Here is a 142,149-nt window from a genome sequence, read left to right on the forward strand (position 1 = left end):
TGTCATAGTGTCATTGCTCTATTCCAACTCAATACTTGCGTCTCAAGTTGCTAGTCGGACTGTAAACAACGACGGGTGTACGGAAAAGGAAGTCTTTGCCTGGATATCTTTTACCTGAATATTTACCACAAACAATGTCTCTTCCAGAGGCCATATGGACATCACATGTTGGGTTAGAAGGTTAAGATTTTCCTGACGTCTTTATGTTCCATCAGAGTTGTTGATCAAAACTGCATCTAAGGAACTAGCATTTTTTATTTGTCACGACTCGCAGACACACCCGATAAGGCATAAGTCTCTTTACAAGTTGGCACCATGAGGTAGTTATTTCAGCTTCCTCTTCACATTATTTTTGCAATTAAATCAAAGCAAAATCTGTAATAAAGCAAGTAAACAAATGCTAATAAAGAGGCTCATTGTCATTAAGAAAGTAAAATTAAGATGACAGGTAATAATAGATCAAAATGAAAACTGAAATGACTCAAAGTGACGACAAAAGGAGAGTCTGATGAATCATAGTGCAACGCAACCTCAGAAGAATTTGGTTGAAGCTGCATAATTCACTGTAGAAGAAAGCCACAAGAACACTAATAATAACAATAAATTAACATCTTCATTACATATGCATACTGTGTGTGTGTGTGTGTGTGTGTGTGTGTGAGAAACATACAGTCATTATCTGGATTAGTTCTGCTGCTGCTGCTCAGTGAAATATAGGAGGTTCACACACTCCACGTGTCACCTCCAGACTTCCAGCAAACATCTGCAAGGCGATGTTTGTGTCCAAGTCTGGCTTCATATCACAAATAACACTTCGTTATCAATACAGACGCGTGTTCTGCCGCACACAGACCCTCAGCGTTCTGACATCAGTTCTCTTTTTGTAGAGCAGAGGTTAGTCTGTCCTTCATGCTGCTCTCCTTCCATTCAGCTCGTCCCAATTCTTCACTGTCAGTCCTTTACATACAAGGTCGACCATGCCTGATACGTCTGAGTGAAGACCCGGCACAATCAAACCATTAAATAAACACACAGAGAGAGGGCATTCATACAGGTGAGAATGGTCTGATAGTGAGGTACAGGTAAAAGAGAAATTACCGGTCCTCTTCTCCTCCATTAAGTTATTATTTGAACAAGTGGCGAGGCTGTGTGGCCACGAGGAGAGTCATGATGAGCTCCAGCTCAGGAGTTAGTGTTTATGACTGCTGAGTAAACATTGAGTTTATTGAGAGGAGCCCACACACCTGGTCAGTACGAGAAAATAGCACCTGGCAGATGGTTTTTAATGACTGGTTTTGACCGGTCTCTCTCCACACAGCTGCACTGTTCTTACTCCTGCTGCAGAGCCTTGTTTTTTAAACCCTGGCTCACTGTTGCATATTTTGGGAACAAAACATTTTGGAGTCGAAAGATTTCTTCTGCCAGCCGCTGCAAAGTGATGGCTGCAGGATAATCCCTGCCAAATCCAAATGAAGCGAAATGTACGCCCATGTAAAAGATTCTTAATACTTTATTTTTGTGAATATTGAATGATCTGTCCTGGGTTGCACAGGTTTAAGTTGTGTCAGAACACAAAGGCACAGAGAGTAGGGGTACAGTTAGGGCCATGGGGTTCCTCAGCAGGTTAGTCCAGCCGTGGTCTGAAGCAAGAATAACCAATATTGTGACTCTGTGCTGTGCTCTACTCAAGGGATATGCCAGAGGAGGTGTCCATTATCAGGAATCTATGGATGACATGAAGGCTGGAACATACCATGAAGTGCATTCTCCCGATTATACCACGGTTACCTGCTAAAGAAGAAAATATAATCATAACGTTATGTTATTCTGCATTTAGCAGCCAAAATAAAAGGTTTTTAACAAGCTGTAACCTCAGAATACATACCTGGAAAAGTCGTTCCCATTCTCTTAGGTTCTAATGTAACGGAAATGTTCACTACCCCAGGAAATAGAGAAGGTCTCACTTAAATGGCTTGGCAACTGGAGATGTTTGTAGTCCATGGTGAAGCTCATGGAGTGCTACGTCTCAACTGAGAGAGAGAACGGTAAATAACACAGCTTACGTTTGATATGAAGAAAATATGTACTGTCACTGTCCCCAAATCAACATAAGATTTTCACCAACAATCATCGGCCATGGTTAAAAGCAAAGTTGTCTCATTGTCCAAATAGGTTTAAAGAGATCTTCAGATCTGTTACATTTACAACAGTGAACAGGCAGTTTCACCTGAGCTACTTAAAAGTGTTGCATTCTAAGGAGTAAATTGACACCCTGCAACCACTGTCAACCACACCACGATATGTAACCTGATCCTGTTGAGTGTGTTCTGTGTTATAGCTGCACTCCGGTCACGGCAGATTTACCATTAATACAAGCTGCCAACTGGGAAAAACAAGGCCTATAAGTGATTACAGCACGGACATAAACAGTTCGTAGGCTCTGACGTGTCTAATTTAATGTCATGGATGGATGAAGTGTGTCAACACAGTTGGCAAACATGGGGCTGAAATTAAACCAGTAATGACAGACCCTTTTTTTCCCCTTGTAATAACATTCACTTAAGATAAAGGGAGGGCTGTTTGCGGCAGTTTTGAGAACAAAAACTGAAGGAAATAATAGAAGATGACTAATTAAAACTGATATTATGCTTTTCCTTACTGCAGGCGAAGTTTGTGTTTGCCATTGAGAAGAATCAGACGAATCAGAAGGAGGGAGGTTGGGGATGACCGGGCTTACCTCGTCCTTATCTGTCCTGGCCTCCTTTTTCTCCACAGAGGAAGGTAATTCATCTTTGGTGAAAACCTGCTCTCAGGTGCCTCTTTTTCTTCCTTTCTCACCTAACTTGTATCTTTTTTAGGACCAAGAAGGTTCAGTTTAGAGGATTCTGTGTGTGTTTGTGTGTGCGTGAGAGACAGACAGAGGAAGGGGAGGACAGAATGAGGGCTGCAGACTCGATGTATCTCTGCAGGGATACAGTCAGCTGTGTCTTTAATTCAGGCCGTTTGCTGGGCCTTTGCCCCACATTTGCCCTTCAAACAGCATCCGTCCCCTCATAGATCACCATGGCAACAGGGCACACACTCAGGACAAAGCAGCAGAGGATATGAAAAGGATGATGTAAGAGAAATTTAGATGAAAGTGGGTCGGGTATTAAAATTCACTACTTACAGACGTAATTGCGGGTTTTCATCGAACACAACAGTGATTGATTAAACAGACTACCAGAGATGCAGCCGATGAATAAACACAGAAAAAGCAAGGTGGAAAACTCAGTTGAACCGGAGCCTAACTTAAAGGAAAGCCTTGACACTTGACGAATGTGTTGCTGTGTGAGTAATGATTCATCCTGTTCACACTGGCTCGGAAGAGATCGCTTTATAACACTGCTCCACTTTGAAGGGTTGAGGGAGGATAAACTGCACAGTCCTTTTTCTGTGTGAAATTGACTCCTAAATTACAGCTGAAGTTTGTCTTTTACAAAATGTACAATATTCCTCGACCTTGTAGGTTTATTTTCAGGACGAACTGTGATGACAAAGCAACAAGTTACTGACGGGGTAATCTCTGCAGATTCTACAGGAAAAGGCAGACTCTGTCAGCGCAAGACCCGATTCTGGTGACAGAAGTAGTGATAGACTGATAAATCGGTCGGCCATAATCGGGCCGATTAATGACATTTTGACATAATCGGCATTGGTCTGCGCTCACAAGGCCGATTGAACTAAATATATCTGCATACACAGGCAGCCTCGTCTGTGTGGCTGGCTTGAAGCATGTGCTTCACGGAGTCTGCTGCTACAATCTACACTCAGCTCCCATAACAAACCTGTCAGACGTCACATGCGTATGTCCCACATAAGGCCATCGTTCTTAAAGGGGAAGGCTCCGCTGTTTAACACCTAACTCAATAACTACAATAATGGTTTTTTTTATGTAACTTTAGAAATTTTCATTCTCTCTCAAGTGCACAAGTGCACTAAAACTTTCTTTATTTTTCATTACAGACAAAGTTTAGTTTTTTGATTACCAGTGGACATCTATTAAGTAGATTTTTTTTTATCTAAAATAAGTGTACTGCAGACAGAATGCAGATCTACTTGAGATAATGCAGCCAACAGTGTTAAATAAATGTTCATTCAAGTTTAGCAATTTTGTGTCTCTTTTTTTGTATTTTATCAAATGCAAAAACAAGCAACAACATGATATCGGCCTCATATATCGGCCATCGGCTGCCCTGCTCTCTAAATATCTGCATCGGCCATTGAAAAAGCCATATCGGTCGACTACTCGACAGAAGTGTTCTGTTTTCCATTTGTAGTCCGAGTAGTTTTGACCATGTATCAGCAGTCTTTGGTGTTTGCAGGAAAAACAGTCCGTGCGTGGAAAGCAAAAGCAGACGCAATCTGCTCCCATCAGCGTCATCTGACGACAATCTAGCCTTTTATTAATCTCTATAAAAAGACATCTTCATGAATGTTCAGCTCACAATCTGTTCTAGATTAAAGAACTTCAACTTAACTTGTGAAAGCTGATCAGCGTTCACATTTCCCAACTTCCTTGAATGCATCAGAAATGATGGCTCCGCCCTCCGTTCAACAAACTTGTCATGTTAAAGTAGTGTTCTTCTCCTCTTGAGGACAGACCTGACAAAGCTTCATGCTGACTTGCTCCTAATCTGCATCATGATGTTGTTATTTCAGCAAACTGAAGAGCCTTTAATTAAAGTCAATCACAGGAAAATCTGTTGCTTTTTTGGCTTCATAGCGCTGAAGTAAGCCAGAGTGCAGCCTCTGTGTAACTTACTGTTTACAGTGAGACTGAGACAAACAGATGAACAGGACTACACAAGAATGGCCAAAAAGTTTACCCCGGCAGAGATTGCTGGGAAGGGGGCAAAAATTCCCCAAAATCTTACTCAAGAGACAGACGAACTCATATATATGTGAGTAAATCACTCAGAATTATATGTTGGTAATATATCATCTTACAGTTATTCTCTTATCTGTGCCTCCTGATTGGGTTGTGTTTCTTATCCAGCACTTCAATATTTAACTAGGACTGACACTGTAAAGTATGCATTGAATGCAATCACATCATAATTAACACTTTAAATGTAAAGCTGTTATATATAATAGAACAGATGAAAGCTAATAGACTGTATCTCTGCAGATATTTGTCTGTTCTTTGTCTAAGTGAGCGGGTACAAACAGAGAAATCATCTCCGTGTTCCCAGCTTTGACTTTGACATCTGGCTGAGATGCAGCAGGACAGAGGATGACACCACACATCACCATCACTTCTGCTCAATGACTTGTCCTCGACTCGATTCTGTCAGGTCTCGTGTCTAGCAAAAAGCCTTTATGTGTTTTTCTGTAGCTGTTTGAAAAGTTTAACTTTGTACTGTATTTGTCCAAGAAGATCTGTGAGGGGAAAGTCTACATTTTTGTGGTAGAAGTTTGGTGCCACCATTGAACGTTTAAGTGTGAGTGAGACAGACAAGAGTGTAGTTTTGATGGCTCACTCTTCAGATCACAGGCCTCTCCTCCATCCCTAAAATAAATTGGGTCTCTGTGGGTTTCAGTGTAAAGAGAAGAATGATGAATAGCTTCAGTTCATTAAAATGTAATGAATGTGAGCTTTTTTGTCAGAAGAGCCAAAATAATTTACAGTAGATCCATAATGACAGGAGAAAGTCATCCTCTACGCTGATGACACCTTTATTCACGCTGCAATCACTAGATTTGTTATCACAATTGAAGAGACAGAAAATGCGAGTAAACAGCAGCCACATGAAAAGCCAACGCATTCTGTTCCTGCATATGAACACCAGATGCTTTGGTGCTGATCACAGCACTGAGTGCTACCCTCAAGAGAGGACGCACGCTAACAACTGTGTGTGTGTGTGTTTCTTGCCGATAAGTGCACCATAATATAACGTACATGCTGGAAGGTGTAATGTCAGATAGTTGGGAGATAAATGCCTGTGAGTGTGAGAATGTAGAGTGTGTGTGATGTGTGTAGAGCCATCTTTCACTCCCTACACCCCACTTTCACTGTCTGTCAAGGTCATCCAATGACAGGTCCCAGCATGCTCTCTGTTTTATACTGTCTCAGATGTGTGGTTGTATCCAATTGTTCTACTGGTCTTTAGCTACCATCTCGACCTACCCACATTGTTTAAAGAAGTGGTGGTTTCCTGTCCTTTGCTTTGCTTTGCTTGGTGTGACTTTATTGATAATATCAGAGAAGGAAATAGGAAAGTATTTAGTGCATGTTTATTAATGTGCCCCTCTTTACTGTGACTTAATATATTGTCAAATTAAATGATCCATACTTCAAATATATCGTAGAATGATATTCATTGACTTATAAACGAGTCTATATACATTTCATCTTTGATAGAAAATTATTAATTAAATTATTAATTTAACACCCTATCATATATTAATTTATTGACTAAAAATGATAACATAAAGTACTGTTATAAAGGTACTGTAGACAAAAAGTCAGCATTGTGAGCTCACACTTGGAATGGATGGCTAGCATCAACTAATTATATTCAAAGAATAAAGCTGTATTCTCAAAATCTTACTGAGCATTGCAACAAGTACTCAAATCTGTTGATACGTTTGCCCCTTGAAATTACATTTAAGACAATAATTAGAAATAACAGTACTTAAAGCCTCTGACAATTTCGCTTGGAAAAGTGAGAAGGAATATATGATATCAGAGATGAGTTTCATTAAGCATCCAGGAAAATATACTTTCATTGCTGATAAAAACCTTGTTTTGCTGTTTAGACCATGTTTTAAGACTTTTTTTTTTTTTTCCATCTATCCATTATTTATTCCGCTTATACTGTTCAGGGTCGTGGGGGGACTGCAGCCTATCTTAGCTGTTATTGGTTGAGAGGCGGGGTTACACCTGGACCGATCACCAGTCAATCACAGTCACCAGTGAACCTAAGGAGCATGTCTTTGGACTGCGGGAGGAAGTACCCGGAGAGAACCCAAACAACTCCACACAAAAAGGCCCTCCTCGTCTCAAACCAGGTCTTGAACTACGGACGTTCTCGCTGTGAGGCAACAGAGCTAACTACTGCGCCACTGTGCCAACCATATTTGGACTTTGACATCTCAGCGGCTCTGCAAACAGTTAGGGGGCAAGGGACAATCAGCGTTATATCTGAGCCATCTGAATCAGAGTAAGAGGTGGAATAAGAACTCCTTCCTTCTGAAAAGATTGAAATAATTTATTACCACTGGTCACTGAAACAATATGCTTTGATATCCATATTAATCCTGAGTGAAACATACAAAATATGCAGCAATTTTCAAAGCTATGAATCCCCCAGCCAAAACTAAAGAACCTCAGACAACAGTGGCCGACGCTCAACACCTTCTGCTTTCAACAAACACCCATAGACAGCGGTCACACTGGGTGTCGAGCTGAACAGCTGACACACAGCTATTCTTTTGCCTTGTTTGCGGAATGAATTGCATTAATACCTTAGCATAAGCACGGCCAATACGAACCCAGTATCAGTTTACAAAAGGCTGGACGACAGTATCATTCAAGTTAGCTTTCAAGCTAGTTTATATTACTTGTTAGATGCTTGATACAATGTGCATAAGACCCTTAATTGCACAGCTAAGGCATGTTTAATCTTCAACATTCTTTACAAAGATCATTTAATTGGAGAAATGATCCAGATTGATAGGCGATATATTTTATCATGCAAGGATGCTTGTTTGTTGCTGTAATCTTCTTTTCCAAAATGTTGGATGGATTGTTTTAAATGAATCTTTCATTATTTCTTGTTTTGAGTAGATCTGGAACTTGTCTCACTGCCTGGAGCAAAGTTGAAAGCATCATCTTGGATCACGACCACATACCTTGCACAAAGCTCCGTCTGAATCATCAAAAACTGCAATTACATGGTGTATCTTTCTCCATCACCGGCCTTTATTTGGCACACTACTTCTCAACCTGCAGCGAGTGGACCCATTGTTCAGTGTCTGCGCTCCCTCCCACTCGTTTACCCCTCTGTTTCATCTCCTGCTGTCTCTGTTCATTCTCCATTTCACCCGTCCAATCGGACTCGTCACGGTCCTTTCAGTCTTTCACTTAGGATCCCTATCTCCATCCCCTCCCATCCTCCTCCCTCCTCGCCATCAGCGCTGATTCCTCCTCTCTGCCCCTCGCTTCCTGCAGGTGTTGCAGCTTTGACCTTGATAGAAATCAGTGCTCATCACAGACAGACACCCATCAAAATGTAAATGATGACAGGTAGAGGCAGAAGAGCGAGAGTGGGAGTGGGCGCGCCGTGCGCCCAATGAGCCGTGCCTCCAGGGGCCGACCAAATCGATCTTCCGTGCGGGCTTCCCAGAAGGCAAATGGTCTACAGGTCTGATGATGTCACAGCTATCTTCTCTGCTGGCTGGCATGGTTACCAGCGGCAGACACGGGGGGGGGGGGTCACACTGGGAGGATTTAATGGAGATAATAGCAGGTTTCGCAGCAGTGATACTGTCATCAGTGCTGTTTTTTCCATTTCTCCCCTCCATGCTGAAGTAATAACACGTCTCTGTGATGCTCCAAATGCCTCAGTGACCTTTTCCACCAGCTTATTTCAGCCATCCGTGTTTGATCCCACCAATCTTCCCAAAAAGTTTGTGGCTGAACTGACTCGAGACGTCTTAAATTCTGTCTTCTGGCTTCATGTCAAAGCCTACAGCACCGTTTAATGAACACAAATACAAGCTTGGATTTTCACTGCATTAGTAAAAAACTATTACAGAGAATAGTTTGGCTCTTTTGGTGGAGCAGCAGCTTTTTGTGAACAGGAAACTGGATCAACAGACAGATTTAGGTATGGATAAGAGTTTTTTTAAATTGAAAATTGCACTCATTTATTTCCAGGCCACATGGGGGCAAACAACTAAACTGATGTATTTCCACAGGATATCTAATGAACTCATTAGCAGACAAACAATAGGACTAACAATATGACTTACTTGGAGTCTTTTTAGTGTCCAACTGCTGTCATAACTCAATCCCTTCCAGCTCTGTTTTTGGTCTCCACCACCTTCTGAAGGATATATCTGCTCTCTGGCTGCTAAATATTCCCCAACTTCAACAGCTTTAGCAAAAGTCTGACTCAAACAGCTGACACGCGGCATAATACACTTAATGGCATGTGCAGGAAAACAATATCCTCTAGTCCCCACCGTGAGCGGCACTTTCGTCGTTTCCAGAATATTCTATTTTATTTGTTGTGTCTTCTACAAACCGCTGACCCAAACAGCTGTTGCGATACCGTGCGCTGCGTGCATAGGGTTACAGGGCATAGCGCTGAGGGAAAAGGGCTGTCTGATGTCACTGTGAAGTGTTGACAAAAAAATAAGATACAGCGCACACTTAAACTGAAATGTTTGTTTATATGTATTTACTCTTTTGAGTGGCTAAGTATGTGGTACTTGTGACCCCATCTGCAGCGGTACTTAGCTTAGCTTCGCTGTAGTTAGGCTTCTCCTAACAGGGACTGTGCTGACTGTTATCTACTGTATGTAGTACACTTACTATTGATAAGTACCTCATACAACCCCACTTCAAAAAACCCAAACTATCCCTTTAAATTTAACTGACAAGAAAATTTGCTGGCATAGCAACTTGTTTGTCTGTCTCAAAGGAAGGAGTGAATTGAGGCTATAACAGAGCGACAAATCCTGCGTATATCGAGGAGGTTTATGTGAATGAATGAGACAAGAAGCCTTTATTAAATAGAGGAGACTAGTGGTTGTCGAGGAAGATGGTTGTCCTCATAGAGGCAGGTCTGTTCAAGGTTTGTGTCCTTAAAGAAAGTTATTTTCTTGCTGCTGTTGCCAAGTGCTTACCAATGGTGGAATGGTTTGGTTTTGGTAGATGATATTATATAGAGAAGGGTCTGTATGTAAATGAGATCACTTTTGTTGTAATTTGGCACCATATAAATAAACATTTTGAGACCTGAATTGATAATTCTCAATTTGTTTGTCTCTAAGCAACACATATCACATAAAGTTGTTTGATCCATGTTCTGATATATTATCTTATATTCTAGACTCGACGGTCACTGTTAATTCAAGTCATGTCCTCTTGTATCTGGGATATTCCTCTCCCATATCTGAAGATCTCTCGTGTCAGAGCAGCAGATACTTTCTCATGATTAAAATTCAGATTCATGTCAAAGTTATTCAGCAACCACCTTATCTATCAGACCTCTGTTGACCTCCATCAGCGACCAGTGGAAGCAGATAAAATCTGAGGGGTCGCTCGTGACTGAGTGGAGAGCTGATGCAATAATCATATGAGAATCTCCCAGTAACAGGGACGGAAACAAAAGGCTCCTTTGCTTCCTCGTGTGTGATATTCAGAGTATGATATCTCTGTTCTGTCTTCTGTTCATATTTTAAACAGTGCTGGGTTCTGTTGCTTCTAAAAGTAACTCATTAAGTTACTGCATGACCTACTGGGAAAACGCATTGGATTACTTTTGCGTTTTTAACCCTCTTTGCGACTCGTTACACATGTTGGTTATATTGTCAGGACGGCATGTAGCCTGCTGTACGTGTACCTCGTTTACGGCCCATAATCTGTAACTCTGCAGCCTCATGACAGGAATGACAGACGCAGAATAACCTTTACAGCTCTTTATTGTGCCAACAGTCTGACAGTGAACTGGGCAGAGGCATACAGTATTAGGCACAGTTGTTTCCATGACAACAATACAACACAGGCACTTAGTCCCACCAGTGTTGCGGAGCTGTGTTCCCGTCCCTTTCACCCAAACATTCAGAATAATGTTTATATTTCCACAAAGTCGCTGTCCTCTTGGACATCTCGCTAGTTGAATTAGCTAGCTACACATGTGAACTGTCACAGCTGTGTTTACCTTCTGCTGGAGCGCAGCTAGCTGCCAAGAAGGAGGAGAGAAACAGAAACAGAGCTTCAGGGAGTTTGTGTTTTTGTAGCAACAAAAGGAAAATAGGGCGATTTATTTTCCAGTAACAGATTACTTTCATGATAAAGAACTAAATAACGGATTACTTGAATTGCAGAAGTAAGACGTTATATTACTCATTACAAGAAAAAAGTAATCTGAGTACTCTAACGGATTACTTTGTAACACGTTACCTCCAACACTGCATTTAAAAGAAAAAACACTCTAAAGAGATCAGTCAACGCTGAGATCCTCTTGCATTAGGTACACCTGAAAATCTAATGTAATCCATTTCACCAGCTCAGCCATACGATTTGCTTTTATGTTGCCTGTAATGTAGAGGCTTCTTTCTAAGCGGTCATAGAGGTGTTAATTCAATGATATTTCAGCATCAAGGTCATAATTGGTGGTGGGGCTGTACTGAGCTGCATTATATTCAGAGGTGTTCCTAATACTCTGGCCCCCTCATGTATGTAAATAGGGAGGCCAAAAAATTAGAGACACATCTACAACACTAACTTTAACTATGGGCTCAGTATTAAACATCATTGAATTTACACACTTCAGACTCTCAACGAAACAAAAGTCAACAAAAACTAAACTTCATAAAAACAGAGTCCACGGCAGTGCTGTTGTACTGATCTGCATTAGATCGTACAGGTGTGCCTAATGAAGTGGCCGGTGAGTGTATGTAAGAAAGGAGCAGCGTCACCAGGCAAATCATCTTGATTTTGCTCTCAACTAGTGGCAATAATGAGTTTTTCCTCTTCACCTAAAGATGCTGTCAAAATAATTTGAAGCACGCTATAATAACATAAAACATTTACACCGTGTTCTTTTTAATATAACAAGTGAAAGCACCGTAGAGTCCTACTCAAAGTGGCTTTAAATGAATGAACCTTTAGCATGTTATGTCATGTCATGTTTCTTTGCATGCAGGTGGTTTTACATGACTTCAGGCCTGATGTCTGATCCTTTGTGGTGGATGTTATTTGTTTTGTGAAACCAAATATTTTATATTTTGCTGTTTGGGTAACAAGCCTGTTGCCTGTTTATAACTTTAAATCTACCCAAACATACCTTTTGAGTCCATGATTCAGTAAGAAACAGGACACAAAAAACCAAGGACCTTTAGAGTAGCGTCTGCAAATATGGGGCGGCTTGTTGGGCAGCTGAGAAAAGACAGGCTCTATAAGGGAAGGACAAGGCCATAAAAATGTGTCCTCTCCATAAGGACAAAGAGGTCAAATAGCAGTGTGTGTGTGTGTGTGTGTGTGTGTGTGTGTGTGTGTGTGTGTGTGTGTGTGTGTGTGAGAGAGAGAAATCCATATGTGCTGTGTAGCTTCCTCTGGCATGATAATTACACTATTATCTAATCTTATAGTGTGACTTTGTTTGAGATTAGTATTTCTCCTTGTGTGTGTAACATAACCAGATTACCATCATCAGGGTCTAACTGCCCTCTGATGCTCTTTCTGACTCTCTGCTCCTCACATCATCCTGCTCTCCTTAGCTACCCTGACATGTTACTGGCACTACTGCTACAAATCTGAGCAGGTGTGTTAAACATCTTGCATAGATGCAGGCATGTACGGGTGGCCAACTTATAAATGAGCAAGATTTGCTTAGTGTAACATTACACCTCCAAACTCCATAATACTGTAGTTCAAAGCCCTCCTCCTTCATTTCTTCTTCTGTGGTACTTTTTATAAATTGCTTTTGCAGACTGCATCCCCCGTAGACTGCTCTGCACTTAAGTTACTTAACCTCAATTCTGTTACCTCCACAGACTGCCAGGACAGATTGCTTCACCGCTCTGAATCCTGGAGGCTCTTTAGCTTTAAGATGAATTGAGACGATGAAGTGATGGGCTTTAACCGCGAGATTCTGACAAGCTGGACAACTGCCAGGCTAACCGCTAGCTACCTGTCTGAAACTTGAAACTGACTCGAGGTAATCCTCTTCCAAAGCAAGACTCACTTTCTGAACAGCAAAAACACACACATCTGTCCACACACACAGTTACAGAGTGGTGTTTTAAAGATTGAAAACATTGTCACAAAGTATGATGAAACTTCAGGCCAGTTCAGACCAAGGATTCCCGACGAGACAGGATGAAACTTCCTGCAATGTGTTTCTCCGCAATGTTCTGAAATCTGACAGATTACACCAACGCCACTAGACTAGACAGTTTCTGCTTTCTATTTGTGTGCAGGATACAGCCGACAGCATGCAGCTGAATGTTCTGTGTGCCTGTTTGACCGGCGAGATAAAGCATGCAGAATTTTGCAATATTCAGTACCTTTCCACAGGGTTGTGCGTAGGTGTGAGCTTTTTGGTTGTACTTTATAGAACATGAACACTATAAAACAATCAGAACATATATTCAGTCAGCCCCGAGCTGCTCTCCACTCGTTTGATGAGCCGAGGAGAATGTGCATTAACAAACAGGAAGTGACAAATCCCACTATATTTACCACAAGTCATTGTCCTTTAAGGTGTTATCCCTATGTTTATGCAACTTGCTCAAACACAGTACTACAACAACATTATCCCTTTGAGAACATCATTTTCGCAAAGGGTGGCCTTAAGAATATAGTGAATTTGTCCAAATAAAAATTAGTCGAAACAAAAGGTTGCTAAGGATGTCACTGCTCTTGAAATACGTAAATAGGTAGCCAGTCATAATTGACGTCCAGCTAACCTTTAAGGTTCATGTGGCCTCGATTGCTCGGTCATGTCGATTTGCCCTGTACAACATCAGGAAGATCAGACCCTACCTTTCGGAGCATGCAACACACCTGCTACTACAGGCTCTCGTAATTTTGAGCATTGATTTCTGCAACTCCCTGCTGGCAGGCCTTCCTGCATGCACATTCAAACCTCTGCAGATGATCCAGAATGCAGCAGCGTGACTTGTCTTCAATCAACCCACAACGGCACACGTCACTCCACTGCTCATATCCCTCCACTGACGGCTCCTGCCGACCTGAACGCCCTCATCCAGGTCTACACTCCGTCCCGCCCACGACACTCTGCCAGTGAATGGCGCCTGATACTCCCATCACAACAGGCCCCTAAGTCGCTAACTACACTCTTCTCCTCAGTCGTCCCCCGGTGGTGGAACGAGCTACCAAACTCCATTCGGTCCGCAGAGTCCCTTTGACCTTTAAGAAGAAGCTAAAGACCCAGCTCTTTATGAACACCTCTGACCTTTATGCTATTGATGCTATTGATGATGATGACATCGAGGATGAAGTTTATGCTGACTAGGATTTTCGTGATGATGATGATGACCATTATTATATTAAAAAAACAACAAAAAAAACCGCCCTGTGCACTGCCTGTAGGCACCTGTGACGACCATCTTACAGACATTCCAGTCACACTTTCACTTCCTCTGGACCCTGCACAGGTTCATCAAAGTGCCACGATATATGCTGTAGGTCTCATTTGGGAATGGCAGGACATGACAGCTGCCAAACTTAGGAGCAATAATTAAATACAATGACCCGATCGAACAGTTCACACTCCATCTATGGAGGACTGTCATTCTGTTTTTCACTGTTGCACAGTTTAGGAGTCCTCCAGTGAAAATATGATTTGAAGAAACACATAACCTCATTTATTGTAGGTTATACATTACTTCTTATACATTATTCTCCACCGTATGTAATTGTTTACTAACGACTTTAATCTGCTCACAGTGGATGGTGATCTTCTACAGATGAAAACAGAAACAATTGGTCTGCATATCCTTGGGTGGCTGTAAATATATACCTGGGAGACCCGACCAGGTATAGTGTATGTGTGGGAAACATTGTTATAGTTTTATTTCATAATCAGAAAAACACTCAGTAAGGGTTGACCTTCGGTAATACAGTGCAGATAGGTAATCAATCTAGACCCCTTGCGGCCCACCTGCAGCACCTTCATGACCCACAAGGGGGCCACGCCCCTCACTTAGGGAATCACTGTTCTACAAATAAACATGCAGATCAATGCATTTCTTTATTCTGTGCATCGTTTAAACAGATATGTAGTAGTTGAGCGCTGTGGGAGACGGCTGCCTCTCCAGTAGCTCTTCAGTTCATTTTCTAAGAGTGTATATTTTATATATTTTGTTATCTAATTTTGTACTTTTTTATATATATATATATCGATAGATATATATATTTTGATCTTTATTTTTTACCCTCTGTGTGCTGATTCTTTCCTATTGTATTGTACTGTATAAGCTGCTGGAGACTGAATTTCCCAGAGGGAGTCATCCCAAAGGGATCAATAAAGTTGAGTCTAAGTCTAAGTCTAAGTTAGACATCCGATTGCTGTCCATGGTGCTGAAATATGCCCCAAAACGCATACAATGAGAGGCGTTATCACTGCTCTCTCTAATTAGCGCTTGACTTGCTGACATTAGAAGAAGAAGAAGATATACTTTATTAATCCCAGAGGGGAAATTCAATGTTTCCACTTTATCATTACATGCTACACACACACAGGCCCGAAATACACACATGCACGAATAGGACTCTGCGGACATGCACTAATGGAGAGATGTCAGAGTAGGGGTCTCCAACCCTGCTCCTGGAGAGCTACCTTCCTGCATGTTTTAGGTTTCTCCATACTCACCTGGTTTGACTGATCTGCTCGTTATCAACAAACTGAAGCGTGTCAGGGGATTGTTAATGAATGAACATTTGAATCAGGTGTGTTGAAGTACGGAGAGAAACCTAAAACATGCAGGAAGGTAGCTCTCCAGGAGCTGCACAGGGGCACAGTGACACGGCACCTCTCCAGCTATCAAGGGTTCCCAAGCAAAGTCCCTATGGAGCGGGATACCGTCACCCATTAGAGAGTGAGATAGAGCCACATGTCTGTTAAGACAGTGTTTAATAGCAAAGTGGATCTTTAACATTGTGTCACATCCCCACACCTTGGCTTTTGCTGTAACAAGGCCCCGACATATGCTCCAATGTATGTGCCCCTTTTGTTTTATGGTCCCTCCCAATGTTTTTATCATTTCTTCATTGCCTGTGTATGAACACCTACAGTTCCCAGCAGAGTTAAAGGCACTTAAAAACAATATTAACCCGCCACATAATGGCAGTGTTGATACTATACTGTATGTCTTCACATGTAGTAGCTGCTATTAGTCTGCAGAACAATCAACGAACACGCACACATCCACACTGTAAATGCCACCGTCTCCGCCAGCGCACATGCTTTAGTTTTATTACTCGATCGAGCTCCATTAGTGCGTCTCCTGCTGTGGAAGTCATCTGAAGGTCTTCTTTAAATCTCTCTACTTCATTACCTGGAGCTTCCATGTGACCGCCGAGCCCCGTACATCATTATTATCCCCAACAGTTCGCTTCACAACATTTAGCAGCCGCTCTGTTACAGAAGCTGCTTCTACTATTACTCCACTCGCTGTTTTCACATTACAGCCGGAGTGAGGCGGCAGGAGGAGAACAGCAGGGCAATTACAGGGTTAATAACAACATCCGTGCACAATGAAGCTACAGATAAATTCTATTTTCCCTTCGCTCTTTCTGATTGTGTTGGAGACGACCGCCTTTGCAAGTGAGGCCTGGTGAAGATGATGCGTTATATTGTGTAAACGGGGAATATTGGCACTAGCATCTTCCAAGCAGACCTTATCTTAAGTTCAGTAGATACACAGATTGTTACTACAGAATAAAAAAAAAAGGAATGGTTTAAAAAAGGTGTATTTTACATAGACTTGTAGACTCACAGTTTTACCTTCTTCCAGTGTAATACAATGAGAGATAAATAGGCTATACAGGACTTTTAATAACCATGTCTGCCATTTATAGAACAAAGTTATCTTGAGATTTACGGATTCATTTTTCCCAAGATTCTGTAGATTTTGGAGGTTAAAGTTCAGAATCACTTTGACATCACATCTGTCCCACTGGTGTGAATTTGATATCTGAGCATGGCCTGAGAGGGCCAATCCTGTCCTGGGCAGAGGAACACTGTTATTCCGTGGTGTAATCCTCATCTTGACATGGTTGGCAGAGGCATTCAACAAGGCGGCCACTCTGAGGTTATGTTTTACGACTTTTTATCGATGATATAAGTAAAAAAGTGTCCATGTTACAACACTGAGATCATGATTATTTATTAATTTTAGGGACATTTTTATTTTATGTACTTTGACTTTTAAAGAAACAAAGTAATGTCTCTGTGCAGCGCCTCTGTTCTGGATGTCTGACTTGACGCTGGAGGACGGGGAGCAGCTCGTTCTTCCTCTCGGTCTTCATACACTCATCATGCTGTACTTTGTCTTGTTTTTCAGCTGCTTGAACAAGTTAGTTGTGTTGCTTTGCGGCACAGACGCAGGTTTTCATGCACTCTTTGCAGCTGATTTTTTCCTACTAAACATCACTCGCCCTAAACCCGAAAATATCTCCAAACAACCGATGACGAGCCGTTTCAGGGGACCGGTGTTTCAGTTTAACGAGTGACTCGCTCTCTTCCTGTTTTAGCGTAACAACAAGCAGCGTTCAAAACATGACTGAGCGTTCGTAGCGCACATGACATGTTTGCATAAACAGCACTTCAAAGACATAACAGATAAGTTTGTTTAGCGCTCGTAATGAGAGAAGAGGCATTCATGAGCACAGCTACGTATTCTCTTCCTGTTTTCAACAGCTGCTGTTACCACGGCAACCATTCGGCTGATAGTCTCCAGTATACATGGTCACTCTCCGTTTTTCGCTCTTCCACTCTACACTGTCGCTGCTAGGTAGGCGCTCATGACATGACATGCCCTCTCCATTGCCCCCTGGGGGAGTGGCTGTTAGTTTAGGGAGCGCTTGGTTTAATATGCAGCAGACTTTTCTACGGGCGGAGCATTTCAAACGTCAGTATCATGTTTATTTAATCGTGGTAAGAATTAATATTCAATTAATTGTGCAGCCCTACTTTAGAGAGATGAAGGTATTAATCAGGCACACAGGTTCTAAAGAAAGACACGTGACTTGCAGATTAAGAATTCACAGTGTGGCACACTTTCTTTAAATAATGCTGCATCTCACCTCTCCTTTTGTCTGCAGACTTTCTGTAAAACACGTCATCATACGAGCTAGTTAGTCTCTACCACGGCCTCACCGTGACACTCCCTGCTCCTCACTGGATGAAGGCATCGTTGATGGCTGTTATTGTACTTGAATGATGGTGAGTCCACTTCCTGTCTGTACCACCTCACTGTAGTTCACTTGTTGGTTCAACATTTAAAGGATCTGCTGGGTCCGTTATTTCTCAGTGGAGTCCAGTTCAGACCTGAATCTCAGAACAAAAAAACGAAGACTAAGAGAAAAAAGTAACACAGACTTCAAATAGTTTAATCAAAGCATTTTTTGATTCATCTTCCAAAGGCCCAAAACTTGTTTAAAATTCACAAAGAGCACGTCTGTAGTTTCTGCCGTCTCCCTGCAGGCGTAACGAAAGGGGGGCTGTCACACCCAAAGCAAGTAGGTGAGAATAGAGCAGTACATTTACAAGATGATGAGAGTGTGGAAGGAAGTTAGGGAATTGTTTATGTTCACTCACGTTATTTTTTTGCAATTTCAGTTGAATAAATGACATAACTACATGCACGAGGAGGAAATATTAAAGACCAGCTCCAGTCATGTTTTAAGACAAATAATACATTTTGTCTGATGTGTTCTTTCTGCAAAATATGTTTAATTACCTTGTGAAAATCCTCCCAAGGCATCGCCTCCTTCTCCCTCATTAAAAATACCTGAATCTACATAGGCCCCGCCCACTGTGCACATTTCCAACCGGCCCCTCCGTCAAGGAAAAAAACACGTCTCTGCCATCGTTTAGTGGCAACTTGTTGAAACTAAGCTAGCTTGAAATGTAGTAATTAGTAGTAATGTTAATGTTAGTAGTCAAAAATTACGGTTACAGCTGGTTCGCACGTCGCCAAAGTGGTTGCCATCCTCAAATATCTTGTTTTTTCTTAAACCCAGAGATCCTCAGTTTACTGTCATAGAGGAGTTAAATATTTATATAGTTTTTCTGTCCTTGTCGTTATAAATGTATCCCACAGTACTTTGTGACGTCATCGAACTGTGTCTCAAAGTTTTGATTTAGAGAGCGTCCTAGCAGCAGAAACATGTTATTTAAGCACAGATTTTAAATATTGGTATCAAACTGTCCCGTTCCCCGAGGATGGTTTAGGGATGAGAGGAGTGACAATAAAATAAAACCCGGGGAAGAGAAGGGAGGAACAAAGTATAAGCTAATTTGAAGGAAATAATTTACAAACTAAGGCAAACTTTCAACACAAAACAAGCTTCTAATCAAAAACCAACCAACAAAAGAGAAGCCGATCTTTCTCAAACAAGGCCAAACACTATAAACCAAAGAAACAAACACGAAGGCCTTGACGGAAACACCCTCCCTCCACAGAAGGAGTGAGGAGCACACAGCAGAGAGAGAGAGAAATACACACACAGCACTACGGCACGTAACACAAACCTTATTTCCTGCTTAATCTCCAAACCACAGGTCCAGGATCAGCCTGCTGGTTCAACCCTGATGCAGAGGGAAGGATTGCTTCAGTGGATCCATCAGTGGAAGCATCATGAAGGCCTGTATGTGAGCTGCAGGCGGAGAAGTCATACATCATACAAAGATAATAGATCTGCCACTTACATGATTCACTGTCATGTTGTGATATTACACCAGAGAGCCATGTTTACCATGATTATGGACATGACAGTGAACGCCCCGAGGTGGATCTACAGTACACCTCACGCCCACTGCACAAGGTCAAACACACAAATGATGCCAGAGAAAGAAGTGCCTGTTTCTCTGAATGCAATCCATCACTTTGAAACACATTAACATACAGCTGTGATCGAACACGTGCAGAATTACCGAAACACGGTTAGAATGTAAAACGCTGAGCGCTGAAGACATTAAGGCGTTGCAGCATTACAGAGGAGTCTTTATTGCACGGCTTCATCAGTCATCCAACAGCAGCCTTCAAGCACAATAGGAAATGGAAGAAAAAAAAAGTCTGAGATTACAGCAGAGTTTTGCAAAGCGCTGATAGGAGGTAAACAATCTGGAGAGGAGAGAGGACAGGACTGAGGAGGAGGGAAGGGGAAGCAAGGTCAGCGTCCTAACGTGTGCTCGGATTCTTGTAGGAGGAAGTGTTGGTTTGTTGTTGCTGCGGAGCATTTTGTTAAAGAAGACAGCAGAGAGCTACATGAGTTTCTTTTATGACTGTATTTGCATGTTTTTTGTCTGGATGGAGGAACAGAAATAGAATACATACAGAGACAGAAACATACAAACACATTAACACATTCAAAGCCGTGCATACACATGATTCTGTTGTGCACAGGACTGATTTTATCTCCCACAGTCATGAATGTAAACATGTATTTAGCATATGAATAACTGCATCACCAGTCTGTGAATGATAAGAACAATAGAGCAGCGTCTTTTTTTTAAAGACATGGGGATGTCTTTCAACAGAGCCCCCATTTCTCAGTATGCATCATGGGTAATTTCAGTCTGTCTTTGGTAGTTGGGTGGATGGGTGTCTCTGTATAGTGTCTCTGTTATACCCTTTTTCCACTGAAAGTAGCACCTTGACGCAGGTTTTTCAGACCCGGGAAGACCTGCTTATAGATGCCAATTGTGTCTTTTCCCATTGCCAGTGAAGTATCCTCCTGTCGGTCTCTTCTCTGCCGCGTCACCGTCTGCGACACAAACGCGCAGGAGACGTTGGAGGTCTTTATTGTATCTATTACTCATTCAGTCCGGAATTGGTAGCTGAATGATGAGAAGTCACAGAAGTTACCGATGGAGCATAGCATCGTGCCGGAAAGGGGGCGGAGATTAGCGTGTCCACACAGTTTTTTTGTCCCCATCAATACCGATCAGAGCTGAGGCGAAATTACCCAGGTCTACTGCAGAGTCATTTGACCCGGGTCTGAATGCCCATTGTAACCTTTCCCACTAAGCAAATGCCGGGTGTTAGTGGGTGTTGGTGGGTGTTTTTGGCCAGTGGGAAAAGGTCTTTATGGATATCTGACTTGACGCTGGACAGGCTGGGAGTAGCTCCTTCTTCCTCTTGGTCTTCATACACTCATCATGCTGCACTTTGCTGTGTTGCTTTGCATCGCAGACACAGGTTTCATGCACTCTCTGCAGATTGTTTGTTCTTGCTTAACATCACTTTTTCTAAACCTGAAATACTTCCAAACAAGTGACGACGAGCCGTTTCGGGGGACCAGCTCTTCGTCTTCTGTTCCAGACATTTGACTTTTGTTTCTCCCGACCGTCTCTGTTGTTTACTCTTCCACTCTGAACTGCCGCTGCAGTTTTGATTTGATATGCAGCAGAGTTTTTATCCAGGTTGAGCATTTTAAACATCAACATCACCGTCAATCATGTTTATTTAATCGTGGGAAGCAAAAACGTGATCGGGGTTAATACTCGATTCATTGTGCAGCCCTACTTGAGCATTTACTTGAATTGCAAACCTGATACTTTTAGAATAATTATTGCACATGCACGTTGCTATGGCTGTTGTGTAGCTCTGATTGAAGCAGTGTCAATGATGAGATATAAACGGAGCCTGCACCACATAAAGACAAAAGATACAGCGGCTTTGACACACAACTTCACAACACATAACTGCACAATTATTATATTAATAAGACTATATTAAATGCACTTTTCACAGAGTCCTAGAAAAGCAGCAGTCCTCCTGTCCTGGACATCCTGCACCTGGAAACAGATTTTCCATCTAAAAACATCCTTTGGTTATTTCATTAAACCTGAATTTATTTGTAAAGAATCATCTTTTTAAAGCAATATCAACACAAGTGATAAATATCTTAAAAGTACAAAATGCTCCAGATATTAAGGCGCTGGCTTTTGGCTCCTTCAGGTTTTCTTGTGCTTTAAAAGGTGCATATTTTACAAAGCAGCCGACACACTCAGCGGACCCGGGGCAGTCGGTAACCTGATAAAACACCTCAGTTATCAGCGATGCAGGAAGTCTTTGAGATCAGCCTAACAAAAGCAGACAGACACATTTTGGACAAAACAGATAAGAAACGCTCGCAGCAACGAAGTGATGAACAGGGTCAGAAATCCATTTGAATGTTTCCTAGCAACAAGACGGTGCCGTGTGACTGAGAACTCCTGTAGCTCTGTTACCTTTAAGAGCTGCTCATAAGACAAGAGATGATTTGTTAGTAAAGGTTAGCAAAAACAAATAAGACAGACCCTGACCTTTGACCTTTGTTTGGTCGGAGTGGAAACAGTTCCTTCTATCAATGAAGTTTCCGGATTTGCAGTGTTGCTGATAAAAATCTCTCTCCTCCCCATCAGCAGAGTCAGAGCGGGAGCGAGCAGTTGTCAACAGTTCATTTCTGCCTTTGATGTCTCCCAGATGATCGACGCGGTGACGCCGCTGCCTCTGCTAACCTCTGAATGACTCCGGCTCTCACAACAAGCTGCTGCTGCACCATCAGCCCCTCGTTCACACTCGGGAGGTCTGAAGAGGTGATCATGAAGAGGTAAGAAGGTAAGTCACAGCACAGTACCACAGAGGCGACCTGAACAATCTGGTGAAGACTGGTGTGCAGAGTCGGTGTATTTATTCTGCAGGAGCTTGATGGGTGGACGGGTCCCAGGTGTGCAGGAGGATTGGCAGCAGGAGTGTGATTGAGAGCCACACCCAGACATGCACAGAAATAGGGACGGGCATTTCCAGTGATTTCAATATTCGAGTACTTGCAAATTATTTATTTTTTACCATTAAAAAAACATACGTCGGACGCGGACCTCCCGGCCCAGAAATAGTAGACTGTATGCCTGTAAGAGAACATGACTATCTAACACTTTTACACTGATGTAAATAAATTGCCAACAATTGAAAGCAAGTGCAATTTCAAAAGCACTAAACAACCTTAACAGCCCCTTCAATTAAAGTTGTAACATTTCGTTGTCAGTCGTCACAGCGGTAGCGGACTGTATGGAAATCTGTTCTGTGTTGCTTCACACGTAACTCGTGTTTTCCACTCTCGTAGCTGCTGTCCGGCGTGATGGTGGTTTGTACTCCGGCTCAACAAAAGGCATCAGCTCACGGAAGCCTCCGCCTTTCACAACACTTAATGAGAGCATATCTCCAGTCACCATGTTCGTGATCAGCAGGCTAATCTTCTGCGCTCTGGTATCATCATCGCGACGTATACAGGTCTAGCAAGTGATGTGATGCGAGACTGCCTGTTGTCTGTCTCTGCTGGCTTCTCCTTGTGCTTTAAGCGCGTGTGGTTCAGCATCGAACTGGTATTTCTACAGTTTAACACCACATATCTTGCACAGCGCATTATCGTCGTCTTTTTTTACTTCCAGACATTTCACTTTTACCCGGTCACTGTTGACATGGTGCATGTGACAATGACAACAACGAGTACTCGAGTATTCCTCCCCATCCCTACACAGAAACAAACAGAGGAACAGCAACACACACAAGGAATGGGACAAACAATTAAAACGCCTGGGCTGCAGTCAAAAAAATACCCCAGCCAAATAAATGTGGACAACTCCGTTATTCTATTTTGATATATCTGTTATTTGTAATACAATCTTTTTGATGCGTGTTTTCATAAACAGCCGAGAAGTGCGTCACTTTAACTGTAGCTGCCGCAAGGGATTGTGGGTCGTTATTTTCTCCTCTCCTTGTGTAAAAGATGCTGCAGGAGATAATAAAGGAAGCATTGAAGCTCCTTTCCTTATCATTTACGTTATTCGAACCGCTCTTATCATGGCTGACACTTCACTCAGTAGGAACCTTCCTGACTGAAAAGCACTATTTGACCGCAGCCTAGGAATGAAGACGAGGCACAGCTGAGAGCGTGACAGACTGTTGCACACGTAAAAAAGGCTGAAAAAGTCCTTTTAAACATGTCAGACACGTGGTGGCCTTGAGCTGGCCTTGAGTCACAGCATAAAGCATGTGCTGTATAAGACTTGGACAAACAGCACCCACAACATTCTCCCTGGAAGAAAAAGTCTATATAAATAAGGTTATTAATATTATTGGTGTGTCCCTTGCAGTGGATTTCCAACTTTCTGTTATTTATTTCTCATTTGAAGGAGACAAATCTTCTTACAATCTCTTACAACTCTTACAACTTTCAGTGACGTCAGACTTTCTGCAACCATTACAAATAGTGACGCACGAGGCTCTTTTTCTCAACTGATACAGATAAGTGATTATTATCTGCTTCTCATGCACGATAAGAGTATGACTTAATCTGTAGTTTATGAACACTTAAAGATGTTAGGTGTAGTGAGAAAAGATTTCATATTCCATAGGACTCTGATAATAACACTGCCTTCTTCTGAAACTGTATAAAAACGTCCATCTGTAACATTTTGTCACAGCTTTGCAAACAATACGTGACGAGCTGATGACTCAATTTTTAGTGACTCAAGCGTCCTGTTCTGCAGCACGGTGTTAATAAGAATAGATGTTGTACAGGTGCAAACAGAATATGATGCGCAGACTACCATAGATATATACGGTTATTTCCTGATATTTGTTGTGCTTCCCTTTGTACAAACAGAGACTCCTCTTGTAAGAGATGGTGTGTGGATGTCACTGTTTTAGATGTCTGTAATGCCTGCTCTCACCTATTCAGTGTGATGGCTAAACAACCGACCAGTGATTTAATGAAAATTGAGGCAGTGTGAAATAATCGTGACAGTTAAGCTCGTATTTTAGCAACACTTCCTGACATCTGCTAAGAATATATCCATTACTAAACTGCACTCGACTTCAGCCTGCTAAGGTGTAATATTGTTGGTGTTTCAGTTTGTATTTAATCTGCATTACCACTGAACATATGTTTATTTTTGATCCATCTTATTACAGTCTTTGGGATGCTGATGAATTTGACCAGAACTGTTCGGACTTCATCTGAAGGTAGGATTCTACTATTTATTCCCTTACTGTGGGCTTTGTTTGGATGTCCTTAATCTCTATTTACAGATTCTAAATAAAAATGTAGAATCTGTAGGCTGTATGTTTCTAGTCCGAGTGGTATCGACCAATCACGTATCAGCAGGCTTCAGCGTATGCAGGATAAACAGTCAGTGTGGAGAGCAAAAGCAGGCGGATATCCCAGCTCTCATCAGCGTCATCTGACAACAATTTAGTTTTGTATTAATCTCTATAAACAGACAGACTGCAGCAAGTTCAGCTAACAATCTGCTCTAGATCTAAAATTCAACTTGCTCGCTCAGCGTTCAGATTCCCCGACTTCATCAAATGCATCAGAGATGATGGCTCCGACCTCCGTTTAACAAACTTGTCATGTTATAGTAGTTGAGGACAGACCTGACAAAGCTTCATGTTGTTCCTAATCTGCATCATGATGTTGGTATTTCAGCAAACTGAAGAGCCGTTAATTAAAGTCAATCGCAAGAAAATCTGTTTCTGTTTGGGCTTCATCCCGCTGAAGTAAGCCAGAGTGCAGCCTCTGTGTAACTTACTGTTTACAGTGAGACTGAGACTCAGCACAGACAGATGAACGGGCGCTCCTCCGGGGGATGGGACGAACCGAGAGATGACTGCGTTTATTTAGCAGACACATCTGGAGGGAGAATTTCACTTTGATCCGAACACACGGTTGCTCCTCAAGCTGCTGACTGGACTGTAAACAATGCAGCGCATGGGAAAGGAAGTCTGGGCTGGAAGGTGTTTATCGCTAACCACCGGCTAAACTGGAATGCCCGACATATTTGCTGCTCCCAGAGGCTGTATCGTAATACATAGCCCTTACGTTCCGACATTGGGATGTCCTCATCTCTGCTCTCTCTGCCTGAGAATAATAGTTTTGTCGCCTTCTGAGAATCAGTACAGAACTACAAAACATAATGTTTTGATTCTCAGATGTATCAATATTTTCTTCCACTCCTAACATGTTCTACGTTTAGCTTCGAATCCCATAATGCAATGCTTTGCCTTTTATACATATGCAAATTACAGTCACAGAAACAGTACACCTGTCAGATTTATTTAAAATGGCCTGAAATCTCAATTTACACTCTGTTGTTGATGTCTTAAATGACTCTGTAGCTTCATAGACTCGCATATTATGTTGTCAGTGCAAATAAATAGACTGTGTTGAGTTATCAGAGCTCCATGCAGCTGCAATGAATGTGTGCAGAGCTGCTGGCAGACATGATTATAGAGACGGTCGGGGTTTATAGGGCATCATTTTCGTGAGATTTTCAGCTAGATTGTCACCTGCACCTATAGGTATATTTATATGTATGTGGTCTCTGTGCTCTTTGTTTAAATTAGACTATAATATGCAGGAAGAATAAGTGTGAATGAGGCTGTGTTCACACCTTACTCCCTGCTGTATTTCCTGTCTGCTAACAAAGGGACCTGACAGCAGCGCTCTAAAAGCGGGTGACAATAACAGAAGACATCTGTTTCTCTCGCTCAGCGTCTCCCCCTCGCCTCCATCACATGCCAGGTTTCTGCGTGTGAATGAGCTGATGTTTCTCCCATAATACCAATCAAAACACTGTTTGTCTTTCCCTCCTCATTTTCCTGCATGGAGCCTAAATCACGAAGGCTGTCTCAGGTGGATAAAGATTTACTTATCATCATGGCAACACCAACCAACCTCAGTGGTAAAAATACGACTCACATGTGGGTCATACGCTTTGGAAAGATCTGGAATTTCCCACATGTGGTCCTGATCAACACACAGACAGGAACTTTGTCTGATTTTTTATGCTGGTTCAGATTTGTGTCACATGTTTGGACAAAGAATGAATTTAGTTTGTTGTTCAAAGATGAAATAAAAACATGTGACAGGTTGATAAGAAAGCAGATATTCGACCAGCAGGTTACAGCTGATGCAAGGAGACAGAAAGGCAGACAGGGAGGAGGAAGGACAGACTGCTAATAACAATGAGTTGCCAAATTTGTATGTCTGTGTGTGTGTGGGCTGAAGTCGAATTCGTTCACCCCTCTATCACCACCGATTATCCAAAACCGCACACATTAGACGGCGAAGGAAGCAATGCCTCAGTTCACACTAACAGAAATCTAGGGGCCAATTACGGCGGGTGGTTTCCATGCCTACAGGAGGCGGTGCCTTTCTATAAAAAGCCAGTAGTTGGTTACTTTACATAATTTCAGTCACTTTGGATTTTCCACTCTGCTCCTTCAGACTTAGGGAGCTACATTACTGAAGCAGGTTTAAGGAGGCACGTCCAATCACAGCACGGCAGTGCCAGCAGCTCCACGCCGGCGGTACACGCCTGCAGCTCACACATGAAGCGGGCGTGTCAGCTCCAGATGAGTCTTTTTATCTTCATGTCATCAGAGGGCAGCGACAGCAGCCCTCACCATGCCTGAACTGCAGCTTTGGAGCCAAACGTTCTGACTGGTGACTCTGAATGTACTTTACACGTCCGATTCACGTCAAGAACTTAGCCAGGTAGCTAAAAGTGCAATCTCAGAACCCATTAGCTACTGTCTGACGACGATATATGCCTCTGGGAATGATGGCCAACTTGTCTGTATTTCCAGTTTAGCCAGCGGTTAGGGGTAAACAACTTCCACCCAAGACTTCCTTCCAAGTGAAATTCTCCCCTCCAGATGTGTCTGCAAAATAAACGCTGTCATCTCTTGGTTCGTTCCATCCCCCGGAGGAGCGCCCGTTCATCTGTCTGTGCTGAGTCTCAGTCTCACTGTAAACAGTAAGTTACACAGAGGCTGCACTCTGGCTTACTTCAGCGGCATGAAGCCCAAACAGAAACAGATTTTCTTGTGATCGACTTTAATTCACGGCTCTTCAGTTTGCTGAAAGAACAACATCATGATGCAGATTAGGAACAACATGAAGCTTTGTCAGGTCTGTCCTCAAGAGGAGAAGAAAACTACTTTAAAATGAGAAGTTGGTTGAACGGAGGTCGGAGCCATCATTTCTGATGCATTCGATGAAGTCGGGGAAATCTGAACACTGAACGCCTTTCATGACACGGCGTCAAGGGAATTTGTCTTCAGTTGAATTTTTGATCTAGAACTGATTGTTAGCTGAACTCGCTGCAGATGTTTGTTTATAGAGATTCATACATCGTTGTCAGATGACCGCTGATGGGAGCCGGGATGTCACTGCAACAGACTGTGTTCTCAAAGGCTGCTTTCGCTCTCCACACAGACTGTTTTTCCTGCATACACCTGAGACTGCTGAAACGTGAATAGTTCTTGGACTACAAGCGTACTACAAACAGAAACCAGAACTCTTCTCATACCAAAGTAATACTTGAGCGACAATGATGAATGAAAACACACATTAATTTGCTCTGGAACTTTTGTCCAAATCTGGGCCACATTTAGTGAGCGATAGTCTGATTACCGTTAGTTTAAGAATTGTTTTTAAACATGGAAATTTGAGGGTAAAAACTTACAGCAGGTACAACTGTGAAAACACCATTAAGGATACTGGATACTGAAGAACAATAGAAACTATTAATCTACAGCTGTGCGAGGATCTGTGCGAGGCTGAAATGCAGTTTGTAAAGAAAACCAAACTTTAAGATGGGTAAGAGTTGAGGTGGTCTGCACAGGGGTGCAGTGGTTTGCACTGTTGCCTCACAGCTAGAAGGTTCACGGTTCGAATCCTGGTTCATAGCGGGCCTTTCTGTGTGGAGTTTGCATGTTCTCGCTGAGCATGTATGGGTTCCCTCCGGGTACTCGGCTACCTCCCCCAGTCCAAAGACATGCTCGTTAGCAGTGGTGTTCTCAGGCTGTTTGAGGGGCAGGGGCAAAAAAAGGGGTCGCTGTATGCCATGGGGCACCTGTGCGCATAAAGTTGTGATGCGAAACAACAACCTACAGCATCACGGTTACCTTTGCGCTAGCATGTTAACCACCTGTTACCGTTGAGCTAGCATGCTAACTGGCGGTTAGCTTGTCCTACCCGGTTTGAGGCACCTACCTGCCTGTCCAACAGAAAGAAGGCCAACTCTGCATCGCTCTCTCGCCATGTTCGCCGTTCTGAATGGGGCCCAGTTTCTAATTTGAACCACTCCCACACATTAAGCTAGACGCTGTGATTGGCTCAGGGAACCACAACAGCGCCTCTCCTGAAAACGTCCTGTGCAAAGCAAAACAACAGAATAGATGCAGAGGGAAGGGTCGCACAAGGGTCTGCACACACACTCACCAACACACGTATAGAGGCCTATAAGTGACGATTTATATTATATTTTATATATAAAAGTCTATATTTTATTTTTCTAGGAAAATCCTACTTATTATACCTATAAGGGCACTTAAATGTATGTTACTTCCTGTCACTGATTTAAAGCTTTCAGGAAATCACAGATTTTCTTCATGCAGAGTTGACGCCACTACATTTTCCCACAGAGTGTACTTATGCCTTAGTTAACATCTTCAGCCTGTGTGACAAAAATCCAAAATATAGCTCAAACTAACTTTTTTGTAACATCAGAAATCTGAAGACATTCAGACATTTACTTCAGGACTTCTGGAATATGCATCCAACCTAAATCAAGTCATCTGTATCCAGTATAATGTGTGGGTATTTGTGTGTAGAAGATCTTGACCTTTCATTTAAAAACACACATTTTGCATACTTACATTTAAAAAGTTTCTATTTGTAAATATGTGCATAATACTCAGAGTTTTACATTCCTCCTGGTAATCACTTGGTCATGATTGTTGTGTTTTTTTTAATGGAAATGCTAAATGTCACACTCTGATGTCACACTTTCTCACTTCCAAACTTTCCCTTCCTGCCTCAGGATGTGTGTTCTGCTGGTAATTTATGCATTATGAATATGTTGATATAAAAACACACTGCGGTATGAATGTGGAGCGATGAAAATATGCGGAGCGTGCAGAACAAACTAGTGAAGCACAGGAGGGAGATTTTTAAAGCGCTAAAGAGGAACATTTATACTGATCTCAGTCGGATTATTCTCACACGAGATAACAGCGAGGTTCTGCTTCATGCTTAACTAGAAATGCAGATGAGTTTTTTTATTCCTAATTTTTCTTGCAGTTTATTGGATGGTGAAGGCTCTTGTTATAAAGCCGCCTCCATTATGGAAATATGCAAATGTAATCAGGGTAAACGGATTGGTTATGAGCACAATGGTAATTATGTGATGGTTCTAGCAGTGTGATTTCATTCTAACTGCACAGTAACACTTCATGTCTGACCCAACACAATAACACAGTGCTTATCCTTTATTGTTTGGCTTTCAGGTTACTACAAGCTGCTTTTACACGCCTATAGTTCTAATGCTAACAGTTCTTATTTGAACTCTGTATCAGATTACAATTTCAAAGGACACTCGCCTGATTGAACATAAGTTCAGTTATCCGTTGTATGTGGCTCTGAACGTGCTTTGTTGAGCCTGAGGAGAAGCCCTGATGGTGTCATCAGGTCATCTGCTAAAGGCCACCATTCTAGGATTTTTAAGACAGAGACGGAAACACTGGGGGTAGCCAGGCACAGGTGAGACTAAGGCTGGCCACACAATCACAGAGGCAGGAAAGGAAACAAAAGGAAGTGAAGCTACACATGAGGGGGGGGAAACAGGAAATTACTAAACAACCCAATATAAATGAAATACATTACTAAACCAGGACATCATGACATTAGCATCATCATATGTTGTCAACTAATAGTGTGGACAGATGTCTGCTCTGCTGTGATGCTCTGCTACATATGCTTCAGACAGCACCATTTCTTTGACACGTACCTAAACATTGTTGCAGAGTACATATACAGCCCTTCATGGAAACAGTATTCCCTAATGGCAGTGGCCTCTTTCTGCAGGGTGATACACCCTGCCACACTGCAAACATGGGTCAGGAATTGTTTGAGGAACACGACAACGAGTTCTCAACAGATCTCAATCCAATCGAGCATCTTTGGGATGAGCTGGACAAACAGTAATGGGATGTGCTACTCAACTTTGCTGACATTATCATCCAACAGTACATTATAAAAATAATATATAAATATAATCAGGTGTCCGGTGACCTGAATTTTTACATGCCACAGCTAACACTTAGCCTTTAACGGGTGGAAAGTGCTAATTTTATTCCCTGCTACACTAAAAGTCAGGATAATTTGTCCTCTGATTCATTGCCTCAGGTGCTCCTCAAAGCATGAGTACCTTTAAAATGACAAAAATGTATTTTATAATATTGTTATCTTAGATTTTGAAGGGCCAGAGCTACAGAAAGCATCATAGAAGTGGTCCCTATAAGTAATTGATAGGTTCTGATTGCTTGTGCTTCAGTTGCAAAATCATTTGAGTTCCCCTTAAACTGTAGATTAGCAGGAACTATTAAGAGGATTTCAATTGTCAGAATGAAAATAACACAATGTTGTATAATTTGTAAATGTAATCCCAAATGTGCTCCCAATCTTGACACATTTTTGGAAACGAGGAGCACATTATTAATATTTCATCCTCTGTATTTTAGAGTGCAGTTTAGTGAATCAGTGCTCTCTCAACCTCTATCTTCTGTTTTTACAGCCCTGTAGAGCAGCACACTGTTCCTACTCACTGTGCTGGGCTTTTAGTAATTTTCCGGGGGAGGAAAGAAAAGCAATCAGCGGTACTTGTGTGACTGTAGTGGAGACCCAGTGACTAATATAGCAGCTAATCTGGCTTCCTTGTAGACCGGTGTGCTTTGCTCTGCTGTCTATTTTTAGGACAGACCAGTGATTCATGTTTTAAAAGAACAATATATTCTCTGACCTCACACTTTCAGAGCTTCTACTTCAGATTAATCGAAGGTGAGCGTTCTTTAAACTTAGTTTAATTCAGAGGCGCTCTCACCTGCGCTCCTCATCCGTCTTATGACTCTCTGCGACGCAGCTGCACTGAAGCTGTGAGGATTTCTCCACCGCTGACACGGAGCTTATTAATCTCGCACTGCTGTCGGCCTGCTGGCAGTGATTTAATGAGCCAATTAATGTTAAACAGACGAGTCGCACAGATTAGGAGCAATTCTTATGAAAAATTATTCCTTAATCGTGTTCAACATGTAGATGTACTCTACGTGCTCCTCTCCCTCGCAGGAACTAAAAGGGAGTTTTTATTTTGGGTTTTGGATGAAGACGACGGGGCTTTCTATAAATATGAAGCCTGTGGAGAGGATGCTTCTTGGCTCTGTCTTTAATTATGTAAAAATACAGATTGGCCTTATTATTAGTTTTGTGTCAAACGTAATTCCCAGGAGATTTTATGTGCAGATTTTTCAGAAAAAAATATGATTTTAAAAGCCCTGGCACTGATGGGAATGTGGGGTGTCCTTTTTATTTCCAGTTAAGCTAAAATACGACATTTCTTTTCCTCTGTTGAATTTTATTACATTACAAATGTAATATGTGTATCTGACACAGCTATAGGCTTTGGACAGTTGGCTTAAATGGATATAATATGGTTTAGAAACACCAAAAACGATCTTAAAATATTCTGTGTAGTTGCTGTATTGCTCCAAATATTAGACAGAAATTAGTTTTTTACATTTCGAAACAATTTGTCTGGAAAAGGGGGGGTCATTAAATTATTGTTTTCAAGGTCATGATAACCTTTTACACTCAGTGAAAGTATTATATTTTAAAAACACTGTGGCAGAAGGGTAAGCAGGTTAGTCGAGAAATTTCTCTCTCCAGCAAAGTTTTCCAGCACCTCCTGGAGGAACTCGAGGCATAGCACAGAATAGAATAGAACTTTATTGTCCACCTTGGTGGAAAATTGTCTTCCCTGCATTCCCAGGCCAGATGAGATATGTAAGCACCCCAATGTTTTTGGGATCTAGCCTGGCGTCTTCTACTAGTTGTACATGCCTGGAATCTCTAAAAGTATCGTAATCAGTTGCCCAAATGACCTCAGCTGGTGCTTTTCAATACACAAGTGTAGAGGCTCCACTCAAATATCCTTTGGGATGTCTGAGCTCCTTTCCCAGCCTCTAAGACTGAGCCCAGCCATCCGGAGGAGGAAACTCTTTTGCTCTCCTTGTAATCACAATGTCATTCTTCAGTCAGTACCTGAAGCCCATGACTATCAGCAGCTGACTGGTAAATCTGAAGCTTTACCTTCAGCTCATTTATCTGACAGGATAGTTTGGTACATCACCACATAACTGATGCCGCTCCAGACCGTTGCACAATCTCATGATCTCTTTTAAACTCACACTTGAAGAACACTCATTTACTTAATTTCCTTGACTTGGCTATGCTGTATCAGAAATGGTTAAGTTAAGATATTGTTACTGTCTACAGTAGCAGTCAGCTTATCGCCACCTGCAACAAAACAAGGGACTCATTTGAGAATGCTTAAACTATCAATTTGCCGCCATTGGCTTAATAATGTCTTATTATCAATTTCCCCACACATCCACTGTTTGAGATGACGATGTGTTCATGAAGTCATCTCCCAACTCTATTTACATTAAGGAGGATTCATATAGGAGTCGTCCTATCATAGATCAGGGTTGAAGCACTTTGCAGTTTGTCAGCCGACCATTTTCAACGTGAAGACTCTCCAATGCCTTCAGAAGCCATGTCATTGTCAGTGACACGCATGCTTGAGCTGTACACTCAATTAGTGTAATGGGATCTGCATATTTGACTTGAGATGGAGTCAACATGTGTCTTGGATATCCCTCAGTGTCCCAGCAAACTACTGACCAATCACAGCCATCAGACATGCTCGACAAGAGTTCCTCCTCATTATCTTTCCTCCACACAGCCTCTGTTCTCTTAATCTGTCTGGGGAGAGTCGGGACAAAGCAAAGTCTCTTGGCCTGAATCTTGAGAGACGCCCATAATTTCATGGTCATTTTGATTCTTCCTTTTTTCATCAGGAACGTCTGCTGTAAGATGTCTATCAGACCATCTCAGCTGTATGGGCGCCCAGACAGACTCAGACTTACACCAACGTTCAAAACAAACATTTCTTTGGGTCGACATCCCATCTTAGCACTCTTGACCCAGTTTAAAGGATGAAAATATCTTTGGCGTGTGGGGATCAGAGGTTGGTAGATCTTTGGATCTGAGTGTTGCTGTTTGCAGTGAAAGTCTGATATTATTTGGAGATGCAGGTATCCATCGTTTATAGAAACATTGGATCAAATTATATCAACCATCCATTTTTTCTTCTGCTTATCTGGGGACGGGTCGTGGTGGCCCAGATGTCCCTCTCCCCAGCCACCTTTTCCAGCTCCTCTTGGGGGATGCCAACGCGTTCCCAGGCCAAATGGGATATATAATCCCTCAGCAAGCTCTGGATCTGCCCCGGGTTCTTCATCCAGTTGGACGTGTCCGGAAAACCTCTAAAGGAAGGCGCCCAGGAGGCAAACAACAGACACAGTTAGCAACCAGCTGGTGGACGTGGTGGACAATTTAGCCACCGAAAAGCCAGACATTTTTTTAAGCAGATGGTTGGGAACCAAAGAGAGCTCTGACTTTTTACAAATAGTTTGTTCCACTCCTCTTCAAGAGGCGAAAAAAACCCAAAACAAATAAATGCTGTTTTGAGGAGATTTTGGATCAGTAAGTATGCAAGGTGGTTTGGATTCCCTTCTGTGTCCCTTTTAGCTTCATTTAGCTTCAAACCCGAATAAGCCTTGGAGAAGATTCTAGATCTTTTTATTGATGTTGTGTTCACATCAGTGGTTCAGCAGTGCGTGACATATCTATCTTGGTTTATTTACCACAACTAGTACTGCGTTGGTCTCATCCAACTCATTTTCCTTTGGTACAGGAATACAGCATTTTCATTTCTAAAAAGTCTTCTGATTGGCTTTTTTCCAACCAAGGAAACAGCTGTCACAACAACAAACAACATTTGAAAAGACAAAGATAACTGTCACTGAAGCCGACATATTACAGGTCACAGCCAACTCCAGACACTTTGCAAACCCAGAACTTTTCTTTTCCATGCCATCTCACAGTTTGCATCAGCAGCGACCTATATTCTCTCTGATGTGAGAGACAAATGGGAGACATGTGCAGTGCCTAAAGCATTTCAGGGACATGATGGGACCAAAGCAATCCGAGTGGTCTGTGAGTCTGGGCGATTACACACTGGTCCACATAATAGAAGCCCATTATCTGAGGGCCAGAGAGGAATGACAGGGGTGGCGAAGTCAGCCGGCAGATTAATGAGATTGCCATCCAGCTTGAGGACATCGCAGCTCGGTCCAAGCCAAAACATTTTGCAGAGAGCGACCTGTGAAGAGAGATGTCAGTAGACTGGACCTAAGAACACACTTACAAAAGCCTGGATGCTCTTCTGTTGAACAGGTATCAAATGAAAAATGTTCATGGTTAAGCAGCTGTACCAGATTGGATTTCTACATTACAATAGTCATTTGTTTCCATTCCTATGTGACAGTCAACCCTCAAAGGCTCTCTAAGACCTGAAACATGCTTTAGATTAGTCATCTATCACAGTGGTTATGCAGCTTAGGAGGTGAACTGATTGGAAAAGTTCTCAAGATTGGTTTGTCAAGTGCCTGTGAAATGGTTTCTGAACAGTACGGGAAAGCCGAACCAACTAGATGACCACCAGACAAACATGAACGGCATGAAAAAGAGGAGGAAGAAGAAGAGAATTAAGTTGCTGTCTCTTTTAAGAAGTTAACTGTTTTGTGATTGGCTAAGAGACATTATTTACAGGCATGTTGTAAATGGGCAACACTCCGAAAGTGAAGATGGAAAGCTGCTTTAGGGCCCAGTCACACAACACACCATCATTAATCAATCCCTCCAGGAAGTCGTGAAATGCCCGCCAATTCCAGCCAATCCCCGCAACTTTTTTTGCGACCTTGCAATTTTGGCCGTCTCTGCAACGTTGTACATCACCAAATATTGATCCTCATATATCTGCAATGTTGTGTAAACATCTGACAGTATCGTTTACTGTCTCTTTAATATCTTCAGAACACTGCTGATAGAGACAGACAGCTGATCCGTTCTAACAAGGCTAGGCGATGTCGTCTTTCTTTCATGAGCTTCCTGATCCGACCTCGACAGACAGAGTCTTTAATTAGACTCTAAACAGTGACTCCATATCAACAAATCCAACACTCAACATCTTCTTGTGATTACTTATCCATGTTGAAAACTGTTAGCCGTTCACTTAGCCACTTCCTGGTGCCTTTATCTTTCCACCAACCAGAGGCTCTGTTACAAATGTGAGTCAGTGTTGATCTCAAAGAGTGTTTGTACAGTGAGATAGAAATCACCGTCTCTTATCAGTGGTTTTATACAAGCTTATAGCACCCGAAATAACAAGTAGAACAACTTAAATATGATCAATAATCATAATAATTCTTCTTTGGGCAGATGGAGAGCATTGAAAGGTGCACGCACAGTGTGGAATTACTATTCCATGGTTATTTCCTTTAGTTTCATTAAATTCTTTCACAATTGTATTTGGCATCTTGACACAGAAATTGACTTGAAGTGATGTGTTCATGGGCGTGTTTGTAGCTCACAGTGGATGTGTCATATGTTCCACACTAAAACGCCTTAAAAAAACATTGCACCTTTTTTTTAAATCTGCCGACATTTTAGGCGGCAACAATCTGAGAAAAAGTCACGAAATCCTCAAAGAGACTGATTTATACCAAAGTCATTCCTCATTATGATCAATTCATTGCAGTGGAATGGCAGACATACATTACACCCATGCTGTGCTTTTCGGAGATATAAGCTTTAGTTCACCTCAGAATGTAAACTTGCACCGTTGACAGATTACAAACTGTCTTTACATTCCTGATCTTGGATAGAATGGAGGATGGAAGTTGTCATATTAGCTCTGTCACTTCAACAGCTGGAGCATTGACTACTCAACGGAAAAACAGTGCATTGTAAAACATGTAAAACACCAGTCAGAGAGTCAGGTCATCGGTTAGCGTCTGTGGCTCTTCATTGGTGCTCGTTGGCCCTTGTATGTTGCTTTTTGGCCGATTTAGTATGTTGGCTCAGACGCAGAGCTCGTCGGTGGTTGGGTTGAGTTGCTCCGCAAATAGAACCACTGTGCAAGAAGAGAAACAGAATTTAGATCAGAAACAACTTGTCCTTTGTTCTTCAACAAGCAAAACACCAAGAGCTGACAACATTAGACATATTCTCAGCGAGATATAGCTTTTTTATGAATTGTTGAGCAATACTGTGTGTGAAAATGAAAGGCTGTTTTATCATTACAGTTTATCTGGTGTCCTCTAACTTTCTGTTACCACTTTTGAACAAGAATATGGCATCTGCTGGTATGCTGGTACATGGAGTTATTTCCTCTCAGGCAAGAGTAGATCGTACTTGCTAGTTGGCTGTTTTGTTTGCGGTGGTTCGAGTGCAATTTATTGGCCCAGTTGGCCTTCATCACCGCTAGTTCTTTGATGTTGGTTGTTGTCTGGGGCTTTAGCAAGCAGACTGTCTTGGCAGAGGTTCTTTGAAGACTTTAGATTTCAGTAAAAAGCTGATTATTGTAGATTTGTTATTCCAACTTAGCAGAGAAGAAACTTTGCTCAAATAAAACAAATTTTTTTAAAACCTTGACAGCATTTGTTCTTTTATTTTAAAGTTTCTTTTCTTTGTAGCTCTTCAAACAGAGCAGTTACTCCACCATTAAAATAATTTCTGCTTGAGACAAACATTTGTATCAATCTTGCCTGTGTCCTTCAAAGGAAAAAAACTGAAAGCATCGTGGAGTCTATATCCATGTACTCATCCATCATTGATTCATATAGGCACACTATTTGTATGCAAATGATCCCTCATTCGGCTCTGAATTGGGCAGTTAATGGCGTTCTTGGGGCAATCTGTCATTCTGTGTACTTGACAAGGCTTTCTCATTCGCTGACATGTCTGTGCTGCTCCGTCGCATCCGTGAGGCTCGTCTTTCACAGAGAAGGGATCCTGTACAGCGGCGATCATGCTGCTCTTAAGATAACTGTGAGAAGCTCAGTCACACATTCACGTACACACACACGCGCACACACTCTCTATCACCCCAACACACATTATACAGCCATAAACTACCAGATAGAGTGTCTGCAGGATGAGTGCTCGTCAGCTGCGAAGAGCTTGACTTCAAACGGGAAGAAGCATCTGCAGCTAAACACAGCTCCGCAACACTGGTGGGACTAAGAGCCTGTGTTGTATTGTTGTCATGGAAACAGCTGTGCCTAATACTGTATGCCTCTGCCCAGTTCACTGTCAGATTGTTAGCATAATAAAGAGCTGTAAAGGTTGTACTGCATCTGTCATTCATGTTATAAGGCTGCAGAGTTACAGATTATGGGCTGTAAATGAGGCTATGTAATGACGGTAGAGTCAATACATTCAAAGGTAGACGTACAGTAGGCTACATGCTGTCCTGACAATATAACACACATGTTTAACGAGTCTTAACGTAAAAGTAATCTAACACATAACTTTACTCGGGAGGTAATTCAGTAACGTTACGTTAAAAGTAACAAGTTACTTCTATAAGTAACAATAACAGTAGAGTTTCAGCTCAGCTGCACTGGTTGTTCTTTCTCCATTATTTGCAATTAAAAAATAAAACGATTGAAATTCTGTAAACAAGTCAGACAATCTGTCACTTACATTTTATGAAGAAATAAATACTCAGTAATAATAATAACAAGAACATTATGTGCATTATGTTAGGGTCTAACTGGCTGATATAACATCTTCTGGTGGGTTTTTGGGGGGAGTATTTTAGATGTCCTTCATTATCAACCATCTTCACTCAGTCTTTTGCCCAAATTAGGAGATTTTTGGTTCCAAAAAGTGTAAGGCCATGTTTTCTTTAAAGCAGATCTGAGAGCCAGTAGATAAAACCAGCAGGAGTCAAACTTGTCACCTTGCTGTTGTTAATGACTTTCTTTACATGCTGAGCTACACCCACCAAAGCCTCCCCCTCACATTCAGCATGTCATATTATTAGAGACTTCTCTTTGAGTGAAAATCTCATCAAGGTCGTCGCACGTCACAGCAGTGAAGTTTTAACCTACTGTGTGTGTGAGAAATAAGAGCAAGCTTTTGTTTTGGGTTACGTCAAACATACACGCTTACAGCTTTATAAGGAAAGAGTCACAAATAGTATTGGCATAGTTGGCTCCTTCACCGCGACTAAAACAGGCCACCCACGTCAAGCCACGAGGAATATCAGTGAAAGAGAAGCTTCAAAAGATGCCAGTTAGAGCTGTGTGAAAGGAAACCAGAGGCACTGGAGCAACATGTGCACAAAGTGGCTTTGTACCCACTCACTGTTTAACTTAATTCTCAGATTGAAGCCATCACTTTACCTTGATGTGAAGTTAAAATGTATTTTACTGGATCCTGTTTTATTCTTACACAAAGACTCAAGACTCACTCTATCTTCCCTGCTTTATCAACATCAACCAAAAGCCCTTCTTCTGTTCCACAGCCAACTGCACATGCAATGTACATCAAACAGTATAGGTTCCTCTCATCTTTATGGCTTTCTTTTTGCTGTAGGCTACAGTATGTTAAGCTCACAGCTAAGATAAGCCAAAAAAAAAAAAAAGAAATGAAGACTGGCTCGGGCTGTACCTAAGCAACCAGCAACACAAGCTGTTCTTATTTCTGTGAGAAGAAGAGGCACACACCAGTGCCTCATTATAAGAGCTGACCAAAACACAACACAGACATTTGTCATTTGTGAGGTTTATGTTTAGAGTTTTGATTTACTTCAACTGTCAGGTAACCAACACTACCTATGTTAATATGGAGTCCAATGCTCCCATTATAAGTGGTTTAAGTTTTTTGAACCAGGCTGTAAACACACTGTATTCTGCTGTGAAGTTGGGCCTTTTAACATGGGGCTGTATGGGGACTGACTCACTTTTGGAGCCAGCCTCAAGTGGTCGTTAAAGGAACTGCAGTTTTTGGCCTTTTTGCTTTGGCTTCTTGTTTTAGCCCCGGAGTTTGATGCCATTTTTTTCTATGTGTGTAGCGTAAAAAGATGGCCGACATGACATTCGCTTCAAGTGGAACCAAACCCTCTCTATCGCCCCCTGCTGACTGGCTGCAGTATAGCTCATAAAGCCCGCCTCCTCCATGTTAACAGATGGGACATGAGTCAAACTATAAAATCAAAATACACGTCAAATACATTTTTCTCAAACATGGTTTCTGTCATTATAGTTAGTTCTTATCATGCCGATTTATGTCCAAGTGTTCATTTTTGTCAACTTAACTTTTAATTAGTTATTTGATGCTGTAAAAAGGGGGTGTGACCTCATGATTGACGGCTCTGTTGACAAATCTGGCTCCTGCAGCTGATCTGTTCCAGATTAGAAGAGTGGAGGAGGAACGGCGAGAGGAGACGTAACTAACACTAACACTACAGTCATGGAAGTTTCCATAACTGTGAATATCTGCTTCAGACCGAGATAAGAAGCTGTTCTGCTGTCAAATACGCCGACTTGCGGGATCTTGGCTGGTTTTTTTTGGCTAATATAAAGGTGTGTTTTGGTTATCGGAAGGGTCTGCAGCGGCTCCACTCGCTGATCTCTACTGCGCAACTCTGGCTCCATATGATGTCACCATCGCAAGATGGCAGCGCCTATCACAGGGGCTATTTTGGCATCAATTTCGTACAATGAGAGCAGATGGAGATGCATCGTCCATCTATATACACGGTCATTGGTCTGTAGTGTTGGAATGAAGCAAAAGAGACAATCTAAGAGATCGTGAAATAAAGGTTTCATAGGTGAGTCGTTGGAGATGAATGAATCCTGGCATCTAACAACTTGGAACAAGATCCAACATGGCGCTAGTAATGTCATTACCAATTGGGTTTATCTGGTTCTGGTATTAAAGATGTGGGTACAGGATGGGTTTAGGACTCAGGTCTAAGGTGCCCTTGCAGAACTTTGATTTAGATGCAAAGACATTAGCCAAATTGCATTCAGGTCTCCATCCCTTTTACAACAACAAGCACTTAAGCTAACATTGCTACTAATGGAAAACTTTGATAAGAAGTTGAGTTATGCATAAGCCTTGTGCAAAATGCTCCTAAATTACAATGAGAGGGAGTCTTTGGACTAAAGTGATATCATCCCCAGAGCTGACATACTTTACGATCTCGTGTCTCTCCTCTCCGCCCAACTGGGTCACCTTTGTTTTAGTTGAAGAGATGAGTCACAGCCTGCTCTCAGTAGTCCTCTGATGATGTTATCTAACTCACCTTTACTGCTGTTCTTCAGGCCACTTGCAGCAGCTCAGAGAACACACGTTACTGCAAAGGAAAGACATTGAAAAAAATCACAGCCCCTCTCTGCCGGAGCGTAGATCCATCGTCTAATTGTGGTGGTTGCATTCTGCCTCTCTGTCAGCAGCTCCAGGATTAGCTCTGATGGGTCAGCAGGGTGCACAGATAAACTTAGATTGCATTTTACTTCTGCTCATGTGATCATTAGAGGAAGAAACAAGTCTTTGAACAAGTCTTTTCCTCTGATTTCTTTGAGTTTTGACATGCCAGGCGGGGAACCGTTCATCCATGACACAGCTCGATGATTGTGGACAGATCTCAAAGAGCAGATGCTGAAAGAGATGTGACGTCTGTCAAAACAATGCTAGTGACTGCATATAAAGATGGACGACAAGTCCCGACCTCCTCTAATGTACAAAATGAAGCCGAAATACCCCCAGAACAGGTGCTGCCATCTTGCTCATTTGGAGATTGACTTTTGGAGCCACAGTACCGACGTCCTGGCCCTTCCTCTACCCAAAACACACCTTTACCTTGTGGCCTTGAAGTGTTGGAGCCCTCAGGTGGGCTCAGTCTGCAGCAGAACAGCTTCTTGTGTCGGTCTGAAGCAGATATTCACGCTTATGGAAAGTTCAATGACTGTAGTGTTAGTGTTAGTTACGTCTCCTCTCGCCGTTCCTCCTTTACTCTGCCACTCGGGAACAGAACGCTGCAGGAGCCCCATTTGTCAACAGAGCTGTCAATCATGAGGTCACACCCCCTTTTTACAGCATCCAATAACTAATTAAAAGTAAACTTGAAAAAAGTTTGCACTTGGATATAAATCAGCATGATAAGAACTAACTATAATGACAGAAACCATGTTTGAGAAAAATGTATTTGACGTGTATTTTGATTTTATAGTTTGACTCATGTCCCATCTGTTAACATGGAGGAGGCGGGCTTTATGACCTATACTGCAGCCAGTCAGCAGGGGGCGATGGAGAGGGTTTGGCGTCACTTTTAGGGAGCTGTCATGTCGTCCTTTTTGTAGTCTTTTGCACTCACACATACCCACTCACAGAAATCCAAAAAACACATTGACTTTTGAACATTTATTGACAGCCTCTCTCAATGCTGACATCATGCAGCATCTCCCCTCTCGTCCAAAGTCTTTCAACCCCATCCTGTCTGATCCAATAGAAATAAGAAACAGCATGTTGTATCCAGGCAACAAGTTTGTTGCCAGGTGACAGATACAGAGGTCCTGAGACCAGAGAGCGCGTGCAACAATTCAACATAAATAAGACAAGGCAGAGCATCAGTCACCTCCTGCAGCTCACACGTCTTTGATAGTCCTGCTTTGATCGCCTTTAAAAGAAGACAATAAATGTCTGTTTGCCAGCGTATGAACAGTAAACTCCCGTCTTCTTTAAATGCAACAAACCTGCACAGGAGCTCATGAAGAGGCTGTAAAACTCAATTGCAGGAAACTGATTTCCGCACCTTTTCCTGAGACCTTAATCAGCTTGCCTAATTGCCGCGTGGAATCATGATGTACACACTGACGGCTTATCAGAGACGACACCTCCGCCAGCAAATATGAAAACAGCCCTAAGTGGAGGGATTATCAAACGTGTTTCTGCCACAGCGCCGGGCCTTTCATGTGGCAGCCACGAGCGAAGATAATGATCGTTTCCAAGACGCTTCAGCTGACAAATCCACCGCCACCATTAAAGGCTTTCTTTCTGCACCCGGAGCTGTGTGGGGCGACAGCATACTTTTACTTTGATTTAGATAGAGCTGCTGTAGCAGGGGGGATTGTTAACGGAGATGTGTTTAGTAAAAACTCAGATTTTAAAGGCAAATATTGGACGATAAACTGTGTTCCAGTTACTGATCCTGATGTTCTTGGGACATTTAAGCTGCACTAATCAACATTTCTTATATTGACAAAGGATCTCATTACACCAGGGAATATCGCCTGAATCTGCTGTCCTCAGATAATTCATTAGGTTTTTCTCAGAGCCTGACAGATATATCAGTCGGCTGATAGAATCGGCCGATATGGGCATGTTGCAGACCATCACAGCTGAGCAGGCGGTGGCCCACACTATAATTGGTTGACAGTGTATAATAATGGTACATATTCCTAGCTTAAAGTTAGACTTTGAAGAAAGCAGCCCTCTGAGTACTTTCGCACGGTCACATTGGTGCAGAAATTGGTGCAAAAAACACGATGAAATGGTTCTCTGTATCAGTTTCCATATAATCATTCGGTATATTTTCCGCTCCCCTGATATCGGTCTCAGTATCTGTGTCAAAAATCACATAGAGGTCTAGCTCTAGTTTTCATCAACTCTGTTTCAGTGATGGATTGCAGCTGTTTCCAAGTTCTGTTAAACCCACTGTACGCTAGCTGCCCAGCAACAAATAAAAGAGAGACTAAGGACGGGTTGACACCAGCCTCGTTTAGTCCGACTGAACCGAACCCTGGAGCGTTTGTCCCCTCGGTGCGGTGCGTTTAGGTGGTGTGAACGCTGGAATGAAACTCTAGTGTGGACCAAACAACCAGACCGTGGTCGCAAAGACGGGTCTCGGTCCGTCAAACTCCGACAACAAAACATTAAAGTCGGTGATCATGTTGAGTGTGATCGATCAGTGTGCTCTCTCGCTTTGTTTACTTCAGGGAGTTTACCCACGTGGAAATTCGGACCAATCAGAGAGCAGTTTCCTCGCGTATCCAAACGTTTGGTCAGCTGGTAAAAGCTGCCGTTTGAACACAAACCACTCGAGGCAAAAGGCAGCGTTGTAACAATTTGGTCTTTGACTCGGATCAAACAAACAGACTTTCTGTGTGAATGCGCCCAAGTTAGCTGCTGAGGAAAGTCAACTGAGTTGATACCTATCAGACAAAAGTAATTGAGACCAAGACACAACTAAAAGTAGAGTCCATCTTGGATGTCATTCTGGGACACTTTTTAGCTACGATGTAGGCTTAGTATAGTAGTATGTGTTAGCTTGTCCTCTGTCCCTAAGTGGACGAAAAATGCAGCTTTAAATATTTGTTTGTAAAACTTCAGAAACTTAGCAGGTCCAAACATTTCTCATTATTTTGTAATCGCAAATGTTTGAATAATTACCTTGGCTAAGAAGTACTAACAGTGGAATTCCTGTTAAAATCCACAATCTCTCTTGAACTCAACCATCACATTTTCAGAATTCTTTATTGTGTCTATAATAAGTGCTAAATGACATAGTTACATCAATAAAGATGATCTTGTCTTCCATAGAAAGCCTTTTAACTGATAAAAAAATAGCAAGACAAAGTGCAGGTTTGTATATGTAAAACCTCTGAATGAAACATTGGACACACGTTTCAGAATGACGTCAAGGACAAAACAGACATACTACTTTGAAATGTTCGTTTTATCAGAGACCACAGCCGGTCATACTGTGGCCCCTATTATGAGACCTTTGCTTCCACCTACTGGTTGTGTTTGGTAAATGCACGAATAAATACTGTGTATTCACCTGTTAACCTGTTTTTTTCCCACTAGAAATAGCCCTTACATCATTCTCTTCAGAGCCACCAGACTCCATTGACAAAAACAGCAATCTAACCGTAGAGAACAGAACTGCTTCCATGCCTTGTTGGTTTTTATGTAACTGCGTGACTTTGGTGTTTTGAAGAGCTGGATTGGATTCAACACAACATTTGTTTAAAGAATTAACACAAAAAACAAATTGATCGAGGAGGCAGTTGAACAGCAACTCGTGTTCCACAAGGTTAAATGAAGTATTTAGTTAATGGAGTCTGGTGGCTTTAAAGAGCAAATGTAACAGCTGATTTCGGGTTTCAAGAAAAGCTTCCTACTCAACAAAAATGTAAATTTCTATAGGGACGGGGGGAAATGGGATTGCTACAATCATTAAGACTCTTCAATATTTATTTCTGTACGTATGAATACCTCTGTGTACTGTGCCTGTCTATTTGTTATGTCACTGATTATACTGTAATTTCCTAACCGCCATCAATTGTTCTAAGTTTGTATAAAACCAAAACCAAATAAAACAATAAATGTATATATAAAAAAATATATCTGTAGGGATAAAAATATATATATATATATCCTTACTTACCTCAAGTTGTGTTCTTCAATGTTTTGGTTTCATTTGCTGGATTTTGCTTCCAGTTAACAGAAGTTACAAGGAAATTTATTTGTGGTTCTCACAATATTTAAACACTAAATTAAATAAATGTAAACACCAGGGTCTTTCTCTAAATGCTGTTTTGTATTTGTACTGTTAGTGAATCAGTCATACTTCTTACTGCGTTTTTTATTTCTGAGTCAAAGTATGTTTTGCTATCACAGTGCACTTTTTATCCACAGTTGATATTTTGTCTACAGTAAATTCATCAATCAAATGTTTCCTCTGGAATACATGACTGTTTGTATTGTATCCTTTACTTTCCTTGCATTGGGTCAATACATTATCATAACAGTAGGCATTTATTGTTTAGTGGGAAATAGTGTGTACGCCATCTAGTGGACAGACATCTGCACAACAGCAACTGTTCAAAACACTGTATCCTTGTCCTGAATTTTTCCACATTTCTGGCGATTTAACTAAAAAATAAATTTGACTCTCTGACCTACCTCCTCAGATACAAGGGACTCTCTGAGGATACTAAAAATTCTCCTTGACTATTACTGTTCTTCTAGGGAGTAGTTTTAAAAAAGCCCAGTGTGCAAGGCAATGCCTGATTTCACCTGAGTCAACTTTATTTATATTCCACTTACAGTCACACAAATTAAGTTAATTAATCAAGACCTCATTATCTTAAAATGAAAATGATGACAAAAAAGTTAATTTGTAAATAAACAAGAGCGCGTCTCTGTTAAACCCAGTCTTGATCATTTAGAGTTTGATTTAAAGGCAAACATTTGTATCATAAATCACACTAATTAGCAGTAAATCTATGTTTACATATGCTGAAATATCTGACACCATGCTGTTCCAAACCAAAACAATATTTTTGTTCATGTAGTTCTCCTTTTAACATAAACAACTCCTTTTAACATTGCCGACATAAAAAAAACAAAAAAAGGACACTCAGGTGTGATTCTGTACTCGGTAGAGACACTACGTAAGCAGTGCTTTGTTTAATGTTTAATCCAAAATGTCCTTGTTCAAACTGCCACAGTTCAGACAGCAGCCAGCCCTCAGAAGACCTCCAGGTCTGCAGAGTTGTAGACCACTGCTGTCTCCTCAATCCCCACAGCAGCTTCCTCCTGCACCCCCTCTTCCTCCTCCGCAGCCTCCTCTAATGACTCCAAGGCCTCATTGGTATCACTAGCAAAAGTCTCTCTGGAGACGTCATCGTGCTCCTGCAGGTTCAGCGTGCCGATGGCCTGCTTCATCTTCTTGGCCACCACGTGCCTCCTCCTCTTCTGGGCCGCCTTCTTACTCTTGCAGTCTTTCTGCTGTTCCTCAAAGAAGATCTTCCTGACCTGGGACTTGCTGATGCTGGGTGTGTTTTTCAGGAGGTTGAGATACACCCCACCAGGTGTCCGCCGCCTGCTGCCGTCCATGGTGTACACACCGCCACTTTCCTCCAGTGTGGCGGTCTCTCCAAGCAGCTCAATGGCTTTTTTACTCCCAATGATTTTAACTACGCGCTCTATCAGGTCTTTTTTTGGCTCTTGCAGCCTGTGAGCTATCTCATCCACCACCTTATCCTCAGGGTCATCCTCTGTGATCTCATAGCGGCCCTTGATATCCATCTCAGCCCTGGGGCCCAGCCTCTCTTTAGCTGACCTCTTCCTCTTCGCATCACCTCCTGCTCTCTCCTCAGAGTCCCTGCCCTTCATGTACTCCTCCAGCTGGGCGTCCAGCATGCTCACCTCTCCTGGATCCTTGGACTGCCTCTCCATCTCCCTCTCCTTCTCCATTATCTTACGAGCCAGGACAAAGTTATAAGTCTCCACATTCCTGTTAGACATGTTAATTTCACCCTCCATGCCGAATATGCCCAGCTCTGCAGCTACGGCATCTTGGCACTGCTCCTGGACCACAGAACCCCAAATGTTGTTAACCTTGCGGCCTCCAAGCGCGCCGGGGGCGGTCATGCGGTTGGTGCTAGCAGGTGGCTGGGGAGCGTCTAATACTTTCTGACGTTTCCGGCGCCAAACAGTCGCCTCCTCGTCTGAAGAGTCCGGGTCACTGTCGCTGGACTCCACCGTCCTACCGGAGCTGCGATATGCGGCTGCAGAGGGCTGGATAGCGGCTCTGCTGTTGAAGGACTGACCGCTAAAAGCTGGAGGAACCTGGGGTCGAGGTTGTGCTGCTCCTGCGGTTGTCCCCATCTCAGTATCCGAGCCGGACCCGGAGATCTCTCCATCCTCCAGATCACCGTCCATTAGATGTCCGCCGTCCGCCATTTCTTGTCTGAAAGCCACAACAAAGATATTGGCTGTTTTAATGCATTAGCTAAAGTTAAGGCCACTCCTTAGCAATGATAGCTAGCTCAACTCAAACACCATTAGCAGCTAACGACACCACAGAACTTAATATTAAACCAGGCAGAGGATGAAACAACTCTGGGTTTAAAGAGAAATACCTTTAAATGTCTGACACAACAGCCGGATTTCTCCTCAGCATTCAAACGTACTTTGGTGTGGCTCTTTCACTCGCTGTGAGCTGCTGTGATGAGGTTGACCATCAATAGACAAACTTGAAACCTCCTGAAGAATATTCGCGCTAAGCTAAAACCACACTTCCGCCTTCCAACTGTCAGACCCTTTCAAAATAAATGTGACCATAGATGAAAAGTAAGAAGAAATTGAAATAGTCACTTTCCTTTTATAATACTGTACATACGAATACATTTTAAAAGTATATCAGTTGAAAACGTGAATTTAATCTATTGAAAAAAGTTAAAGTAAATGCATGTCTTGACGACCAAGACTATCCATTTTCAACAAGACGTTTAATCAATTTATTAACGAATCAATTTAATCTAAGAACAGCTGCTGCATGCTTGCTTTTCAGATTTAAACATTGAAAGATGACGCAAGATGATCAAAGTAAAGTTTTTCCTTTATTGCTGCATCTTTTAAAATTCTGTTATATTTTGTAACTATCACTTGTAAAAAAAACGCAAAAATGTTTAACTGCTGTGGTTTTCTAGAAACATGTACATTGTGGCATAGAAAAAAAATTGCCAAATAATATATACTTATTTAGTTTCCATCCATACCTACCATACCATAGCTACACCCAGCTGTAAGTGTAGGTATACGCTTTAGGATCTTCTTCATCCAATATTATTCAGGTTATTTATTTGCCATGACGACTTTTGTTGATATTATTATTTATTATTATTGATTAGATTTTTTGTATTTTTTAGTCTAAAAAATTCCGTTATTTTAAAATCTTTTATTCTTTTGACTCAACTCGCAAACCCCGGCGAATGTTGCGTACTTCTTGCGTCATTCAGAACGGCGCTTGCGCAGTTTGGTAGATAAACAATATGGCGGCGTCCGTGCATCGCCTCACGGCTGCTGGGAGATGTCTCCTTCAAAGACATTTACTGAAGACAAATTCTTTAAGCAGGGTAAAACGAACTTGTTCACAGTTATGTTTAGATATAACACTTCCTTTAAAGTTATTATTTCACAGTCTAACGGAGGAAAACCTCTCGGCGTGGCCGTCAGGCTAACTGTTTGCTAACAGTTAAAGTTAGCTAGAACTGCGACATTCACGGCTGATCCGAGATAAATTCTTAACTTGTGTTTGAAGTTACGCTTGTTTAAGCACGTAAAACAATTGACGCTGTACGATAGTTTAAATCGTAAAGGCTGACAGGTGACTGTCTGACGTCACTGCTCTGTATTTGCAGTATCACCATGACTGGATGTTAACTCGTGTCTGTCCTCCACCTGCAGCTCCCAGCTGGATCGCACAGACTCTTGGCTACTCAAGCTGCTCACCAGGTGGCTCTAAATGTTCCCGAAACCAAGGTGACCACTTTAGAAAACGGACTCCGTGTGGCTTCTGAGGACGCCGGGCTTACCACCTGCACAGTGAGTTGAAAGTTACAACCCACTGAACACGCACATACGCTTGGTGTTTACTTGGTCTGGTGTTCTGGCAAACATGTGCTACGTAGCGGTTCTGTGCATGCAGACTGTGCACTTGTAGTGGAAACATCTTTTTAAAGATTGTTACCTTGTGTTACCTTTTTAAAGGGAATTTTACAGCTGTGAAGGACACACGCAATGGTACTATTTTAGAGAAGGCAACATAAATCGTAAGAACACTTTCTTTCATTCATTTACAATGATTGTGAAATGTACAAATCCAGCAATAAAATACAATGTTATTCTCTCAGTGATTAACATACACAAATATCATTTTTATTAAACTACTGCACATAAAACCTTAAAAATTAATCTCTCCAGTCCAAACCATAAAAAAGAAATAAAACGATGAACACATTTTAAAGTTGTCATAATTAATTTTCTGCTCTATTTACACTTGTTTTTGTTTTGAAGGGGAAAAAATAATATCATCTTTTAATGTTGAACCATGGCCACGGACCGGTACCAGGCCTTGGGTCATTTAGTACCAGGCTGCGTAACCAAATAGGTGTCTGCGACATTCCAAACATACAGAGTCAGACTCGTTGCATGAGCTGTGCAAAGTGTGCAACCGCACAGGACCGTACGTCTGCAGCAACACTTTAAAAGTAGCCCAATTCAGCTGGAAAACCACGGACCAGGCAACCCTGGCTTTGCATCAAATGAACTACACAGCATGGACATATGACAGCTGGTGGAGAAGAAGTTTATACTTTAACTGTGCGCGAAATACGGGAAGATCACAACGTCAGAAATATTATAACTAGAGCCACTGATTTAACCAATTAAATAGCAGAGTTATTTTGCACTGAGCTGTTTTGTTTCCCACTTGGTACAGTAGTTGCAAAGAGTGTGGATATAAATTTGTGAATATTTATCACTGATTTCTTCCAGGTGGGCCTCTGGATAGACGCTGGCAGTCGCTACGAGAACGAGAGAAATAATGGCACAGCACATTTCCTGGAACATATGGCATTTAAGGTGAGATGATGATATAGTAGTTGTATTTGTGTTGTAGGTATGCCACAATAAGCATGTTAGCTAAAAGTTGCTGGAATTCTTCAGGGTGACTTGTGAATGCAAAATTATGCATTTGTAGGAAAAGAAATAAAGTAAATGTTTGTGTTCGGTAATGCCAAACATATTCTGTGTATCTGTCTGACAGGGCACCAGGAAGCGCTCCCAGCTGGATCTTGAGTTGGAGATTGAGAACATGGGGGCTCACCTGAACGCCTACACGTCCCGAGAGCAAACTGTGTATTATGCTAAAGCTTTCTCTAAAGATCTTCCTCGAGGTACAGCAGACAGAGAAGATAAACTTTACAATGATATTTAGCCTGCTCAAGCTGATTTGTACCACACATCACAGAGTAGTATGTTTAAATTATTAAAAACTCAGCAGTTCTTAATGCCCAAAAAAACTTTCTTCCTCCTAAAAGCTGTGGAGATCCTGGCTGACATCATCCAGAACAGCACGCTTGGTGAGGCAGAGATTGAGAGGGAGCGCGGGGTGATCCTCCGAGAGATGCAGGAAGTAGAGACAAATCTGCAGGAAGTGGTCTTTGATTACCTGCATGCCACTGCGTACAGGTCCACCGCTCTGGGCAGGACCATCCTGGGCCCCACCGAGAACATCAAGTAAGAACAAACATTTTCATATTTACAGGACATGTTTTGCAAACAGCTGATCATTTTTATGCTGGTCTGCTTTATTTCTTTCTTCCTGTAAGTGTGTTGTGTTTGATTGCAGGACCATCAACAGAGGAGACCTGGTAGAGTACATCACTACTCACTACAAAGGCCCCAGAATAGTGCTGGCTGCTGCTGGAGGTGAGAGCTCTTTATCTGCTCACCTGTTTATTTTGTACAGGTAGATGTGTTAGTTTGGTATGAAGCTATAAAACAGTCTGTCCTCATATTTGTCACTTTTATTCCAGTGTTTTTAACAATTAAATTAGCTGATGGAGAGGACGGAAACCTTGTCTTCTGTTGAACTTATTATATATTTTGTAAAGATGCTGTTGATAGAAACCAAAGTGTTAAAGTCAGACCAAACTGAATTCTGACCTTGAGGTTTTTCTGTGTTATTGATCAGGAGTTTCACATGATGAGCTCATCGATTTAGCCAAGTACCACTTTGGGAAACTTCCTGGCAGATATAAAGGTGAAGCCCCGGCACTTCCTCTCTGCGACTTCACAGGAAGTGAGGTAATCTCGAGGTCTTATCCTGCATTCACATACTCTCCGGCTCGTCCCATTTCCCAATGATGAAGTCATTCTTGTGGTTTCTGTGTGTTCATAATAAATAATAATGTGGAAACAATAAGGACACTCCAAAGAAGATGTCCTGTATTCTTTCGCTCAGTACAAATCTCGGTCGCTCAACGTGGACAGCAGCAGTCCGCGGTTATGATCTGATACCATAATAAAAATTCTGTGCAAACAAAGCGATGCATCGATATGCAATGTGTGAATTATTAAAATGAATCTTGGCATCAACCCAACATTTACTTTGGACCACCATGTTTCTGTGTTATATGAGGTCAACTTGTGCGATGTTCCAAAATGTCCTAGTTTTCCGACTTTAGGGGGCATTCATGTGAAATTTCCAGATTATTGTGAAACCACATGAATGCAGAATTCGAGCTTGTACAACACATTTATTTGTTTTGGTAATGTTTTATACAGTATATATACAGTATATTTTAGTTAATATTATTTCAGGAACACGTTGTGCCTTTTATCAAATAGCACCAGTAGAGAGATGTCAGGGCATGGACATGGACATGGACATGGGGTGTTGAGGTTCAGGGTCTTTACCTGTAAGCCACAGCGTCGGCCCGTCTTTGAATATGTTTTTATTAAAAACAAATTTTGTTGCGCTTTAAAAACTAGAACTTTATTGAACAAGTATTTGTTTCAAATATAATATCTTAGAAAAGGACAATGATGCCAGTGAATGTGCTGTTGTGTTGCTTCAGATCCGTGTGCGTGATGACAAGATGCCTCTGGCTCACATCGCCATCGCCGTGGAGGCAGTGGGATGGTCCCACCCCGACACCATCCCCCTCATGGTGGCAAACACTCTCATTGGAAACTGGGACCGCTCGTTTGGTGGAGGCGTGGTGAGTACAGATCAAACCTTCAACTTAAGTGATGCAAAGTCGAGCTGCACGATATTAGACAAAACTGACATTGCGATAACTTTGTTCTGCGATAGTTATTGTGATATATAATTTTCCTCTAACAAAACAAAACCCCTCCTACTTTTATCTGTCTTGGTTCAGCGACTCTGACACCCTCATGAAAAAGTGGAGAGTTCAGGTGAAGCGATACGTGTCTTTATAAAAGAATTAAATACAGACTTGTGGGCTGCAGTTGTGTTATTTATACGGTATGTCATCCACCGTTTGTAACAGTGTTTACATTTGTTTTATAAGTGTAACCAGCCTTTGACGGTATCTTTTTGAAACGAAAGGTTGCTGTGTCCTACTTCCTGTTGGCACATGCAAGGTCACGCCATCCTCTCCGTTACCAGCCCGTATATGTAGCTACATTAACAAGCACCTGGACGTGGAGGAATACACACACTGAAAAGCTGCAATGCATAACTAAAAGCCTGCCTGGATCATCCCACAGACGTTATCTGTGACGGCAGCAGCGTCGCGTGCATGTTTAGAGTTTACAGGCAGGTGAGCGTTCACTCTGTGCTCTGATGAAGAGCTGCACTAACGTGAAATCAGACGAACTTTTGTTGTAGAGAAGTGACCGTCTTATGCTTCAAGTCCCTTGTGTTTACTCTGTAAGTGGAATTACTTACAACACACTCTCAGGATTGACACTGTAATGTCTCTCGGACATATGAAGGCGTTGATCTCAAAGCACATCACCTCAGCTTTGCTAATGTTTTTATTAATTAATTAATTAAAAGTTTGAATGATGGAAAACGAGAAAATGTAGAGACTCCTTTTGCACCAAAAAGTAACAGCTTGACTTGTTGCAGTGAATTTGCCTCACAATCTCATGTCCTACGATGTGACTGTTGCATATGCGCATGTCACAATTCCGATGGTTAAACAATATATCCCTAATGCAAAGTAAATCCAACTGTAGTTAAGATTGGTTTAGATATGTAACACCAGGCTGCAGTAGATAACAAACACCCCAGATTCTTGTAAATCCCTCCAGCTCATCTGAACTAGTTTTTTAGCGTCATTGCATTTTCTTGGTAGATCTGTTAACTTGTGCAAACGTCTTAGTTGTGACTATTTAGTTTTTACATTAACAGTATACACGAGACTTTTGAGTTCTTGTATTGGAAGTCTTTTAAAGTGGACACAGCTTAAGTTATTTGTCTTTTCAGTGATCATAATTTAATATTGAGTTAATTAAATAATGACCAAATGTGTCGACCACTCATCACGTCAGGATCCAGGTTTTGAGATCATAAGATCAGATGTGAGACAAAGAGATTTAGCAGTTTCAGACGGAGAGCAATTGTCTTTCATGCCTCTCTGAAAAAGTTGCCGCACATACTGACTCCTGCTGTCCTTTAAAAAACACCAGTAGAATCTTTGTTTGGACAGAAGCATACAGAAATGAACACAGTACAGGTGATGCTCCATGTTGTAACCCTCTTTCTGTCCTCTGTGACCCAGAATCTGTCCAGTAAACTGGCTCAGATGGCCTGTCAGGGAAACCTCTGCCACAGCTTCCAGTCCTTCAACACCTGCTACACAGACACAGGCCTGTGGGGGCTCTACATGGTGTGTGAGCCCGGCACCATCGACGACATGATGCACTTCACTCAGATGGAATGGTCAGTACACATTCTCACACACACAATAAGAACAGATCAGAAAGGTTATGTTCACAGTGGATGATGAGTCGATGATGTTGCCTCCTGTCAGGATGTCTCTCTGCACGAGTGTGACGGACGGCGAGGTGGCTCGAGCCAAAAATCTGCTGAAGACGAACATGCTCCTGCATCTGGACGGTAAGGCTGTGTGATGAAGAGTGTTCTGACAACCAGAGAAGCATTATGTGTTCTGTATGTACATCAGCTTGTTTATCTGCTCTGTCCAGGATCCACCCCCATCTGCGAGGACATCGGCAGACAGATGCTGTGCTACAGTCGCAGGATCCCTCTGCACGAGCTGGAGGCCAGGATCGATGTGAGTGGATAGTCGGAGATTGATGATTACTAAACAACGGCTGTTTTAATTGAAGAATGTCATAAAACAGGATATATCCAAGTTGAATTGACATTTGCATCAGTAAACAAATGTTTTATTGCAAGGGGTTAAAACATGTGTAAAAGATGAGTGAAGGGAAAGTAATATTTGTTTTCTGCCCGTCAACAGGCCATCGATGCTAAGACTATAAAGGATGTATGCACCAAATACATCTTCAACAAGGCTCCCGCCATTGCAGCAGTTGGTATGTTGATATTTGTCCCTGATTTTGATGTTTATGTATTGTTTGGTTTTATAAAAGTCTAACTTGTACATCTTGTAGCAGGAGGGTGTGTCTAGTATAAAGTGACTCTCCCTGAAATCATGGAGTTTTAAGAGTTTAAGCTGCTCTCTGTTAAGACAGTTTAAGTTTGGGTTAGTCAGTTTCTTATCCTGGAGAAGTCATGCCAGTGGACTTTGTATCAGAAGTAAAGGCAATGCCTGAAATGTGCATTCTTTGTAACGACCAGCAGGGGCGATTCCACTGTTAGCCAAAAAAAGTCCCAATTGTACAGAAGATGTTGTTTGTGGTCTCAATCAGTAGTTTTAGTCTTTTTCAATAACTAATAAAGTTCCACTTGTAGTAAATAGACAAAGTAGCAGAGTATTTTTAGGGACTTCTGGCTCAAGAACGGCAGGATGAGGACACCAAAATGTCGAACATGAGGCTTAAAACAGCAGTAAAGAAAGAAATGGATGACGTGTGGAGAAGACTCTGTGCTCTTGGGATTTTTCCCCAGTGCAGGCTTTATCCATCCTGGCCATGAAGTCTAAATTTTCACACAGCCTTCTGTGCTTGCAGTGTTCTTTCTGTGTTAAAGCATCAGGTCTACCTAATAGATATTTCCAACGGAGTAAGTCTAAGTTATTACCAAGTATTTGGACTTGGAGTATTTGGACCTGGTGACCAGGACTGAAAGCTCCAATGAGGAAGTTTTGGTTTGTACCCCATGTGGACAAAGTTGTACCTGTAATGTCTTTGCTGATTTAGTCCTGTACATGTGTAGGAAGTGTTTTTAAAAAATATCTCATCCTGCTGTCTTGTAACTTTTAAAAGCATCACTTGCTGTGAATGTTTGCCATGGAAAATGTTTGCCTTGTCTGTCACCACGTGGTTTCAGGCATGAAAAATAACTTTAAAGATGGAATAAATATTGTTTGCTTTTGTATGTCATGAAGAGGCAGTTTTAATTTCAGTTGGTTTTATAACGGCGTAAAAAGTCCTCAAAGGAGCTTTAATATCGCTGGGTCTTTAGCTTCTTCTTAAAGGTCAAAGGGACTCTGCGGACTGAATGGAGTTCGATAGCTTGTTCCACCTACTGAGGAGAAGAGTGTGGTTAGCGACTTAAGGCCCTGTTGAGATGGGAGTACCAGGCGCCTTTCATTGGCAGATGGAGAGGGTGGATATGTGGATGAGCCATTTTTGTTGCCGTTTTGTAAGTGAGCAAAAGGGTTTTGAGTTTGATGCGAGCGGCGACTGAGAGCCGGTGGAGGGATATGAGCAGTGGAGTGACATGTGCTGTTTTGGGTTGATTGAAGACCAGTTGCGCTGCTGCGTTCTTGGTCATCTGCAGAGGTTTAAATGTGCATGCAGGAAGGCCTGCCAGTAGGGAGTTGCAGTAATCAATGTGTCATCATTAGAGCCTGTGGTGGCAGTTGTGTTACATGCTCTGAAAGGTAGGGTCTGATAGCAATAGAGCTGAGGACTGTCAAGCAGCTTTAGACAGATGCAGTGATTCCGTTACTGACAGTAGTGCAGTTTTGGTAGAGTGGCCCTGTTTAAAGCCAGACTGATTTGGGTCCAACAGATTGTTCTTGGACAGGAAATCAGTGATATGATTAAAGACTGTGCGCTCAAGTATTTTTGACAGGAAGGGTGGTTTGGGTTGAGGGTGCGTGATGGATAAGTATCTGCCTGAATTTCTCAGCATTGAGGACACCATTAATCCGGATCAAATGTTCAACTCTATGTGCAGAAATGCAGCCCCAAACTTGAAAGGAACCTCCACCATGCTTCACTGTTGCCTGCAGACACTCATTATCGTAGCGCTCTCCAGCCCTTCGGCGAACAAAGTGCCTTCTGCTACAGCCAAATATGTCAGATTTGGAGTCATCAGTCCAGAGCACCTGCTGCCATTTTTCTGGTTCCTATGTTTTTGTGCATAGTTGAGTCGCTTGTCCTTGTTTTTGGAGGTATGGCTGTTTGGCTGCAACTCTTCTACAAAAAGCACTTGTGGCCAGACTTGTCCGGACAGTGGATGGGTGAACCTGGGTCCCACTGGTTTCTGCCAGTTCTGAGCTGGTGGCACTGCTGGACATCTTCAGATGTTGAAGGGAAATAAGCTTGTTGTGTGTGTGTTTGTCAAGTTTTGTTGGCTGACCACTGCGTTTTCGATTCTTAATGTCGGCTGTTTCTTTGTGCTTTTTCAAAAGAGCTTGAACGGCAGAGTTTGGTTGTTGTTCAGGCAGCTTTGAGCCTCCTACACAGCCGTGTCTGTTTCAGTTAATGACTGTTTCAACCTACATGTGTAATTGATGATCCTTAGCACCTGTTTGGTATAAGTGGTTGATCATACACCTGACTATAGTTGTACAAAATCCTTGACTTTGTGCAAGTTTACCTCCAAGAATTGATGCTGTTTTGAAAGCAAAGGGTAGCAACACTAAATATTGATTTGGATAGTTATGTTGTTGCTCACTTATTTTGTAAATTGATTAAGTAAAACAATTCTTAGTTGGTTGTTGGGTTTCCATTGTCTGCGAAAGACACGTTTTGTCCTGTACCCTTTAATGACAGGAATTAGTTTGGAGCACATGTAGCTGTAGTAAGCGTCAAAGAGGAGAGGGCCTTACCAGCGGCGACTGTGCTCGGTGGACTCGCGCAGGTAGACTCGCAGGTCTTGTCCCAATTTGGTCTTCGCACTATTTGGGCTGACGCTTTCGCTGACGCTACAGCACAGCTTGTGTGTTTAAATACCAGGAAGTGCCACAGCTGAACCCACTCCTGTTTGATTTCACAACAGAGGTGTGACTCTCGACAGCAGTCCTCACCTACTGACGCTCACAGACAGACACAAGCCTGACAATGACCAATTCCAAAATCAATTAGCAGCAGTTTTGTCTTACCTTAAGCTGACTGCAGAAACCTTCCTATATTCAAGATCACAGCTTGTTGTATTGGTTATGACAACACTGGACTCACAAAAGTCATTGCTCCTCTACAAGGCAATCAATAGGATCAGACAAGGACAGTTTCACTGAGTAAGAAAATCAGTACTTACCCCTCTTCTTGCCAGAAAACAAACTACACAATTTAGACACATTACTTGTAGTTGTAGTACTTACACAAAACTAAATGTTATCATAACCAATACAAACAAAAGCTGAGAGCACAGGTACATCCCCAGTGTATAAATAAACAAATACACCTTTGTTGTGAATACACCTGAAAGCTGTGATATTAATTCAAGCTTGTTTTTGTGTTCCAGGTCCGATTGAACAGCTGCCAGACTACAACCAGATCCGCAGCGGGATGTTCTGGATGAGAGCCTGAGCGGGCCTGAGCGGACCAGAGGACACTTTACCTTCCCACTGTACAGCACACAAACAAAGTATTTAAGTCTCATCTGTAGTATTTTTCCTCCTTTAATTTTTATTATAAAATAAAGACCAACACAATAATGTTAAAATAACAGATACTATCTTTGTGGTTCTTGTCATTTTTTACTCATTGCTGCCACTTGTTCCTGTGCTGCTTTCTTGGCTTTAACCATCTCCACCAGTTCCTGCCAAACAAACACAGAGTGTCAGGATTACACTGTATTACTCAGCCTGTCTAATACTTATCACTCATTTATGCACATACTCCACACTGTACAACAAATATCACCAACATGTAGAATCCAGCCTCTTCTTACCTTGTATCTCTTCATACAGTCTTTCTTGCTTCGTCCCGGGACAGCAGCAGCGATCTTCTCCCACCTCTCAGGTGTGCTGACTGGATAAGTCTTCAGAGCTTGTTCTAGAAGTTTCTGTTCCTCTGTGGTCCAGGCGGCAGCGTTTCCGTCACTACCAGAGGCTGACAGACGACACAAAGCAGTTAATGTTAAACATTTATTAACAGACTTCTTGAGCTATTCTCCTGCTACTATATCATAAACTTCACAATAATAAAAAAGCATCACAGGAATCCTTTCAGTGAGGATGCAAACTGCGACACTTCATGTAAAGCTGCTGTGTTAACTACAGGTGTACAGACAAGTCACTAGCCAGTGGTAGGTTCCATCTTCTATGTAGACTGCACAGAAGAGGAATGTTGGGGCAAACTCATTCCCCCTCTGAGCCAGCATCAGAGGAAATAACAGAGGCGAAACAGCATCTGTAAACTTCAGAGCCAGCAGGGTGGAACAGTGCCATGGCTGTGTGCATTTCAAGCACACGTCATTTCTTTACACCTCGTGCACATTTTGCTTCCGCAACGCTGGAAAACTTTTTAACAAAGGTGGCATGACGGCGGCACTGAGGCAGAACCAGTGTAAAAAGGGCTACTGTCCATTTATGCCACAAGGTACGTTGAGTCAGGCAAATGTAGTTTCAAGTCTGCAAAAACATGTGACTTCCAACATTTGAGGTCATAAAATGTCTTACTCAGTCTTCTTCTTTGGTCTTCAATGTACTATGGCACATTGACTGAGACACGTGAAGACTTTAGCAAATCAATACTGTCTACTTAGCGTTGTATGATTTCTTTTTGGGGTTTCTCTTTTTATGGATTCACTTGACAGTTCTCGTCATTGACAGCAGCATAATTTATACACATTCACAAACCCATTGGAAATGCAACTTTCACAAATCTTCAAGATGAAAAACAGGGAATGTTTGGGAGGGGCAAATAACTATTATGAGGCAACTTGCAAGATCTGCAAAAAAGCTTTTAAACTTGCAAACACTGGAATCAAAGCCCTTGAGTCCATCATGACATCCAATAAGCACAAGACAAGTACAGCACCAATGGAGTCTTGGATGTCTGCTATGACATCATCAACTCCTGCTGGATTACAGACCAGTAACGTTGGATCTAACCCCAATGAAGCTGTGCACATGATAAGTCAAACAACATCCACACACTTTTATCAGAAATGTTGTTCTGGGAATTTGTCTCATACTTTGACATTTCACAAAAAATACATTCTTTCTATCACTACATTCAGTCCTGGTGCTGTGTATTAACAGATCTGCTTTTGACTTTAGATCATTTTACAGAACAAAACATTGCTACATATGCCACACCTGTTTTAATAGCTGTGGTAAAATCCTATTAATTTATTTGTCTGGGTCATAACAAGTCTTACATTTTATTTAATAGCGTGCAGCAACCCGGATTACATTACAAAATATCTTTCATCATCCCCACACTGAACATTTCTTTTCTATAATCTCAACTCAACCTTTAACTGTCAAAGGGGGAGGAAGCCACTGGGCTTTCTTCAGGCACACTCACACTGAGACAGGGATTTACTTTACAATGATTTTCACAGGAGTAACACATCCTGGCATTCACTTGGACTTCAACTAACCTGTACCATAAGCACCTAGTATCCCTACTTTTCAAGCTCTACTTTGAAGTGTTTGAACCCCGCCCCTTTATCTATGAAACACTCAACAATAAGAGGCTGAAACAATATATACCATACATACAAATGTCACAACACATTTCAGTTCACATCCAATCATTTCTACTTTTACAAGTAACATTCAAATACATCTGGAGTTTTTGCCATACAACATGTTGATACACCGACAGAACAGAAATACACTCACCATCAAATCTCTCTGAGGGCACAGCGTTGTCGATGGTCGGCGCGACTGAAGAGTGTTCCTTCTTGAACTTCTCAAACGCTTTTCTGTTGATCTCATCTTTCTGTACTGGATCTGTGCAGACCACATCGACAGCACGGATCAACATCTTTCATATGTTATAGTTAAACAGTAAACGGGAAAAGTTCTGCTCAAGTGAATCGGGTTCAATTCACTTAAGATTTAAATGCAAGGTGTTCTTCTATTTCTGTTGTCTTACATTCTTAGTTTACCAAGATTATTTTCATTTTAACAATGCAACAAATTCTACTATATCTCTTGTTGTGTTTTCTTAGTACCTGTTAAATTGAAGACATTTAAGACATTTTTCATGCATAAAGCAAACTACGGTATAACACGGCACAGACTAGATAAAAGGAGATCACAGATCACTGACCATCATTTAGTCCCTCACTGATTTTACAGCACAAAACTGCATCTGGAAATATTTCACATTTCACACTCAAAAGGACAACACTTGTTCTGCTCTGCACAAAAGCAACATGGGTCTGACTTTGCATTTATTAGCAGCAGTGTGTTTAAAAGAACACCTTCATTCCTTTAACCCATGACTGTTAATAAATGAAAAGCTGCAGGAGTTTGTGCAAATCTCTCTCTTTCAGGGTGATCTTACCGAGCCGCTGGAGGTTCTTGGCTTTGTTGATGACGTCTTTGGCAGTCCTCTTCATGCCGCTGGTGGAGTGCAGGTTCATGTAGTTAGCAATAACTTCCCATCTGGAGGACAAACACACATACAGCACCGTTACTCTTTCTGGAAGACGCATATTAAGGGTTTCTATGTGACCGCATGTGTGTACTCTCCTGTATCTTCGGTGTTGCTGTGCTACTGCATCTTGGGTATAAAGTTCACTGTCTAAGTCAGGTGTGTGATCCCAGAAGGGCAAATGGTTTTTCACTGAGAAAGCCCAGAGGTTATTGTCACCGCAAATTGTGTGTTTTGTTGCTGTACATTGGAAATTAACTACTTTCACCTGGGCAAATGGAAACATCAATAAAAGAACAGTTTCAACTGCAATTCAGTCTGGCTTCCGATCACCATTTTACTTTGAATTGCAAACTACAGCACAGCGCGTCAGCCAGGTCACTCCTGGGTTAGCCACCCAGTAGCTCAGTACAAGACTGAACTCCTTTGACACTTTCCTTACTAACACTACGATCACATGACAAGGTTACACCACAAGACAAACTGTTACTGTCCCTTCTCACTAAATATAGTTTGTTCCTTCTGCTCCTTAAATTGTGCTAAGAGTCAATTAACAAGCTTTTAAGGAACAACAAGTATAAATATACAAGTCTGAATTAATACAATGATGTTTGTGGAAATTAGGAGGGACAAAAAAATGTCCACATTTATACTCAAACCAAAACACACATTCTGTCTGTGGCCTTTCAGGATATAAAGACAATCATGAACAAACACATTTTAATGCATGACACAACATGCATTTCTTGCTGGTTTTATTGGGAAGTCACAGGGATGTTTAATGAGCTTAGATCTGCCAAAACTTGTCTGACCTACACTGAGTGCTGTCCCTGAACACATCCTGTAGACATCATGCGAGTTCATACCTGGCGTTGGTTCCAGCAGGAAACAGGTTGACAGCTTTGATGAGCAGCTGGAGGTCGTCCTCGTTCCAGCCCTTCCCCCCGCCTCCTCCTCCTCCCCCGCTGGCCTGGTCGGTACCGCGGGCCGCCTGCCTCGCCTGGACCTCTGCGTCCCGCTCCTTCTGCAGCTGGGCGTTCACCTCCTGCACCTGAGGGGAGGAGCAACAGCACATCATACACTTCATACATCAACTTAAGGATGTACAGCTGGGATGGCTGATCTATTAGTTGGCCATTTAAATTAAATTTCAACAAAATAAGTTGATTTCAGATTCTTAGATGTGATTATTTTGGTTATTCTTTTCCTCCTCCATGGCAGTAACATAAATATCTTCGAGTTGTGGACAAAAAGACATTTTTGGACATCATCCTAATCTTCAGGAAACACTCATCAACATTTTTTAACATTTTAGCGACCAAACAACTGATTGATTAATCAAATAAATAATGAACAATGAACAGTATTTATATTAACAGCACTACAGAGGTGGTATGGGTGGTTCTCCTGATCGTTTTGGTTGTGTATCTCATCTATCAGATATCAGGGCCTTTTTACCTGCTTGTCCACGGCTGTCTTGCTGTCCTCCTTTGAGCCTGAGGCCAGGATTTCATTCAGGGACTGCAGACTGGAAACAGACAAGACAAATACAGTCAAACACTCTGCTTCCTGTAAGGCTGCTATGGTCCTTCATCTTTAGAATCTTGTGTCCAAACCTGTCATGAAAACATTCTACTATGTGGGAAACACTGATCTTGAAGTACCTCGTCAGCTCCAGCCGATCACAGAGCTTCTCCACCTCCTCCATCATTTTCACGCTGTCAGCTTCATTTTCTGCAAAATAATTCCAGTTCTGTGTGGGGACAGAAAAACACATTCACGAATGCTGGATTTTAATGTCTGTACATGTTGAGGTTTAAAACACACAGGCTCTAAAAAGGGGTCTGAATATGGCATCACATTCTTTCACAGTGGGGAGCTAAAGCCTGAGCAAAATAAAAACGTTCCTTACAGAACTGCCTGCCTTCATCAGGGGACACTTTTAAACACCAATTTCAATATAATTGCGGGAGCACACTTCCCAGATATCCAGACAGTGCTGCATGTGTGACGTCCACGGTTGGCTCCGGTTGTAACTCTTGATTTTCCTGGCTGACGGTCGCTTTCCTTTTTAGACTGTTTGCTTCATCTGAGCGTCGAGTTTGTTTCTTTTTCTTTGGATTTTCACTTCTTGTTGAAGTTGTATCTGTAGTCATCCATCTTTTCTTTGTTCAGCCATAGTAGATTACTGTTTACTCGCAACACTTGCAGAGAGCGGAGAAGCAGCCGCTTAGCTCCGCCTACCCTCTCTGGCAGACCAACCACTGCTGGCTGATGGAAAACACGTCACTAACTGGGCGCTGCTTGTGATTTTTCCCGCAAAAGTCGCCACAGAAACCCAGTCCATAATAACACTATATACTGCAAAGGCAAAGGCTTTCATCAGTGGTCCATAGGATCAATCACCATTGTGTTATCTCATTCAGCGATAGATAGAGACTTAACAGACATTTATTTAAATGACAATCTTCCAGATTATCACTTAAATTACTGTAAAATTCGGTGTATTAGACCACTTTTTATTACTCTTTTATCTAAAAAGTGGGCTGCATTGTGCGACCGATATACCAGCATAAAATGCAGAGAGGTATTTTATTGTGTTACGGTATTTTACCCAGACCATGGCGCTTTAATCTAGCTAAAGCTTCGTCACAGACATGCGCTGTCATGATCGCCAGTGCAATCAACGTTACCGTAGGCTGAACTACAGACTCATTAACTAGCAGGATTACAAACTCGACATGGCGAGACAGATGGTAGGAAATAATTTGTGTTTTGAATGATAATACATTGAAAAAGTGTAGTAATAACTTGTGTCTCATATTCCTGTCCACCTTAGAGTTTCCAGCTGCCTTATCCTCTATCTGTTACCATAAAATCTGTAATAAACTCTGTAATGACTGAAACAAAATGATCTCTAACCTTGCAGGTAGTCCTGAGTTTCTGCCTCTCCTTCTTGATGGCCTTCTTCTGGATCTCCTTCTCTTTCTTGGCCTGCTGAGCGGCCTGCTTGGCCTCCTCTTCCTCCTTCTCCTTCACCAAACGAGCCGCGTCCAGCTCCGCCTGACGCGCCTGAAAAATAAAACAAATGCCTACTGATGAACATCTGTCAATTTCAAATACAAAATTAAGTCACAAAAACTTTCGCTGATCCATATTGAAAGCCAGTTTCACTCTTGTGACACCCCGAGTAAGGATGATGACAAAAGTTGTGGTTGTGTTTGAAATGACACTTACTCTGTCCTTCTCCTCCTGCTCTCTCTTCTTGGCGTCTGCTTTGGCTTTCTTCTCAGACTCCTTCCTGGCTTTTTCTTCTTCTTTGAATTTCTTTATTCTAGGGTCACAGCTGTACGCAGTGTCTGCAGAGAACACAGGAAATGTTTTCCAAATACACATGAGCCTTAGAAGCCATATTGCAAACTGTCTTGTTTCATTGATCTTGCAGTGTGTGAGACTGTACCAACTAGTGTTCGTATTCTGTTCATCTCCTCCTTCTTCCTCTGAGCTCTGGAAGCTCGATTTTGCTTCTCAATCCATCGCCTCTCATCTCGACTGCAAGAGAGGGTTCAAACATGTCCGTCAGATACTTCAAAATGTGTTTGTACGATGACTGCCATCTCACACACACACACACACACACACACACACACACACACACACACACACACACACACACACACACACACACACACACACACACACACACACACACACACACACACACACACACACACACACACACACACACACACACACACACACACACACACACACACACGCTTACCATTCAGCTTTTTCCTTTTCCTCTTCATCCAAGTACGAGAATTCCCTCCACGAATCAAAGTTGTACCTTTAACAATAAACAACACACAAGTTTAAACACTTCTATCCTCTAACCGATCACTAACATTTCTCTTATCAAATACAATTTCTTGCAAGGAAGCAAAAATTCTTCCACTCACCAAAAAGAGTAAAAATTGTCGACTTCTTCGAAGGAGGACTCCATGGTTCCCAGCTTGGGCACGTGCTTTTTGGAAGACCATCTGGCATTTCTGTCGAAAACTGCAGTAAAGCCTTCAAAAAAGTTCTCTTTGCCTTCTCCCTTTGAAGGCACAGCGTTGTCGAAGGTGGGGTCTACACTGTCGAAGGCTCTCCTCTTTACAGGGTCCGACAGGATCTCTATAGCTGAGGTTCAAACAATGACAAGCGGTGAGCTCAGGAACCTCAGGAAACAATGTGCTGACAATAACAAACCTGCCACACACCTTTAGTTATACAGGTAAAGTAGTCGTTGTCTCCCTCTACTATCTGCTCTCCTGCAGCTTTCCTCTTGTCAGGATGGTGTTTCAACACGATTGCTTTGTCTGTTGAGAATCAGCAGAGAATGTGACTGAGACACTTTTTAAACTAACAGAAATGATAAATAAGAGCGGGAGGAAGCGTCATACTCACGGGCAGCTTTGATTTGTTTCTGCGTGGATTTGTACCTCAAGTGTGCCAGCCCGAGGACAGCATAGTGATCTTGATTCTGAACAACAAATAATAAAGGTTTCATTGATCTCTTACATGTTCAGTAGTCTGTAATAAAACTCTGCAACAAACGAGGTGTTACTGCACCAACCGTGTACATATTGCTATTTTTGTTTAATAGAAATGAAGGTATATCCTCAACACGTCTGTAGCATTAGAAACCAGATGTTTGATGAGCCTCTTCTCTGTGATACATATGCTCTGAAAATGAGGCAGAAACTTCTTTTCCTTCGACCTAATATTCGAACTTGATACCTTCCAGTCTTTGGGGTCAAGTGAGCGGAGCATCGGGTACTCCTCCAGCTGAAACTCCTCATCCTCTGACTCTTCTGAGGACTCCACTTCCTCCTCCAGCTCCTGGAAGGAGGTAGATGTACTCCTGTTCCTCCTCTTCACGTAGGCCTCGAACCACCGACCGACAGGCTCCACCTGGACCTGTACAGAGGCTGATAGAAGGGCGGAGATGTGAGTAAAGCTGCTTTGGCTTTGGTCAGTATTAGAGCACAACTAATCTGGGGTTTCTGAGGCTGACGCTGATACCAATATTAAAGAGAAAAAATCCACTAATCAACAAAAAGGCAGACATTAGGGTGAGTTAGTGAGCTGGATTGATGCATAGATGTGGACCAATTTGCTGCGATATTACTGTAGAAAGGTACTCAGAAGGTTATCTTTCTGAAACAAATAACTTAAAAAAAAATACATAACATTCATCGTCAAGCAGACCACTGTCTGCTCAGTGCTGACAACTTTCTACAATTGACTTAGTGTGTGTTTGGCTGGACAAACTACAAGATGACACCATTTGTAAATCTTCCCAAGCATGGTTTCATGCATTATATGTTCTGTAAAAAATGGCATCTGGCCTATATATAAAAACATAAACACCAAGACTGATACATCCGCCATAGGCCTGTGTACTCCGATAATATTGGCAGCAGGAAATATCTCTTTGGCTCTAGATAAACTAAATGTAATAACAAAATGTTAAGCCTGTAAATTGCCTATTGCTAAACTAATCTTATTGTGAAACGCCTCTACAAATAACACCAAAACCACCTGGTTAAAGAACATATTCCTTCATAAAGATAAACTAGCCCTCTTTTCCCTCAGTGACAATGGTGACAGCTTGTCTGAAGGTACAACAGGTGTCCACACATTATGCAACCACCCGGTAATGAATGTCTTGACACCCAGATACATTAAAAGCATGTGAAGTGTCAAACAAGGGAAAGCCATTCAAATATCAAGAGCCACCAAATAGCACGTTTTCAGCTAAAATAAAGAAGTCTACTACATCACTGCAGCAAGTGCCACCATGAGTGGGCAGCAGCTCGGCTACATTACCACGTTATGCAACACAGTAACAGCAACCAAGATACAACACAAATTAATTACAGTAAAAGGGGCATTCCTTAAATCTAAATAACCTTAAAATATTATGTTAGGTTAGTCCTTGTTGTCTTCTTTTTAGCTGCAAGCTAAGGACTATAGCAACAGTCTATATTTATACCATTGGTAGCTTAGCTAGCTACCTTCCTCTGGCCTCTTTCAGTGCTTACCGGCAGCGGCTGTACAGACAACCGTTTCATCTCCGTCCTGCGCTTCTAACAGCATCTTACAAGAAGCGGCTACACGAACATTCAAGTGCCCTAATAATCAAGTGAAAGCTTTCTAAAGTGCTAAAGTTTTCTGGCCCGCTCATTAACACACCACATGGGCCTCCCTATCCAAGTGCCAATCCGAAACGAGCTACGGTGTCACGCCGTTAACACGTCCGTATTGTAGTCTCGGTTCCGTATAAAGCTTCCGCAGTTCCGCTACAGACTTTTATTAAACAGGCCCTCTTAGATGGAAACCCACTCATATCAGTTAGATTTTTTTTGCAATATTTTAATAATACATATGATGAAAATAATAGTAATGGTCGACTTTATGTGTCAAAAATATTTTTTTTTATTGAATGTCCGTTTTAAAAATGATTCCGAACAGTATTTCCGGTGACTGGCACAGATCGGCGGAAGTTCAAAGCTGCTGTGTAATGGTACAGTTTGGTCACCGAAGCAGCTCGGTTTTATTGTGAGAAACAGTTTATTCCCTAATTAAATATGCCGGATTATTTAGGAGACGACCAAAGGAAGACTAAGGAAGAGGAAAAGGATGACTCACCTATCAGAGGTATCCACTTTATCTTAAAATAAAAATGAAAACCTTATAATGCTGAAAAGGAACTAAGACATTAGCTACTTAGCTAACGTTAGCTCTGCTCGTTAAACAAAGTGTACCTATTCACCAATGGCTTAGGTTACTGTTATGGCTTGCTAAATATAATATAAATGTTTAAAAAAACAGAAGTTACTATTAAATATGTAACCGTGGTGAAGTGAATTGCATTGCTCAGATGGACAACAATGCTAGCGGCCCACTGACAGAGTGCGAACTCATTCATGTTGTTTTCATCCCCACAGCTTTGGATGAAGGTGACATCGCCCTGCTGAAAACATATGTAAGTATCGATCTATTTAAGCCTTTTGCACCTGCAAATCTACTTTTTATATAGGTTAAAGTTGCATTATTATTGATTTATTTAGTTATTCTAATCTGGTGCTTGTTGTTCATCGTCAGGGTCAAAGTACCTACTCCAGACAGATCAAACAAGTGGAAGATGACATCCAGCAGCTCCTTAAAAAGATTAATGAGCTCACAGGTCGGTGATAAATTAATTAATATTACTTTTTAGATTTTCTTAGCAAACCATCAGATAAAAGTGGCTGCTGTGTTGTGTATTAAGTTCTTGTTGCGTCTTTTTTGTGCTTTCACAGGCATTAAGGAGTCAGACACAGGCCTGGCTCCACCAGCTCTCTGGGATCTGGCTGCTGATAAACAAACTCTGCAAAGTGAACAGCCGCTGCAGGTAGCAAGGTAAAGAAAACTGACAGATTCACAATATCAAAGTCAGTATAGAAAAACAAAATATGGCATGGTATTTCCTTTTTGTACAATATTAAAATGAAGACTCCAGAAAAACATCACAAAAACATTTCCTAATTCTTTCGAAAATAATATTATATTGTATGTATATCCACTTTTTTGAAGCTGCTAGCTTCTGGTATGAAGAGGCCCTTTTGTTTTCATTTATAAATTAGAATGGTATATCCATTTTGTAGTCCCAAATGTTTCTATATCTGTGTATCACTTCAACAGATGCACAAAGATCATCAACGCAGACTCAGAGGACCCCAAATACATCATCAATGTGAAACAGTTTGCCAAGTTTGTGGTGGACCTGAGCGATCAGGTGGCCCCAACTGACATTGAGGAGGGCATGAGAGTCGGGTGAGGCACAAGTTTTATTAATAATATGCCTCAAATATTATTTGAAAGATACATTTGTGTTACATTTCTACAGAAACAATCTGCTCAATTTAGTGTGTCTTCTGTTCTCTTTCAGTGTTGACAGAAACAAGTATCAAATCCATATTCCTCTGCCTCCTAAGATTGACCCCACCGTCACCATGATGCAGGTATGAATCCATTTTGGGGCCAAATTATTTCTTTTTTGTTTGTTTAAAGCGACAGCCAAGTTGCCTTCTTCAATGTTGAAAATACGCTACAGTACCAACTCAGTTTTCTCATGATGTAGGTGGAGGAGAAGCCCGATGTTACCTACAGCGATGTTGGTGGATGTAAGGAGCAGATTGAGAAGCTGAGAGAAGTGGTCGAGACCCCCCTGCTCCATGTGAGTGTTTCTAAATGAAGAAAATCACTCAGCCAAGCCACAATCAAAGCTTTGCTTAGTCGCAACATTTACCCAAACTATACCAAAGCTAACTGATCATCCTGTTTGTCTTGTCCTCTGCTCACCAGCCGGAGAGGTTTGTCAATCTGGGTATCGAGCCTCCCAAAGGAGTGCTGCTTTTCGGGCCACCCGGCACAGGAAAGACCCTGTGCGCCCGTGCTGTGGCCAACAGGACGGATGCCTGCTTCATCAGAGTCATCGGCTCTGAGCTGGTGCAGAAGTACGTTGGAGAGGTGAGAGTCACAGTGGGCAAAGAACAGCAGCTGTTTTACATAATGAATTCTGATAAATGTAAACATGCTCTCTGGGTTTGTGTGTGCGTGTTTGCAGGGAGCCAGGATGGTGCGTGAACTGTTTGAGATGGCCAGGACCAAGAAGGCATGTCTGATCTTCTTTGATGAAATTGATGCTATTGGAGGTAAGGTTTGCTCCACTGTCACATTTCTATATGTATGTGTAATGATCCTTTTACCGGGGGCTTAAAGTCTGCATATCAGGACAACGTCGACAGGGAAGTTTGTAGGTGCATTGCAGGCTTGCAGGCTGAAGCAGTCTATAGAAGCCGACCAAAACTTTTTGTACTCAATTTAACCCCAAAATATATAAAATTAGGGCCCAAATCTAAAAATACTGGAATTCCACTTTAACAGGAATATTATCTTTCGTTTCTCAACCTGCCAGGTGCTCGATTTGATGACGGTGCGGGTGGAGACAACGAGGTCCAGAGGACTATGCTGGAGCTCATCAACCAGCTGGACGGTTTCGACCCTCGAGGCAACATCAAAGTGCTGATGGCCACCAACAGACCGGACACCCTGGACCCAGCTCTGATGAGACCCGGACGTCTGGACAGGAAGATCGAGTTCAGTCTGCCTGACCTGGAGGTGAGCTAACAAGACATGCAAAAATATTTTCATAATTTAGCCTTTTGTTTTGCTATGTTTAGCTTTTTCCATTTCTTTCTGTGAAGTCCTTTTCTCACCTGTTTCTTGTATTTCAGGGTCGCACACACATCTTCAAGATCCACGCCCGCTCTATGAGTGTGGAGAGAGATATTCGCTTTGAGCTGCTGGCTCGACTCTGCCCCAACAGCACCGGTAAGACTGACAGAGCGATATTCATTCTCCTGTCTGTCATTTGTCTTCTAGAGCCTTATATGCCTTTACGTATAGAGAGGACAGTGTATAGGGTTAAAAACAGGGGAAGAGATATGGGCCGCTGAGCTAAACGGGCAGTCGAGACCCAGATTCTTAATAAAGTTTTTATCAGCTGATTCTTTACTTTTTATGCTCGGTTTGAAATTAGTTTTCCCTCGCTTCTTATCCTTCTCCTGAAAGCCACATACTGTGACACAAAACACGTGTTGTGAAGTTACAGAATACAGACAAACTTGTCTTAAATCATTTGCTCATTGGTGTAGCTCTAACGTGTGGCCACAAGGGTGCGATGTAACTTTGTCACTGTCAAATTAAAACTCCTTCCTCACAGAAAATTCTTATTCTATTAAGTCAAAACCCTCATAAAAACAAATCTCATTGAATTGCTCGTGGCAAAGCAGCGAGTAGTCCTTTGGAGGTTATGGACAGTTGATGTTTTGGAGTTGAGTCAGGGAAAGTCTTAGCTGAGATATAACATGTTAGACGATGTAAAATGACCCTGTGTAAAGACGCAAACCGTCTCTGTGAAGTTGAACCTGTTTGATATGAAATGTAGGGTCAGAAGACAAACACATTTTTGCGTAAAACCCACACATTGTAAGCTTCTTTTATCATAACTGACTATACCACTACACTATAATGTCCTGTTGGTCCTGAAAGACGTTCTTTAAGCAGTATTTGACATTGTGTGTTTCCTGCCAGGCGCTGAGATCCGCAGCGTGTGCACAGAGGCCGGCATGTTCGCCATCAGAGCTCGCAGGAAGATCGCCACAGAGAAAGACTTCCTGGAGGCCGTTAACAAGGTCATCAAGTCCTACGCCAAGTTCAGCGCCACCCCCAGATACATGACTTACAACTGAGAGTGTGTATGTGTGAGAGTGTTTCCTGTTTGGCTTTTTACTGTCAAACAAAGTAAAAAAAAATATTGTCCTTTTGTTGTCATTCTTGTTCACATCAAAATAAAGTTTATTCCAGATTTGAGTGTCATTGATTTGAAAAATGACCACATGGTGACTTTAAAGGCATCCTGTGTTAGACAGTAACAGCACACGACACTTCTTTCTCTCTAAGGTGTCCACAGACAGAATGTATAACACTACATTAGTATTGCACTCAAATATACTGTAACAGCAATTGTAGTGCTTTTGCTGGTTTAAATACACATTGACACAAAAATACAGCAGAAAATATACATAAAAATCAGCACACGAGTTCTCAGTGACCATAAACATTTGATATCAGCATAATAATGAGACGCAGCTTCTGGTCAGTCTCCACCTCGATCTGCGCTCTTACAGAAAACATCCTAACAAAGTCACATGGACCAGAGCAGCAGTAGCTTTTCTAGTGTACGTCTCAGCAGAGCAGTGAAAACTTCCTACAAAAGACTTCAAAGTACATCTCTAAACAATCCCAGAGGATACAGAGGAATAAGGCTGAAGGAATGTCAGCTAGAAACTCCATACTGAATTTCTGATTGGCTAAAAGCCTCATTAAACTGCCTGTGTGGCACTTAAAGTTACAAACATTAACACTACAAACACTCCCCTATTCAATATGAATGATTGCTCAGTTCATCTCTACTGTGATGCTGGAACAACAATAGAGATCATCGCTCCCACAGTCGGTTGGAGGACCTCACTTCTGTGACAGGTGGCAGCTAATTGATTGGAGCAGCTGATGGGCGGGGCTTCCGTTGTCGACAACGCAGCACGGCATCGTGGACGGTGGGGAACACCATCTCAGGAGTCACGGCTTCGGTGAAAAACTGTAAGCTGTCCAGCTCTGACAGCAGAGCTCCTTGTGGATAAAATCAGGAGGTACAAGATTAGATGTGTGCTCTCATGCTGCAGTATACAGGTCAAACTATTCCCATGATTCTTTGCTGTACCATGTGTAACGTTAAGGAGCCTGATCGAACAGTTTGCTACTTTAAATAGAAAGCATGTCATACAGTACAACACCTATTTAATCCGGGTAAGGCAACTTAACCATAGTTGTGTTTTGTCTGTTTTTAAAGCTGTGAAGAAAACCTGCAGTGGTCCAAACATGTTCGCTTATGAATGAGTTTAGTAATTCAACCTAGTTACGTTTACATATTTGGAATGCCCTGATTGTCTTCATGTTTGAAACAGTTGGCTGCTTTAAATAGAAAGCACTGACTAAAGTATAATACAGTGCAAAACCAGTTCATCAAGGTAAGGAATCTTAACCATAGTCATGTTCCCACTGCAGGATCTTTACCGAGGAACCTTTGGAGGATGTTACAATTTAATTTAGCTGCACCTTTGTCCAAAGCGACGTACATCTGAGAGTTTATACAACACAAGCAACGATCGAGACAGGAGGGAACAAAGTCAGGAAGAGCCAACAAACAGCTTCATGTGCGATTGGACACGGGTACCAGCAGGCAGTGCACAGAGCCGATGCACAGGGAGAATAGATTTTTTTTTTTAAATATCTTCATCATCAGGAACATCAACAACATCCTCAATATCATTAAGGTCAGAGGGGTTCATAAAGAGCTGGGTCTTTAGCTTCTTCTTAAAGGTGAAAGGGACTCTGCGGACCAAATGGAGTTTGGTAACTCATTCCACCACCGGGGGGCGACAGAGGAGAAGAGTCTAGTTAGAGACTTAGGGCCCTGTTGTGATGGGAGTACCAGGCGCCTTTCATTGGCAGAGCGTAGTGGGCGGGACAGAGTGTAGACCTGGATGAGGGCGTTCAGGTAGGCAGGAGCTGTATTTGTTGCTGTTTTGTAAGCGAGCAACAGGGTTTGAATTTGATGCGAGCGGCAGCTGGGAGCCAGTGGAGGGATATGAACAACGGAGTGACGGGCTGTTTTGGGTTGGTTGAGGACCAGTGCTGCGTTCTGGATCATCTGCAGAGGTTTGAATGTGCATGCAGGAAGGCCTGACAGTAGGGAGTTGCAGTCGTCAATGTGTGATATCACTAGAGCCTGTAGCAGCAGTTGTGTTGCATGTAGGAAGGGTCTGATCTTCCTGATGTTGTACAGGGACAATCGACATGACCGAGCAATTGAGGCCACGTAAACCTTTTTTTTTCTTTATTAAATAGGACAGCTGAAGATAGACAGGAAATGTGGGGAGTAGAGAGTGGGGAATGACATGCACCAAATGATCGGCAGACAAGGACTGTAGCCTCAGCACCAGATAACCTTTTCCAAGTTATGTTCTGGGGACACGGCACGACCCACGACACATAATAAGTACATAAACTTTTGATATTGAGCTTGCTCTTCTAAACACTTCTGATTTTTTAGAAACCAGTTTCTCCCTCAAAGTCGAGGGGCTGGAGCTTTTGCTGTTAGGCATTTTGTTTCACAGCCGAGCAGCCCTGAGGACATTTAAGTCGGTTTTAAAGACCTATTTTCATCGAAAAGCTTTCTTGTAATTACGAAATTTTACCCTTGGTGTTTCATCTCCGGTTTTTAGTTATCAATTGTTTTAAGTTGTCCCCATTTTATTCCTTGTCTGCCTGTTTTATTATAAATGAGTGCAGATTTATTATTGGGTCTTGAAGGCACTGATTTTGAAAAGTACTATGAAAATAAACTATATTCATATTCTTTATAATCAAAAATAGCGTGTGAACAGATAATATATTTTCATACCTAAAGCAACACATTTGCCTAATATTCTGGGAAAACAGACAACAGCCTGAAGGAAGCTTTTACTTCCATTTAAAGTATTTCCTGAGGCTAAAAGTTTAGGGGCATGTTGTGTGGAAATGCGAGTCATGTTCCTCTTAATCAAACCAAAGTATTCAGGTTGAGCTGCATTTTTTTTTAAAAAGGAACTGCATGTAAAAATAACAGTTTGCATAAATAACAGAAATGCAGTCCTGTTGTAAACAGATAGAGAAAAGTCATCATGAATACTTACTGCTGCAGCCGGCGATCACCACTTTAATATCCACCGCTGCGTATTCCTTTATAACCTGCAGAGACAGATAATGACTCACTTGCTCACATTGAAACTTGTGCGCATTAACATCTGCATTTATTGAAAATATAACTAGATAGGCTCAATTAAAATAAAGAACCTGTTTGATGGCTTTTGCCCCCACAGAGTCGATGAAGCTGGCAGACGTCCAGTCCAGGATGATGGAGTGGACGCTGCTGAGAGGTTTGATGAAGACGGCCTCCTCCAAGTCTGAATCGCTGCTTCTGTCCGCCAGCTGGCCGTTCCTCTGCTCCTCAAACATGAGGTTCTGGGAAATAACCTCATGGGTCACTCCCGGCTCTTTATACTGGAAACAAGACAAGACTTTAAGCCTCAAGGTATTTCAAGTTGTCATCTGTGTCCATTTTTTAATAATAGATAATTATGTCCCATCACTTTCAGGTTATGTCATACATATGCATGTACGAGTGCCTTTTATTCATTTTAGTTGTATTTTAACCCTCTCTTCCCTTCTTCCTTCTTTCAAAACAAAAGTCAATCACTGTTTTTCATGCCACAGAGGCCAGAGAAGTGTCGTCTTAAGGAGTCACACCCTGATGAGAACATCAGCCTGGGAAACAAGTTTTTCAATCCCTCCAGGGTTAACAAAGCCTTTAACGACAGACACGCAACAGGCCGCATATTTACTCTGTCAACACAGCTGACACTGTACATACTGTTCATACTGCAAACAGGACAGGGAAGGGCTCACCTTTGCACAGATGTTTAGTGGGGACTTGGGGGTGCCGTTTGCCTTCTCCTGCTGTTTCTTTTGTGCTTTGCAGGCAGCTTGTAAGTCCTCCGGTTTTACTCCTGTCTGTTAAAACACCATCAATCTTAGCAAACCAGAACAGGATGACTACAACAGTAAACTTGTAAAAAGCACAGGAAAGGACAAGGATCGAGTGGTAACTTGTACAGAAGACAACGTTTTCTCTCTATTACCCAGCATGCAAATGAGCAATTGGTACTTCTTTTCTCTCTTCAGGCGTGGACCTCATTGACTGTTTGAAACCCCAAAGAAGCCAAAAGCAAAAGGTACTAAATCCACCATTACAGTCCCTAAACAGAAAGCTTAAAATCTGGCATCTTTAAATATCTAAGTGGTTTAGTTAAATGTTCTGTTTTAGGATAATTGTATCATTTTGTTTTTACTTTGGAATAAGAAGGCATAAGGTAAGAGATGAAGTAAAAGATAAATGATATATCCTCTGAGAGTGACAGCAAACTTTTCAGGCATTCCAGCATAGCCAGCGTTTAATGATAAGGACTTCCAGTCAAGACTTCCTTCTCCGTGCGCTGCATTGTTTACAGTTTCACTAGCAACTTGAGAAGCGACCGTGTGTTCAGATCAAAGTGAAGGTAAATTCTCCCTCAAGATGTGTCTGCTAAATAAACGCTGTCATCTCTTGGTTCATCCCATCCCCCGGAGGAGCGCCTGTTCATCTGTTTGTCTCAGTCTCACTGTAAACAGTAAGTTACACAGAGGCTGCACTCTGGCTTACTTCAGCTGGATGAAGCCCAAACAGAAACTTGTGATCGACTTTAATTAACGGCTCTTCAGTTTGCTGAAAGAACAACATCATGATGCAGATTAGGAACAACATGAAGCTTTGTCAGGTCTGTCCTCAAGAGGAGAAGAACACTACTTTAACATGAGACGTTTGTTGAACGGAGGGCGGAGCCATCATTTATGATGCATTCAAGGAAGTCAGGAAATATAAATGCTGAGCGGCTTTCACGACACAGCTTCGAGGGAATTTGTCTCAAGTTGAATTTTTGATCTAGAGCAGATTGTTAGCTGAAACTTGCATGAAGATAGAGATTAATAAATCATACAAATAACGGGATGTCATTACAGCAGATTACGTTCCGCCTGCTTTTGCTCTCCTCACGGACTGTTTTTCCTGCATACGCTAAAACCTGCTGATAAGCATCAATACTACTTGACCTGTCGCACACCGACATAGATTACTTTATAATTACATGTGTATGCATGTATCTACACAGTGCAAACAATGTTAGACTTCACTGCAGGGTTTACAATCCGAGTACAGATTACATCATTATCACACACATGTAGTAGCTGGGATTACCTTCTTCTTGAGTGCGCTCACATAAAGGTCACTGTTAGCAAAGTAGATTGAAGAGTTGGAGTGGAAAATCTTAATCCCCTCATATTCAGCCGCCTGGGAACAAAACACAAATCACACGTTTAGAGCTCAACGGACTCCGTGAGAGAGTTTTAGTCTGGGTTTGAACGTCTGCGTGTTCACCTCTTCATACTCGTTCACATCACAGTACAGGGCTGTGCCGGGAACATGGCCCAGGATGCCACTTTTAGGGCTGTAAGACAAAGTTAAAGACTGTGTCACACCTTAATTTAATAACTTTCACACTCAATTCAGCAGCTTATGATCAGTACCTCTGTGTCCTGTAGATGACTGTTAGTATGGCGAATGCGATGGCCACCAGGAGGCCGTAATCCAGGCCGAGCAGCACAGACGCTACAAAGGCTACCAGCCAGATGGTCTGAGAGAGAAAAGGGGAAGAAAGAGAACAAGACGAGGTCAGATCCTAGTGTTTGGCTGACCGCATCAGGTCAATGTGCGCTTTTGTAGGCAATGTGTTACAAGGACTGTCCTTATGAGGCCGATGACAACATGTTTGAAAGAAGGTGCGCACTGCGGACGTAGGTGAGGACAGCGGACAAGCAGTGGACGAGCAGCCCCGCCTACTTCCCGAACAAAGTATCCAGAGCTGTATAGACAGTGTCGCGTCAGTGGAGGTCCAATATGCTCCATGATCCGCCATTGTGATGTCGCAACTCTCTCTCTGTACGGTTGTGAAAGTACCGTCACTACCTCACTCACTCAAGTCAGTCACATACAGACCCATGTGCAGAGCTGATCCCGGCGGTCAGCCAAAAATACTGACATGAGGGGAGACATACACTTCTACATCTTCTTTAGCTCTTCTTCAAGGGGAACAAGAGTGGGGCTTTTGTTCTGCCACACTGACAATGTCAGTTCCGTGCGACATAGACTCACAATCACTACATCTCAGGCACTTTCAGTAACTTATAGAGGAGATAATGATCTATTGATATCTAAAAATATGAATTCACAGCGCACCTTAACCTACAATTTTGCATTTCTAACTTCTTTTCAATTGTCATAATGCTTAAATCGGCGAAAACATTGGAAGGACGGCTGAAAAAAAGTACGATAACATCAAAGCTACATTGTTCTCATTCCAAGGTGGACTGTGACGTTGGAATGAATGTTGAAAGGATTAGATTCCCTTCATCAGATTGTCTCTGAAATCTGATTTGTGTCACAAGCCACCTCTGTTTCACAAACAAAAGAAGTGATATAAATATTATTGGATTATTATTGGATATTTTTCACAATTCGGGCTGTCAAAATAACGCGTTAATTTTGATTAATTCATTACAGAAAAATGAACGCAGTTTAATTGCACTCCGTTATATCCCCTGACCTCAAACGTCACTGAGCATACAACCGTACAGGGCAGCTTTGTAAACATGGCGGAAACACCTGACACAACGTTACCAGGCTTTTAATTTCTTGAGCTTTTAATCAATCAATAAGAGAACATCCTGCCTTCACTCTCTCTCCCTACCGTACCTGTCGGGAGCAGGTTCAACATACAAGCGCTCTGCAGAGAAACACACACACAGTCAGAGAGGCGTCCTCTTGTACGTCCCAACTGTAACTCGATTGATTGATTGATTGAGCAGCGGTCTTTTTCCTTTTAAAATAAACTTAAATCTGTTGCTGTTTTTAAGCTTGTAAAAGGTGCTGATGTAATTTGGAAACGATCGACCACTTTAAAACGCTACATCAGAAATAACATCCCTCGTGCACACACGGCAAAACAGACTACTGATGAAGACAGTCAAGATAGAGAGACAGGTAGAAAGAGGGGGGCGGGGCAAGCAGCTGTGTGCAGAGGTGCAGGTGTGTTGGGGGACTGAAGGGAAGCAAAGTGATCAGATTAAAGTAGTTTGTGAGTTATCGCTTAATAAGGTGAAGAAGAGTACAAATAAAGAGTGGAATTAAGAGATAACCGTACAAAGCCTGTAAATAATTCATTTTTTTAATCGCCTGTCAGAAATAGTCACAATATGTTGGGATTAATGAAACAGCTGTGGACCTACTTTGTGTTTGATTTGTTTATATTGTGCTTCCTTTCAACTCATCTATTTAATTCAAATGTGCTCATGGACTAATTTAGAGCAGGTGGATTAAAAAGTAGAACAAGATCCACAGCGCATTAATGTTTCCGAGTTTGCTTTCACAGACTGACCAGTTCGATCTTGCTGGTCCTCCACAGAGAAGGTATGTCTCTGAACTGTTTGAACATCCCCAACAGGTTCACCATGATGATGGCAGCCAGCGCAGTCTGAGAAACAGAGCAGAAGATAAGACAAGAGAGAAAAACAAATTTAAAATATACTGTAAAGACTTAAAAATAATAGAAACTCATCACATCATCATTTTCACCCACCTGAGGGAGCGGCTGGAAGACAAAACCAATGGCCACCACCACCAGCAGCACCACCAGAGACGCCAGGAGCCCTGCTATCTGAACACACACATTGATATCTGTGTCAGGATCATCTCTAATATCTCTAATCCTAATAACTCCAATTAAGTAAATTAAGTGAGATAGAGTCATCGCTCCTGTGTGCTACCTGTGTTTTTCCACCAGTGCTCTCCTGCACCAGGCTCCTCGACATGGAGCAGGTGATGGCGAAGGTTTGGAAGAAAGAGCCGATGAAGTTACACAAACCGAGCGCGATCAGCTCCTGAAGCACAAAAGTCTCAGATAAATTCAGCTGAATCAAAATGTGAACCAGCTTTTTAGGCAGTGAGGATATAGTTCAAACACCTCCAGCTTGTGGGTCAAAGGTGGCAGTTGTTGACAGAGCAAACTACTGTGAACTTTACAGGGAATCAATTATTACATCTAGCATACACTCTGTCAAACAGAAGTCAATAATGCTTATCTAGAGTTGGAGTGACTTCCGAATCCATGTGACTTGTGTTGACATGCTCTAGTATCTTCTCGTTGGGCAGCTTGACCCAAACCAAACACAAAAGTCCTGTATTTCCACTTGAGCTCAGACCAAACTGTTTGGTTTACGTGCGCTCAAGAAACCTGGTTACTCAGATTAAACCAGTTACTTTTTCACTTCCTGGTTTAACTGTTTGCTCTGCAGAGCGTAACCATAGTTTCGAAAGGTAGAGGCCGCGTTTACAAGTCAATAAGGCTTCAAAAATAAGGTAAACGCGGCCTCTGATTACCTACCGTAAAGTAAATAAGTAAGTCACCTAATTATAAAGCACCTTTCGAAACTATGGTTACGCTCTACAGAGCAAACAGTTAAACCAGGAAGTGAAAAAGAAACTGGTTTTTTTTCTGTAAACAGACCGACGTCAAATTTACCAGACATCTTTCGGCGGATTGATAAGATTACAGTTAGTCCCCCGGATTGTGTGATTAGAGCCACATACCTAGCAACGGTCTGTTCTTCATAGCAACGGTCCGTTATCGAGAAATAACAGACCTCGGAATGCTGTATGTAACACAGCCTTGTAATAAGACATATCAGGAATCAGATTACTAGATGTGGTGAGCTGTAACCCAGCTGTGACTTAAGTGCATGTAAACAAAGTTCATTGTGCCAGCTCCTCAGATGTTCAGACTCACCTGGTTGCCATCCACGCTGTAGCCGTGCTTTAGGGCGAAGGTCTTGGCAAGTGAGATGCCCATTGAGAATCCAACAATCGCTACAGCAAAGGAGTCCGTGACCAGATTGGGTAACAGAGAGAACACTGGAGCGGCAGGAGGGAGAAGCCTGAGAACACAAAAGAAAACATTTATTGCACATACTGAATACAGGCAATGCCTACCATGCAACAGAAGTCTGACACCCTAACATCTAAAGACATTTTGCTCACACACTACATGATTGTGCAAATACTGGGTGTCTTGTAGAGTCACTATTAAAAAGACAGCAACTAGATTCCTGGTGCGATTATTTTCCATCTGACTGAAGATCTTGCTCATAATAAATCCATCCATCCACCTTCTTCTGGTTATCTGGGGCCGGGTCACGGTGGCAGCAGGCTGAGCAAGTTGACCCAGACGTCCCTCTCTCCAGCCACGTTTTCCAGCTCCTCCTGGGGGATCCCGATGCATTCCCAAGGCCAGGTGGGATTTATAATCCCTCCAGTGAGCTCTGTGTCTACCCCAGGGTCTCCTCCCAGTTTGACATGCCTGGAAACCCTCCAACGTTAGGCGCCCAGGAGGCATACTTCTCAGAACCCCCTCAACTGACTCCTTTCGATGAGAAGTGGTAGCGGCTCTACTTTGACCTCCCTCTGGATGTCTGAGCACCTTACCCTCTCTCTCTCAGACTGAGCCCAGACACCCTGCAAAGGAAACTCCTTCTGGCTGCTTGTATTCGCGATCTTCTTTCAGTCACTATCCAGAGCTCATGACCACAGGTGAGGGTTGGAACGTAGATCAACAGCTCCCTCTTCACCACGACGGTCCGGTACAACGCTCGCATTACTGCTGATGCTGCACCGACCAGTCTGTCAATCTCACGATCCATTTTACCCCCACTCATGAACAAGACCCTGAGATATTTGAACTCCTTCACTTGAGGATAATAATAAACATATTTCATTTTATCGGAACATTACGAAGAGAAAAAGATTGACTTAAGACAGCTCTGACTGAGGTTGATGGCCACCTAAAGCCAAACAATTGAGATGACGAAAGCCCGTCTCAACTCAAGCTAAACAAGATTTCATATCTCAACACTGGAAAATTGTCTGCAACCGTGAAACTCCTTGAAATCCCCTCACAAAATAAGAATATAACCTACCCCGTTGGTATTGTCCCAACCACGTCCACCTTGTAGTCGTCTGATAAGGAGAGTCCAAACGAGACGCCGGTTGACACAATGACCACGATGATCTCTCCGGGAATGGGAATGGGCAGTTTCTTCTTAAAGCGCTCATTGAGGTCTTTGATGACATACAGGAATATGAGGCACGAAAGGCCCAGGATGAGAGTGGTGACGTTGGTGCTGGTGATGTCACAGAGAACTGCTTTGACGCTCTGGCGCACAGAAAGAAAACAGTGTGACTTTTTCTGATGCACTTAAGTATTATAACATAAGCCCTTTTCACAGATGCACTGCACTCCTGAAATTTTCCCGACGTTGTCCGTGTGGGCTGCATGTGTGCATGCAAATGACTGAATTTTACACCCCCGACTTTCTGCAGACTTATTCCTGCCAGCCTCCTGGTAAATGTGCACAAGTAGTCGGAATGAGCTGATGTGTGAACGCAGCAGGTAATCAGTCAGGAACATTCACCGCGAGCAAGGTGGCAGGGTGATGACTTTTATATCATGCAACCGGTGCAAAATGAGAAGAGCGACTCATTACAGCAGTGGTTCTCAAACTTTTTCTGTCATGCCCCCCTTTGGAGAAAGAAAAATTTCCAGGCTCCCCCGCCCCAGCAAAATTGTCACAAATGGGTCAAGTTAAACTTTTATTGAAAGAAAGTCAAGTTCATGACCATTCTTTTCACATTTTTCTGAGAAATTTGCTGTGCAAAAACAAAAAAAAGTATTTCAATTGCTCCATCAGACTTCTTCAAATAGAAATATAATCAATTGTGCAATAACTTTTTCAGAACAAAAACAATGAAGTTCAATCTGTGCTAAGAAAAGCAACAAACTTCATCTCCGACCATATTCGCTGTAAATCCAAGAGCAAGATAAGCGTCGACATATTTTCTTGACTTCTCGGTTTTTGTTTTCGCCCCTGTAATATATTTGTCCGTTGGCAATGCTAGACTTTTTCTCTGTGTGTGTCTGAATGTGAAATCTGTCATGGAAATCACCAGGGCAACGCGTTTGTGTACTGTGCCACCCGAAAATGAGTCCGGGTTGCCCGACGTCAAAACATAGTTCCGCCTGCTACATTTTCCAAACGAAAAAAACCACACAGGAGCGGTGACGAGCCCCCCCTGTCATGCCGCCGGGCCCCCCAAGGGGGGCGCACCCCACAGTTTGAGAATCACTGCATTACAGGATGATTAAAAACATCCAAGGTTGAAGAAGAAGGGTCATTTACAAGACAACAGCTAATATGTCTGCAAACTGGAGAGACGAAGAGATTTTTCTGGAAATAGTCAGTAGTGCATGAGTGAAAAGTGCTAAACAATAAAAAACGAGGCTCCTGTTGCACTCCCTCATACAAAACTCACATAAATAGCAGAAAGCGGCCCACTGAAGCGCTGTGTTTTCACCCCCAGCAGGTACTTTAACTGAGAGACGACGACGTGCACGGCTGCGGCCGTAGTGAAGCCTCGCACCAGGGGCTCTGAGAGGTAGATTGCCACAAACCCAAACCTGAGAAGACCTAGGACCAACTGAAAGAAAGGGAAAAGATAATCAGAAAGAAAGAAAAACGGAAGGTGATGAGAACAAGCCATGTACTTCAGTTTCAAATAAAAACATTAAATCACAGTGTGGATACAACAACAGTGATCCTGCTGCTTTGGGTAAACAACGATTTAAGAGCGTGAGAACATTTCAGCAAGCTGTATTATTTTGCTGATGGTTGTTTCGAGGCTGACCTGGATGATTCCCACCAGCGTCGTGAGCACAACGGCCACCTGCACCCTTCTGGCATCACGAAGCTCCACGTTCAGCACGGCAGACATGTTGGTTCCGTTTGCAGGCTGGATGAACATGGAGTCTGGGGCCTCCCTCACTGCAACCCCCCCGATCATCAGACTTATTACGGCAAAGGTGCCTGCAGAGCAAACACAAAAAAACCTGTATTACGGTTTTATCTCATGTTTCCAGCCTTGGTTCTGTAGTTGTCCACTGTAAATGTAGAGCACCTAAACCCTGTGTGTGTTTGTGACAGTGCATGAAAGGGGCATCTCCCCGGCACTTGAACAGCAGCCCAGTTATTCCCTCTCGCTCTCTGCCAGCAGTTAGGACAGCTGCATACCACATCAAAGCAACCTGCTTTCAGACTAAATTCTAAATAAAGTGAAGCCAACTGCCTCCAGTTGTTCACTTCACACCAGGTATTTTGTTTGAAAAGGTTGAACAGATTAGATTTATTGTGCCCAGTGGTCAACTGGACTGAAAGGTCAGCGCTGACATCTGAGACGACTTGGAGCCGTAACTTGGAAATAAACCGGTCAGCTGAGTTGGATGTCAGAGGAGACGTTTCACAATCCTGCTGCTCGTGTCAATTGTGGCCCCAGAGAGCACCATGGGAGAATATGCCCTGAGCAGAGTCCTCCTAATCTTGATCAGTGAGTAACTTGTGTATCTTAACTAAGTTCATTAGGCTGACCCCCTGTGTGTCGGACAGAGACAGTCTGCAGTTTGGGCCCATCATTCTGTTCTTGGCACCGACTGTAGAAACAAATCTGGCCGTCTGAAAAGGCCACTGTCTGCCGTAAAGATCACAAGTAATTTAGACCCAGATAACTGTTAACCAACACAACATGGGGATGAGATGAAAACACCACAAAAATGTAAGTTCATGGTTCTACAGAATGATGAAAAAATTTACACTTTTTCCCCTCCAACAGCGCTTCTTAATATTGGAACACAACAGCCAAACAAATTCCCTCCAATTCAGTGCTCCTTCGGAAGCTCCTCCCCGAAATTTAAGAAGGGGAAACGACTCTCACAACTGGTGTTGCTTGAGGTTAACTTCAATTTGGAAAGTAATTTTTTGCTATCACAGGACGTGGAAGAGGGAGAGTAGTCAGCAGAGAGAGAGGTTGGAGTGCACTGCAAAAACGGCAGCTGTTTAGGCTGGAGCCTGTTCCAGCTGTCATCGAGCGAGAGGTGGGGTTACACCTGGACTGATCGTATAATGTGTATAAAAATGACTACTTCGCCTATATTCTTACCCTGTTTAAAAATGAGGGTAAAACTTTCCAGCTGTATTAGTTGTTGTCGTAAGTTTTGAAGGAACAGCAGTCAAGCACAGCAAACTCATCAGTGAATATTTACATCACTACGTTTGCCTGTAATCACATATTTAGGGGTTTAAGAACTTGGTTTCACAACAGTGACAGAAAAATGTTTTGTAAACTTTGTTCTGACGTCTTTATAGGTCCAACCAGTGACACAAAACCAGCCATTTTGCAAGTGGAACCCCTGTATATTGTATTTGCGTCATTTGGGTAGAAATGATCTGTGTGCACCACATCTTCTCATCCATCCATCCATTATCTATACCCCTTTTCCTGTTCAGGGTCCCAGGAGGGCTGGAGCCTATCCTAGCATCATTGAGTGAGAGGCGGGGTTACACCTGGACTGATCGCCAGTCAATCACAGGGCTGACAGACAGAGACAACCTTTCACTCTCACACCTACAAGCAATTTAGAGTCACCACTACAGTAGACCTAACGAGCATGTCTTTGGACTGTGGGAGGAAGCCGGAGTACCCGGAGAGAACCCACGCATGCACGGGGAGAACGTGCAAACTCCACATAGAAAGGCCGCCTCCGTCCAAACCGGTATTTGCACCAGGAAAATTCTAGCTGTGAGGCAACAGTGCTAACCACTGCACCAGCGTGCAGGCATTGCACCTTATCTTGACTTTGCAAAAGAACTTGCAAGGCTGCAGCCTTTCACAGCTTAAATATTCACAGAATCAATTCATTCTTTTTGTAACATATTTTTGTTGAATTGTTCTCAAAAAAGTAATGTGGAATTTGTTCTTCAACTCATGCATCTTTCAAATTATTATGTCTTCCTTTACAGCTCGCACATCTTAAAATAAAAGGACAACTAGATTGTTGGAATTTAACATAAACGCAGAACAAGCTTGTCTTTGAGACACTGAGCAAGACGTCTAATCTGTCCATCATAAAGTTTTTCCTTCACAGCAGGAAAAAAACAAAAACCAACACATCATCATGTTTCATTGTGGACTTATTTAAACTTTGCCCCACTTAAGCCCAGGCTTGTACAGTCTCATGATGTCTAGTGTAACTGAGGGGTCATGCATTTTGTGTGTGTGCGTCTTCCTTCGAGTGAAAAGGCCATCCTGCCCAGCACTTGAACAGCAGCCCAGTTATTCCCTCTCGCTCTCTGCCAGAAGGAAGGGATCATCATTTCTACAGTGACCGGCTGTAAGGTACTGAAATTACCTGCTGCACATGTCAGCTGAGGACATCTGCAGATCTCTATAGCTGTAGATCTCTGGTAGTCCAGTTATTAATCTATTTGTTTTAGGTGCATTCTTCTTCTTTATAATTAGTTGAGGGGGAGGTGCTGGGAGCGACGGTCCAGTGCGCGGCTGGCCCAGCATCTTCCTGTCGTTTGTTCATTTTGCCCCGGGGTCTCTAGCCCCTTTTGTTTTCCTCAAGTTAGTTCCTGATATTTTAAACACCTCTTTTGGTAAACAAGAGGTGCAGGCTCAGCTATCTAATTCTCTGCCTTCACCAGTGAACGAGCATTTCTTCCAAGTTGAAGGACCACATCTTTAACAAGCTTAATTAATCTGTGGGGTTACAGGTTAGCTTAAAAACCTCTTCTTACTTAGGAAAGGTTTCCCAACAGTGTGTAGAAGCAGGTCCTGGATGCTTTCAGAGTGAGTTCACATTTAGATGGTGTGTCAAAGGTTTTTTACCCAATCAGGAGCGAAGTGTATATAAGCCCCGCCATGGACACACCCCAGGTCCCGCCATTTATCAGATTTGGGGAAGGTAGCATTAAAGCATCCCCGGCAAGATAAAGGTATGTTTGCAAGAAACATCGCTTGCGGTGCAAACATGCTATTTCAAAATAGCATCAGGTATGTAAGCTAATCGGCCAAACAGGGTCCTTACAAAAAGGTTGTAATACAGGAACAATTTCAGGTCATCTATGTGGCTCATCAGCAGGTGAGGATGCAGACTCTTTGGCCTGGGACCTGTTGACTTTAGTCTCACTCTATTAGCATGATATCACATCAAACAGTCAATCAGGTCAAACCCTAGTATGTGGCTGACCGCATCAGGTCAATGTGCGCTTTTGTGGGCAATGTGTGACAAGGACTGTCCTCATGAGGCCGATGACAACGTACTTGAAAGCAGGTGCGCGCTGCGGATGTAGGTCGTCCAATATGCTCCATGATCCGCCATTGCGATGTTGCAACTCTCTCTCTCTCTCTACGGCTGTGAAAGTACCATCACTCACTCACTCAGTCACTCAGTCACATACAGACCCGTGTGTATGGCTGAGCACGACGCTCACAAGAAAAATCTGCTTTAAATGTAATGTAATCCATCAGGTTGTCGTTGAATCTCCTTATTGGCACCACCCAAAGCTCGTAAGGGGAGATTTATGACCCCCAAAGCAAAACCTCTACAAGAAGCTAATTTCTCACCTATGGATATGTGTCTGGATGTGCCAAAGAAGGTGTAGAGCAGGACGGGGTAGAATGACGCGTACAGGCCATAAACTGGAGGCACAGCAGCCAGCATAGCATAGGCCAGACCTGTGGAGCAGAGGAGAGGGGGAGAAGTAAATAAACTGAACAGGCCCAGAAGCCAAGTGATTGCAACACACAGCAGAGCAACAGAGATACCAAAACAAAGACAGTGTGAAGCTGAAAGCAGTCAGGCCGGAGCCAGCAGCTGGCTTTTCACGGTTAACTCTTATGTCATACTTATGCCTTGTTGAACTCGGCCTGTGGCTAATGTACAAAGCCTGGGAGTACATAACTTTACTTGCTACAACAAGCTGTAAAGGTAAAGTTTTTCAGGCACACAGATGGGTGTTAAACTGGATTTGTAAGTTGTTTTAAGTCTGTGGAGTTCTTCTACAGATTTGAACTACATTTGATGATATAGCTGACCTTGCGGGAGCTGCACAACTCCTGTGCTGAGACCCGAGACCACATCCGAAAACAGGTACTGCTTGACTGGGTAGGATGGCAGCCATGTCAGAATCGGCAGGGTACTGAAAAGTGCGGCCTTGGCCTTCTCTGATGAACACCTGTGAGTGGAAAGAAGTGGAATCACTTATCACTTTGTATTTTTATCAACAGGCACCGTCTCCTGAAATCCATGGTTCTTTAAATATAGTTCCCAGCACCCTAAAAAAGCTACACCTGGTCATGTTCAGTATGTTACAACACGTTATTCTTCCTTACTAATGGAGAATGATTTCCTCCACGCATCTGACCGACAGTCTAAAGATTTACAGTCATGTAAGAGGAAAGAAAACTCGTCACTTCGGAGAAGCTGGAAGCAGGTAATATTTGGCATTTGCTTCCAAGAGACGACCTAAGTTATTATTACTTGTCAAAATTGTAGGTGAATGTATGTTTATTTATCTACAACCCAATTAATCTGGTGATATTTAACTACATCACTAATCAAACCCTACTATTTTTACTGTCTTCTGCATCCATTTTTTTTAAAAAGCCAATAAAGCTAAAAAACATCTTTATGCGTTTAACAACATCCTGCCAAAAACATACAGTCACCGTGAGTGAAATGGGAGCGTTGGGTTTCCCAGGAAAGAGATCATAAAAAGGGATCAGTGACGTCAGGACAGGACAACGATGGGGTAATATTTAAACTGTTTTTACTGCCTTTTACCGGTACGAAGACCATAAAAAGACATTAAAACCAGGAATGTACAGCACAGTCATTGTTCGTCACCGTGGTAGGAAGCATCAGCAACATTCTTTGACTTACATTAGCAGACCCTAAATCTTTAGTGCTGAAGAAACAGTTTCATGAACTGCCAAAATAGCTATAGCTTCTACTCAAACACAAAATGTTACTTGAGCTGAACTAGATCGCTTTAATCTGCAGCTTATTTTCATAATTCATCATTTTGGGTAGACGGTAGCTCCGTCTGTAGGGACTCAGCTTAGGAAGTCCCGGTATGGACCAAGTGTGGAATTGGGACTGGTAGCTTGAGAGGTCCCGTCATTTCCTGGGCACTGTTGAGGTGTCCTTTAGCAAGGCACCGAATCCCCCAACCACTCGGGGTGCATGTCCATGTGCAGCCCCCTGACTAGCCCTTTTTACACTGAGCTTAGCGCAAGCCTGTTTAGAGATTTAAGATGAAATTGCAGAACCTGAACTATGTCTGGATGAATCCCCTCGTCTATAACATATCAGAATAAAGTGAAAGCTGTCTTCACAATTCTCCTGAAGCAAAGTAGTTTGTTTTGCCTGACCAACAATCCAAAGATACTCGATTAACAAAACAAATCCTCACCTTTTAGAGGCTGGAACCAGGAAATGTTTGACTTAATTTAGGAATCAGTTTTAAGAACAGTTTAATGATCAGCAAAACAATTAATCAAACACATATTTTTCCCACAATACTTGTCAAATCCCAAAGCGTTATTGTCTTTTGCGTCAAATTTTCCTTTTAGACGAGCCCTGTAGGGAATTTCCTTTTTGTTTTTCATGGATGCACCTACAATGATACGATGATTTGCTGTTTAAAATAACATATCCAGAGCTTAATCTCCCAATCTTTACCTGCAGTGTTGTGCCAGCCTCTTTCGGAGGGTCGTGGACTTTCCTTTGCTGTGGAGCAGCTGCTTCCTGATGAGCCCTTCATCATAAACCGGGCGCTCTATCCTGTACATCAGCTGAGATTCTGCGTCCTCCTGAGCTGCGGCTTCTTCTGGCTCCATGACAGAAGGAGAAGAGCTCATCATAATATGTCACAGTGTCTCCGGTGTTGTTTATGTCTCCTGCTTTTCGTTCTCCGTCATAGTTCTGTCCGGTTCACCCTCATTCCATTTATCTGTCCGTCTGCACTTCCTCTTTCTGCTCAGACGACAAGAGAAAACAGATATTATTCCAGAACTAACCGGTTTACCTTTTTGTTTCCAACTTTTAACAGATAACAGGAGTGGGAATGAAGATAACCAACCAGGGTCTGTGTATGTGCATTTTGTGCTGATAAAGGAGAATTCGGTTGGATACGTAAAGCTACTACATTTGGGTAAATGTTTTATCAGATTTCCGTAAAACAGTTGGTTTCTGGAGTATTATAGGTGATCCATTGATGGATATTCCTGTATGTACGTTGAAACAGGACAGGTTTCCCGGCAGAGGACAAAAGGCCTTTTGTTGGTGGAGAACATTGCGATTTCAAAAGTCATGCAATCACATGTTTCACCATCTATGGAACTAGGAACTTCTTTTTTTATCTAAAACTAAAATCATGAAGACACAACAAAACCAGGCACAATTACGTCACAGACTCTTACGTTACAGCAAAATTAAAAGGCGTTTCGCTTAAGGGACAAAGTTGAAAACAGGAACCAACTCTAGCACTTGAAGTTAGCAGATTTAAAAAACATATGTCACAATTTCTTCTGTAATTTAGACTTAAGACCACTGTTACAGCTGAATGTGTTCCCCGTTTTCCCCTTCTGTTATCCTAACCGCTGCAGGTGAATCTAATTGCTAATGAGGTGCACCTGGCCTTGAATCGGTATTTAAGACACCAGCACTGACATCAAGACAGAGGCTTTTAGAGTGGGGACTGCTGTGGTTCTGCCTCTCAGCTGGGTTTTTGTCTTGTTCTGTTTTGGTTGATTTTGTTAGCCTTCACCTAATGATTTGGTTGTTTGATTGTCTTTAAATAAATCCCTTGGTTTTGACTTTTATAAGGCGTCATTTGATTTTGTTGGGTCAAGTGTTGTTTGCGCAATTTCATTGTTTCATTTTCATGTTGTAAAGTTCACTGACCGGAAATATAACTGACTAATGATGCTCGAGGAGAAATGTTATTATGGTAACCTTCAACAGTACTCTTAAAATGACGAAGACGTGCTTTACCATATATATTCTTTTTTGTTTGTTTGATTCATATCATCATTAAAATATGAAACCTCTTGTTTTTTCGTGATTTCCAGCGTGTCTTCATCAGTTTTCCAGATTTAATCAACTCTCTGACGCACGAGCAGTTGACAGTCTCGTGCGACTGCTCATTTCCTCTCCTTTACGTTAGCTAACTTAGCTAACACGATGGTGTAAAGGACAAATTGTGACTTCACACTTTAAAATGTGAAGAAAAAATAATAAGCAATTATGCTTGTGTTAGAAATATTAACCACCTATACTATCCTCGCACTGACAGGAGAGGGCATTTATTTGTTTCAGCTTTTAAGCTAACATAAAGATGCTATGATTGAAGGGGCTCTTACCTCCGCTCTCCTGTAGCTGCTCTGGGGATGCTGCCGGCTGGAAGATAATATCAATTTATTAACTGATGTCTTTAGTTGAAGTTTAACGAGGACAACGTCCTTCGAGGACAGAGGCAGGCGTTTATGTTACACCAGCACAGATAGTTTACGCTGAAAGGATGGATTACTCCAGTGAAATTCCTTTCCAACTTCCGGTTTGCAAGGATGGAGTTAACCCTCACACATGCGCTCTCGTCTTGCACGTGATCCCGTTTGTAGTCCGAAACACCAATTATTTACCAGCATCTTTCCAGATTTCCAATTCTTTGTCCTCACGAGTTTTCATAAATTATAAATTACCTTAAACTTAAACTACATTTTTGGCAGATGAAAGCTTTAACTTTTAACCGTCGTCATCTGTTTTATATTATAGTTTACTTCATTTAATATTATGTGGATCACATTTGAATTTGAATTTATTTATTGAATTAGGACAATGCACATTAATCAAACTATCAGCAATATGCTTCAAAGTTAATATGCCAGAAACACCACAATAGCCAAATTTCTTCCGTAGTCCTCAAGCAGGTACTTAAAAAAAACATACAACAAATTTTACAATTACAGGACACTTCACAAGACTGTCCATTGGACAGCACGCAGACATGCTCACAAATAATTTTATATACAGAATGGACGCTTTTTCCCCCCAATAATGAATTGAAATAAACAAAAATATAAAGGCCACAAATTACCAAAGACATTGTCAGCAAAAAGTGCATATATTTTATATTCTATTATTATGTATTTCTTATTTATTTACTGGTCAATTATATTTTCTTATTTGATGAACATGAAGGCATTAATGCTGTTTCAAACCATTCTTGTGGTTACTGGCCTCTCAAATGAGGGCACCAGTAAGCATTAAGTTTAATATATTATGTGCCCCATGTAAAAAGTGAGATTTGTATTATCTTATTATTATATTTTATAATTTAAAAAGAGGGGTTGGATTGTTGTAACATTATTATGACCATAGTTCATTTAAAGATATGCTGTTATGACATGAGATCAATGGTGTAGTAGGTCTGTGTTTGGAGGACTCAGATAACTTCCAAACTAATGGCGGAGTGAGAGCTCTTGTGTTTCTTGTGGATCTCTAACTGTTTGGAGGCAGGGAGCTGGATGATGAAACCACCTTTCATGTCCTGATGTGTGGAGTCACGGAGCTTCGTCCTGTTGGTTCCACATGGTTTAAAATAAAGAAAGATATTGCCTAAAATTTAGACACAGTTTTGTTTGAACCTTTAAATAAATTATAACTGAAAAAAAGTTGCATGCCCACCGTGTTGCATCGCTTTTGTGAGACGTTTAATTACAGTCTGTGTCCATAAGGGGGCGATAACAGTCAAAGAGTCAAGGAACTTTGACGAGAGTTTAATCTTCATACATGCTATTAGCTGTGTACTTTGGTGTGTAGCACTGGCATGAAGAATGCTTCCAAAGCGTCAATTTGTGGGGTTTTTTGTGTTTTTAAATAATTTTCCTGATGAAAAAAGAAATAATACTTTTATTGTGATATGTCCTTTAATTCAAAACTGAAAAAAATCAAATAAATAATCTTTATTTACAAACCATAATGAAGACAAGCATTCATCCTCTGAGATATGATGTATTAAATCATGAAACCTTCATAGCACTTAGATTTTGTAGCATAATATTTTAGTATGGAGTCTGTCTTACAGTATCACAGGTTGAGAAAGAGTGAGAAGTTCTTTGCGCATTAGAATATGAACTATAACTGCATTTACTAGCCGTAAAGATAATAAGATAACAGCTTCCAGAGTTTTAAAGCACTAATAAATATCCCCACATTTGTCATTGACATTTTGTCAATAAAAAAACATCCATGCTGAAGAACACAGGGCCTTTGTATTTCAGAATTTAGAGAAGCATCTAAAGTTAATTCATGAAATCAATAAAGTATGTGTGACATTCTCTGGTTAAAGTTTCTGTTTATTAATAAACTGGAGACCAAGTGATTAAAACAGAACTTAAAGTAAAGTCATTTTCAGAAAAATGAACCCAATGATTTATTGTTTTATGAGGTATTATTAGATTTATTGATTATAACATTGTAAATAAAGATTCATTAATGTGTAAGCAGCATTTTATTGTTGTAGTTACTCGAGGTGGAGCTCCTTAGAACTGCAGTTGGTGATAATCCGAGGCCTCCCAACCTACAGATTCAGAGGCCCAAAAAGATTTTCGGGGCTTTTTCCTCTAATATTTGCTTCTTCTTTTTTTTATGGATAATTTACCATGTTTGGGCCTCCAACAATCATTTAAAGTAAACCATGTTAGATCAAGTTTAGAGGGGAAATCTCCATCTGTGGAACTGAGCCTTTTTAATGCATTACAACCACTACGGCAAACAGAGATCTGGAAGCCATTTCGAACTATTTAAATTGTACTAACAATGTTTTGAGAAATTACATAATTCAATAATTAAATTAGCAGAGGGAAAAGAAGAAGATGATCCACCAAGTTCCCTAGAAATACCTGTAATCCTTTGTGAATTCCATCTGCTCAAGCGAATCTGTTCCATCTCAGCAATAGAAAGCATCTCTTGAGCCACCTCTTGAAACACGGGGACACTGGAGGCTTCTAGTTTAGTAATATATATATTTTTGGTTGCAACCATACCTGTATTAAGAGTCTGTTTTAGATGGGGGATAAAGAGCCTTGTCCTGTCAGAGCAGCCAAATAATATTCTGGCTGAATGTTCATTTCATATTGTTTGGAAAACCACTAAAATATGTCACTCCAGAATTCCAGAATAAGTGTGATAGTGATCCTTCTGCAGTACCACGTCTGTCACACACGGGGAGGCTGATTCAAATATCTTACATAGCTTAGTTTTAGAGTTACACAGTCTATGTGTAACTCTAAGACTAAGCTATGTCTATGTGTAACAGTCTATGTGTAACTCTAAGACTAAGCTATGTCTATGTGTAACAGTCTATGTGTAACTCTAAATACAATCAGTCTATAATTGATAAAACAGCTCTTTATACTGGGCACTGGTGGTTTAATCTAACCTTCAACATTGCATAATGTTTTATAAGCTTGTCATATGATTTTATGTTAAACCTGAGTAACACTAAAGCTGTCAATTAAATGTGGTGCAGTTAAAGTACAATATGTTCTGATATGTAGAGCACTAAAGGTATAAAGATAAAGTAAATGGAAATACCCACCTCAAACTTTCATCTGCTGTTGCCGTTGTGCTTGGTGTTCAGCAATCCCTGCCTGTACTTATGTGTCAGCAAGAGAGTCAGATAACGGTACCAGAATGAATACAAGTTATAGTCATACGTCAGTCCCTCCAGGAAGTTGCGATGTTGCGTTCCTGCAAATTCATGCAATTTAGTTTTTATACATTTTATTAGGAGCCCTGACTCCGATAATTGAACAGAAGTGATGTCAGAAGACAAACAGCTCACTCAGCCAAAAGATAGGCTTTATTGGATCCATCCAATGTTCTCTGCTGCTTATCCTAATCAGGGCTGCAGGGTAGCTGGAGATGATCCCAGCTGTCATTGAGCGAGAGGCAGGGTTACACCTGGGCTGATCACCAGTCAGTCACAGGGCTGAGACATAGAGACAGACAACCTTTCACGCTCACATTCACTCCTACGGGCAATTTTAGAGTCACCAATGAACCTAACGAGCATGTCTTTGGACTATGGGAGGAATCCACGCATGCACGGGGAGAACATGCAAATTCCACACAGAAAGGCCCACTTAGTCTAAACCTGGATCGAACTAGGAACCTTGTAGCGACAGCGCTAACCACTGCACCACCGTGCAGCCCACAGTGGATGTGTAATGAGTTACAGAAAAAAAGCATAAAACATCACAACTTGCAGTGCAACAAGATGTGAAATCAGGCAAAAGTCTGCAAAATCCCGCAATGCCTTCACACTGAAAACACCATGGTACAACATCTTCATTCAGCGAGGTATAGCAATTTATAACAATTAACTTTCACTTGATAAGACTCCTTTTGATGACAAGAAGGATTGCAGGATTATAAGTGTCTGGAAAAAAAGCAGAAATAGAAAAAAGAACACAGTCTTGGGGCACATGCACTACAAATAATGCTGATGTATGTATTTTTGTGTGTGTGAAAGGAATTATTATTTTCCACAGATACCAGTCTCTTCTTTAATAACCACATCCCTCTGAGTCCAGAACAACTTGATGATTTCGGAGCACATGATGAAGGACTCAATGAGTCACAGGTGTTGGGAAATTTTACAGCGCTGTTTTGTATAGTGGGGCAGAAATACACATTGTTTATTGCTCCTTGAAAGAGAAGTTGCTGAACATTGTTATCACAAGTGGTTTTCCTGCTTATTTAAGTCTGATGATCATTTCCTGCTTCCCCCGGGTGGAAGCGTTGGTGAAAGTGAATAGTTGATGATGGATTTGGAGACCATGGTAGCCACTTAAACCATGTTTATACTCACTGTGTCCTGCCCTGGCAACATGTATATTTATTTAATATGTATCTATTTCTCCATGTTTCTGCAGCAGTCATGTCTTCCACCATTGATGTAAAGTCTCAATGGCCCAATCCCAATCTCCACACTCACGGACTTTGAGGCACGTCTCCGCTAAGTGCATGCGTGCTTAGTGCTGTCCCACTGTCAGATCAGCAAGTGTGTGAGGGCTCTGATGCGGACTTTACCACATATCTGCTGACTTTCCTGTGGGATTTACCCAGGGTTCATAGCAGACTTGGTGACGTATACGAAATTGATTGTCCAGCCCCCCACTAAATGTAAACAAATGTTCGTACACTGAAGTAGTTCAATAAAGTTTGACCAAAAAATAACAATAAATGTAAATAATTCGAGCATGGACGGTGACGGGAACCGCAAATACAAATACAAAAAATATATACAAATGTATCAATTAAATATTCGCAAATGATTAACATCAATGCCTTTCTGACTTTTGATAGTTTGCTAAATAAAGCTTATCTTATCTTAAAATAAACACTGTAAGACACACATATACATGCTGCAGGTCGGCTTTTTTACTTACAAAATTTAATGGCCCATCTGGTTTCCAGGCAACGTGTGATGCCATGATGGTGCGTCCCATTCGTCATTATTATGCAGTTCTCAGACCCTCACTCACGCACTCACGCACTGGACGCCTGACGCTATTAAAGTCCGTGAGTGTTCGGTGCTTAGGCTTTAGGGTGGAGATTGGGATTGGGCCAATGCGGCGCCAGCATTGTCCCAGAGCGAGCACTTCCTGTTTCTTGTCCTCTCCTAACTACATTGTCATTATATTGTCACTGCTAAGTAATTCAGCAGACATGATCATAAATTTGCTGCCAGAAATAAGAAACAATGGTGAATGATTTCAGAGCACTGAGTTAAACTTGGTCGGTACGTCAGCAGCCTCTGCCTTTTTAATATCCAGTGTATTATCTTTAATACATGATGTTTATTTCGATATGACATATCATTTGAGACTGCAGGTACTGGATTTACTAGATTACTATATGATCAGATACAGCAGAATACGGTATGGAACAATACGATATGTTACCAGAGAGTATGATACGATAAGATACAAAATGATACGGCACGGTAGGGAACAGAACGAAGGATGCGGTACTGTGTGGAACGGAACGGAACGATAGAGTACGGTACAGAACAGAGCAGAACAATACGATATGTTACCAGAGAGTATGATAAGATACAAAATGATACGGTACGGTAGGGAACGGAATGAAGGATGCGGTACTGTGTGGAATGGAACGGAACGATAGGGTACGGTACGGAACAGAACAATATGATATGTTACCATAGAGTATGATACAAAATGATACGGTACGGTAGGCAATGGAACGGAACGAAGGATGCGGTACTGTATGGTACGGAAAGGAACGATAAGGTAAGGTACGTAACAGAACAGAACAATACGATATGTTTCCAGAGAGTATTAAAGACACGATATAAAGTGATACGGTACGGTAGGGAGCGTAACGAAGGATGCGGTACTGTACGGAACGATAGGGTATGGTACAGAACAGAACAATACGATATTTTGCCAAAGAATACAATACGATACGATATGAAATGATACAATACGATACGGTACAGAAGGATGTGGTACTGTACGGTACGCAACGAAGCGATAGGGTACGGTATAAAACGATACGGTAAGGTACGGAACAAAATGATGTTACCATAGAATCCGATATGATATGATACGAAATGATACACTACGATATGGAACGGAACGATATGGTACGGAACAACACGCTACAGTAAAGAACAGAACAGAACAATATGATATGTTACCATACAGTACCATACCATATAACACCATACAACATACTTTACGAAACACTACAATACAATACAACATTATATAGTTTATTGTCCATATGAGGACACTTTTCTTGGACATAAATTCTGCACACATATAACTGCCTCTAGATTAGTAACAATAAATAATAACTGCAAAATTAAGCTGTGTCCAAATGAAAATGAAATCGTTCTGGATGCATTTGACATTCTATTACAATTTTGGAATTACATTTTCATTATTATATTTGAATCATGATCTTATTAAAGATGCCTCCATATGTAACCATTAAATTGCAGCAGCATGTAACTATAACAGAAGCCTTTATTTATCTTTACTTATTCCATTCTTTATTCTATTTTCTTTGAAAGCACTGTTGTGAAAGGAAGTGATGTTTACTTTTTGTGATATATTCTGGATAAGAATATATAAGATATTTGGCATATACAAAATTAAAGAAATAAATCAATTACGCTTTTGATCGCAGCCGTTTTGCAGCAGCTTCTTCTTTAGTGCTGTCCTGAGGTAGGCATTATATGTTTCGTAATATAACTTTATGGCTCAGTATCATCGACTATTGCCAGAATATAATAGCCCAGAGTCTGTAAAATGTGTCTGTATGCATCCCATGTGCAAAGCTTGTTAGAAAATGAAGCAGCGGAGAACCCTTTTGATTCTTCCTAAAATAGCAACACAACCTTGACAATTTCAGGAAGGAAACTTCTGCCTTGGATTATTAAAACATTGCAGCAGTTACTTTACTGTACTGGGTTGTCCTGGGTCAAGTGAGAGGCAAGAACACCAATGATACATTTATGTTAGCAAGAAACAGACTACAATACCATTTAACTCTCATAAATGCCACCGTTACGTGGCAGAAACAAGCTGAATCATTGTGACTAAAATAAGAGATACTGGTGAGGAATTGGTCACCAGGAATAAATATGAGAAGCTGTTTCCTGGTTCCCTGACACAGCTGGCTGGATAAAAGCTCTGTAATAACATTATTTTGTCACCAATCACACCAGAAGAGTCTTTTATTGTTGTGTTTTTGTTAGATCCTTTTCATTGTACAAGTCAGAGTACGGCTCAAAGCCAGCAGTTCTGTAATGCTGCACAGACACGTTGCAGCACTTTAAGCTAACTGCCAATGCTAACTTGCTGATGCTAAGCAAGTCTGAGTACAAGCAGGTATGTGAAGCTACACTTAGGCACTGCAGACAGACCTGACAAAGCTTCATTTTTACTTTTTACCAATCTACATCATGTTGTTGAAATTTCGGCAAAGGTAACACCCGTTAATTAAAGTCAATCCCAGGAAAAGCGGGTTCTTTTTCTGTAAACAATGCAGCACGTGGAAAAGGAAGTCTTGACTGGAAGTCGTTTTAACAAAAACAAGGTAGGCCTGGAATTACGTTGAGGCCAATGTAACTTAATCTACGGAAGAGGATTAGGACCACTGGAAAAAAAAAAATTAAGGTCCAATAAAAAAATTTATTAATTTTATTCTGAGAAAAAAGTCAGAAGAGGTGGCTCTTCTCCTGCTGCTGAGTCTCCAGCAGGTCTTTTATCTCTTTCAGTGCAAATGAGATGATCTTGTTCTCGGCTCTGCATTCCTCCAGCTCAACTTGATGGAACAGGTGGGATTTCTCCACAGCCTTCTTGGCTTCCTCCTTTTGCTTTAGAAGAGCTTCCTCCATTTCGTTGAGTTCCTTCTTCAGCTTCGGAGCTTCAGCCCTCTCAAAGTGAAGATCGCTCTCCAGCTGTTTTCCCTTTGAGAGAGCCTCCACCTCTGCTGCTTCATTTACAGAGAGCTGCTCCTTCAGGCGATGATCCATCTTCTTGACATCATTCTCAGCCATCACTATGAGCTGCTTGACAATGAAGACCTCCACCTTCATTGCCTCGTTCTTGCTCTGAAGGGCCTCATTCTCTTCCTTGGTCTTCTTCAGCTGCACTTGAAGGTCTTTGTTCTTGTAGTGCTGCAGCTTCAGGTCGACGTTAGCTTTCTTCAGGTTGGCCCTGCACTTCCTCAGCTGAAATATGAGGCTGTCCACTTCTCTCAGGGCTGAGTAGTCAAATGTTGGCTGAGCCTCTTTCAGTAGGTCCTTTAGGCAGGAGATCTCTCTGCAGCTGCTCTCTCTCACAGTGCCACTGCAGGTTCTCTCACTGCTCTTGGAGCTCATCCAGTAGATTGGCCAGGGAGTCCTTTTGGATCTCTAAGAGGACTCTACCCTTGGTTGTGCTCTGGGTGAGCCTGGCCTCGCTGTCTTTCAGCTCGCTCCTCGCTTGAGCTTCGAGGGGGCTGAGGTAGAAATTAAACGAAGTTTGAAACGGGACGTTCTCCCGATCAAATCGGGATGTATGGTCACCCTAATTTCATCAGCAGTATCAAGATTAAAAACGTTAAAGTTTAATCAAGGTTGTGTGGAAATTTTGCAAAATTTCTGTCCTTTTTAAGATCAATTGATCGCCGTTAACTTTCATTTCTGGTAAAAGGACGGTGTTCATTTCCTCCAGCTAAGTGCAAGTGTGTTGATTGTTGGGAGAGGAAGTTAAGCCTAAACTTAGAACACCATTCATCTCAGTCAGAGGACTGCTCAGCATGTGGCTGTGGTTGATCTGAGGCATAAACAGTTTCCTCCCTCTGCTCGGCCACCGGACATCTCAAACCACCACTGACCCTGAGTAGAGAGACAGAAACACACTGCTGCTATCTTTGGGTTTGGGTTAGGCATGATCTCTGTCCTTAAAGTGGACATATTTTAGCTATGCAATCAATTTTCTATTGTTCTAATGTGTTTTTGAATCACGTTGGTAAAGTTAGTTTTGTTATTATTTTCACAAATAAAAGGTCGACTTCATAAGCATAAAAAGTTAACCATGCTCGTATACATACATTTAAGAGTTTTGTGTCTACAGCATTGGGCCTGCTTGGTCTAGTGTTGCCGTTAGCTGGTTTAAGCTAATGTTAGCAAACATTTTGGAAGATATATCTGTGTATTCCACATTTACAGAGTTAGCTGTATGACTATTTCTACCTATTTTTTTTATCATGAATTATTAATTAATGTATTACCGTAAAAAATCCTTGCTTGGCTTGACACAAATTTAACTTTTTTTCCGGGAAATGTATTTGACGACACACCTGTAAAACAAAGCATTGCCAAAGTTAATTAGTCTAATATTAAAGCTACTCAATGAGAAATGTAAGGGGAGAACTGTGAACACTATACTATAAAACTATAGAAAGACAACTGTATATAGCTGATTAAACATTTACTGCACAACATATCCATCATGTAATGCTTGTGACTACATGATGGATAATGCTTGTGCAGTGATGCTTCACTGAATTGTTCGATAACTACACAAAGTTGTTTTTTTTTTACTCATGGATCTTTTGTAAACACATTTCTCTGATATTTGAGTATATTTAGAATTTTAAACCATCAGTTTGAGGTTACATTTTTTGATTTAAACTTTCACATGACTTTTCTCTCTGTTTTTGAAACTACACTAATTCCTTTGTATGTTCTTCACTGTTACAATCGTTCATTTCGGCCCCCGTGCGCCTGTAAACTTTGTACCGCTTGTTGATTATTGGAAAGCTTTGAAGATCCAGGCATCAACATTGTTCCACAAATAGTAGAGCAATGTTTACTCTGTCCCGAACCATGATTGCTAAAGCCACTGTGCACTGCATGGTCGCTGACAGTTGTCACAGAGGGAAACATGCTTACGAAAGTCTGTGTTCCTTTGCTGAATGCTCACTTTTGCAGATTTTAGCGAGGCGGCAAAGATATAAAGCCAAGAGGATGGGACGTTCAAGAATAACAACTTTAAAGACACTTGAACAGGAGGCCTGATCATGAGGTGAGTTACCTGTCTGCATCTTTATGTAACATTTTAATGCTCAGTAATTACACTCTCTCTGCAGCCTCACGTGACCTGAGAGGGTCAGTGAGTTCGGTTGAGAACATGATGAATTATTAACTTGATTATTATCCTTTTGGAAATTGCAGTAAGCTTCTGGATGCCAAATCTACCGTTGATTGTCATTATCAGTGTATTGTCATTTATCTGTTATCTTCAGGCTTACATCCTAAATCGGTAAATCGTTCTGTTGTCTGCCGGCGTTATCTCCACAGGCGATTGTTTTCTTTATTGCCCGTTTAAAGTCTGTGCAATAAAAAAACAGCTGTGGTGTGTCCAGCCTCAGTTGCTGTGAGTTACACAAACATTTTATTTGAAAATTATGTTATTTTTTTTAATAGTGTCCCTGATTGTGTCTGTTCTCATGGGGTTTCATACGATGGGTTATTTTTTGGTGTGGATGTTTTTGTTGTATCTTTCTTAACTTTTCAATCTGTTCGATAAAAACTATCCTGTGTGAACTTCCCAACCTGATGTCAGAGGAGAAAACAGAATATAATAGACAAGCAAAAAGTTTATCTGTAAAATACGATAACTCCAATTTTATTACGTTTTCTAAATCATGTTTTTATTCTAAATATTACAGCAGCCCAAAGTGGACATGCATCCAGACATTTTATTTACTCACGTACTAATTCCCGGTTGTTTTCCCGAGATCCTGACTTAGTTATCTCGTTATTTCGGGATAACAAAGCCGGTTTTCTTTTGATTGAGGGACAATTTTCTGGCGATCTACAAAACAGAACAACAGGCTGGTCACTGTGATATCATAGAGCAGGACATGTCACGCTGCCATCGCCCATACTAATTAGGTCAGTTAAGCCTGTTTCTATGTTTGTTTTGTGCTTCTGTAACCCGGGGATACGAGTTATGATCATCTGACGTTACGGTGGTGCAGCGTTGTTGTCCCAGGAGAAAAAAAACAAGATCGTTCCAGTTAACAATCGGTCTCTGTCCGCTCAGGGTGTCCAAAGCTCTTTGGATGTTGTTATCAGATGTTGTTGTATCTTTTATCTTAATTGTCACTTATGATCTTGTAGTGTACGGTGGTTAAAATTTGGCGACCTAGCAGGTTATAAAACACTTAATCGGCCCCGTTTTCACAGCGGACATTTTAACATGTTGCAATAACAAAACACAGTTATTAAAAAACTACAATTAATGATGGATAAAAACAATTTAGCCGCTTGAGTTTCAGATTTGTAGTATTGTGCATGCTTTGCTGATGTTATTAGTAAAGCTCAGAAACGTACACTTTTAAACCAAGAGTTTTGTTAAGCTATCACCGCTACAAACATATTGTATGTTTATGGATTTTACTTTAGTATTCTGTTCAGTTGACCCAAAACTGACACTGTTGTATTTGGATATATGCTTCTGTGAAGGTGTTCATGTTACTCTCGGCATGAGCGTCACTGCAAAGTCGCTTTTTATTTCCAAAAGCCTGAAAAAGGTTCAATTGTCTTTGAATTTGCTCATTTCCACATTTCTTAATTGCGTTTCAACACACTCAATAAACCTAATCTAACATTTCTAACTTCACAGTTAGGCAGGAGAAATGTTGAGATCACTTGACCGTTGCGTAGTTGCGTTGCCCCAATCACATGCCCTCAAATGTATTTGCGTCATCATGTTGGTGAGGGGAAAGAATCAAAGACAGGATCTGCTGTTGTCGCAGTTTTATGTTCATGGAAAAAGTGATAATGAAATGAAACAGTGTGTACAGGATTACAGCTTCCAATGCCACTGACTCCATACATCTGACGGCTATGAACCAGGGTCGGGCAGGGAACTAAATATGGCCATGGCAATTTTTTATGGACTAACATAATGATGATCACTTCCTAAACTTAAGTTCTTTCCTTAACCTAAGTAAATTTGGTGCCTGAACATGACAAGGAAATTTAGTTTGGTTATGTTTTGGTACAGAAACTGCTTGGTTCAGTTTGGATAAAAGGTCATAGATCTGGTTAAAATAGGGTGCATAAAAAAACAATAAAAGAAGGAAGTTACTAAATGTAACGTAGCTCAGTAAGAATAACTCAAATTTGGCCATCTCTGGTCCACTTGGCAGAGGTCTTGTCTTTGTTTGACCCGTCCACCCACCCAACCACCATCCAGGTGGACTTTTGCCTTTAGTATATGTAGCCTATCTTGATCAAGGCTTTCGAGTGAGAGGCCACAATATATTCCGATTGCTACAACCAACTGCAGTACGATACCTCTCACGCATTTTAGAGGCGAGAGTATCAGATAAGAATAACTTTGTCTCTTACATGTCATATCTTTGAAGCGAACTTTCATAGCAAGCTCGTCTATTATTAGTTCGAATGATTGTTTTGTTGCAAAAGAAAATGCGAAATAAATGTGACGTGAATGTTGGGAGTATGTTACTTTGAAGATAATTCCAAACTACTCTTCCCTGACTCCTCCCCTCTCTATCTGTCTCACCACGTCCTGTTCACAACAGCAGCACAGTCCAGGACGCTCAGTGTGCTGAAGTTGTTCTTGTTCTCTGGAATTTTCAGTTGTTTGTAGAGTAGGTTCTCTCCTGTCTGATAAGTAATGATGACGCAAAGACACAGGCAGAATCATAACTGACTGAAACTCCAGTGGGATGAAAATGGTGACAAAACAACTTTGTACATTAGCGAGACGTATTCCTCTATATTAGCTTTTAAAGATATTTAGGGGCATAAAGTTGGGCGGCTGCGGCTCAGTGGTAGGGTCGGTCGTCTCTCAATCGGAAGGTTAAGGGTTCGATCCCTGGCTGCTACAGTCACATGTCGAAGTGGGCAAGATACTGAACCCCGAATTGCTCCCGAAGGCAAATAGCCATCGGGTATGAATGTGCATAGATCTGATTGGAGATTGGCACTTTGGCCTTTGCCATCAGTGTGTGTGTGTGTGTGTGTGTGTGTGACATGTAGTGTGAAAGCGGCTTTGAGTGGTCGGAAGACTAGAAAAGCGCTATATAAGTGCAGTCCATTTACCATTTAAAGTTAACATTGACAAAGAGCAGAGCAAACTAGAGATGCTGCACAGGTACGAACACAGCTACTCTTGCAAAGGCACATTAATGTGCACATATTGACTGTAAAAGCTTAAAGGGCCAGTTCAACCTCAGTCCTATCATGCTATTATGGAGCAAATGCCATCATGGTGGGGGGAAAAAAGCTATTTCGCTCTTTGCCTTTGGAGGACACTATCCGCTTCTCCAATGGGCCCTGGAAAACCTCCGGCTAGACTACGTAAAACGCGTCATCTGGCGGAGGCCAGGGAGCTCGCTAAACTACACTTTCTCAATCTAGGACGCCCGCGTCCGATGTCATTTCTCGTTCAAAGTCATCAGGTTTGAAATGAAGACTGCAGACCTGAAGATTCTGTAGACGATCCACAGACATATTGTCTTAATGAGATGAATCCTACAGAGTGCTCTAATCACATCTACTGTTGATTTTGAACCCTGCAAAATACCTAGTGCCATTAATCTAAATCATTTAATCCTTTAATAACCAGGTGTGGCGGCTCCAGCTATAAAGTTCAATCAGAACGTTTCTTTATCGCACCTTGCACTGATTATAAGCAGTGTTCCGTGCCTCGCCCATCAATACCAAAAAAGTTGTTTCGTAATGACTTTTATGATGTTTGGAGTTTGTATGTTTTAATGTTGATGACTCATTCTGCACACGTTGGCTCATACTACTATAACACTTCAAAATTCATAAACAAGGGATCCATATTAGCTAGCACCTTAAACGCTAATAATGATCTCTGACAAGTTCCTCTAACAGATGGGACATGAGGCAAACACCAAATTTCTTTCTGTTAATGCAGAATTCCCACGAGGGCAAACTCCCTGAAGTAAACAAAAAGAGGGAACAAGAAGAGAGAGAACTGCAGACTTTAATTTACTTTTGTCTGAGCTTTTTTTAACTTTTTGCGTGTGTATATTGAACATTTTGTCCAGTGTGTTTCTTACGTGCACCTGCCCACGCAGCCAAAGAACATGTTGTCTGTTTTTCACTCTCTCGTTTATCAATGTAAATTAAATTCATGCCAAGTATAAATTGGCTGACCTTGGTTTAATCGACGGCAGATCATTGTTCCAGCATTCATCAGTTATAAATCACTACGCCGTGCCGCTGAGACAGAACAAGGGCTCGCCCAAACCACCTGACCACACCCGTTTATTATGGCCATTTTTATTTCACTTAGAAGTTATTGTTCTAGAAAGATTGTCACCCAAAAGCACACACCCACAGTACAAACACATAGTTTATATATGTAAAAACAATATATGTGCTTTCACTGTTAAAGACCGTCAGAGCCCAGTGAAAACATTTGTAATATGTCCTTTTAAATCCTGCAGAGGTGTCAAAAGCACACTCCTTCTGAACTCAAGTACAAGTACAGAATCTTTTATAGAAGTACTGATTCAACTTCTTTACTGAACTAAGAATACAAAATACAGGCTCTTAACTTACAGCCTTAAATCAAAAGGGGCAGTTTTTATGGACATTTCTACCAGCTGTTTCTGTGCAAAGCTTCTGGAGATTATTAAAGTGAAATTATTCTAACGGATAATAATAATTATGACCTTTAACTTTGCTCCAACGTGCAAATCAGTAACTTTTATTTCCATAGCACCATTTTAAACAAGAGTTTACAAAGTGCTTTGACAAACAGCAAAAACAGGAAACTCAGTAGGCAACAAAAAGAACCCAAACAACATGGCCGACACAGCAGGACAATATGAAGTCAAACCAAGAGGACAAAAGATTTAAATACATGGAAAAGCAGCAGAGAGGAAACAGAGTAAAAAGGGTGAAAGCAATTGAATCAGGAGAGACTTCATTCAGAGTAAACATTTATTTATTTCAAAGTTCAGTAAAGAATGAGAAAGTCTTTGACGATTAGACCCCATCATGATGGCTTTATTTACTCAAAGGGGGAGTGAGGCTGAGAGCAGGAGAGGATACTCTGGACACTGGTGGTTGAGAAGGCAGGATGGGATGAGAACTAAACAGCTGAACCTGAACACTGAAGAATGGATTGGAGGTGACTGGGGAGGAGGAGAGTCGCAACGATTAACAGTGAAATGACTGACAGCAGCAGAGAGGAGAACAGATTTAAAGTTTGACTGGAGCTGGATGATTGGCTGATTGATGTTGTGGCAAAATCTGAACTTCTGCTGAGCTTCATTAAAGAGCAAGAAAAGAAAATGAATGAAATAGGAAGAAATAAAAGTGATAAAGTGAAGAATAAGAAGAAGTAAAAATGAAATAAAAAATTAAGAAGAAAATAAAGAGACAAATGTCTTCCTCCTCCAAACCTGCTGCAAAGTTTTTAGCCATGTTAGTACAAGTTCTCCACTCACTACATTCACTACCAGACATCCTAAACTTAATTTTAAATCTCAGAATATTGAGGCCCCACCTCAATCAGTAATCACACAACTCTGACCGACACTTGGGAGCACGATTAAGTATGTCCCGATACATTGTTATTTCAGAGACAGAAAGAATGTGAAAGTGGGCCTACGCACGTACACTGAAAACAATCGGAAGGTTATGGTTCGATCCCTGACTGCAACAGTGACATGTCAAAGTGTCCTTGGGCAAGACACTGAACCCTAAATTGCTAGCCAATTTACCGTAAATAATGAATAATTCCTACACATAGATGTAGTTCTTAAGCAAAAAAACACCCAGGAATCATCATTTCTGTGTTTTTATTGTCCGTCCATTCAGGGAGAAATTGGTCTTGATGTTGGAAAGGTTGCGTGCAACAATACTAAATGAAAATCAACTATTCCCTCTAATGTGTTCAATCTACAGGTATGACACTTTACTGCCCAAGAAGGCCTCTTAGTTCTGTCACATTCAGCCTGCTAACTCCAGTCGAGGCTTCAGACAAAGGGACTTGGGCTTTGCTGTAATGGCACCTCAGTTCTGGAGCAGTTGTCCGCTTTGTATTCAGCCAAACACTGTTTCTGCTTTTAAATCTTGTCTTAAGACACATTTCTACAAACTTGCCCTTTCAGCTGACAGCTAATTTTGTAAGAGCTCTGGTGTGCAAACGTCAACGTTATTGTATTTTACTACCTTCTATTTCCTTTTCTTTTATACAGTTCTTAAAGTGTATGCTTGCATTTTACAGTTTATAGATAAGATAAGATTCTTTATTGATCCGCAGAGGGGACATTCGGGTGTTGCAACAGCACAAACACAAAGTAGCAGGAAAGTAAATCCATAAGAGAATAGAAATACAACTGGTAAACAAAAGTGACAATCTAAAGTGACATGTATGGTTGATAGCAGCAGCATTTAGCAGTATGAAATGAGATATAAGATATTTAAGCAATATCACATGAGGGGGAGTGATGTTGTACTGAATATCATCACGTCTGTGATTCGGTAGAGATACAAGGTCTGCTGTAGTGTTGTATAAAGTACAATATAAGTTGTAACATAAAAGTGGCAATAAAATACAGTGTGGTGTATTACAGTATTTATATAATATAGCATGATATGGAATATTAAGTGAGTACTGAAAAAAATACTAAGTTAAATTGCAATATGGAATAATAGTATTATTATAATAGTAAAATATAATATACAGTATGTGTTATTAATAATAATGATAGTGATAAATTGAATACTATAGTAGAATGTAATGTGCTCTATAATAATAATAACAATAATAATAGTAATAGTAATACATAATATACTGCAGAATAATATGGAGATAAGTAGTAAGTACAGTGTAGTATATGTAAATAAAACAGTATCTTCATATAGTTCATTATACATTCAGTATCTTTGCCTTTTATCTACATTAATGATGACGTCTCTTTTAACTTAAAACACTTTGTGATCCTGTCTTGAAAAGTGCTACACAAATAAAGTATTAGGCCTATTATATCATCATTATTATTATTATTATTATTATTATTAAGCAATGATATCTAAAGCTTTACTTATGCAACAAAGTATTTGCACTTTATTACGTCCTATCTCAGATAATGTGCATTTAGTAGATACTGTAAGTATTGAATTAAGTCACATTTTATTTTTCTTTAAATGAGCCCCATCTGTCTAAGAAAAATAAATTCACAATTAAAATACAGAGACCTAAAAACTCTTCTTAAGTACAGTAACAACATATGTGCACTTTATAACGTCACTTCTTTGCTTGGTTGTGTTCTCACATTTCTCATGAACCTGGTTTGACCCTGGGCAAACAGTGGCAGGAGGGTATCACTTCCACTTAATTCTGAGCTGACGCGTCGATAAGACTGCACTGAAACCAGTGAGCAAAGCAGTGAAACCTCCACACACACACGCACGCACCTCACGCACCTACAGGTTCTGCTCTTTCTTATCAGTTGTTTGGTGCTGCTTTAGATTCCGACTAAGCTTCCTTCCCGTTAGCTTTCTTTCCCTCCCCTTTGTGTTTGAAAAACATAAAAATTACTCATAATTTAACTTTCATGCTGGATATCTGACTATCACAGTGTTATCAAACCCACATTTTTTAAATTCATCTCATGCATTCAGCCAGTTTTCCTCATACAAGCTTTGCTCCTGCAGACTATTTTTACCTTTCAGCGCTGCAGCCGTTCCCCATCCTGAAAAGCTACTTGATTTCCACTTTGTAACAATGACCTGCCCTGTCTGTCCTGTCCACATCCTCCCTATCCTGCCCATCGGTACAATATCTTCCAAAAGCTGTACGGGGGCGGAAAAGCCTCCAGTGAATGTTGCAGGGTGCAGATATCAGTAAGAACAATGGTCAAGGGTAAGGCAGGCATCCAGCAGTTGTGCGAAACAGGGACTTTATCATAATTGCTGTTAATAATTACAGTTGTGATAAGCGACAGAGGTGACATTTATTGATGGCAGAGACGCCTGAGGTCTCAGTTGATGTTCAGGAGCTGGAGGAGGAGGACGAGAGAGCTTGAACTTGATAAAGATTCAGGTAGGTCGGACAAGCTGGGAAGTGTAGGAAGAAAGAAAAGTCTTCTTTTGAAATGTTGAAAATAGGAGGATCTTTTTGGCAGCTGGAATGCTACAGTTGCTGATAAGGAAAGTTTAAATTGGAAAAGGTCTCTGCTAACCCTCAAAACAAGCCTCTCTGATGTTAATCTGTCAGCAGAGCTCAGATAGAGCCTGACAAACCCAGCAGCTCCTGACCTGGCTCATGTCCTCAGCCCGTATCTCAGGGTCTGGACCTTTGTTGTTCACCGTTAATGTTCTTTGATAACTCATGTTCAAAGCCAGGACAGGATCCTCTTCCTAACTTAATGTGATTACTGGTCCTCAGAGCCACATAGAGAGGATGCCGCGGTGCTCAGAGGACAGAGGAGAGATGATGCGACCCGGAGCGAGGCAGTACGTGGTGGCCCGGCCGCTGTACTCAGAAGACTCCTTTGCCGAGGAGCACGAGAAGGTGTACAGGCACCGCAAGACGACGCTGGACCACGTCAAGCAGTACTTCACGTAAGGAGCATGCACTGCTTACGTTTTTTAAATTTCCTGTGTGTTAAATAACTCCTCAACACCACAATTAACCCTTAAGTTTGTCCTTTATGGATTTAAAGATGAAAAACTTTTAATTTGATTTGATTGATTTGTGTTTTTTTCAACACGCCTCTGATCTAGAAAATAATTATTTTTCTTCTTTGGTTTTTTTAGGAAATTGCAAAAATGTTTGGGTCTTCAGTCTTTCAAATATCACATCTTTAATTTTAAGTCCATAAATGATTTAGCATAAATGGTCCAATAATATTAACAAAAATACCTTAATTGAGCCTTTTCTTGACATGAAACTGTTTGATTGTGTTTGCAGAGTTTTCCATCTTATATTACATTTCCTTATTATATGTAAAATAAGTATTACTTATTTGATTTTTTTCTTTTTAACTTATAAAATCTGGGTTTACACTTAACTCTGTAACCCATATTTACACCTACGTTTGTTTGTATTCTGCAATAAATGGCAAATGTAAATAACTGTTTCTTGAAATAATGATGTTTTCTCCTCTAAAAATGTGCTTTAATAAGAGTCACATGTTGCATGAATGAAAAGTTATTTCCAATACAACAAAACCCTCAACGTTTCATACAGTATCTTGATTAACAGCTGGCTCAGATTTTACTGTTTAATTTGAGGTCAAATAACAATACCCATGCCCTCTGATACCCACGGCTGAGGGCAGTAGTCAAGCCTGCCTCTGTGTGTGAGACGCCTGTTCTACCCACTGAGCGAAACCAGCGCCTCGACTACGTAGATTTTAATTTACATAATTCACTTGTTTTAAAAACAAAAACACAAGACAATAACAAAATAATTATTTACAATTTAGCAAACCAAATGTAATTCTGGCATCCTCTACATTAGGGATAATGTACAGTGAGCAGGCTGTTGTAGCGGAATGCTATAACAACCTTCTGTAACAAAATATTGATTTGCAAAGGATTTTATTAATTTAGAAATTATTATATTTTCAGTTACACTCACAGTGAGAGCTGCGTCCATAGCAACGGTTAACTCTGTAGCCTTCTTAAAATGAGCTAAGTTAGCTGGAATGGAAACATTTCCACTGATGGTGAAGTACCACACGGTGAACCGGACCGCAGGAATCAGCGCAGCACCTGATGGAGGTTTTCTGTCTCGTCACTGTCAGATACATTTTCTTTCCAGTCACCATCTTTAAACACCGCCGTATCCCGTACCGTGTTCTGTTTAACATTTGCTTCATGTTCACCGTCTTTAAACACCGCCGTATCCCGTACCGTGTTCTGTTTAACGTTTGCTTCATGTTCACCGTCTTTAAACACCGCCGTATCTAGGACCGTGTTCTGTTTAATGTTTGCTTCATGTTCACCATCTTTAAACACCGCCGTATCCCGTACCGTGTTCTGTTTAATGTTTGCTTCATGTTCACCATCTTTAAAGAACGCCGTATCCTGCACTGTGTTCTGTTTGATGTTTACTTCATGTGCCGTCTTCAGTTTTGTAGACCTCTCTGTCGTAGCCTACAATTTATACGTCTTTAAACCTTTATTACTTTCTCTCCACTGCTTTGTTGCTTTTCTTTTTTCCCTCTGTAAACACGCCTACGTCAAATTTACGGGACTTCTTTCGGCAGATTGATATGATTTACAGTTAGTCCTCTGGATTCTGTGATTCGAGCCGCATCCCTAGCAACGGTCTGTTCTTCATAGCAACTGTCTGTTATCAATAAATAGCAGACCTCAGAACACTGTGATTAACCAATCAGAATCAAAATTTGTCCACATACACGTACACACTTTCACACACGCACGCACATATGTATAACAGTATTTATATACACACAAAGTCGTTATTGTCCTTGGCAATCTAAAATAAGCAACGACAGGAGCCCATAAATCAAACTTTTGTTAACCTCTCTCGCTTGGTGAAGGGTGGGTTGTTGTTGTTCAAGCTAGGATAACATTATCATTTTCCTCGCTACCAGTAAAAGGACATGTAACAAATGAGCCGCTCTTTTTTTCATAGCTCCCTTAGGACTTGCACCAGTTATACAATGGCTCCAGTGGTAAATCAAGACTCAGAATGGCTCATATTTTCCATTTGGATCCAATCCAAGAATGATTTCAGTTTTGGACAATCCCAATCCGATCTGATAACAATTCCTCCAGCATAGATTTGTTTTACTTCTGTGATATTTTAATAATAGAGAGGGAGCTCAAGTTGTTTAAAGTAAAGTTAAACTATCTTTTCCTGCTCCACTCAGAAGCCTTATCCTGTGTCACACTTCAAACATGCAGTTTTTGTTTCAGGACTTGTTGAGATTCTTGATGAAAGTTGTGTGTTTTGTGGTGCCTGAAGTAAATGCTTATTTATTCTTAACAATTTCTGGTTTATGATGAATTTACTGTCATAGAAGCAAAGTTTAGGAAGAAGTTCATTTAACCCCCGTTCTCCCCTATTAGCTAACATTAGCGTAATTCTTCTACTTGTCTACTAGACACTGACACTGTACGTGGTGATACCTGATGTCCCCTCTTGTAACTTTTATTTGGCAGACATAAATATAGTCTAAATACGGTGCAATCATTCTCATGTTGGAGCTTCATCCATCCACATGGACTTAATATCTGTGCCTCTGCAGGTGTGATGCCAAACGAGCAAAGAACGCCGCTCTCTCGCTCCTGCCGGTCATCGGATGGTTAAAAATCTACAGAGTCAAAGAGTGGCTGCTCAGTGACATCGTGTCTGGAGTCAGCACTGGGCTGGTCGCTGTCCTGCAAGGTAAATACTTACAACTGCAAGTTCTTTATTTTACAGTACAAAGGGTGAAATGCAATTTTGTATTTGCTCATGTTACGGGCAAACAGTGGGAAGCAAAAATGTAATATCTCATTTGTGTCTTTCTGATCTATATATCTCTACAATAGTTATGAAATTAGAAGGTGTTATAATTAAAGGTCTTGGAACAATCGGTGAAAAACTCCCGCACACTGTCTCACTTTCATGCTGATAATATTTATTTCATATCGACATTTCGATCGTACCTGAAGGTCGGTCGTTTCAGTCGTACCGACCTTCATCAGATTAAGATCGGTACGACGAGAGTTTTTCACCGATTGTTTAAACACTGCACCTCCCTCCAACGCACCTGTCACAATTCAGGTGTGCAGAGGTTTTCTTAAGTTATAATGAAAGGTGAAATATTTTTAAATCAAATGAATTAAAGAAAATGAGGTTCAGGCATACGAAAAAAATTAAGAGATTTCTTTTTTATCCCAATTTTGGATATTTTATAACTTTATTCTCAACATTTTGACTTTATTCGTAAAATGCAAAAGAAAACCAAAACTTCCTCCTTCCAGTTCTTCAGATTTTAGGATGTAGAAGTTTAGTTCAGGCAGCAAAGACCCAGAGTTTGATACTCGTTACTTCTCGTCCTTATCTCTGCTTTAGTGACTCGTTCTGATTTGGTCCAAGGAATGTGTGTGGGATACTTTGATTCTCCCTCATGTTACACAGTGAAGCTCACCACTGACTGATGGTCTCAAAGAGCTCTGTCTGCAGTGATACAAACACCAGCAGAGACAAGGACTGCTATAACAGTTGTCCCTCCAAAGAGTGAGAAAAACTGATTGAAACTCTAAAGAGAAATGTTGCATTTTGACACAGTTTGCTGAACTAAAGCAAACTTAAACTGCCCTTAGTGTGAAGATGAAACTGAGGTTTACCAGCAGCCTCATTCCCTCTGCATGACCTAACCATCAGGAGAAGACAAATGCATCTTCAATCACTCAGTGTTGGTATCGGTAGAGGGACATATCCTTGGTTTGAACATTCCCAGAGGGGAGACGAATGTTGTTATTGATTTGTCCGAAGGGTTCCCACATGATTCATGCAGTCCGATGTATAGACGCAGGAAGTAGCGGTGTCGAGGGAGCTGCAGAACTCAGATATTACATAAACCCTGAGATAATAACTCCTTTGAACTATTTTTTTAGCGCTTTTAAGGTGTCGTACAGTTTGCTGTCAGTTTAGGTTGTAAATGTGGGTAAAACATTCTAGAAATATTTGTAAAATTTTGGTATCTATTGGAATTAAACTACCCAGGCCATTTAAATTAATGCAAAACCCATGGATGTTGTGTACAGAAGCCCGAAGCAGACATGGATGGAGTACTTCATTTATCCCAGAGGGGAAATTACTTAGTTAATTTCCGGTTGTTTTCACGAGAGCTCGATTTATTTATCTCGTTATCTCGATATAACAGCGCTTGTTTTCCCATTATAAAAGACTAATTTATCTCATTATCCCGGGAAAACATTTATGGATGCATGTCCGCTTAGGGCTTCCATCGTGCAATATCAAGTTTGACTTCACTGTAAAGACGCACCTCTTCTTCTGACGGACTTTCAGCGTCTCTGGGCTGATTTGTTTCAGCCAAAACAGCCTCTTTAAATCCCACCTGTATCTATTAAATCTTTGTTTGTCTTCAGCTTAGTTTGTTTTGCTTTCACTTCTTTCTTCTTCTAAACCATTTTATAATCAGCTCTTGTGTCTCACCTGATAATATGTGATAAGCTTACACTGGGGCTCTCCTCTGTATCTGAGCAGTGATAATATGGATCCATGATAATGTGTCAGTCACGTCATTTTAATTTGCAAAGTTTATTTAGCATTTATGGAGGCAACACTCATTTTAATGTTTTATAAATAGATTTGTTGTCAAAATTCGATTACCCTTAAAAACTTTTATAAATATGTTTACTTTTATTCTTAAAGGTATAATAAGTTGGATTTTTCCTTGCATTTTGTCAACAAACAAACTGGGCCCCTCCTCCTGGGCTCTTTGTCACCAGGAGCTCACTCTCACTCTCTCGTGCGAGAACATGCCCACACCGACAGCATCACGGTTACCATTGCGCTAGCATGCTAACCGCCGCTTAGCTTGTCCTACCCGGTTTGAAGCTCCTACCTGTCCAACAGAAAGAAGGCCAACTCTGCATCGCTCTTTCGCCATGTTTCACAACAGCGCCCCTCCTGAAAACGTCCTGTGCAAAGCAAAACAACAGAATAGATGCAGAGGGAAGGGTTGCACAAGGGTCTGCACACACACTCACCAACACACATGTATAGGCCCAGAAGTTTTTGTTTACCATTCACATAAATGCCACATCTGAAATACTGAACGTTTAGAAGTTTAAGAGACACGATTTTTGGGGAAATACTTCAATAATCATTCAATCAATCAAGTTAGGAGCTGCTTGGAGGAAAAGAAAAACACAGCACATCATCACTTACATTCCTTTCCTTTAGATGACAATGGTATAAATATTATTTAGTCTGTTTTAGGAACCCAGAAAGCTTAATACAATATGACTGAAGTATAAAATGTAGAGAAGTGGAAGAAGGAAAATGAATCCATAAATCTGTATCATGTGTTTTTGTGTCTCAGGTCTGGCCTACTGTCTGCTGGCTTCTCTGCCCCCCTGGTACGGACTCTTCTCCGCCTTCTTCCCTGTCATCATTTACTTTTTCCTGGGAACCTCCAGACACATCTCCGTGGGTAAGGACAGTACATTCATGTGCCTTTGTGCTGTTTCTATCCTTCTCCCTACACTGTCGCTGCTCTGAAAAGGCCACAACTAAGACGTCTCTCTGCAGGTCCGTTCCCAGTCTTGTGCCTGATGATCGGCTCAGTGGTCACCAGGTTGGTCCCAGACGAGGGTCCGGCCGCCAACATTACCGGGTTCGAAGGTCTGACAAGAGACGAGCAGAGAGTGTTGGTGGCTTCCTCTGTCACCTTCCTCGCTGGTATCATGCAGGTAAACTCACCCAGTTGAGTTATGTCAAAGCTGAAAGTAATGCAGAATAAAGGTGTCAGCTTCTCTAAGTGATGCAGACGCAGTGTTCTGTTGCAAACCCTGACCTCTGACCTCTCTGTACATGGAGGGAAGTTTTAGTGCATTTTCACATACTACCAAACCATCACCATGAACTCTCTGTCTCCTCCAGCTGGCAATGGGCCTCCTACAGGTGGGCTTTGTTGTCATGTACCTGTCTGACACTCTGGTGTCCGGCTTCACCACAGCCGCTGCCGTCCACATCCTGGTATCCCAGCTAAAGTTTGTGTTGGGGCTTTCGGTCCCGGGCCTCAGCGGACCACTCGCTTTAGTTTATGTAAGTAAAAAAAACAGTTATTTTCATCTTTATCCGATTAAGGGCATGTGGGTAATTCATCCATCTGTTGAATTTTCTGTCGCATGCAGACTCTGGAGATCATCTTCAATAAGATAACCTCCACCAACGTGTGTGACCTGGTGATCTCCTTGGTGATCATGGTAGTTGTGTTCATCGTAAAGGAGCTGAATGTCAGATTCAAATCCAAGCTGCCAGTACCCATCCCAATCGAGGTCATCATGGTGAGAAACATTGCACAACACGATCCTCATAATGTTTCCGCAACATGCCGTGTTAACAAGTTGTTAGTCATATAAACAGTAATAATGATAACAATTATTTTGATTGTGACTGTGCTGGACGAGAGCGCCATCGGTAACAATCATTAATCTGATTTATGAGGTCATTTAGGCACTTAGAACAGCACATTCATGTCAGTTGAGGGAATCAAATCACAAAATGTACAACAGGGGTTAATAAATATCCGTATATGAGTCATGCCTAACAGCTTCCGTCATTTCCTCAACAGACTGTGATTGCATGCGGTGTTTCCTACGCATTCGACTTCAAGAAGCGCTTTGGCATTGGCGTTGTGGGCTTTATTCCAAAAGGGTAAGACATTTTGCACGAGCGCTTAAAGCAGACATTTCGTATGTTTTGTGCAGAGCCAAAATACAAATCAATAAAACATTTTTATTTTGCATTTAGAGCCAAAAGAAAGACATGAAAGTAATATGAGACTACTGGTTAAAACACACACCCACACAACACAAGGCAGGTACATACTGTGTATTCTCAGTATGAAGCTGCCTTGTGTTCAGAGGGCAACAAGGTGAAACTTGAAGGCTTCCAGTCTGAAAACGTCACCCTCTTGTGGCCAAAATGAGGATTACAACAACAAAGACTTCAGAAAATATAAATAATCCTGAAATATTTTTACCTGTTTTCAGAGAAGAAAAAAGTCACTTTTCTTGGCAAAGTCTTTTTTACAATGACTTCAACATATTGTTTTACCTGTTTTCATGAAAAAAAGAACCTAGAAAAATTATTCTTGCAAACTTTTTTCAAGGGCTTTAAGTTTTTTTCGGTTTCCCCAGATGAAAAAAAAATTTGAGAAAAAAATTCAAGACAATGTTTTTTTTTCCATGCTTAGATTTATTTCCCGTGTTTTCACAGATTTAAAAAATACGATTAAGAAAAACTTTTTTCAACCAAACCATATTTCTTTTCCCACTTATTTTACAGATTTTTTTTAATTCACTTGCAAGGACCACACCATCAACAGGATATGATTTAACAATTTATTGATGAGTGTGATTGATGATAATGATGATCGGGCATGGAGAGGTCGAAGTTCTTGCGGTTAGCGTTTTGGGGAAGCTTTACTCGGGATCTGCCGTAGCACCCGGGCACGACGAACCCCCTCAGGGCCCTACGGATAAGAGGACAGAAAGAAACAGAAAAAGAAAAGGGGCGGCAGGGAGGGCTGTGGGATACTAATGCCGGAAGTATTGAGCGGTTGAGGTGTGGTCCTGCTCCTCAAACTTTGCTATTAAGCATACAATTTTAAGGTACATTTTTGATGGAAATTATCCAAGAAAAACTTTATTTCCACCTGGCAAAATGTTTTGTTTTTTTTCAAGCCCAAGCAACCACTAGACATTTTTTTAATGGCTTTAAGTGTTTTCAGCTACTTCTGATCATGAAAAATATTTTTTAAGGAAATTATCCAAGAATTTTTTTTTTTTCTTCACGTGTAAACATTTTCTGTGCGTTAGATTAAAAGATTAAAAATATTTATTTCAAGAAAAACTTAATTTTCAAGTTTATTTAAAATAAAAAAAGGAAACCAGGAAGATTATTCTGGCTATAAAAACAGGAGAGAAAACAAGTGATTTTGCCTCTCAGGGCTTCCGTAGAATCACTACACTATATGGCCCTTCACAGACTGGACTATAATACTAGTTTAGACGAATTCCACATAATATATAATAATATAATTTCTCAGGTACAGGTGTAAAATAAAAAACAAACACACTGGCAACAGGGTTTCTTTGAACTATTTCTTCAGGTGTATTTTTAAGGACAACTGTTCTCAGACAGATATGTTAATGTTCAGCTTTAAACCCTCATAAACACGACAAATTAACCTGAAGTGGCCTCGTTTAACTGTTTTGTACGCAGAAATCTCAGTCAGATAGTCTGCGTTTCAAAACTGGGACAAATAAAACTGAAAAAACTGAAAAAATGAGTTTGTAAATGTCCAAGTTTGAAAGCGTTAATAAACAAAGGTCTCTCAAACTGCTGGAAAAGTTTATTTAAGTTTAAAAATACATGATGTGTTATGAGTTTATGGGTCGCTCGTTATCCGTCAAAGCAGACAATTTGTACAATTCACAGAATCAGTGTGTAAAGATAATAAGGGTGTAAAAAGTATCAGTATCTGTGTAACACTTACATAGATAGTATTTTATGGACTCTGTGAGTCAGCAGTAAAACATGTTAATACAAATGTGAGTCATTGTGTTATTCACTGTTCTTTACTGACTGAGGTAATTGGAATTGTTAATATAAAAAAGTCATCTTTTCTCCTAAATAAAAGACTAACACCTGTTCTCAGGTACGAGCCTCCGATTGCCCCAAACCCTCAGATCTTCCAGGAAACAGCCGTTGAAGCGTTTCCCATGGCCATCGTGGGCTTCGCCGTCGCCTTCTCCGTGGGAAAAGTCTACTCTGTGAAACACGACTACACCATGGATGGAAACCAGGTATGTTCTCCAACAGTGATAATATTAACAACTTTAAATCTGGAGCTGATTATTGAGATAAGACGATATGTTTCCGCTGTAGGAGCTGATCGCTTTCGGAGTCAGCAACATGTTTGGAGCCTCGTTCAAGTCGTTTGCTGCGAGTACATCTCTCTCCAGGAGCGCTGTGCAGGAGAGCACAGGTGGAAAGACTCAGGTAAACACTTTTTAATTATTTTAATTACTTAGTGATTTGACCTTATCCTAACCTAAGTCTTATTGTAGCCCTAGATAAGTTTGAAAATCTGTTGAAGACAGTTGGGTTTACTAAATGGAAATAAATAAATGTGTTGTAGAGCTGTTTTCACTTTCTTAATGAGAGTCCATGAGAAGATTAAAGTTATAATCTCAAAGATTAAACTTCTGCGGCTGCTTTTCCGGTCAAGTGTTTCGAGTAAACAGTAATCTACTATGGCTGAACAAACAAAGAACAGATGGATGACTACAGATACAACTTCAACAAGAAGTGAAAATCCAAAGAAAAAGAAACAAACTCGATGCTCAGATGAAGCAAACAGTCTGAAAAGGAAAGCGACCGTCAGCCAGGAAAATCAAGAGTTACAACCAGAGCCAACCGTGGACGTCTGGTTAAATTGGGAAGTGTCCTCCTGCGATTACTGTTTATCACCATTAGGTGGCGCCAAAGAGAAAGAAGCTGAACTCTTTGAGATTAAAACTTTAACTAAATGTTCACTCTCTTGATAAATATGTTGACTAGAATCCAGTTAGCGTAGCTTAGCACAAAGACTGGAAACAGGGGGAAACAGCTAGCCTGTTAAACCAAAAACTAAAACATATAAACGAGAGAGATTTCAAGTTGCTACTGTAGGAGGTATATGTTGTAAGCTTCGGACCGTTTATAAAATACAATGAACTGAACAACCCTACCATTTCACCAAATATCACTAACACAGTGGTTGTGTTGCACTTAAGACAATCATACGCCTGTCTGTCCATGGCACAATCTGGCCATCCGTATTCGGAAAATATCCAGTTTAATAATTTAAGTGACCTGTACTTGAATAGAGTCTTTTTTTAAACTCACCTGGAGAGTACGGGTAATTTTTGGAAGTACTTATAAATTAGGGTTGTATAATTAAATCAGGGTACGAATCCAGTGATTCAGTCATTTGGCAGAAGGACCTAGGATGTGCTATCAGTGAGGAGGAATAGTTAGAAATAATTTCAAAAGCTGGAAAATATAAAAAAGGGGGCTCGGGGGAAATGTACTCAGGTTTTATTTCACTCCCTACAGGATGGACGTACTGACCAGTAGTCTGTGCTGGAAATGTCAGACGAGGCGGGAAGATTTTAACATGCAATTTGGGAGTGTAAACGTGTTTACCTACTTGTGAATTACAATGCATAGGGATGTGTGTTTAAAAATACCTATGTCATCAAGTCTATGTATAAAAGACCCAGCAGAATATATCGCAGTATGGCTCTGCAGTGATAACAGAAGGGGTTGTCATGGCTGCCTGAGTGATGTTTACATTATGGAAAAGTACATCCTCTCCAGATCTTAAAAAGTTAAAGGATTTTTTTGTTAGCATCATTATCTCTGTATTTAAACACACGTGTTCTGTCCATTTCAGATAGCTGGTTTACTGTCGGCCGTCATTGTGATGATCGTCACACTGGCCATTGGTTTCCTGCTAGAGCCGCTCCCAAAGGTGAACCTCAGAACTCACGCAAACTCCACCAACAAGCTTGTGAAGTTTTTGGTGTCAAGATCCGTTTAATAACCTTTGACCTTTTAACAGTCTGTGCTGGGTGCTGTGGTCATCGTTAACCTGAAGGGGATGCTGATGCAGGTTACAGAGGTCCCGTACCTGTGGAGGAGGGACAAACCCGACTGTGTAAGTTTTACACTTTCAGAGTTGTTTTCAGGAACATTTTAAAAGCAAACAAATTTTTAACTCTCTCTTTTCTGACCATCTTCCACGACCAGGTGGTGTGGTTAAGTACCTGCATTGGGGCCACACTGCTGGGGCTGGATATCGGACTGGCTGTGGGCCTCGGTGTGGAGCTGGTCAGTGTCGTCCTCAGGGCTCAGTTGTAAGTATCATTCTTTAAACTCTTTACACAATACACAAAAACTTAATCACCATAATCTTTCTTGGAAATTTAAAATGTCTTTACATTTTTTATTGAGATAAATTGCAATGAAATGTTTTCCAGGTTCTCTGGGTAAGACCTGGGTTATACCTTGACTTTTAGTGCCACCTTGAGGTTCACATTTAGGGTTTTAACTGAAGAGTCTTTCACAAATGTTGGCTGGAATATAAAATATAATTTTGTACAGACTTTCATGTCCCCCCCAGGAAGAATTTTAATCACTAAGTCAGTCCCTCAACTTCACATTTAGCTCCATCATCAGCTCCTGAATATTACATTTTCTTTCATTTGTGACTTGATCCACAAAACTAAAGACAGTTAGCTGAACTTCAATTTGAGGTCACTCCTCTGTTCGCAGCGTTCCCAGTGTAAGATATGAGGCTGTCTTTGCATTTCAAAATTCAAAAGAAAGAAAAAAGATGGATGTTTCAAAAGAAGTTTAAATGATCAAAATCCATTTAGCCACTTTGAAAATATATATGTGTTGAAGGCTGTAGCGGACCAACTGCAGGGCCCCATAATAAGCTCCTTTTCAGCACTGTGGACAGCGCCACAACTGTGGCGTCACTGCATGATCTGACGCTCTCTCTCTCTTTAAAAAAACAAAACTGATTTTAAATGCATCCAAAATAATAATAGTGTAGGCCTATGCATGGCGTAGGCTTTATGTATAGGCGAGTTTATATTTGCCAGTTGCCTCGACAGTCAGCCAGAGAAGACCAGGGGGGTGAGAGAGGGTAAAGAGGCTCTCTGTCAGCGGCGCAGGGTGCTTTGACAGCATCACTTTATCGCAGGGCGGCAGAGAAAATAGGCAGCGGCAGGCTCAGGTGGAACTCTGCACCAGTTGTGGAACAAACAACTCCTTATTGGCTCAGGATGTAGGATTCAAGAAATATTACATCAGTATGGTACAAGCTGTCGGTGGAAGATTAAAAGACGTTGACCTGGGGAAACACGTTGAGCATTTGACAAAGTGTAAAAAAAGATTTGACCTGCTAAACATTCATCTTTCAGCATCATCATTGTGAGCATGCTAGCATGTTGTCACTAGCAACTACCTCAACCTTTTGGATCAGCTATTACGGTTGACTCTATTATTAATCAATGCCAGATTTTAAAGTTTGTTTAAAATGTCTTTGTGTTTCTTCCAGCCCTCGCTGCAGTGTGCTCGCCAACATCCAGGGAACTGACATCTACAAAGACAGAAAGGACTATATTAATGTAAGTAGGTGTGTGCTCTGTTGGGTTTCAGGGGACACAAGTAACTTACAGGAAGAGAGTTCAATGAGAAGACAGAAACCCCTCACTTACCTCATCGTTATATATAACGCTGCAGCCAGTTAGCTTAGCTTAGCATAAAGACTGGAAAGAGAGAGAAACAGCTCTGTCCAAAAGGAACAAAATCCACCTAGCAGCACCTCTGCAGATTGCTAATTAACATCTTACGGCTTGTTTGAATCCCCTATTCTCTGACATGTCACCCCCTGCAGAAAAATTGAATTTTTACACATTACAAATGAAAAAAAAAATTGATATAGCATGCGAGCTAATTTATGTCAGATTAGTTGTTTCCCCTTGCTTCTAGTCTTTGTGTGAAGTTAAGTTAGCCAGCTGTTAGCTTCAGCTACATTAAATGGAAAATATCAGAGTAAGTGGTATTCAGTGTTTTAAACTTACTACAGCATTTATCATAGTTTCATTTCCAAACAAGGCCCCTTTTCTATTTCCTATTGGCAGTATCAGGATGTGTTTGATTTGATTATAGTTTAATTAATTTCCCAGAAGAGGGATGTTAAAGATTTCACCTGCAGTAACGAAACCTATCATAGACACACTGTGTGTCTTTATAGTTTTTATGGGGACCAAAGATAAGAATCATTCCTGCTTCTTCCTGCTTCCTCCTTCAGTGTTCGTCCTACTTTCATGATTTTGTCTATAATGTGTGTATAAATGTTTCTCTCCAGATATACGAGCCTGAGGGGGTGAAGATCTTCAGGATACCATCACCACTCTTCTTTGCAAACATTGAGTTCTTCAGGAGCAAGCTGGTGGAAGCTGTGAGTACAACACCGGTTTGTTTTTATTGTTGAAGTCACTTCCTGTTTTTAAAAAATGCTTGTTCATATCAAAAAACCCCAATTAAGCTAATTAAGTTTGCAAAACAGCATCTCATTCAGTGAAAAACGCCATACAATTTGCTGTAGGACCAAAATTCTTCTCATATTTGACCTGATTTTGTCTCTTAAACTTCACTTGAATGTCTCTTCAGGTTGGATTTAACCCACTGAGGGTGTTGAGGAAGAGAAACAAAGCTGTGAGGATGATCCGGAAACTTCTCAAGAAGGGAGACTTGAAGTGGACATCTGTGAGTACTGCCTTTGACCTCATTCAGAGATGACAACAACAACACACTTCACTGAGAGCACGCTCAGAAAGCCATAAAAGTGTGTGGCTCCTGATGGTATTTCCTCAGCTGATGGTCCGAAGTTCACTTCCACTTATCTCTGATTCAAGTAAATGTGTGAACACAATACGACCTGGTATGAGGTGTGATGAGCAGATGAGGATCGGTTGTGTTAGTTGTATTAGTGTGCGTTATTTGGAGTATAAAAGCAGAGGCAGAACCTTTTAAATGTAAAAAATACACAACTTAGTTGATGTTCCTTTAATTTGAGTGCTTCGATTTCTCCTGCAAACCACACGAGTCAATGCTGTTGCTACAAGGACTTCATCCCTCCCCAGCTTCACACCATTAATAAGTCAGGTTTCCCTCCAAATGTCAGGTGCCTTTAAACCTTTGCAGAATAAGTAGATGTAAGGTGTAAGTAAAGGAGACTCCCTAAGAATAGAGTCTTTCACTGTGTGGTTTTGGGCTACACACTGCTGCAGTGGTTAGCGCTGTCACCTCACAGCCAGAAGGTTCCTGGTTTGAATCCCAGTTTGGATGTAGGGGGCCTTCCTGTGTGGAGTTTGCATGTTCTTTCCTCGCGTTCGGGTACTCCGGCTTCCTCCCAAAGACCAAAGACATGCTCGAGCGTGAAAGGTCCGTCTCTATGTGTCAGCCGTTTGACTGAGAGGTAATCAGCCCCGGTGTGAAACCCAGTGACAGCTGGGATAGGCTCCAACCCCCTGTGACCCTGAACAGGATAAGCTGTATAGATAATGGATGGATGGTTGTGGTTTGGCAGGGTGTTCTGCTACAGGCTGCAGTGTCCTATGTGAAATCAAATAGCAATGTTGAGGTTGAGACACCAAAACTACTCGGTTAGGTTAAGAAAAAGAGTTTAGTAAACATTTTTTCAGGTTACGACTTTGCCAGTTTTTCCAAAAAAAGGATGAGATGACCCCAAAGTGAGTCGATAAGAGCGCACATCAGGCACAAAAAGCCCCTTAAACTATGAAAAAGCTGCTTCAAAATAACGATGGCATTGCTTCGGGGACTTTTACAAAACAGATTTTGTCTGGACTAAAAAGTTGACATCCAAACAAGCTAAACAGGCCTATAAGCTCACTGCGGACCGACTGTCTTTAATCCAGTATAAACTGGTTTACTATTACAGAAAGGCTACTTAAACACCTCATATGGACCCATCACTGAGTCACAGGATGAGAGCAACATGGAGGAGCTGGACCTGCCCACAGACTTGAAGGACCTTCCTGCTCGGATCGACTGGGACGCCGAGCTTCCCGCCAACATCATCGTCCCCAGAGTGGACGTCCACAGCCTGATCCTGGACTTTGCTGCCGTCTCCTTCCTGGACATCTCTGCTCTGAAGGGACTCCAAACGGTCAGTTGTTCATTCACAGAAACAAACAGGAGTAGTTCGATTACTGAGGCTGTAATAATCTTTAACTGTTTTGCAGGCGCTGAAGGAGCTGATACGGGTTGAAGTTGAGATCTACATTGTGGCCTGTGATAGTAAGTAGAAGTTCACTACTATCTGTGCAGAAAGCATCACATCCTTGTGCCAAGTGTTTTGCAGAACAACATCGTTTTACATTTTATTACGTCATTAAGGACATCTTGATATAAAATGGATTAAAGCTGACTGTTTGAAAGCAAGACCCATAGTTTTGTATAACAGAAGTCAACTGTTACCTCTTCACATAATTATTGTCACGCTCATGAAGTCTGTTTTGCTGCAAATGCATGTGTCTCAACTCTCCAAATCCTTTACATGCATCTAATTAAAGCACTTTGTGGGTAACCTTCTCCTCACCTGCAGCTTACATCCTGGAGAAACTCCACAACTGTTCCTTCTTCGATGACGAAGTTCAGCCGTCAATGTTTTTCCTGTCGCTGCACGACGCCATGCTGCACATCCTGGAGAAACATCCGGAGTCCACAGAGAAGAAATCTGACTTTGGCAAGGTAAATAAGACGAGGCTTATAATGTTTATTATTAAGTGAAATACAGCATTTAACAGTGTGCATGATATTTGGATCTCTTTGTTCTCCAGATTCTAACATCAGTCACGGTTCACCACCCTGGAGGCAGCTTGAGGAGCAGAGACAGAATTGTAAGTATCTGATTTTGTGGTTTTCATACTGTATCCATGTCCTCATATTCCTGCTGTTTCATTTATGGACTTTAATAGGTACAAAGTTTAGGAATTGCTCTTATTAGCAATCCATAAACTCAGTCAGCTTCAGAGATGCAGCAATGTAATCCTTGAGGGAGCCTTATTAAATTCTTTCTTCTCAAAGTGCTTTTTTTTTTAACCAGAGATAAGTTAAAATTTCCGCACTGCTCTCAAAATAGTTGGAACACCGCCTCACTTATAAATGTCAGTACTCCGTCACCGACCAATCAGAAACAACCAAAGTCGCAGAAACAAACCGATCGAGGTAGACCAGCAACTCCTCTGTTCTGCAGGGTAAAATTACTCTCTACTTTCTATCGCTGTCTATGAAGTCTGCTGGCTTTGAAGAGAGGGATGTAACAGCTGTTTTCGGTTACAGAAAAGCATCCTACCTTTACAAAAAGGTCTGTCTCTGTCATAATCCTTTCTATAATGTTGACATTCAGTCAGTGGTGAAAACAAGACTGCTCGAGCACAGTTGACCTTACAGATTACGTTGCAGCCACTACAACCCGTCGATGCAATCCACTGGAGCAACTCCCATACCTTTTGTACCTTTAAGTCATTTAAACTCCAGTGTGTATATAAAAAAGGGGGTTCGTTTCCACCTTAAACTGTGACGTTAGCTACGCATGAAGTTTAATAATTGACGTCTTAATCGACTGAAACACCGCTCCTTTTTCACCCACAGGCTCCAGATCCAGAAACGAGGTTCTGACGTCTCTTTTAGGAGATTTCTGGAGGAAAAAACGAAAAAGACCAAAGAAAAAAAAGTGTAAATGGTTTACTGATCATGCTTTACAATACACTGTTGTAGCTAATGAATGACAAGATACTGTTTTAACCCTATATGTTTGACAATCTGAGTTTACCTATACAGTAGTTACTGTAATGTAAGAAGCGAAATTTCCTGCCATTGTTGTTTTTTATACTGTATATAGAGAATTTGTTGAAATTTTAGGTGCAATATATTTTACATTTGTATTGTTATATTTTCATGTCAATGAGAATAAATGCACTTTTTGGCACTCAAAGTAAGGCTCTCTGTTTGGGATGAAAGCAGTGTGCAAAGATTGAATGTGCAGTTGCTGAAATGTTGTAAACATTTTTTATCACTCAAACAAAGACAATCAAAGCCTCCCAGTTGTTTAAACAGAAGGTATAACAGCAGCAGCATAAAGGCCCGATCAGACAGAAAAAGGCGCACCGCACTGCCTTTTTTGTGGGAGGAAACACCCGATCAGACAGAGCGCGTCTTCACAGCTCGCTGCGCCTTTTTTTTCTACTGTCGTTAAGGCAACCACCGAATCATAGATGTCATTAACCTAACCGTCATATTGTAAACTGACAGAAGGCCCGCCTCTCCTTTCATCCAATTGGCCCATGACGCCGGGCGCTTTTCTGCTTTGAGTTGAAGTTATTTCAACTCGAGGTGCCTGTAGCGTTCTCTCAAAAGCAGCGTTAAAAAAAAAATCCCCCTCATTGAAAACAATGACAAAACAGCCTCCCCAGCTGGAGCGCTGGTTTGGCTCGGTTGGTAGAGCAGGCGCCCCATGTATAGAGGCTACAGTCCTCATCGCACTGAGGGCAGGTTCGACTCGCGGTCTGCCGATCCATTTGGTGCATATCATCCCCCACTCTCTGCTCCCCACATTTCCTGTCTCTCTTCGGCTATCCTATGAATAAAGGCAAAAAGCCCAAAAAATAATCTTTTAAAAAAAAGAAGAAAAAAAAAAACCTCCCCAGCTGCTAAAACGCGTCTGTCTGATCGGGCTCTAAGACATCATTGTTAACCAAAGACTCTAGTGGATGTAGCCTTTTCTGAAGTGTCTTAAACCTACATTCTTTTTAAACTCCAGCAGGGGTCAACCACACTGGTTGCAAAGAGACGTCAGATTGTATAGAAGTCTACGAGAAAATAACTCAGTAAACATTTTGAGTTTATGGTCTCAATCTCTAGTTTCAAGTCTTCTCTAACACATCATGATGTTCATTTAATAAATCATGGTCCCATTTAGAGTTAAACAGGCGATAAAGCAGGATGTGATTTTGGGGCAGGACTACAGCGTAACAATCTGTATCCAACCTGCCGTCCAAATAAGGTCACTTCTGGTTTCCAAAAAGCAAGATGGCGACAGCAAATATACCAACTAAATTCTTCAGAGTGGTAGTCAACAGATCAATGTGCAATGTCATCATGACTCTGTCCACTCCTTAAATACAGTCTATGGCCAACAAGGAAATGTTATATTGTTAGTGGCTAGCAGCAGAAGATAAAAGTAGTGTTTTAGTAGTTTGCATTTTAAGAACCAAAAACCCCCAAACTGAGAATAATGAACATAAACATCAACACTATGCTCCAGTTTGTAAAAAGCACAGTCTTTCTGTGTTTAAAAACTCATTATATAATAAACATATTTAATGCTGAGGTCTAAAAGAATCCTATAAAAGCCCTTTTCAACACAGTAACCCAGATCATAAGTTCACATGTGTAGACATGTACATGTCTGTTTACTGCTTTATGTATTCCCTTTCAAGCCATACGTTTCCATCCATATTTTACATGCCATAAAAGTTCTCTTTGCTCAAACAACTTCATACAATGATAAATCTTTGTGGGAAAAATTCAACGTCTGCAGTAAAGTCCAGGAATATTCTGAGATGGACCATAAACGTCAACGAACATGGTGGTGAGGGGTTGGGGTTAGAGTAAAGTCGACATGGCCCAATGTCGCTCCAAATTCCATTGTCTTATTAGCTGCAAATTAATTGGTCAGCAGTACATTAAAATCCACTTCTATGATTCAATATGAGCTTCAAATCAGGGAAAAATAGCCCCAGTGTAAGTATGTGAAGAGCTGTCAAGTCCCTGTTGATCATTACCAAAGACTTCTAATAGGAAGAAAATTAACATTTCACATGAAACCAATCACTGAAACTTCGCCAAAACAGTTAGTTTTTAGGAATACCTCCAAACCATAATCTCACTTTAATGTGACTTACAAAAAAAGGAAATAAAATGTCATACCAACACAATGACTCATAAATCTGCCTGTTAATGATTGAACAGAGCTGAGACAAAACCAGCGCAGAGATGAGGTTGATCTCAGATCACAGATTAGATAAACATACATACATACAGCGTGGTACAGGAAAACATCGGGCAAAGGTTCTTTCAGGGATCTATTTTCAGTAACGTTCATATCTTGTGGGATAAGATTCCTCGAGACACCTGAAGTGAAAGGATGGTGACTTTAAGGAAACAATATGTGGTGACACGATCGGTGTACTCTGAGGACTGCTTTGCCGAGGATCACGAGAGAGTCTTCAGGCAGCGCAAAACCACCCTGGACCATGTGAAAGAGTATCTGACGTACGTGAAAGAAAAGGATCAATGTCTTTGATTTGCCTCGAAAACTTGCACTATTGATTTGAAATGTTTTACTACATAAGTGTCTGATTGTGATTGAACGTTTGGTGAAGTTGTGAATTTAGAGTTGAATTTTATTTATGTTAAATCCAGCTGTGATGCAAAGCGTGCCAAGAATGCGGTGCTCTCTCTTCTGCCCATTATTGGCTGGATGAGGATCTATAGAATTAGAGAATGGCTGCTGGGGGATCTGGTGTCTGGAGTCAGCACTGGGCTGGTGGCTATCATGCAAGGTGAGAGCTGAGTCTGAGCCTGAGCCTGTGGCAGCACAGTCCTTTCATTTCTGGTGCATTCAAAGCAGCTAAAACCAGTACGGACTTTCAACTCAGAAATGTTTATGTGGTTCTTTGTTACGCTCCAAAACGATATTATTTGCACATTGTGGAGGCTTACTTGGTGGATCCATATAAAGTGCAAGTATTAAAGAGACCTTTTATTTGCTGTACCGTATGATCATCACAAGATTTGCAGTGTCCGGAGTATTGCCTTGGACTATCAATCGCTGGCTTAGAGCTCATAAAACACTTTCTCTGAAGTTGGCACTGAATGCATGCTCAGATTATTGGCCATTGTACCCACACAGTTAGCTTCTTTCTGGTCTTCACTTGTTCGCCTTATATGTACAACTACATGTGTCAGAAAAAAAATGTTCTTGATAAATTCTCCACTTAGACATATTTGGCATGCTAAGTATCCATAAATCTTTGTCTTCCTCAGGACTGGCCTTCTCTCTGCTGGCCGGGCTGCCTCCGAGCTATGGCCTCTACACAGCTTTCTTCCCCGTGCTAACCTACTTCTTCCTGGGTACATCAAGACATATATCTGTGGGTATGTAATGCAATTCTGATTCCCTTATCATTTCTAAGAAATCAGTTAAGATTGGATGTCATATGGCTGATCTGTGTCCTCCAAACCTTTCACACCCACCTTTACGCAGGATCCTTCCCAGTCCTGAGCCTGATGGTGGGCGCTGTTGTGACCCGCCTGGTCCCAGATGGAGGACCGGCGGCCAACATCACCGGGTTTGAGGACCTGACCCAGGACCAGCAGAGAGTCTTGGTGGCCTCCTCCGTCACCTTCCTTATGGGGATTTTCCAGGTAGATTAAACTCTTTGTCCAGAGTGACCATACCATACTACTCCACACCACACCATACCATACCACGCAAAACCCTGTTGCACCAAACCATGTATAACCATAACAGACCAAATACCAAACCATATCCTAAGATACCACACCACACCATTTTACCATATTGTACAATATCATTCAATTCCACATCCACCCACACCGCACCAAACAATACCATACCTTACCACACCATACCCAACTATATCAAATTATACCGTATCATACCACAACAACCCAAACCATACCAAAGCATATCATTCGTTTTTTGTCCCTTGCAGCTTGCCATGGGTGTTCTGCAGGTGGGATTTATCGTTATGTACCTTTCGGATACTTTGGTGTCTGGCTTCACCACAGCAGCTGCTGTCCACATCCTGGTGTCCCAGCTCAAGTTTGTGTTGGGGCTGGAAGTCCCAGGCATCAGTGGTCCACTCTCCGTCATATATGTAAGTCTAGGATGAATATGACTGAGTATAACGAATGTATTATTCGTACAAGTTGTATCAACTGTAGCTTTAAATGTGCAAACAGTTCTGAGAGGAAAAAGTAGTCTGAATGTTGAAAAAATTGCACAAACTTTGTTGGTTGGTTAGTTAATATACTATTGTCACTTTTTTGTCAAGAGTTAGATGATAAGATCGATACGACTCTCAGGTCTGTAAAGGAAATATAGAGCTGCTTCCAGCATCCAGTTTGCCTAGCTTAGCACAAAGACTGGAGACAAGGGACACAGCTAGCTTAATTCTTTCACAAATTTTAACAAAATCCAACTGCAAGCACCTCTTAAACTCATCCATTAACATATCGTTACTTGTTTGTTTAATCTGTGGTGTTTATGCTAAGATAAGCTCAGCTAACCAGCTGCTGGCTGATGCTTCATATTTATCACACAGACAATCGAATCATCTTCTGACTCATGGCAACGTATATTTAATTGTTCCTTTAAAAGCGGGGAATTATGGTATTGTTTTGATGTACAAACTGTTTTGGTATTTGTCTTCATCCTCTGAAAACATATGTTGAGTTTAGCAGCCAATAATTTCTCTCCTTGGAGTAGGCCAGCTTAATCTGGCAGGAAGCTAGCTAGCTAATTAGCCTAAACTTTTAAGTTACTTTAAAGTCTTCTGAAATTACCAACTGGTAGAAATTTTATATTTCCTTCTGCCTGGCCTCTTGACCAAGCTTCAGTAACATTTTAGGAATGCCCATTGTCCTTCAGCGTTGCCCCAAGAGGAGTAACTCTACCGATGAGCTAATGTAGCTCCAAAACAGTGGTCTGTTTGTGAGATGGTCTTATTCAATATGAATTCATTGTAAAGCAGTACCATAGACAATTTATAAGAGCATGCATATGTTTTAACAGACGAGCAATAATTGTGAAATCTTTTTGTCCATTTAATCAGGTTTATTGTGGTTATTGTGAAAGTTCACTTCCCTCTCAGTATAATCTGGGATCGTCTGATGAATCAAAGTACAGTGGCACACTGTGGCCTGACTTAATGTTTTATAAGCAGCAGTTTTATTGTATTTTATGACATTTTTATGATTTCTTTAGCATCTTTCTGTGGTTGGCTCAACGTGCTGGTTAAACTTGTGTTGGCTTCTTTTGTACAGACGCTGGAGAAGAACTTTGTCCAGATCACCTCCACCAACATCTGTGACCTGGTGATGTCCATAGTGATCATGGTGGTGGTGTTCATTGTGAAGGAGCTGAACGACAGATATAAAGCCAAGTTGCCTGTTCCCATTCCCATAGAGGTTATCATGGTGAGAGAATCCTCGGAGGATGTTACTCCTCCTTCAAACTTTATCTTAATAACTACAAATTACATTTCTATCATTTTCCAAAGTATAACACAACTTTAGACCTATTTTTGTTTTGCACATTAACAACATTATTTTTTGGTGTCTCAATTGTGAACACCTTCACTTGTCTGGGTATTCAAGGACGCTCTGATACCTGACGTTTCCCGACAGCTTTTGAACTAGACATTGTATAGGGTAAAGCACAATGTTACTATTAACATTATCGATTGCTCTGTAATGTTAAAGTGTCCCATTAAACCATGCCTGGCATTAAACCATCGTTTTGCATAACTCAAAAGCACAAGTATGCTTTTGTGTCCTCCATGTAAATTGAGCAACTTTGTCAATAAACAAAAAAAGGCAACTTGCTCTACCTCAAGCACGTCTGAAGTCTCTGCATAATGAATGAAAACCAACAGAAGCAGGTGTTTCTAACTCTAACATGCTTCCTCTTTTCACAGACTATCATAGCTTGTGGGGTGTCCTATGGTTTCAACTTCAACAAGAGATTTGGTGTTGAAATCGTTGGCAAAATGGTTAGTGGGTAAGTTTCAAGTTTGCTCATTCATCAGTAGGTTTTTTTGGTTAAAAATAAAACTGGTTGCTGTTTTGTTTCTATTCACATTTTTGAGTGATATGTGTTGACATATATAACTTAATAAATCTTATAATTTGCAGAATACCACAGTACGGCAATTAAAAATGGTTTGGTATGAAAAGTTAAATAATGTTAAAACATTAAACACGATTTAAACATAGTGTGCTTCCTAATGTTTAACCAAAGTGAGAATTTTCTGGATCATATTTAAGAAATATCTCATAGGATTGGATATTATTCCTGTCTTTTATTAATTTACGAAAGAAAGATGCCCTCAGGAGCTGGCTGCAATTTCTCACTTCAAGGACAAAAGCTATGAATGAGTTTGCTTTTAGCCAGCACTAAACCTTTGTTGTAAAGATTTTATATGTGGAGTTTATGTGTACCAGAGCTGACAGCCCTTTATGAAGCTTATCATATGTTTTTACATACAATCTTAATATGAAAAGTTACAAGTCAAAACAGCTGCGAAGTAACAAGTTAAACGTTTCCCTGTGAGACGTAGAGAGAAAGGGAAACATAAAGTACCATAAAATGAAAATAGTGCTTTAAAATTGTATTTAAAGGTAGGGTGTGCAATTCAGATCCAATACACAACTAAATGCTTCTAAGACACAAATATTGCTCATGCATATTCAGCGTACTGTTTGCAAAGATATGCTGTTGTGGTGATGTTTGCTGTTGTAGCATGGGAGCTGGTTTTTGGAGGCCGTCTCATCGTCCCTGCATGTTAGCGTTGCAGCTGCAACTGTAACAACAGTTGGCTAACCCACAACCCAGCAATCACCTGCTGTGTCGATGTTGGCTCGAGACGCTTGCGGGTTCTGTAGTCATTAACTGCACAACTCCCCACAATTATCTTTCAGGTATGAGTCTCCCATTGCACCCAGTGTGGAAGTCTTCCAGGAGAGCGTTGTGGAGGCGTTTCCCATGGCCATCGTGGGGTTTGCTGTCGCCTTCTCTGTGGCCAAAGTCTACTCTATTAAACATGATTATACCATCGATGGGAACCAGGTGAGTTATAGACTTTATTTATGTACCCTGTCTTTCCTTCTCTGGCTCTGACAGAGGGAGATGGGTTAATTGGTTACTGATACTAAAAGTGTAAGAGAATAAAATGTGTCATAATTTTGGTTAGGAAGTCACAAAGTTTAATTTGTTATTGCTTTTATCTCAAGGTTGCACGTGAGCTTCGATGTAGACAAAAGTAGGATCATTCAAGTCAAAAAAGGTTTGTAGCCAGAGGTGTAAGATACCTTGTCATTGGTCTGTTCCCAGGAGCTCATTGCATTTGGGGTTAGCAACATATTTGGTGCAAGCTTCAGGTCGTTTGCAGCCAGCACGGCCCTCTCCAGGTCGGCCGTGCAGGAGAGCTCAGGAGGGAAAACACAGGTTGGTCATTCCAAAAAGATTTATTGTTGCTTTACAACCTGTTTGATGTCACATGCTGTTTCTGCAATGGCACGTTACAATGAAACATTAACTTTTGTTACAAATGCAGATTGCAGGGCTGCTCTCAGCCTTTATGGCGATGATTGTAACTTTGGCACTTGGCTTCCTGCTGGAGCCGCTTCCCAGGGTGAGGCTCCCCTCTGTGATGTTCGTTCCATTGATTTTTTTCCCATCATATATGGGAAAAAGCTGTGTGATTGTCTAAAAATGTTTTTTCTCTCTTCATCATATTGTCGGACTTGACTCCAGTCTGTTCTTGGAGCCGTGGTCATCGTCAACCTGAAGGGCATGCTGATGCAGTTCAGAGAGATCCCGTACCTGTGGAGGAGGGACAGAATAGAATGTGTAGGTGTTCAACTGACATAACTTGGCTATGACTTTGCCCAGTCTGTTCTCTGTCAGTGTTTGACCTCAGGCGTGTGTCTCCAGGTGGTGTGGATGGGAACATGTTTGGGTGCCACTCTGCTGGGACTGGACCTCGGTCTGGCCGTGGGCTTGGGACTGGAGCTGCTAACTGTCGTCTTCAGGACTCAATTGTAATTACTATAAAATTCATAATGCACAGTTAAATGCAAACTAGAATCATATATTTACTGTAGTGGATAAAAAACACTAAATGTATTGCTAATGCATTGATCCTGGTAGTTTTAAACTTGGTCCCTATATTTCCTATTTTTAATTTATTTTAACTACCAGGTTAAATTCTTAGAAATACTCAAGTAGGTCAAAGTATGTTAACTTAAAGTGCTTGTTTCTGCCACTGACAGGCTCAGATTGTTATCTGAAGTGTCTGAAACATTATAGAAAGGATCCCTGCCTATAAACCTATTTTTATTATACAGTAAGATGCTTGCTTTATATCTTATCCAGCTGTTAAGTTGCTCTCTTCAAAGGCACCAGACTCCATTGACAAAAACAGCAATTCTACCTTGCAGAACACAGTAGCGCTGGTCTGTGCTCGATAGGTTTTTTTTGAGTCATTGTGTTTTACGAATGTTATGTTTTATCCAAACTAATGATTTAAAACACAAAAGTCACACAATTACACAAACAAACCTGAGCGATCAAGGCAGCAGTAGACCATGAACGTCAGTGTTCTATTTGGTAAAATTGCTTTTTTTGTTAATGGAGTCTTGCGGTCTTAAAGAAACTGATTTAACGTCTGTTTTCGGTTAAAAAAAGGAATCATACCAGAACAAAAGAGGTCTATCTATGTAAGGAAACTTCCTGAAATGTTGTTGGAGTTCGACTAACAATCTGAGCCTGTCAGTTGCAAAAATAAGCACTTTTATTAGATGGACTTTGTTTGCGGCTTCAGGCTGAAGAAATCTACTGAAGCAATTTAAAAACTTTTTGTTCCTATTAGTCATTTAGACCCTTAAATATGTAAAATAAATATATATGTATATAAATAAATAAAGAAAATAGTAGTAGGTTTAAAAAATGCCAGAATTCTCCTTTAACATACAAGGAACACTGTCCTTTACTGCCATAACTTTGACTGTTGAGCAATTGTAATGTCCTTTTATGTGAATATGCACATAAAATATATTCAAATAGATACAACAAAGTTAAAATGGAACAAAAATAATGTTCAATTTATCCCAAAAACATGAGTAGTGTCTGCAGGTATCCCTTTCAGTCTGCATACTAGCCTAACAATCTTCAGGTCGGGTAGCCTGCAAGACAAAGCCCAGGGAACGAAAGCAGTCAAACAACCTGTTGAAAAAGTGCTGATTTAAAATGAGAAGTAGTAAAAAGAAAAAAAAAGTTTTTAAGGTGGTGATCTAAGATACCAAAAAGTCATTTAGTTCTAAAAGGTTCTGCTTCACTATCAGAGCATCCATGTTTTAACCAACACAAACCTATATTCATGTGTTTGTAGCCCCCGCTGTTCTGTCTTGGTTAACATCTCAGGGACAGACCTCTACAGAGACCGCAAAGATTACCTGCATGTAAGTACACATGTTAAACTGCTGAAAGGTTTCAGGTGATGCTGTTTTTTTCCTTCTGAATCACATTCAGTTTGTCTTGATATTTCTCTTCTTAGACAAACGAACCTCAGGGGGTAAAAATCTTCAGGATACCCTCGCCCATCTTCTTCGCCAACATCGAGTTCTTCAAGGACAAACTTGTAGAAGCTGTAAGTACGACACGCTCACCCTCTTCTTTGCTTAAATTTGCATGAACCTAATGACTGAACGTGGTCGTTCCAGGTTGGGTTTCAACCTCTGAGAGTTTTAAGGAAGCGGAACAAGGCTCTCATGAAAATCAAGAACCTGTTGAAGAAAGGGAATGTGAATATAACAGAGGTGAGATCATGAATGTGCTACAATAAACTGCATCATTCAAGGTGCTCCTAAAAGCTTTAATCCACCTGTCCTGAATCTGTCAAACAGAAAGGCTTGAGGGATTTATTCTCCCAGTCGACCGATGAGTCTCACGTGGACATGGAGATTCTGGATCTGCCCTCTGATGTCAAAGACCTTCCCAACAAACTTTGCTGGAACGCAGAGCTTCCTGCCAACATCAGTGTCCCGAAGGTGGACATCCACAGCCTGATCCTGGACTTCTCTGCTGTCTCTTTCCTGGACATCTCGGCTCTGAAGGGGCTCAGAACGGTACAAAGTCAAAAAATACCTTCATATGCACAAATTTAGGATTTAAATCGAAGCTGAGAACAGCCATGCTTTTTTTAATCCTGTTATATAGAGATCCCGAGTTAATTATTTCATTATGCCAGGGCATCAAAGCTTCTTATCTCGTGTAAATGGGGTAATTAGCTCATTTATTTATCACAATAAAAATGAAAGGCTTATTTCTAAAGTGAGAAAAAGACCCTAGTTATAATGAGATCACAAGTCAACTGTTTAGATATACAGTAAATCTAATATGCTGCACGATATGAGAAAATCTGGGATGTGCGATTACAATTTTAAAGATTTAACATAAAACATAAAAATTACACGTAAAAATATAAAAATCAGTTTGTAAACCAAACTAAAAACTACACATGACACAGTAAGTAATAAATAAATGTCATAAAAATATATATTGTGCAAAAGTGGCTTGTAAAAAGCTCAATGTACATACAGTGCATGAATGTATTTACAAATGCATGCAACGTATGCAACTGAACATTGTCTGCTGCTCATGAAACAGTCTGATGGCCGCTAACAGGAAAGACTGTCTGTATCATTCAGTCCTGCATTTTGGTGGAATGAGCCTGTGACTGTGTTCTGCTGAATTACCTCCATTTCTGTCCCAACGACGGAGCTGGCCATCCCGATCAGTTTACTTATTCTGTTCTTGTCTGATGTGCGTGCACGTTCTCCTCAGCACATCACACCATAGAACATAGCACTGGCCACTGTACTCTGATAGAAGGTGCATAAAAGAGGCCTGCAGATGTTAAAGGACCTGCGCCTTCTTAAAACATACAGTCCAGTTTGTCGTCCAGCTGTACTCCTTATTTGTCCTTATCACGACAAATGATTTGTTTTCTTTAGTGTCTGATAAATTTGATTTCAGCCATTACTAGATTAATAGCTTAACAGTGATTGATGTTCAGTCTTATCAATAATACATACTCCTTGATCCTAAAAACAGTTGCTGCAGTTGTGAAGACGCCATCTATGAATGTTTGCATTGCGCTCATGATCTCGGATAAAAAAAACTATAAGTAAAAAGGAGATCGTGACAACAGGTTAATTATATTTATGTTGAGATAACAAAATAACTGAATAATTAACTCAAGATCTCGAGGTTTAAGACAAAATACACCCGAGGATGGCCGCTCTCAGCTTCCGTAGATTAACAGCACACATTGCTCACACGCTCGTTTTCTCCACAGACCCTCAAAGAGTTCATCCGTGTAGATGTGGATGTTTACATTGCCTCCTGTGACAGTGAGTCTCATCAGTATTTCTCTGAAACACATCATATAGCACGCACTGATCACACATAAAGCATGAATTACCTTAACATGCCTCCTGTGTGTCGACAGTGTACATCCTGGAGACACTACACAGCTGTATGTTCTTCGATGATGAGATTCAGACCTCCATGTTCTTCCCGTCCCTTCATGACGCCATGCTGCACGTGCTCGATAAACACAAGGACATAAGAAAAGGCTATGCGGTAAGCTGTCAACTATTTATGTATCATTCTGTCTGTGCTGGGCTTCTTCAGGGTTACAAACTGCTTTTTAAACCCCCTGAAGCGTCATTGTTTAGGACACATAGTGCAAACGTTTGAAGAGACAGCGGACTTACTTACTTTACTTACAGCTAAAAGTATCAGGTTCAGCCAGAGGGATGTTCATGGGGTTATTAACATTGAAAATGACGTCCCTTCATATTCTTTGATAAAATGTACGGAAGATTTAAAATGCGAGAAAAAAGAAGTTAAAAGACAAAGTGAAACAGATTTCCTTTTTTGTGTGGTAATTAAATGAAACATTTTTTGTTTTCAATCATTGAAATGTTTTTAATTGTTGAAGTGGATTATTTTATTTTAGCAGCTGAACTAAATGTTTCATAGAGAATCCCAGTTTTATCCTCAGCGGAGCACAAAACAATCGTCACTAAATCTTCATGTCCAATATCTTGTTAATCATGTTTTTTTCAACCAGCAGCTTTAAAAAAAATCAGACACATAACTCTTTTAATTTCTATTTTTTTAAACTTACTTTTGCTTTGATTTAATTGTCTTTTAAAGGCAAATTAAATGGCTCTTGATGTCTTGTTTTTAATCATTGCTTTGCCCCTTTAAAGTAATAATCTCAAAGATTTTCATGTAAATGAATGTCTGTTAAGTCACTATCTATCGCCAAATGAGGTAACACAATGGTGATTGAGCCTATGACCTTCAACAATAAGTGAAAATCCAAAGAAAAAGAAACAAATTTGACGCTCAGATGAAGCAAACAGTCTGAAAAGGAAAGCGACCGTCAGCCAGGAAAATCAAGAGTTACAACCGGAGCCGACCGTGGACGTCACACATGCAGCACTGTCTGGATATCTGGGAAGTGTGCTTCCACAATTACTGTTTATCACCATAGATGCCACCAAAGAGAACCAAACTGAGATCTTCGAGATTACCACTTTAAATGACCTTGTGTCTGAAAGATGCTGTACAGTATTAATGAACTCATCTTTCGTGCATTGTGTGGAAGTGTACACGTCAGCCTTCAGAGGCCTGTTCTACAAAACAGGATTTGTGATTAACAATGTAACTTCAGGGTTAACTCACAGTACTTCGAAGGTGGTTCACTTCTTGATCGCCATGGTAACTTATGCAGAACACCTAACCTGTTCCAGAGCAGGTTATGTTCGAGATAAGAGATCAACCTGAACTAAGCACCACCCACTGACCAATCAGGTCTCTTGATTCAGGAGCTCTGTGAGCGGATCGTGAGAGGGAGGAGGGAGAGAGAGACCGGTAAAACACTTCCGCTTTACTGTCTGATTTTTGATATGAAAGATATCCATTGTGCTTTACTGATATACAAAAGACACTGATCACAGCACTGAAGCCTGGAGTACTTTTGTACTTATAAGATATAAAAGTGAGCTTTAAACTGTTGTTTTATAGTTATTTTTATTGGCTCCATGAGTCCGTTTGATATGGCTGAGGTTAAATCTGTATAAATGTCGTATACAGACTTCGTTTGCACATTTACTCTGTTGTCCTTCCTGCAGTCAGTGAGTGGATTTCAGTCTGGATTCATTTCTTAATATCTAATATCAGTTTGCTCAGAGTTTCTAAAATATATCTATGAGCTGATGTCAGACTCCGCCTCTTGAGTTGATAAAGGAGCAATTTGCCCCTGGAAAAAGCCACTGTCAAAGCTGTTAGTGAAATTGGCGCCATAGCTGTGGAGAAAGTTGTACAAACAGCTTGTGGTTTTGCCCATTCTACATTCCTACAACACCCAGCATGCATTGCGCCCCTCCCTCTGAAAGGAACGGCCCAGCGAGAGACGCTGGAGTGAAATACTATTGTTTTCACTGCTGGCAACGGCTCAGAGCGGTACAGAATCCGAAATAGGATGAGAACATACCGGTGGTAAAAAATCTTCAGGTCTGAAGTCTACATTTCAAACCTGACGATTATGAACGAGACATGACATCAGAGGGGGCGTCCCAGATTGAGGAAGTGTAGTTTAGCGAGCTCCCTGGCCTCCTAGTCTAGCGGCGGTTTTCTTGGGACCATTGGAAGAGCGGATTGCGTCCTCCAAAGGCACAGAGCCAAATTGCGTTTTTTTCCTACCATAATGGCATTAGCACGACAGGACTGACGTTGAAAATCTGCGAACTGGCCCTTTAAGTGATAACCAAAAGATACCCTGAGTACATTGAACTTGCTTCATAGTATAGGCCTCTGGGAATGGTTAGAGGTCCACTGAAAACATTGTGATTCATCCACAACAGACGTACGGTGGCCCTGAAAGTCAAAAAGCACAACAATACTTAAAAAAACACAAAAATCTGTCACAAAACATTGTTACTGTGTTTCCTGTATTTTGACCTTCAGGGCCGCCGTAGTTAGCCTGCTTAAAATTGTGAATGGATCAATACACACAGCAGTTAGAGAGAATGTAAAGTGTTTTTGACCCCTGATTATCTTATTACAACGGTTACTTCTAAGCCTGTGTCTAACTTGTTTGGAAACACAGGGTTGGACAGAAGCATCACAAGACTTAAAGTGGAGTAGATAAAAGTCCTTGTGAGTCACCTTGTTCACTACAGCAGTCATAATACTTCTTTATAGCTTTTACAGCTCAAACACTCATTTATTTTTTTGCAGGTATCGGAAACCCCGCTCTAGAAAAGGAACCGCCTCGAGGAACATCCCGTCGAAAAGTCTGCTGTGTGCTGTTTAATATACTGTATAAACTACTGTACTACTTCCACATCACTATATTTTGTACATTTATTCAGGGAGTGTTTTTGCTAAATGGACTTCTGAGTTTTATTTTGAAAAGCTGTGAGGTCATTGAGGTTCATCATGTGATTTTTTTTTTTATAGACGATCGAGTTCTTCATGCTTCACTGTCGTGTCATTTTGCAGCCTGCTTCTGTTTAAATATGCTTTTGAGATTAAATGAGAAACAAAACAACAAAGTGGTGTTAAATGTGTTCATCGTATTCCTTAAATGCTTCTTAAATACTCGGCAAACGTGTGGTTGAAACAAACCCTGTCTCAGACTACTTTTCCGATTTTTCAAATGCAACTTTTGCACACTTCTCTGCTACTTTTCATTATTTATGATACAAAATGAAGAGCTTTGGGTCTTGGACTGATGGTCGTACAAAAGGAGCCATTAGAAGTCGTCACTTTGGGCTTGGGGAAATAGCGATGAGTATTTTTCACAATATATTTAACATTTAATTGAAAAAATATACAATAGGGAGATACACCAATCAGCCATAACATTATGACCACCTGCCTAATATTGTGAAGTCCCCACTTTGCCAACCAAACAGTCCTAACCCTGTCGAGGCATTGACTCCACAATACCTCTGAAGGTGTGCTGAGGTAGCTTAGCAGCAGATCCTTTAAGTCCTGTAAGTTGCGAAGTGGGAACCATCCTTCTTGGCGCTTCCTTCTGGCCGCCGTTACATTGTACCGACTTGTAGAACAAACAGACTGAAACGCTCAGCCTTATAAATAGCTCAGTGATGTTTATTTATTTGTTGTCATTGCCTTTTTCTAACTATTGATGCGTTTCTTATTTTAACCCCTTTCTTGTCTGTGTGATTGTTGTGTGGTACTGCTGGCTCTAAACCAAATTGCCCCTCGGGGATAATAAAGACATCCTTGACCCTTGACTTGTTTGTCCAGCACATCCCACAGATGCTCGACTGGATTGAGATCTGGAGAATTTAGAGGCCGAATCAACACCTTGAACTCGCTGTCGTGTTCCTCAAATCATTCCTGAACCATTCTGACACCTATCAGAACCAGCTTTATCTTTTTCAGCCGTTTGAGCTACATTAGCTCTTCTGTGGGATCGGAGCACACAGGCCCGCTTTTGCTCACCACATGCATCAGTGAGCCTTGACCGCCTGTGACCCTGTTCCCTCCTTGGACCACTTTTGGTAGGTACTGACCTCTGCAGACCGGGAACACCCCACGAGAGCAGTTTTGGAGATGCTCTGACCCAGTCGTCTCGCCACAATTTGGGCCTTGTCAAAGTCGCTCACATCCTCACACTTGCAACTTCAAGGA

The 142,149-nt window shown here is 41.3% G+C and overlaps 7 protein-coding genes across 7 annotated transcripts; 4 read left to right on the top strand and 3 right to left on the bottom strand.

Moving 5' to 3' along the window:
* Nucleotides 1-45,645: 45,645 nt before the first annotated feature.
* Nucleotides 45,646-48,032, bottom strand: phax (phosphorylated adaptor for RNA export). Its single transcript, XM_069671325.1, has 2 exons — nucleotides 47,929-48,032; nucleotides 45,646-47,756 (listed from the first exon to the last, which is right to left on the bottom strand). Exon 2 carries the CDS (start codon nucleotides 47,747-47,749, stop codon nucleotides 46,532-46,534), a length of 1,218 nt encoding a protein of 405 aa, XP_069527426.1. The 5' UTR covers nucleotides 47,750-47,756; nucleotides 47,929-48,032; the 3' UTR covers nucleotides 45,646-46,531.
* Nucleotides 48,033-48,819: 787 nt separating this feature from the next.
* On the top strand, nucleotides 48,820-58,371 carry pmpcb (peptidase, mitochondrial processing subunit beta). The gene is made up of 13 exons (XM_069671351.1): nucleotides 48,820-48,924; nucleotides 49,256-49,393; nucleotides 50,345-50,431; nucleotides 50,616-50,745; nucleotides 50,890-51,088; nucleotides 51,201-51,280; nucleotides 51,546-51,658; nucleotides 52,432-52,575; nucleotides 54,109-54,269; nucleotides 54,361-54,446; nucleotides 54,536-54,624; nucleotides 54,814-54,889; nucleotides 58,173-58,371. The coding sequence occupies exons 1-13, from the start codon at nucleotides 48,841-48,843 to the stop codon at nucleotides 58,235-58,237; spliced, it is 1,452 nt and encodes a 483-aa protein (XP_069527452.1). The 5' UTR covers nucleotides 48,820-48,840; the 3' UTR covers nucleotides 58,238-58,371.
* Nucleotides 58,312-67,547, bottom strand: dnajc2 (DnaJ (Hsp40) homolog, subfamily C, member 2). The gene is made up of 16 exons (XM_069671350.1): nucleotides 67,357-67,547; nucleotides 66,050-66,240; nucleotides 65,717-65,792; nucleotides 65,530-65,628; nucleotides 65,227-65,449; nucleotides 65,049-65,114; nucleotides 64,725-64,816; nucleotides 64,502-64,623; nucleotides 64,187-64,336; nucleotides 62,929-63,017; nucleotides 62,723-62,792; nucleotides 62,131-62,315; nucleotides 61,175-61,275; nucleotides 60,505-60,615; nucleotides 58,602-58,762; nucleotides 58,312-58,469 (listed from the first exon to the last, which is right to left on the bottom strand). The coding sequence occupies exons 1-16, from the start codon at nucleotides 67,409-67,411 to the stop codon at nucleotides 58,401-58,403; spliced, it is 1,860 nt and encodes a 619-aa protein (XP_069527451.1). The 5' UTR covers nucleotides 67,412-67,547; the 3' UTR covers nucleotides 58,312-58,400.
* A 275-nt stretch (nucleotides 67,548-67,822) lies between these two features.
* Nucleotides 67,823-71,720, top strand: psmc2 (proteasome 26S subunit, ATPase 2). Its single transcript, XM_069670708.1, has 12 exons — nucleotides 67,823-67,972; nucleotides 68,263-68,300; nucleotides 68,420-68,501; nucleotides 68,617-68,716; nucleotides 68,999-69,130; nucleotides 69,246-69,318; nucleotides 69,438-69,533; nucleotides 69,662-69,826; nucleotides 69,924-70,011; nucleotides 70,275-70,477; nucleotides 70,594-70,690; nucleotides 71,453-71,720. The coding sequence occupies exons 1-12, from the start codon at nucleotides 67,903-67,905 to the stop codon at nucleotides 71,608-71,610; spliced, it is 1,302 nt and encodes a 433-aa protein (XP_069526809.1). The 5' UTR covers nucleotides 67,823-67,902; the 3' UTR covers nucleotides 71,611-71,720.
* On the bottom strand, nucleotides 71,693-91,100 carry slc26a5 (solute carrier family 26 member 5). Its single transcript, XM_069670707.1, has 18 exons — nucleotides 90,981-91,100; nucleotides 89,299-89,592; nucleotides 87,651-87,790; nucleotides 87,180-87,290; nucleotides 83,406-83,584; nucleotides 83,034-83,198; nucleotides 81,641-81,876; nucleotides 80,455-80,602; nucleotides 79,436-79,549; nucleotides 79,249-79,326; nucleotides 79,048-79,143; nucleotides 77,141-77,247; nucleotides 76,992-77,061; nucleotides 76,812-76,904; nucleotides 75,428-75,532; nucleotides 74,816-75,022; nucleotides 74,656-74,710; nucleotides 71,693-72,550 (listed from the first exon to the last, which is right to left on the bottom strand). Exons 2-18 carry the CDS (start codon nucleotides 89,478-89,480, stop codon nucleotides 72,411-72,413), a joined length of 2,226 nt encoding a protein of 741 aa, XP_069526808.1. The 5' UTR covers nucleotides 89,481-89,592; nucleotides 90,981-91,100; the 3' UTR covers nucleotides 71,693-72,410.
* Nucleotides 91,101-109,198: 18,098 nt separating this feature from the next.
* On the top strand, nucleotides 109,199-126,455 carry LOC138599315 (chloride anion exchanger-like). Its single transcript, XM_069670921.1, has 21 exons — nucleotides 109,199-109,274; nucleotides 109,620-109,795; nucleotides 112,456-112,595; nucleotides 115,267-115,377; nucleotides 115,476-115,636; nucleotides 115,827-115,991; nucleotides 116,081-116,233; nucleotides 116,521-116,603; nucleotides 118,612-118,759; nucleotides 118,842-118,955; nucleotides 120,394-120,471; nucleotides 120,562-120,657; nucleotides 120,750-120,856; nucleotides 122,068-122,137; nucleotides 122,881-122,973; nucleotides 123,186-123,281; nucleotides 124,477-124,704; nucleotides 124,781-124,835; nucleotides 125,143-125,288; nucleotides 125,378-125,437; nucleotides 126,192-126,455. Exons 2-21 carry the CDS (start codon nucleotides 109,635-109,637, stop codon nucleotides 126,216-126,218), a joined length of 2,292 nt encoding a protein of 763 aa, XP_069527022.1. The 5' UTR covers nucleotides 109,199-109,274; nucleotides 109,620-109,634; the 3' UTR covers nucleotides 126,219-126,455.
* A 2,290-nt stretch (nucleotides 126,456-128,745) lies between these two features.
* Nucleotides 128,746-141,807, top strand: LOC138599884 (chloride anion exchanger-like). The gene is made up of 19 exons (XM_069671639.1): nucleotides 128,746-128,873; nucleotides 129,024-129,163; nucleotides 129,648-129,758; nucleotides 129,868-130,028; nucleotides 130,340-130,504; nucleotides 131,673-131,825; nucleotides 132,326-132,408; nucleotides 133,329-133,476; nucleotides 133,741-133,854; nucleotides 133,964-134,041; nucleotides 134,164-134,259; nucleotides 134,344-134,450; nucleotides 135,800-135,869; nucleotides 135,965-136,057; nucleotides 136,131-136,226; nucleotides 136,314-136,535; nucleotides 137,768-137,822; nucleotides 137,921-138,054; nucleotides 141,763-141,807. Exons 1-19 carry the CDS (start codon nucleotides 128,746-128,748, stop codon nucleotides 141,805-141,807), a joined length of 2,199 nt encoding a protein of 732 aa, XP_069527740.1.
* The last annotated feature ends 342 nt before the right edge of the window (nucleotides 141,808-142,149 follow it).

This window comes from Semicossyphus pulcher, unplaced genomic scaffold (assembly GCF_022749685.1).
Source record: "Semicossyphus pulcher isolate SPU_LCO1_2020_fin unplaced genomic scaffold, fSemPul1.0.p SCAF_20, whole genome shotgun sequence".
NCBI classification, from domain to species: Eukaryota; Metazoa; Chordata; class Actinopteri; order Labriformes; family Labridae; genus Semicossyphus; species Semicossyphus pulcher.

Excerpts from the sequence above, each read along its gene's own strand:
- phax (XM_069671325.1), bottom strand. The coding sequence starts at position 47,749 with ATGGCGGACGGCGGACATCTAATGGACGGTGATCTGGAGGATGGAGAG.
- pmpcb (XM_069671351.1), top strand. The coding sequence starts at position 48,841 with ATGGCGGCGTCCGTGCATCGCCTCACGGCTGCTGGGAGATGTCTCCTT. Across the intron at positions 50,432-50,615 it reads TGGAACATATGGCATTTAAG|GGCACCAGGAAGCGCTCCCA; the intron begins GTGAGATGATGA and ends TCTGTCTGACAG. Across the intron at positions 54,270-54,360 it reads CACTTCACTCAGATGGAATG|GATGTCTCTCTGCACGAGTG; the intron begins GTCAGTACACAT and ends GCCTCCTGTCAG.
- dnajc2 (XM_069671350.1), bottom strand. The coding sequence starts at position 67,411 with ATGCTGTTAGAAGCGCAGGACGGAGATGAAACGGTTGTCTGTACAGCC. Across the intron at positions 66,241-67,356 it reads TGTCTGTACAGCCGCTGCCG|CCTCTGTACAGGTCCAGGTG; the intron begins GTAAGCACTGAA and ends CCCTTCTATCAG. Across the intron at positions 58,470-58,601 it reads ACTGTATGAAGAGATACAAG|GAACTGGTGGAGATGGTTAA; the intron begins GTAAGAAGAGGC and ends TTTGTTTGGCAG.
- psmc2 (XM_069670708.1), top strand. The coding sequence starts at position 67,903 with ATGCCGGATTATTTAGGAGACGACCAAAGGAAGACTAAGGAAGAGGAA. Across the intron at positions 68,502-68,616 it reads AAAGATTAATGAGCTCACAG|GCATTAAGGAGTCAGACACA; the intron begins GTCGGTGATAAA and ends GTGCTTTCACAG. Across the intron at positions 68,717-68,998 it reads CAGCCGCTGCAGGTAGCAAG|ATGCACAAAGATCATCAACG; the intron begins GTAAAGAAAACT and ends TCACTTCAACAG.
- slc26a5 (XM_069670707.1), bottom strand. The coding sequence starts at position 89,480 with ATGATGAGCTCTTCTCCTTCTGTCATGGAGCCAGAAGAAGCCGCAGCT. Across the intron at positions 83,199-83,405 it reads CGCTGGTGGGAATCATCCAG|TTGGTCCTAGGTCTTCTCAG; the intron begins GTCAGCCTCGAA and ends CCTTTCTTTCAG. Across the intron at positions 77,248-79,047 it reads GGACCAGCAAGATCGAACTG|ACCATCTGGCTGGTAGCCTT; the intron begins GTCAGTCTGTGA and ends TTTCTCTCTCAG.
- LOC138599315 (XM_069670921.1), top strand. The coding sequence starts at position 109,635 with ATGCCGCGGTGCTCAGAGGACAGAGGAGAGATGATGCGACCCGGAGCG. Across the intron at positions 123,282-124,476 it reads GAGACTTGAAGTGGACATCT|AAAGGCTACTTAAACACCTC; the intron begins GTGAGTACTGCC and ends TTACTATTACAG. Across the intron at positions 125,289-125,377 it reads AGAAATCTGACTTTGGCAAG|ATTCTAACATCAGTCACGGT; the intron begins GTAAATAAGACG and ends TTTGTTCTCCAG.
- LOC138599884 (XM_069671639.1), top strand. The coding sequence starts at position 128,746 with ATGGTGACTTTAAGGAAACAATATGTGGTGACACGATCGGTGTACTCT. Across the intron at positions 128,874-129,023 it reads CATGTGAAAGAGTATCTGAC|CTGTGATGCAAAGCGTGCCA; the intron begins GTACGTGAAAGA and ends TGTTAAATCCAG. Across the intron at positions 132,409-133,328 it reads GTTGGCAAAATGGTTAGTGG|GTATGAGTCTCCCATTGCAC; the intron begins GTAAGTTTCAAG and ends ATTATCTTTCAG.